This window comes from Lathyrus oleraceus, chromosome 4, assembly GCF_024323335.1.
Source record: "Lathyrus oleraceus cultivar Zhongwan6 chromosome 4, CAAS_Psat_ZW6_1.0, whole genome shotgun sequence".
In the NCBI taxonomy this organism is placed as follows: Eukaryota; Viridiplantae; Streptophyta; class Magnoliopsida; order Fabales; family Fabaceae; genus Lathyrus; species Lathyrus oleraceus.
Window position 1 is genome coordinate 414,642,782 of NC_066582.1, and position 144,179 is coordinate 414,786,960.

The window sequence follows — 144,179 nt, forward strand, 5'->3', positions numbered from 1 at the left end:
ATTCTGTCATTTGTGTGTAATTCTGTTTATTGTGGTCTGTAATTTAAAGTGTTGCTTTGGCAACATTTTTGACAAAAAGGGGGAGTAACACCTGTGATGCCCCAGGACAACAGATTTTTTTCTAAACAGATATTGAAGATCCTCTAATCCAGAGGTTGTGCTGCAGCTGATGTTCCACTTCCATGAGTGTGAGTGTGTTTTTGTGTGCTGCTATTAGAAGTTTGTATTTAACTTCTGTATGTGTGCTGATATGTGAAGTTTTTATTTAACTTCTATGTGTGTGAGTGTGCTGCTACTCTGAGTGTATTAGCTAGGTCAATTTCCCTGCTAGATGTGTGTTTTTCCGCTGCTGTGTACTCTGTTGTGAGGCCAAAGTGTTTTAGCCAAAAATTTACCAAAGGGGGAGTTTGTAGATGTTTGATTGGCTGTATTTTATGGTAAAACACTAGCTGGATTCTAATGTCTTAAGGCCTTATGTGTAAATGTCAAATTGGATATTGTGACATTTATTAATGTGAGCTGATACTGAAGTATGGACGGATTGGTCCTATACAGTACAGCAAATTTGTACAGTCTGTTTTCAGGAAAAACAGACTTAGCATATGGTCTATGATGTGGACGTCAAACTGAATGTTGTGACATTCATTCCTGACAGCATATGCTAAATTGTAGGTTGTTTAGTTTTTCTGTTTCAGCATTTTTCTCAGGCTATTCTTCAGGAAGTCAACAGCTGAGCTAAAATCTAGGAAACTAACAACTAAGCTACAATTAATAAACCTAACAAATAGCCTATTTGTTAGTACCCTAAGACGTGGAAATTAGGTTAACTTGCTTAACCTTAATTTCAGGAAATACAAGTACAAGGCCCAAGTGCTGGAATATAAAAGGATGGCTATCCTTCATTCAGAACTCGGGGATTTTAGGCGTGAAGATTTTATTGTTTCATATACTTCACTGCTGTATGTTTGTGTGTGTCTTGTATTAGGTGTATCTTGTGAGCCAAGCAATTATCACCTAGATGATTGCATTGGACTAGGGTGTTCATTGAGTTGTAAGTGTTGTGTCACTCTAAGCTTTTAAGCGTGAGTGTTGTGTATCTTGATTAAAGCTGTTAAGCACAATCAAGAGTTGTTTGAAGTGTGACTTCATAATTATCTTTAATCTTAATTAAAGGTTGTAATCACTGAGGTGATTGAGGGGGAGTGAGTAGGAACTCTGATCTTAGTGTAAGATTGAAATTGCATTGGGTAGGTATTAAGTGATAGGGTTAAACAGTTGGTTTAAGGTTTGAATTAATACTACTAATAGTGGATTTCCTCCCTGGCTTGGTAGCCCCCAGACGTAGGTCATGTTGGACCGAATTGGGTAAACAATTCCTTGTGATTATTTACTGCACTTACTTTTTACGTTCTGCATAATTCTTGTCTGCGCAGAATTGGATGTCATAACATCCCGTGTGACATCGAAAGTCTGTTAACTAGAATTTCATTCCATAGCTACTTGTGTTTCCTATTCTAATTCTTCCATAGGTGTATCAATGCTTTGTGATTCTTGAATTTCTTCAAGCTCTACTTTCCTCTCACTGATTCCTTTGGAAATAAAATTCGTTTCTAGGAAAACTCCAGTTCGAGCGAAAAACACTTTTCCCTCATAAGGATTGTAGAAGTAATACCCTCTTGTTTCTTTAGGATGCCCCACAAATAAACATTTATCAGATTTTGGCTCAAGCTTAGTTGAAATTTGTCGTTTCACATAAACTTTGCACCACCAAATCTTCATGTAAGACATATGTGGTTTCTTACCACTCCATATCTCATATGGTGTCTTCTCAACCTTTTTGGATGGAACACGGTTAAGTATGTAAGCTTCTGTCAATAGTGCATGTCCCCAAAAGGAGTTTGGAATATCGACGTGACTCATCATGGATCGGACCATGTCTAACAAGGTTCGATTTCTTCTCTCGGATTCATCATTCCATTGGGGTGTTCCAGGAGGAGTAAGTTGGGATAGAATCCCACACTCTTTCAGATGGTCATCAAACTCTAGGCTTAAATATTCACCACCTCGATCTGATCGAAGAGTTTTAATATTCTTACCTAGTTGGTTTTGTACTTCATTCTTGAATTCCTTGAACTTTTCAAAGGAGTCTGATTTATGTTTCATTAAATACACATAACCATATCTACTAAAATCATTAGTAAATGTGATGAAGTACTGAAAACCTCATTTGGTTGGTATGTTCAGTGGTCCACATACATCAGTATGTATGAGGGCCAAAAGATCATTAACTATTTCACATTTTCTTGTGAATAGAGACTTTGTCATCTTTCCAATTAAACAAGATATGCATGTTTTATATGATTCATAATCAAAAGAGTTCAAGAGTCCATCTTTATGGAGTTTGGAAATGTGTTTCTCATTTATGTGGCCTAATCGACAATGCCAAAGTTAAGTTGGATTTAACTCATTAGCTTTCATCCTTTTATTATTAATGTTATAAATAGGCATTTCAAGATCAAGGACATATAGTCCATTTTTCATTTGTGCAGTAGCATTGAATATATCATTCAAATAAATATAGCAACAATTGTTCTTTATTATGAATGCATAACCAAACTTGTCCAAACAAGAAACGGAAATGATATTCCTACTAATTGCAGGTACATAATAACAGTTCTCTAATTGAATTATTAAACCAATAGGTAAAGTCAATACATAAGTTCCTACAGCTAAAGCGGCAACCTTTGCTCCATTCCCAACTCGTAGGTCAACTTCACCTTTTGCCAAATCTCTACTCCTTTTTAGCCCATGCGCATTGGTACAAATGTGAGAACCGCATCCAGTATCTAATACCCATGATGCAGAAGTAGATAGATTAATTTCAATAACAAAAATACTTGAAGTTGCAGTCTCTACTCCATTCTTCTTATCTTTCAGGTACTTTGGGCAGTTTCTCTTCCAGTGTCCGGTCTTACTGCAATGCAAGCAAGTGTCATCCTTTGTTATGCCTCCATTAGGCTTCAAAGCAGGAGCAGTGAGTTTGGGTTTGGCAACTTCCTTTCCTTTCCCTTTACCACCCTGCTTGGTGGGCCTTTTGTTCTGTTTCTTTCCATTTTCGATCATCAGAATGGACTTCCCTTTTGACTTCAAATTCTGCTCAGTAGTTCTTAACATGCCTAGCAATTCAGGAAGAGTTTTATCTATATCATTCGTGTTGAAATTAAGGATAACTTGACTGAAGCTCTCTAGCAATGATTGCAATATTAAATCAGTCGCAAGTTCCTTTCCAAGGGGAAAACCCAATCTCTCAAGGTTCTCCACATACCCAATCATCGTGAGCACATGGGGACCTACAGGGGCTCCCTCAGCTAACTTGCCTTGAAAAAAGGCTTTTGAAACTTCAAATCTTTCATTCCTTTCCTTCTCTTGATAGAGCATCTTCAGGTGTCCGATCATATCGAACGTTGCCATGTTCTCATGTTTCTTTTGTAACTCCCGGTTCATGGTAGCTAGCATGAGGCAAGCAGCTTCATTGGCATCATTGACATGCTTTTTATAAGCATCTCTTACTGCCTTAGGTGCAGAACTAGGAGGTTCCTCTTCAGGAACAGGTTCCTCCATGACATACAGCTTTTTATCATGCTCGAGGATAATCCTCAGATTTTGGTGCCAATCTAGAAAAAATTTCCCAGACAATTTTTCCTTATCAAGGATTGATCTCAAAATGTTGTTAGAGGTGTTTGTTGTCATGGTAATCTACATGAAAAATATGAAAATATAAGTATCATTAAAATAGCATGTTCAATTAGGCTTTTAATTAAATATGCTCCCGCTATTTTACTCAAAACAAATGACCCTTACCATTTGATTCGGAAAATTTCGTTGGAAGATTTTCTAGTGGATCGAGATCCTCATTTCACTTTATTTTAAGTTTGCATAGGAGGATTACACAAAACTAGGTTATTTAGGTAGGAACTCCTTCCAATTGTATCTAATACAACTCTCGATGGAATTTGCAATTATTTTGATCTCATCGGTTTATTTATCATATAAATCGTCTCTCACATGCATCAACATACATTCACATGCATCAACATACATACAAAATGAAATAGTTATCGCCCCTAGTGCAATTGTTCTCCCAAGCCAATGAGAGAACCTAAGTTAACCTAATAACAATTTAAGCTTCTCCAAGCAAGATTTTCAAGGTTGTCCTCCTTTTATATTGTATTTTTCTCTTTCTTCATAACATTTCATTATATAAAAGAAACTTGTTTTACATACGAGGGAGTGAGATGAGAAAAGAAGTTACATTAAGAGATTAAAAGAGAGGCACGACACGCATACCGTATTTTAAAATCCCAAAAACAAAATAAAGTAAAACTAAGGCCATAACTGATCACCACAAGACAATAATAATAAACACATTATTATTATTAATTTAAATTCTGTTAAATTAAATAAACCAAATTAAATTTCGGCAATTGATCACACTACGCAGAGTTAGCCTAGGGTTCCGCTTCCCAGTTAGCGGACGGTGGTTCCGACGCAAAATTTTAATGAACAATTCATTTGAAACCAATGTCGTTTTTCGCATCAACACTTGATACTTTAAAGCACAACTCTTGTGCAGTCACAACCCTAATCGCATAACTCTTTGACATCACAACCCTTGTACCGTCATGAATCCTAATGCAGCAACTTCCTACCATTAAACACACCTCGATTGATAATTCAGTATGATTGATCAACACATCATTGCTTCACCATACTAATGTCGGATTCCGAAGCAAATGACCATTGATCTCTCAAAGGAATAACAATCATTAAGTGTTTGAATGGACGAAATAGAAAAAGTATATCATATATATCATATTTTGCATAAGAATTACTTATATCATATTGTCATACCCCAATTTTGTCCGGCCATTTGTGGTTTACCCATGAGATCTCTTTGTTTCAAAGACCCATTTGCTTAAGTGTGTTCATAATCTAAAATGTGGTTTGAATCTTTTTGCATTACTAATCCAAAATTTATTTTCTTATTAGTAAGTATTAAGAGCCATGTTATTATTTCTATGATCACTACTTACTAGTCCATTTACACATTCCACTTTATATAATTCCATCACATTTGTTGACAAAATCAACATGCTTTATGTATCATAAGTTATTCATTTCATTCAAAAAAAACCAATTCTAAGCCAAACTACACTTCATAATATGCTAAACCATTCACTTTATTTTCATAAATCAATACACATCTCATTGTCTTATACAAGTAATGATTCAATTCTTTTCAAACTTTCCATGGAAATTTTCAATCATAAGTCAACCACATTCATAATCATCATCTTTTCACTTCGTACATACCATACATTTTTGAATTAGATTTATTTCATGCTATTTGTTCATGTTTGGTTAAGAATGCACTTTGAACTTTATAACTCCATATATTTTGAATTAGATTTGTTTCATGCTACTTGTTCATGCTTGGTTAAGAATACACTTTGAACTTTATAAATCCATTCACATTCATACACCTAATTCGTTAGGACATGATTAAAGAGGTGCATTCAAATATTTGAATTTACTAATCCATTTCCAAGGTCCATTTTACTTTCATACATGAAGTTCTAAATACATACATAGATAACATGAAATTAAAATGGAGAAATTGTTTGAAATAATTTTAAAATCATGTTTACATAGTTATTAATGGCCATGAGACCTCAAATCCAACAAGTTACAAATAGCCCAAATACACATTTTGTCTTTAAAAAAACTAAACTAAATAATTACATTTTAATTAAGTGGAAATTTGCTGCAAATGGAAACAAATCCTAAAGACTAAAGCCAGGTAATCAAATTGAAAACCCCTTGGACTTGGGCGCGCCTCCAAGTATGCTTCCTTACAGCCCACTTTTTTTTCCCATTCCATCAAAGTCATTTCAAACCTGTAACCTGCAAAGAAAAACAGCTTAATTAAAAAGCACTTTTTAGAAGCGCTTAAGAAACTGAAAAACAACAAAATAAACTACTTGGCTCGAAGCTTTACATAGCAAGTTAACATGAATACTCAAAAAAGCATTTTTGACATTAGCTTAAAACAGAACAAATTAACAGAGATAAAATCCCACATAATCTGGGATGGGAAAATCGAAAAAAAGGGAGTTCTTAAGACTTAATTTTTTCTTCATAAAGGATTCATGAGAAGTTAACAAGAATACACAGCAAATATATTTTTCTCAAAAACCCTAAGCCAGAACACAACAGAAAACGCACAGCAAGAACACACAGTAAGAGATTATTTCTCAAAACCCTAAACAAGAACAGAGCAATTTTTTTTAAACAGCAAGAACAACACAGTAACATTTTCTCAAAATCCTAAAGACGAAAACGAAGGAAGGAAGTTGCGAAGGTGAGTTTCGTATACCTGATTTCGTGGGAAGCGCCGACGTCGAACCAAGCCACAGGTCGATTACCTTTCCTCTCATCTCCTTCTTCTCGCATTTCTACCATAGCTAGATCTTCATGCATGCGAAGCCCTCGCTTTTTTTTGCTTCAAACTGCTGTCGTTATTGTTTTAATTAAGATTTAGGGTTACGTTTGGGGTTTAGGATCTGGACGAACGGTTTGGTTTTTTGGAAATCCAAGCCTAGATTCGAACTCAGAAGGCTTGATTTAGGTGGGGTAGGGTTTTGGGTGGTTGAACCACCACGAGATGGAGGCGGCGCCGTCACAGACGGTTGCCCGCCGCTCTCTTCTCCGACGAGGAGGTCAGAGAGAGAGACGCTCTGTACAGAGCGTTTTTAGGGTAGAGAGAGTGAAACTTGGAAAGTGATTTTTTCAATTTCTCTGTTTTGTTTTAACGTGGCCATTGGAAATGTGACAATAGTGGTGACAAGTGTCACCAATCCTGGACACTTGTCACCGTCCAAGAGATGATCCCCCAGGGGTCAACAAAGTTGACCAGACTCTCACGGGCTGTGTACAATTTGGGCCCGTTTTCCTTATTTGTTTGTTATGTTTTTCACTTTTACTATCAGCACCACCAGGATATTACCGGCATGCGCCCCATCTGGGCTTTGGCTGGGCTAAAAATCCCATCTATTTCCTTTAATGATCATGCGCTCTGGTGGGCTTAGGAGACATTTCAGGGCCCATTTTATTTCTTTTTTTGTGTTATCATAGGTTTAATTTAAATTTATTTGATTCAAGCATGATTTTTATTTGTTTTACTAAAATCTTACTATCATAGTTATTTAATAATAGAATTATCTACTATTTAATTAATTAATTAAGTTTAATATCATTATCACCATTATTAGTTAAATGTAAATAATTACTCATTTTTATGAAAATTGTGTGTGCTACCACTTTGGTTTATTTATCTTATTTTATTTTGAAATGATAATTATACTATTGCTAATATTATTTTTGTATATATATAGTAAATATGTAATTACATTACTATTCTTATTATTATTTTCAAAAAATAAATACACAATTATATAGTTGTTATCATCATTAATATTTAATTATTTGATTATATTCATTTTTTTATATATATTATTACTACTTATTATTTAATTAAAATAAAATAATTCGTTAAACATTCAATTAATTAATTGGTTATAGAATCACAAGTGACCTTCATAATTTAGATGTTTATTTACCTTAAGGAGTGTATGTGCATGATTATTCTTTACCTATCTATTTATATTGAACCTTGAGTGTACACGAAATGATATGTTATAATTATGACAAAATCACGTCGCTTTCAGTGATTTTAAAATAACCCGAGCCGATTTCAAAATAAATTACATACTTCTCGATTCAAAGTCGAGCTCATTTTCAAAACGCCTATGTAAGTCGATCGCTTGTAAAAGCATCGCCATCAACCTCACATGGCTTACTCTTGGGCTTTCTTACAATGAGACCTATTCGGTTTAAATTAATCGATTAAATGGATTATTCACTAAATAAATTCAATTCATTCACGAAGATGCAAATTTTAAAAACCTCGATCCGACATCGAAAGTTAAATTAAAATACTTAATCACATCTAAACAACACTTCATTTGAAAATGAAAAGGGGGATGGTTTTGAGTTTTCAACTCCTCTCCTCGATTATTTGAATACGAGTTTTCTTACTCGGTTAGTCAAATAGTCGTCATTTCTATCCACCTAAGCATAAATAAATCAAATCCTTTTATAATAAGAAATGAAAAGGGAGATGACTTTGAGTCTTCAATTTTTCTCCTCGACTATTTGAATACAAGTTCTCATACTTGGTTAGTCAAATAATTGTCGTTCCTTTACAAATCTCCAAACTCATACTTAATCAAAACATTTTAACAATAAGCTAAATGAAAAGGGAGTTAACTTTGAGTTTTCAATTTCATTCCTCAATTGTTTGAATACGAGTTCTCTTACTCGGTTAGTCGAACAATTGTCATTTTCCGTCAAACATACAACTTAATCAAATCATTTTCTTAACAAACTATACGAAAAAGGAGATGGTTTTGAGCTTTCAATTCCTCTTCTCAAATGCTTGGATATGAGTTGTCTTACTCAGTCATTCGAATATTCGTCGTTCATTCTAAAACACATCAACCATATACAACCTTATTTTCATAAATATTCAGATGAAACAGAAAGCGGTCTAGAGTCTTCTATTCCCTTTCCCGATTATTAGGATACGAGTTGTCTTACTCGGTTATCCGAGTATTCGTCATCCGTTTAAAATACCTTAACCATCATTCAAATCCTTTCCATAATTAAGGATGAAAAAGAAAGTGGTCTAGAGTCTTCTACTCCCTTTCTCGACTGTTAGGATACGAGTTGTCTTACTCGACCACCCGAGTAATCGTCATCCAACCAAAATATCTCAACATAATCAACCAAACAAAACACCCAACATATTAATTCAACTTGTCACCCTCGTGTGATCAAAACTCTTTTCAAAAAAACACTATTTAATCCTTTCTAATGTGCACAACAAACCAATGCTTAAGCCTCCGCCGAGAGTAGACAAGCCAGCGTTTAGCCTTTAGAACGCGATCTAAACAGTTGTTCACTAAAAGATACCAACCAACCGTAGTTTCCCGAACTACGAATGCTCTGACTTCCTTATTGCACCATAAGGATACGTAGGCAGGAGATTGTTGTATCTTCGCGAGCACACTAATAAAAAGCCTCCCCTTTCTCCTTTCTGAGGTTCTCATCCATTTCTATTTTCAATATTTTATAACCCAAAGATAACAAACAAACATAAATTAACACTCGAAACACAATTTAGAACTAAAAGGTTCCCGTTGAGTATAACGGACGTAAGGGGTGTTAATACCTTCCCCTTACGTAATCCACTCCCGAACCCGAATATGGTTGCGATGACCATTATTCCATTTCCTAAAGGTTTTATCGATATTTTCCTACTCCTTCATTGGGATAAATAAAGTTTGGTGGCGACTCTGTTCGAACATTAATCTTTTCCGCAACCATCGCGAGGAATCATATTTTTCGAGATGCGACAGATGGCGACTCTGCTGGGGACTAGCTCCAAGCAAGAGAGAGTGAAGCCTAATTTAGTTCAGTTGATGTATTGTGTGTTAATTTTATCTGTTTATTATTTACTCTATTATTATTATGTTGTCGTGATGCTTGTATTGTGATTTATTGAATATGTCTTATTTGGGGTTCTCTGGTCGGTGATACTTTGTGAGATAGGCTCCCTACCCGAGTCTGAGAAAAACCATAAGATTAAGTTGGTGGTTGCGTAGTGGGCGCCCACAAGGAGTCTTCCTTGTTGGGAAGAAACGAAGACCCCGCCTAGAGGAGATTCTCTTGAAATATTATTGCCCGACGAGTTTTCGTCACGATGATAGTATTCTCAAGTTGGATCAATGACTCTAGGGACCTTTTAACCCATTATATCCGGTGGTTATGTAGTATTTACCTGAAAAGTCTCAGACTTATTAGGTTAATACGAAAGCCTCAATCAGATGAGATCCTTTGGGCGTATTACTACCTTACAGTGGTATTCCCAACCTCGATCTATGACTCTGAGAACCTTATTAGAACCTTGGACTCGAGAGTTGTGTAGTATGGGCCCACTAGGAGTTTTCATCTTTGGGACCATACGAAGGCCTCACCCAGATGAAACTTTGTTTGGGGATGTTATTTGCAGATGAGTTTTTATCATGACAATAATTTTCTTAAACATTGATTGATGACTTTGGGAACTTCTTACCTTTATCATTCTACCAAAAGGGTTTTGTTTAGTAACCAAGAGTACCCACTCGCATGACCTATATATCAACCTACATGTGGCACACCTAATATCATTCATAGCATAACATTCATACTATTTTATTTCCAAGGAATCTGAGTATCATGAGTTGCAGGAATTCAAAAAACATGGAATCAAGCAAAAGAAACATTTACTCCTTCAAGTTCAAGGATCTCGATCTGAAGAATTTACGTAACTTGGTCTCTTAGATGCACCCTGTATATAGAATTTACTTTGGAAAGAATTATGGCGATTTGCTCAGCATCCTCAATCAACAAGTAGACCATACAGCCTTGATCACTTTAGCCCAATTTTATGACTTACCTTTAAGATGCTTCACATTCCAAGACTTCCAGCTAGCACCAACGTTGGAAGAATTCTGGCGTCTTGTTAGGATCCCTATGAAGGACAAGTCACTATTTGAAGGGACAAATGAATCTTTGCCCCTTGAGGTCATTGCTAGTACACTTCACATGGATGAAAAGGAAGCAAAAGATAACTTAGAGACCAAAGGGAATACCAAAGGATTTTCACTAAGTTTTCTTTTAGAAAGAGCTCATACCCTGTTGAAATCAGAAAGTTGGGATGCTTGTTACTCTGCTATTGCATTGGCTATCTATGGCATCGTCCTGTTCCCGAATATGGATGGTTTTGTAGACATGACTGCCATTTGTGTTTTCCTTACTGGGAACCCAGTACCCACTTTGTTAGCTGATGTCTATTATCACATAAGTCATAGGTATACTAAGAAGAAGGGATTGATTGCTTGTTGTGCTCCTTTATTGTATCAGTGGTTTCTGGAACATCTTTCGAAGACAGGTGTTTGGGTTGAAAAGTCAGATGTTAGTTGGCCTCAGAGATTGGGATCACTCCGATCTGAAGATCTCTCTTGGTACTCCAAAGAATATATCAACGTAGACATCATATTCAGTTGTGGAGATTTCCCAAATCTACCGCTCATTGGAACTCAAGGATGTGTAAATGCTAATCCAGTTCTATCACTCAGACAAATTGGCTACCCAATGGAAGGCCCTCCAGAGGCAAATTCTTTGGAAGCTTTCTTGTTACTTGACTTTGGGGTTGAGAATCCTAGCTTATTCCAACGAATCAAAGAAGCTTGGAAGAATGTCAATCAAAAAGGGAAAGCTGAGTTAGGGAGAGCAAATGGGATTACAAAAGAACCATATTTTTTTCAATGGGTAAAGGAAAGGGTGCAGATGATTAAAATGCCATTTGTCATTCGGACACCTATACCTCTTCCTGAACCTAAGCTCACCCATGTCCCTATTGAAGAAATGGAGGAACTCAAGACCACCATGGCAAAGCTAGAAAAAGAGAATGAAGAGCTGCAGATAAAACTCCAACAAACCATCAATGAGAAAAACAATATGAAGTGGGAGCTTGAGAGAAAAGACGCACAACTTCAAGCCCACGTGGAAAAGTTCAACAAGGAGGAACATAAGAGAAAGAAGATCAAAGTGGGATTAGAACAAGTTGATCATTGTTTGGATACTCTTAAGGGTCAACTACGACAAGCTCAGAAAGAATGTCAAGACAATGAGCATTGGTGGCATCTAGCCACAAAGGAGAACAAGACAATAAGGGATACACTTAGGGCTCAGATAAAAGAACTCACCAATTATGTCTGTCATGCAAAAGCTGAAGTAGATCAGGAGCGCCAACTCAAGAAAATAGCCACTGAAGCTTCTAGGGTGTCACCCATGGTATGGGAGGAGAAGTGTCGAGAAGTAAGAGATGCCAGGGAGTCTGTAAGCTATTGGAAGAACCAGCTAGAGTCATTACGCCAAGACAGCTCCATATGGTTGAAAGAGCGAGACTATGTGATTGAAGATTATGAATCCTTTAAGAAGACCATAAGCTTCTTACAAGGAGATAGGGATAAGTTTCGTGCAAAACTCGATGGGCTAGTAGGATTCTGTAATTGGGCAGCTAAAGAATTGCCATGGAGGTTGAGAGACGCAGTCGAAGAGTTGAAAGAAGATAGCACTCCTCCAGCCATAATCAATTTCGTTCTACTCTGTAAAGGGTTGCTAAAGAGATTCAATGAGGAACTAAAAGAGCTTCAGGCTAGAAAGCTAGTTGTTTAATTTGCTTATGTCTTGTATTTTGTTTCTTTAACAAATGTACTTTTGAAGTATGACCTTTTTGGATCTCTATGTTATATATTGGAATGAATGACGTTTAAAAATTACTCCATTATTGCTATTCTAAGTATTTTTTATTTCTTCGAATTACTAACAACTAATGAAACTCGAATGACTCCCTGGAAATAAAATATGCATAACATTCACATCTTCATTATGCATCACACTTCATGAAAATCAAAAAAGCTTACCCAACCTTTTTACCCTTTATCCAGCCACACTGACTAATCAACACGGGTACGAGACGCGAAGCAAATACAAGATGACATTGGAACATGTTGAGGCCAACCAGGTTACCTTGAGGACAGACATCAATACGATCCAGGAGAAGATGGATCAATTGTTGGAGACAATGCTGGAGATCGCTCAGAGAGAGAGGAGCGAAGAGGAAGAAGCTAGGGCAAAAAGGAATGATGGCACGCCAGGTCCGAATCCCCAAGACGAAAGTTACGTCCCCACCAAGAAGAGATTGGTTCAGATACTAGTAGGAGGCAAGGGAGATGGAGACCGCGCAGAACCTTCTGATACGTCTACTCATCATGGATCAGAGATTGGAGATGACCAGTATGATGCATTCTATATGCATGATCAACCAAAGCCTAAGATACTTTCAGATCCCGCTGCAGATAGGCTCCGTACCCTAGAAAAGAAAATCAAATCCATAGAAGGAAATAACATCTTCGGTGCTTCTGCCATGAACATGCGTTTGGTATCGAATTTAGTCATCCCGGCTAAATTTAAAACCCCTGATTTCGAGAAATACAAAGGACAGACTTGTCTAAGGAGTCACTTGGTGATGTACTTCAGGAAAATGGTTGCTCATACCGAAAATGACAAACTACTCGTACATTGTTTCCAAGACAGTTTGAGTGGAGCATCTCTGAGATGGTATATGAGTTTAGAACAGGGGAGAATTCAAAGTTGGGAGGATTTGGCTGACGCATTTCTCCGTCAGTACAAATACAACTTAGATATGGCACCTGACCGAATGCAGTTGCAAGGGATGACTATGAAGGAGAGTGAGTCATTCAAAGAATACGCTCAGCGGTGGAGAGAATTGGCTGCTCATGTAGAGCCACCATTGTCTGAGAAGGAAATGACCGGGATATTTGTGGACACCTTGAAGGACCCATTCTTTGATCAATTAGTGAGCAGTGCAGCATCTGACTTCGCACATCTAGTTACGATTGGAGACCGCATAGAGAAGGGGTTGAGGGATGGAAAGATTCTTGGAGCAATGACAACATCTAGCGCACCAGAGAAATATTATGGAGGCTTCCCAAAGAAAAGAGAAGGTGAAACAAATGCCATATCCAGGAACTATAAAGGGAAGCAACAAGCTTCATATGGTCAAGTCGCCGCTGTGGTACCTATACCCTACCAACAGCCAATGCAGCAACAACAAATGTATCAACCACAACATCAACAACATCATCATCAGCAAAATACCGCACCGCCAAGACAGTTCAAGCCAAGACCCCAAAGAAGACAACTTGATCCTCTACCAGTACCTTATAGTCAGATATTCCCATATCTGCAGAAGGAGGGCCTTCTAACATTAAGGGAGTTAAAACCAGTTGTTTTTCGTATCCACATGGATACGATGCTAATGCCCATTGTGAATTTCACATGGGAGCACCTGGTCATACTTTGGAAAACTGTTTCGCATTTCAGAATCAAGTACAAGACTTGATCGAAGCCAAGGTCGTTTCTTTCACTCCAAGACGCCCGAACGTGAATACCAAACCTATGTCGACGCATAAGGATGCTTCCATCAGTGCCATTGAGGAGAGTGATGAAGGCAAACTGATCCGTAAGGTTGAAGAGATTCAAACCCCTATCACCATGATAGGAGCACAATTGCTGAAGAGTGGTCTGATCCTGGAAGAGCTGGTTGAGGAAGAGAATAATGAAGAGTTGAGGAGTTTTATACAACAAATGCTGGATCGAGGCGAGTTACAGATAACTTACCATGTCAAAAGCAAGCGTCAGGAAGAGATATCCATGGTAGATATCCCCTATGATGAGGTCAAAGTAGAAATACCTATAAGCCCATTGGTGATAGAGTTCCCAGCACCATTCGAATATAAAGATGAGAAGGCAGTCCCATGGATATATCAGCCTAGAGCTTTTAAGCAGGGGCAGGAAGATAAACCTTTAATGATTAACGAACCAAATGTCACTTCAATTGTGGGGCCAGCAGGAATGACGCGCAGTGGTCGGGTGTTCGCACCAAGAACTGCTGATATTTCTGAAAGAGCTAAAGGGAAGGAGGTCGCTGTCCAGATCTCCATCCCTAATCAGGGGATGCAAGACTTGCACCTGTCTCCTAAAGCTGTTGTCACTCGTGAGGAGGCTGAGGAGTTCATGAGAATAATCAAGAAGAGCGATTATAAGGTGGTGGACCAGCTAAACCAAACACCCTCCAAAATTTCCATGTTATCTCTCCTACTCAACTCAGAAGCACACGGGAATTCGTTGTTGAAGGTATTGAGCGTCGCCCATATCACCAAGGACATAACAATAGAACAGTTTGATGACGTAATAGCTTGTGTGACTACTGGAAATTTCTTGGGTTTTAATGATGACGAACTACCGATTGAAGGAAAGAACCATAACAAGGCTCTCCACATCTCTTTGAAATGCATGGATATTATACTGTCAAGGGTGTTGGTAGACACAAGTTCCTCATTGAACGTCATGCCAAAGATAACTTTGATAAAACTGCCAGTGGAAGGGATAAGTATGAAGCCCAGCACCCTAATCGTAAAGGCATTTGATGGCTCAAGGCGAGCAGTGATAGGAGAGGTTGACTTACCAACCAAGATAGGTCCAACTATTTTTAATATCACATTCCAGGTCATGGATATACATCCTGGTTACATTTGCTTACTCGGAAGACCTTGGATTCACTCCGCAGGTGTTGTCACCTCCACTCTGCATCAAAAACTAAAACTCATCACAAATGACAAGATGATTGTGGTTGGAGGAGAAGAAGATATCTTGGTTAGTCACTTGACATCTTTCCGATATATCGAAGTGGATGGTGAAATCACTGAGACACCCTTCCAATCCTTGAAAGTAGTAAACATGATGGCCATTCAACAGACTTTGGAGGTCCCGAAATCCGGACCATCCATGGCCTCATGGCAAGGAGCTAAAGTTGTTATGGAAAGTGAAGATGCACAAGATTGGGGCAAAGTGGTGGAATTGAAAGAGAAACGAGACAAGTTTGGCTTGGGGTATGACCCATCATCACAGAAAGTTGGTAACCAATCTGACAAAGAGAAGATTCCTTTTATGGAGAAAACAGTCACCAGCGCTGGCCACATCTTTGGCAAGCAGGTGGCAATGATTAGTGAAGAAGACCGCAAGGAGGGGGTGTCCAGCTGGATGCGTCAAGCCGCACCTAATGAAGAACTAACAAATTGGAAGGTTGTGGAAGTTCCCCAAATATTTCAAAAGTAATTTTTATCATTTTTAGACAAAACCCTGTGCTCTGCCCAAGGCACAGTGGCATGTTGTAGGGCTTCCCTTATCTTTTTCAAGATTTTTTATCATTAATGAAATGACGTTTTGCATTCAAATTTTTGTTCCTTTTCTTTCGTTTTGATCTATTTACGAAAATGGCAATTAATTTTTATGCACGCACTTTCTAAATAAACTGCATAAATCATAACATGCAGAAACACCACCGAGGCCATTGATAACGACACTGCTATGGTCCAATATGACTTTGATTGTCCAATCTACCAAGCTAAAGACGAAGTGGGGGAAGATTGCGAACTCCCTGAAGAGTTGGCCAGATTACTCAGACAAGAAGAAAAGGTTATTCAACCACACCAGGAAGACGTTGAAGTTATCAATCTGGGAACAGAAGAAGAAAAGAGAGAAGTAAGGGTAGGCGCAGCGCTTCAAGATACAGTGAAGACAAGACTGATAGAGCTCCTCCACGAATATGACGATGTGTTTGCTTGGTCATACCAAGACATGCCCGGATTAGACACTGACATCGTGACCCACAAGCTTCCCCTTAAAGAAGAATGCCCTGCCGTCAAACAAAATCTAAGAAGAACTCGACCAGATATGGCCCTCAAGATCAGAGAAGAAGTGAGAAAGCAGTTTGGCATTGGTTTCCTGGAAGTCGCTAAATACCCAAAATGGGTTGCTAACATTGTACCAGTGCCAAAGAAAGATGGAAAAGTCTGTATGTGCGTAGACTACCGAGACTTAAACAGAGCTAGTCTCAAAGACGATTTCCCATTACCTCACATTGATGTACTGGTGGATAACACAGCTCAATTCTTCGTGTTTTCCTTCATGGATGGTTTCTCAGGATACAACCAAATTAAAATGGATCCCGAAGACATGGAGAAGACCACATTCATTACTCCTTGGGGCATCTTTTGTTACAAAGTAATGCCATTTGGTTTAAAAAACGCTGGGGCAACATATCAAGGTGCCATGGTGACTCTCTTTCACGACATGATTCATGAAGAGATTGAGGTGTATGTCGATGACATGATTGCCAAATCCCAGACAGAAGAAGAGCACATCACCAACCTGGAGAAACTATTCACACGTTTGAGGAAGTTTAGGTTGAGACTTAATCCTAATAAATGCACATTTGGGGTTCGATCTGGAAAGCTTTTAGGCTTTATTGTAAGCCAAAAGAGAATTGAAGTAGATCCTGACAAGGTTCGTGTTGGTGTAAGTGTAACACCTCAAAATTTGCCCTCCTCTCTTGGGACTAGCTTAACATATTACATATCATTTTTAGGTCATTAGGTATTGCATATTGCATATCATGTGGTTACATTGTGCAAGCCATTTTCCCAAGTCTTGATCAGAGGATAAGAGATCATGTGCAAGCTAGGGTTTCATTGGACTGGTCATTAAGCATCTGAGGATGTGGAGGTCCAAATTAGGGTTTTGTGATTCTTAAGGAGATTGGTCTTCATCTTGATTGAAATGATTCATCATCATCATCATGGTTTGTCATCATCAAGTGATTGGATCAAGATACCTTGAGATTAGGGTTTTGACCACTAGTCAACCCAAATCAGTTGCATTGGGCCAATCAGGGCATAGCAAGGAGATGTGGTCTATGATGGACATGAGGATCATTCCATGATTTTATGGAGCTTATTGGGGCTAGGGTTTCACCCTTGGGCCATTTCATCAGAAGATTGGGGCTCAGATTGATCAGTGCATTGCCAAATTCATCTATCAGTTGAAAAGTCAACTGTGGTCAACTGTGCTTGATTTTATGGATTTGGAGGTGGGGGAGAGTTGGATACACTTCATTCATGTTGGAACAAGTGTTATTTGACATGTCAAAGCTCAAGAATGGAGAAAATAAAGTCAGAACAAAAATTGCCAAAAATAGAAAGTGACTTGTAATGGAAGTTTCCAAAAATGGAAAGTTTTTGACCACAGAATTACATGTCCAAGGAAGCTTCAAATGAAAATTTGTTCAACATGAAAGTTGTAGAGCTTGTTCTAACCTTTCCAAAAAGTCCAAGAACTTGAAATTCCCATGTATGGTTGGCAAGTTATGGTCCATTCAATTTCAAAAAAGACCTATAATCAAAGGGGCATAACTTTCACCTGGAGTGTCCAAAATGAGTGATCTTTTTATGAGCAAACTCCATTTCACATGTACTTTCATGGTGCAAAATCAAAATTCATCAAAAATGGTCAATGCAAAAGGTCAATTTTCAAGTGCACTAATTAAAATCCAAGGGCAAAATGGTCCAACTTGCAAAATAATTGGAATTTTGGAATGAGAGTTTTTGCAACACATCACAAATGCAAATTAGAAGTGGTTTGAACTGTCATGAGCTTTCAAGGATCAATATTTGGCTAGGCTATTTTTGAGCTCTCACTTTAAGTACAATTTTGGCATGGCATAGTGAAAATGGGAAATACAAAGCCAATTAACATGAGACCAAAGCCAACACACTCCAAATGGCATTTAGAAGGTGTCTGAGCTGTCACATTGTTGTCATGTGGCCTAATGTGAAAAGTCATTTTTGCCCTTGCCTTAAGTTTAACATTATGCTAATCAAATGCATTTTTTGCTAATTGGTGATTAAGAGGTGATTAAGGCATGAGTATTTAATCCTAATTGTAACTGAATTGCAAAGGTTAATCACAATTCTCAAGATCCATAACAGAATTTCATCAAATTCTCTCAAACTCTCCAAATTTTCATCAAACTTTTTTCACCAAAACTTCATCAATTCTTGACCAAATTGAGAAATTCTTTTTGATTCAACTTCCATAAACCATAAGCTTGGACTGTTTTGAGGAATTGGAGCAAGAAAGCATCAAAATCGTGACTGTTCATGTGGTGTTCAACAATGGTGATTTGATATTTCTCACACGTGGAGCTGTCTTGGATCAAGCTACGAGTTGCTTTCATCTTCCTCGACCTTCATCATCACCTGTTTGAAGCTATAACATCGCGAATCATCAAGAATCATTGCTGCCTTCATCAATCGGTCAGTTTTCGAATCTTACCATTTCTTTAATTATGATGTGCTTTTTGTAGATCGTTTAACATAGATCATCATGATGTGATTAGTTTGTGAATTGGTTAATTGATGAGTGAGATATATCGATTTGAACTTTTGATGCCAAACCTTTAATCGATCGATCCCGAGTGTGTGTTAAGAATTAGGAGATTTGAGTTACATATTTGGAATCTAGGAGGAAGGACGGTTCTATTGATTATAATTTTGTGGATTTTGGTTACGATTCATGGATCTTGATTTTCTGGAATTTTTGAGTGTTCTTGTACAAGAACACGATGAATAGTGGTGTTTGATCCATCTGCAGGCGCTTCCCTTTCAAATTTTGTGTTTCCCGCGCCTGTAAGCCAATGAAAACGCGCCATCACTTATAAGCCAAACGGCGTCGTTTTGGCTTGTGTTTTAAAAATTGCAAAAATGCCACTGCATCATTAAATTAAATAATATTTCTATTTCTTTTTCATTTGTTTTTTCATTTTAATGCCATGAACTTAAAAAATTCCTAGAGACTTCATTTTTTATCCAAATTGAGTGAAACGTTTTGCATTATTTTCATGATGATGTGTAGAATTTGATTATGATTTTTGTGGAATTTTTGCACGTGTGGAAAAATAATTGGCTTAGGGATTGTTTGAGGTGTCACATTTTTGTATGTTTTGCCAAAGCCATCATGAAATGCTCATACCTTTAAAGAAATGAATGAAAATTTTTGTGCTTATTCTGGACATGCTGATGGTGATTTCCATGTAGAGTTTGTGATTTTTGGATACTTGGCTGATTAGATATGGTTTTTTGAATAGAGGTGTGACAATTTGTGTCACACCAAGCTAGGTCAACTTCATGATTTTATTTAAAATGCTTAGGGATGTTGATTTGAGCTGAAATTTTGTGTGGATGATCATTTGTATGTTGAGATCACATGTGATTTTTGCTGGAATTTTTGATGGGGTTTTCTAATTGATTGATAATTTTCTTCTCTGTATGCTCATTTGGTGACATTGTGTCACACATGTTGGTATATTGTTTGTAAAATTCTCATATGGTATTGGATGGATGTGAAATTTGGTATGTTGATTGTAGAAACATTGTAGGACATCATGCTTTTGGTCCCATTCATTTCTTAATTGTTGTCACTGTTTTATGATTTTTGGAATTTGATGCTTGTGTTGATGCCTTGAATTGGCTTGTATGAATGTGTCTGGATTTCTTGATTTTCATTGACCTACTTCCTTTTGTCCAATTGAGCTGAAAATTGACATGCCATACATTGAATGTGTCCTGTTTAGGTGTGAACTTTTGTGGAATTAATTGGATTGATTTGGTATGCTTTTGAGTGAGATAGTTCTGTTTGGTCTTTTGAAGTTGCAAATTGCATGATTGATGTTAAATTGTGCATAAAATGATAATGGTGAATGGTATGAGCATGGGACCAATTGCATTTGCTTTTAATTTGTTTGAATGTGATTTTGGTTGGTTTGCACTTGCTGTTTAGAATTTTTTATCCCTTTTGGACCCTAGGCTTGGCCTAGTGGTCTAGTTTCTCACATTTGGTGTGGATTTTCAGGTTGAAATGCAAAAGGCTTAAGGGAAAAAGTGCAAGTTGATTAAATTGAGTTTTGTTGGATGTTGTAAACTAACATTGGCTTTGTGTTGTAGGTTTGATGCTTAAGCTTGAGCTCATGGCTTGCACTTATGTGCATTAATTTGTGTTGTCTGTATAGATTGACTTTTGCTGTTTACTGTTGGTTTGTCTGAGTACTGATGATACTTGATTGATTTCAGGTACATTTAGTCGCTTACAGTTCTTTAAGAACTTGCTTGCTGCTGCTTGGTTTTATAAACCAGTTGAGGTAGACTCTCTATACTTCATGTAGTCTGGAAGACCTGGCCTGTTACTTGGCCAGGCAACTGTCTGAAGTCCTCCTTAAGAGGCGATGTCTGTGATTGTTTACTTTTGTGCCAAGCAGGTAAAGACCTCTATGAGGCAATTGGCGGATCATAGGGATATGCAATCTATCCCCCGCTATTCTGTTGAGTCGTCCCTCTGCTCACACCACTGTGTTGATGCATTGGGACATTAACCCAAGATCTAGTGTTGTTGCACAATCGAGTCAGAGTCTTGAGCGTAGAAGGGTCCCTCCATTCTGGACCCACGCTCTTTTGTCTGAAGCTCTCCCTGGTTAGGGATAAGAGCTGTGAAGTCTAATCTTCACTCACCTTTCATCTGCTTCACCTTAGCCCCTCAATGGCAAGGTTAAGAGCGAATACTACCCCTGTACAGATGACTTGCCTAGGCAGTCAAACCCATTGTTTGAGCCTCACTTGACTGGTTATAGTGTGTGCTTTGTGAATATTTGTTTGCTTTGTTTGCTTGTATGCTTGTATGCTTGTTTTCCTGGATAGGATTAGCTTGCAATTGTGCAAGTAGGTAGAAACCGTAACATAGGGCAATGATGCATGATAACACTAGGCTCGAGTCCAGCTCCCTGGTAGTGTGTCTTCCCTTGGTTTCTGGCTAGATTTTCTTTCCCTTTCAGGGGAACTACATCGCCCTGATCCTTGTTCCAGACGAGGTATGTAGGCAGGGGACCGTGCGAGGTCTCTCCGGGCACTTTTTTTCTTTTTGTGTGCGTTTGCTTGTTAACCCTGTTGTGTGTCAGGATATGGACGTAAGCCCAGCGATTGGCTGTATGTATCCTGATTGTGTTTGTTTGGTTCGGAAGCCGATGTAAGTCCAGCGATTGGCATTCGGGTTCCAGGTTTGCCTGTGTTTGTGTGTGTCTTGTTTGGCGTGCGTGAGCCGAACTACGGCAGCTCTGATTCTCGTTCCAGACGAGATACGTAGTCATAGGATGCGACGTCCTATCGAGCTCCTCTTCCTCTTAACCCCACCTGCGTTCCTTGTGTGTGTGTGTGATGTTTAGCAACCTTTTCTTTCTTTTAGAACGTGGATCCCGTCGAGTACGACGGACGTGAGGGGTGCTAATACCTTCCCCTTGCGTAACCGACTCCCTTACCCTTTCTCTTTGGTCGCGAGACCATGCTTTTTCCAGGTTTCTCTGAGCGTTTCCTTTCCCTATTTTGGGATAAATAACGCGCAGTGGCGGCTCTGTTTGTTTTTGTTTTAGCCCGCCGGTTGTTTTTTCGCGGATGCGACAGTAAGCCCTAGAGGCCAATACTTTTGGTACTTGTATCAAATTATTTATTAATAATAAAAGGCTTTTTCTTTATTATGTTTGTTTAATAAAGTCCCTAGAATAGTTAGTCCGTTTAATGTATCAAGTATGACTTAATCATGAGATCACATTAAACATAAGGACACTATTCTTAAAGTATCCGTAGTCGAGCTTTATTGTGAAGTGGGATAACATTAAAGCATTAAGACTATTATGTTTGTAGACTGATGATCACATCTCACGGATCATGGATAAGGAGTTATCAAGTCTTAAACATAGGTATGAATATTAAGAGTAATATTTATACTGGATTGACCCGCTATGAGAATACTATATAGAAAGTTATGCAAAGTGTCATAAGTTATTCTCATGGTGATAATGGTGTATACCACTCTTCGACCTGAAACCACTATGGACCCCAGATGTAGAGTCGAGTGCTTTATTGCTGATCCAACATTGTCCGTAACTGGATAACCATAAAGACAGTTGATGGGTACTCCACAAAGCATGCTGAGGGACATGAGTGACCTAGATGGAATTTGCCCATCCTGCGTAACAGGATAAATTTCTATGGGCCCAATATTGAACTGGACAAGGATGACACGGTCTATGCCTTATGTTCAATATAGACATAAGGGCAAAAGGGTAATTATACACATAATTATTATCACAGAAGGACTTGTCAGATCACATGACATTTTCGTGTCTTGGATAGCAGTGATGTGTTGCTAGATACCGCTCACTGTTTATTATGTTAAATACGTGACTTAATATAATTGCCAACGCCGTGAAAAACCTATAGGGTCATACACAAAGGACGGATTGATGAGAGATAGAGTAACTAAGGAATACTGTAATGTACGGTGCCTTTAAGTGAATTATAGAACATCGTAAGGTACGATGTACTTAAGTAGAAAACGAAATATGGTAAGGTACCACACACTTAAGTGATTTTGGCATATTATGAGATATGGGCCATATACACTTAAGTGGGATTTTTAGCTTGCAGCCCACACAAGTGGTTCTATAAATAGAACCCTTGGGTAGAAGCATTGTCACTCTTGCTTGCAATTTCGTTTCTCTCTCTCTCACTCAAAGCCTTCATTCGTAGCAGCTAGCACTGAGATTGAAGGAATCCGTTCGTGTGGACTGAGTAGAGACGTTGTCATTGTTCAACGTTCGTGATCTCCACAAGAGGTAACGATTCTATCACTGATCATGCCCATTCGTAAGGATCATTAAAGGAGAAAATTTTTAAATTCCGCTGCGCCATGGATGGCAATTCTCCTTCAATGGTATCAGAGCCACTTACGAAACCATGAATCTGATAACTATTTATTTTCTGTATTAATACGATTAAAGACAGAATGAATCAAAGATTAAATTGAGATCGATCAAGTTATATATATGATATAAGTAATCCTGATGCAAAATACATTATATATGATATAGTGTTCTCGTTTCGTTCATTCAAACACTCAATGGTTGTTTTCCTTTGAGCGATCAATGGTCGTTTGCTTCTTGATCCGACATTAGTATGGTGAAGTAATGACGTGTTGATCAATCATACTGAATCAACAATCGAGATGTGTTTGACGGTCTGAAATTGGTGCATCAGGGTTAGTGACGGCACAAGGGTTGTGTTGTCAGAGAGTTATGCGATTGGGGTTGTGACTGCACAAGAGTTGTGCTTTCCAACAAATTTTCGAACAGTGTTAACCGGTTAACGCATATGGTTAACCGGTTAACGCAAGACGAAATACTTCCTTTTAAGAGATTTTCAAACAGTGTTAACCGGTTAACGCATTTGGTTAACCGGTTAACGCAAGACAGAAAGAAAATTTTCTAACAGTTTTTCAAACAGTGTTAACCAGTTAACGCATTTGGTTAACCGGTTAACGCAAGACGAAGTTCAATTTTCTAAGTTTTTCAAAAAGTGTTAACCGGTTAACACATTTGGTTAACCGGTTAACGCAAGGCAAAATTCACCCGTTCGGCTAACTCTGCGTAATGTGATCGGTCGTCGAGATTTAATTTGGTTTTAATTGATTAAAAGAATTAAAATTGATAATAATAATAATAATGTGTTTATTATTGTCTTGTTGTGATCGGTTATGGCCTTAGTTTTCCTTTATTTTGTTTTGGGTTTTAAAATACGACCTGCGTGTCGTGCCTCTCTTTTAATCTCCCAATGTAACTTCTTTTCTCATCTCACTCCCTCGTATGTAAAACGAGTTTCTTTTATGTAATGTAATGACATGAAGAAAGCAAAGAAGTCAGTGCCAAAGGAGGACAACCTTGAAGATTTTGCTTGGAGAAGTTTAGATCGTCATTAGGTTAGCTTAGGTTCTCTCATTGGCTTGGGAGAACAATTGCGCTAGGAGGCCATAACTGTTTCATTTTATATGTATGTATGTTGATGCATGTGAGAGACGATTTATATGATAAATAAGCCAGTGAGATCAGAAAAATTGCAATTCCCTCAAATTAAATATTAAGTTTATGCTTTCCAAGTTTTAACACTCATCAAGACTAGTATCGGATAATGTAGGTTTCGCCTACGCGAGGTGCATGTTCTATATTAGTAAGGTGCGATGGGATAATTGTAATATCCAACTGTTAAAACAATGGGTCAAACTTAACTAAACAAATTATAATAATATTATATATGTTTGCTTTCCAAGTTTTAGCACTCATCAAGACTAGTATCGGATAATGTAGGTTTCGCCTACGCGAGGTGCATGTTCTGTATTAGTAAGGTGCGATGGGATAATTGTAATATCCAACTGCTAAAACGATGGCTCAAACTTAATTATGATAATATTATATATGTTTAGAAGCAAGAGTTGGGAATGATCCATATGATGGATTGGAATAAGGAGTTATTCACCCAATTGAAATTTTCGAGAGTTGTATGAGATACAATTGGAAGGAGTTCCTACCTAAATAACCTAGTTAAGTGTAATCCGCCTACGCGGACTTAGAACGAAGTGAAATATGGATCTCGACTCACTAGAAAATCTTCCAACGGGATTTTCCGAATCAAATGATGAGGGTCATTTGTTTTGAGTAAAATAGTAGGAGCATATTTAATTAAAGGCCTAATTAAATATGTCAATGATACTTATATTTTCATTAATCCTTATGTAGATTACCATGACAACAAACACCTCTAACAACATCTTGCGATCAATCCTTGACAAAGAAAAATTGTCTAGGACAAATTTTCTGAATTGGCACCGAAACCTGAGGATTGTCCTCAAACATGATAAAAAGTTGTATGTCTTGGAGAAACCTCCTAGTTCTGCACCTAAGGCAGAAAGAGATGCTTATAAGAAGCATGTCGATGATGCCAATGAAACTGCTTGTCTCATGCTAGCTACCATGAACTCAGAATTGCAAAAGCAACATGAGAACATGGCAGCGTTCGATATGATCGAACACCTGAAGATGCTCTATCAAGAGCAAGCAAGGCATGAGAGGTTTGAAGTTTCAAAAGCCCTTTTTCAAGGCAAGTTAGCTGAGGGAGCCCCTGTAGGTCCCCATGTGCTCAAGATGATTGGGTATGTGGAAAACCTTGAGAGATTGGGTTTTCCCCTCGGAAAGGAACTTGCGACTGATTTGATCTTGCAATCGTTGCCAGATAGATTCAGTCAATTTGTCCTAAATTTCAATATGAATGATATGGACAAATCTCTTCATGAACTGCTCGCCATGTTAAGAACTGCTGAGCAGAATCTGAAGTCAAAAGGGAAGTCCATTCTGATGATCGGAAATGGAAAGAGACAGAACAAAAGGCCCACTAAGCAGGGTGATAAAGGGAAAGGCAAGGAAGTTTCCAAACCCAAACCCACTATTGCTGCTTTGAAGCCTAGTGGAGGCATAGCAAAAGAAGGCACCTGCTTCCATTGCGGTAAGACCGGACACTGGAAGAGAAACTGCCCAAAGTACCTGGAAGATAAGAAGAATGGAGTAGAGACTTCAACTTCAGGTATTTTTGTTATTGAAATTAATTTATCTACTTCTGCATCATGGGTATTAGATACTGGATGCGGTTCTCACATTTGTACAAATGTGCAGGGACTAAAGAGGAGTAGAGATTTGGCAAAAGGTGAAGTCGACCTACGAGATGGCAATGGAGCAAAGGTTGCTGCCTTAGCCGTAGGAACTTATGTATTGACTTTACCTAGTGGTTTAATAATTCAGTTGGAGAATTGTTATTATGTACCTGCAATTAACAGGAATATTATTTCCGTTTCTTGTTTGGACAAGTTTGGTTTTTCATTTATAATAAAGAACAATTGTTGCTCAATTTATTTGAATGATATATTCTATGCTACTGCACAAATGAACAATGGACTATATGTCCTTGATCTTGAAATGCCTATTTATAACATTAATACTAAAAGGATGAAACCTAATTAGTTAAATCCAACTTACCTTTGGCATTGTCGATTAGGCCACATAAATGAGAAACACATTTCCAAACTCCATAAAGATGGACTCTTGGACTCTTTTGATTATGAATCATATGAGACATGCAGATCTTGTTTAATTGGAAAGATGACAAAGTCTCCATTCATAGGAAAAGGTGAAAGAGCTAATGATCTTTTGGCCCTCATACATACTGATGTATGTGGACCACTGAACATACCAGCCAGAGGAGGTTTTCAGTACTTCATCACATTCACTGATGATTTCAGTAGATATGGTTATGTGTATTTAATGAAACATAAATCAGAGTCCTTTGAAAAGTTCAAGGAATTCAAGAATGAAGTACAAAACCAACTAGGTAAGAATATTAAAACTCTTCGATCAGATCGAGGTGGTGAGTATTTAAGCCTAGAGTTTGATAACCATCTAAAAGAGTGTGGGATCCTATCTCAACTCACTCCTCCTGGAACACCCCAATGGAATGGTGTATCTGAGAGAAACAATATCCCTACCCTGGGAGCATGATCATTTTCCTGGTATTATATGTAGATGACATATTACTCATTGGAAACAATATCCCTACCCTGCAACAAGTAAAGTCTTGGTTGGGGAAATGCTTTTCTATGAAGGACCTAGGTGAAGCAGCCTATATATTAGGAATCAGAATCTATAGAGATAGATCACAAAACTGTTTGGCCTAAGCCAGAGTACATAGACAAAGTGTTGAGACGCTTTAATATGAATGATTCCAATGGTTATGTGTTTTGCTTAAATGGTGGCGATGTGAGCTAGAAAAGTTCAAAGCAAGATACAGTTGCTGATTCTACAACCGAGGCCGAGTATATTGTTGCCTCAAGTGCAGCAAAGGAAGTTGTTTGGATCAAAAGTTCCTTAGTGAACTTGGCATAGTTCCTGGCATTGTGGATCCCATTGGTCTCTATTGTGATAACAATGGTGCTATCGCACAAGCTAAGGAGCCTAGATCCCACCAACGATCCAAACACATACTTAGGCGTTATCACCTCATTCGAGAGATAATAGATAGAGGAGATGTGAAAATATGTAGAGTACCTACACTTGACAATATTGCTGACCCACTGACAAAGCCTCTTGCGCAATAGAAGCATGATGGCCATACTAGATCTATGGGCATTAGGGGTATGCCTGATTGGCTCTAGTGCTAGTGAGAGATTGTTGGTGTAATCCCTAGAGGTCAATACTTTTGGTACTTGTATCGAATTATTTATTAATAATAAAAGGCTTTTTCTTTATTATGTTTGTTTAATAAAGTCCCTAGAATAGTTAGTCCGTTTAATGTATCAAGTATGACTTAATCATGAGATCACATTAAACATAAGGACATTATTCTTAAAGTATTCGTAGTCGAGCTTTATTGTGAAGTGGGATAACATTAAAGCATTAAGACTATTATGTTTGTAGACTGATGATCACATTTCATGGATCATGGATAAGGAGTTATCAAGTCTTAAACATAGGTATGAATATTAAGAGTAATATTTATACTGGATTGACCCGCTATGAGAATACTATATAGAAAGTTATGCAAAGTGTCATAAGTTATTCTCATGGTGATCATTATCACCATTATTAGTTAAATGTAAATAATTACTCATTTTTATGAAAATTGTGTGTGCTACCACTTTGGTTTATTTATCTTTTTTTTTTTTTTGAAATGATAATTATACTATTGTTAATATTATTTTTGTATATATATAGTAAATATGTAATTACATTACTATTCTTATTATTATTTTCAAAAAATAAATACACAATTATATAGTTGTTATCATCATTAATATTTAACTATTTGATTATATTCATTTTTTATATATATTATTACTACTTACTATTTAATTAAAATAAAATAATTGGTTAAACATTCAATTAATTAATTGGTTATAGAATCACAAGTGACCTTCATAATTTAGATGTTTATTTACCTTAAGGAGTGTATGTGCATGATTATTCTTTACCTATCTATTTATATTAAACCTTGAGTGTACACGAAATGATATGTTATAATTATGACAAAATCACGTCGCTTTCAGCGATTTTAAAATAATCCGAGCCGATTTCAAAATAAATTACATACTTTTCGATTCAAAGTCGAGTCCATTTTCAAAACGCCTATGTAAGTCGATCGCTTGTAAAAGCATCGTCATCAACCTCACATGGCTTACTCTTGAGCTTTCTTACAATGAGACCTACTCGGTTTAAATTAATCGATTAAATGGATTATTCACTAAATAAATTCAATTCATTCACGAGGATGCAAATTTTAAAAACCTCGATCCGACATCGAAAGTTAAATTAAAATACTTAATCACATCTAAACAACACTTCATTTGAAAATGAAAAGGGGGATGGTTTTGAGTTTTCAACTCCTCTCCTCGATTATTTGAATACGAGTTTTCTTACTCGGTTAGTCAAATAGTCGTCATTTCTATCCACCTAAGCACAAATAAATCAAATCCTTTTATAATAAGAAATGAAAAGGGAGATGACTTTGAGTCTTCAATTTTTCTCCTCGACTATTTGAATACAAGTTCTCTTACTTGGTTAGTCAAATAATTGTCGTTCCTTTACAAATCTCCAAACTCATACTTAATCAAAACATTTGCACAATAAGCTAAATAAAAAGGGAGTTAACTTTGAGTTTTCAATTTCATTCCTCAATTGTTTGAATACGAGTTCTCTTACTCTATCAGTCGAACAATTGTCATTTTCCGCCAAACATACAACTTAATCAAATCATTTTCTTAACAAACTATACGAAAAAGGAGATGGTTTTGAGCTTTCAATTCCTCTTCTCAAATTCTTGGATATGAGTTGTCTTACTCAGACATTCGAGTATTTGTCGTTCATTCTAAAACACATCAACCGTATACAACCTTATTTTTATAAATATTCAGATGAAACAGAAAGCGGTCTAGAGTCTTCTATTCCCTTTCCCGATTATTAGGATACGAGTTGTCTTACTCGGTTATCCGAGTATTCATCATCCGCTTAAAATACCTTAACCATCATTCAAATCCTTTCCATAATTAAGGATGAAAAAGAAAGTAGTCTAGAGTCTTCTACTCCCTTTCCCGACTGTTAGGATACGAGTTGTCTTACTCGACCATCTGAGTAATCATCATCCAACCAAAATATCTCAACATAATCAACCAAACAAAACACCCAACATATTAATTCAACTTGTCACCCTCGTGTGATCAAAACTCTTTTCAAAAAAACACTATTTAATCCTTTCTAATATGCACAACAAACCAATGCTTAAGCCTCCGCCGAGAGTAGACAAGCCAGCGTTTAGCCTTTAGAACGCGATCTAAACAGTTGTTCACTAAAAGACACCAACCAACCGTAGATTCCCGAACTACGAATGCTCTGACTTCCTTATTGCACCATAAGGATACGTAGGCAGGAGATTGTTGTATCTTCGCGAGCACACTAATAAAAAGCCTCCCCTTTCTCCTTTCTGAGGTTCTCATCCATTTCTATTTTCAATATTTTATAACCCAAAGATAACAAACAAACATAAATTAACACTCGAAACACAATTTAGAACTAAAAGGTTCCCGTTGAGTACAACAGACGTAAGGGGTGCTAATATCTTCCCCTTACGTAATCCACTCCCGAACCCGAATATGGTTGCGATGACCATTATTCCATTTTCTAAAGGTTTTATCGATATTTTCCTATTCCTTCATTGGGATAAATAAAGTTCGGTGGCGACTCTGTTCGAACATTAATCTTTTCCGCAACCATCGTGAGGAATCTTATTTTTCGAGATGCGACACATATATATAAATTGATCGATCTTATTTGTGTAACCTATGGACAATCGATGTATCGCTGCTTCACCATACTAACATCGGATTCTGAAGCATAGTCAACATCAATCATCAAAATCTTACACACATGATGTCTAATTTAATTACTCGTTTATTATTTAATTCATACTGTCTTTTAATCATATTAATATAGAAAATACAGAAATTAAACATCTATCAGATGCATGGTTTCGAAAGTGGCTCTGATACCACTGAAGTAAAATTGTGATAAAAAATGCAGCGGAAATTAAATTTTTCCTTTAGTGATCCTTATGAATGGCCATGATTAGTGATAAAAATTGTTACCTCTTGTGGAGATTGAAACCTTTCATACATATCTATGGAGTGATCACGAGCGTTGAATGGTGACAACACCTCTACTCAGTCCACAAGAATGCATTCATTCAGTCTCGGTGTTAGCTGCTACGAATGAAGACTTTGAGAGAGAGAGAGAGAGAGAGAGAGAGAGAGAGAGAGAGAGAGAGAGAGAGAGAAACTAAATTTAATCAAGTTAAATGCTTTTGCACAAGTGTTCTATTTATAGAACCACTTATGTGGGCTGCAAGCTAAAAAGCCCACTTAAGTATATGTGGCCCATATCTTATGGTATACCGAAAATCACTTAAGCGTGTGGTACCTTACCATATTCTGTATTCTACTTAAGTGCACCATACCTTACGATGTTCTACAACTCATTTAAGTGCATTGTACCTTACGGTGTTCCTTATTTACTTTGTGTCTCATCAATCTGTCCTTTTGTGTGTGACCCTGTAGGTTTTCGCGATATTAGCAATTATATTAAATCACGTATTTAACATAATAAAGAGTGAGCAGTATCTAGCAACGCATCACTATTACCCAAGACACGAAAATGTCATGTGATCTGACAAATCTCTTTTTGTGATAATACTTGTGTGTACAATTACCCTTTTTTCCCTTATGTCTATATTGAACATGAGGCATAGATTGTGTCATCCTTGTCCAGTTCAATATTGGGCCCTTAGACATTTATCCTGTTACGCAGGATGGACAAATTCCATCTAGGTCACTCATGTCCCTCAGCATGCTTTGTGGAGTACCCATCAACTGTCTTTATGTTCATCCAGTTACGGACAATGTTTGATCAGCAATAGAGCACTCGACTCTACATCTAAGGTCCATAGTGGTTTCAGGTCGAAGGATGGTATACACCACTATCACCATGAGAATAAATTATGACACTTTGCATAACATTCTATGTAGTATTCTCATAGTGGGTCAATCCAGTATAAATATTACTCCTAATATCCATACCTATGTTTAAGACTTGATAACTCCTTATCCATGATCCATGAGATGCGATCATCAGTCTATATACATAATAGTCTTAATGTTTTAATGTTATCCCACTTCACAACAAAGTTTGACTACAGATACTTTAAGAATAATGTCCTTATGTTTAATGGGATCTCATGATTAAGTCACACTTGATATATTAAACGGACTAGTTATTCTATGGACTTTATTAAACAAACATAATAAAGAAAAAGCCTTTATTATTAATAAATAATTCGATACAAGTATCAAAAGTATTGGCCTCTAGGGCTTACACCAACAATTTGGACCTTTCGCCGAGGTAGTCTTTTTCTTCCAAATTAGTTATGAAAATGGTTTGAAGTGATTTGAGGGCAACTGAAATACAAACAAGTAAATGCGAGCATGCAAAAAGAAAAAAAAAATCATTGTAAGAGAGCCCAAGAGTAAGCCATATGAAGAAAACACACGAATTATATTTACAACGCATTCAAAAATTAAATTGAAAGAAGTAAAATTGGGACGTGCACGAATTAAAATCGGGATGCGAGGATGCGTATCAAGATCACATAACAGAAGGACGTGCAAGGCAAATGGAAATTGAGAAGCAAACAAAAACCCTAGGTAATATGCTCAAAAGACGGTTTGCGCATATTGACAATAATCAAAATATCGTATGCGATGAATCAAAATACGGCCAAATACTATCAATATATCGACAAAATAATTATAGAATAACAACATGGGGAATGTTATATCCATAGATCAAAGCTCGATGTTTAATCATGAAAAGAAATCAAAGAAACAGTCAAAATTTAATCAAGTATTAAAAAAAAATAGGGCAAAACATAAAAAGGTGAAAAGTAGTGAAAAAGTGATAATAATAATAATAATAATAATAATAATAAAAATAAAAATAAAAATAAAAATAAAAATAAAAATAAAAATAAAAATAAAAATAAAAACTAGCAAAAAGTGGAGTTTTTAAGGGTTGAACCCATTACCTTTTAGGAAGCACCGAATGCCTCAACCACTTGGTCATGGGTGATTAATTATAAAGCTAATGACCCCGTGAACATATAACATAAATTCACCAGAAAAATGGAAAGTGTAAAAAAACGAATTAAAATTTAGAAAATGCTTGCATCCAAGATCAAACCCATGGCCTTGTGGGAAGCACCAAATGCCTCTACCACTTGGCCATGGATGGTTAGTTGTCAAACTAACACAACCACAAATATATACATTAAAAAAAGATGCTGAGTTAAAAATAAAAATGAATCATAATTAAAACAGTAACAAACTATTCTTAAACTTCATCTTCTTATTTAAATGTGTATTGTAAAAAAACAAAATCAAATGCTTGTAAAGAACAAAGTAGTAACAAGTGAAAATGATTTATGGGCGAATACGAACCGATATCACAAAATCAACTCATCACATAATGCACCTCAAACAAATGTAAGACTTATAACTCGATACATCATAACTGAAATGATGACTCTTAACAGCAGCCCAACCATCCCATTATTTTACATCATCAAAGACTCATTCCAAACCAAAAAGAAAGCAAGACCTAAGCCAATGTAAATAGACAATATTCAAAGCAGAATACTCGTGACAAAAGCGCAAAAATCATAACCGGAAATGAAAACTAAACTGAGCTTGAAATGGACATATATGTTACCAAGAATAATGAACAAAACAACATTAAAAACATATAGCCGAAATGAAAAACCAACTGAGTTAACATTGTTGACGTGAATGTTGAGTCAAAACGGCGGGGTGTGTTGTTGTTCAACTGCGGTTTATTGGTGGTGGCGTGTTGGAAGAAGATGGTGAGGTAAGATGAAGATGAAACCAAGTTGTTTTACATGACATTTATATGATTATGTTGATGGAAAACTTTTAAGTTGAAGGTGAGGTAAGTGTTTGTAATAGTTTATGAGTGGTTAGTTTTTCACAAAGTGAGAGTGAACATGGTTTGAAATGGATGTAAGGAGAATTGTCATGGTAAGTTATGTATGTGAGTATATGTAATTTGTATGGTGGGAAGAAAATGATAGTATTGTGGTTATTGGTTTTGTGAGTTGAAAGTAGTGAGATGGAGAAGATATATATGGTATGGTTTAGTTTATTGGATGATGTTTAATCAAAGTGATGAAATGAGGAGTATGTGAGAGTGTAGAGAAAGTTGTTTGAGGTTAATGGTTGTGAAGAGGAAAATATGGTTTTCATGAACAATGGAGATGTATTCACATACTATGTTAGGAGATTTATTTGAGTGAGAAAAAATGGTTCTTGCTAAGTTATGAAGGAGATGGTGTATTGATGAAAAATGTGGGTTGGTAAGATGATGACCGTGAATAGTGAAAAAGGGTGTGAGTATTGCATGAAAAGGGAAATGTGCATGTGGACATGAATAGAAAAACCAAATTTCCTTATTGAAACTTACTTCTTTTTCATATTAATTTCAAAAGCATATCAGAGAAAAACTTTGTATAAGGGCCGCTTGTGTTTGTTTTGGTCTCCGCCTCCTCTGAGTGTGTGTTTGTAAAATTTCCTAAAATGCATCAAAGTAAAAAGGTAACCACTTGATGCCATCAAAATAGAGACATTGGGATTCCTTCATTTTTTGTCCGTGTGTGCCTGCAATATCTTGGCTTTTTCCATATGTATATAAACAAATTCTTTTTTATGAAAAAGGGGTTTACTTATTAGTTTTTATTGTAAAAGGAATTTGAAATAATTAAATTAAAAGAAAAATTAAATTGTTTTAAATAATAAAAAATAAAAATACAGACAAATATATTTAATTATTTCAATTATTTTGACTGAAAAGTTAAAATAAAAATGACTCGAAACAAAAAAAAAAGTCGGGCGTAAAAATGCTCGAAAAATTAAACTGAATGCACCACCAGGATCATCGCGAAATAAATGAATCAGAAACATACAGGTTTTTGTCAAATTTTGAAATGGAAAATGTCCAGTTAAAACACTCAGACGGATCAAAATGTGACCAAAAAGTGGCCGAAATATAAATCGAGCATACCAGGTTAGACTACGTGAAGCATAGATTAATAAAATTGATGTTTGCAAGCTTGATTTTGAAATTTTTCGCCCGTTGTTTTGGCACACATTTGACAATTCATTCACTGATTTTCCTGTAGATTCGAAAATTTATTTCGACTAATATTTTAGGCAATATGCAATATGGAATGGATATCATGTTGTGCATAGATGCCACAACTATGATGAATGTATTGAATCGCATTATTTAAGTATCTTCAACCGGAGAATATGAAGCAAGACACTCTTTATGATCATAGTGGAAGATAGTTAAATACTAAGAAGACCCGGATTTTGATCCTGAAATGCAAATGATATGATATGAGATGCTATGAATGTATGAATGCCTCTTTTTTGTTTTTGGTTTGCTAGGGATATGATCAGACATAAGATAAACCCTAGCATGATGCTTTATAATGGATGCAGAATGAAACAAAGATTAGTGGGGAATGATGGAGACATATGGTAAAGGTGGCCCACATAAAATAAAAAATGAGGGTAGAAATTCCTTAGGGATAAAAATCCTACTAGAGGAAAGACAACTGGGGAATATGTAAAGAGATTTTAACAATAAGTTCATACATGACCTGACAACACCAAAATACTCAAAGAATTTTCAACAACTAGTTCAAACATGACATGACAACACTGGAATATTCAAAGAGTGTTCAATTAACAGGTTTAAACATGACCTGGCAGCATTAGGGAACATACAAAGAAAATTTAAACGACAAGTTCAGACATGACCCGATGACATCATAAATGTCAAGGAAAGTTTAGTCAATAGGTTCATACATGACCTCAACATTAGGATATTCAAAGAAAGTTTCACCCATAGGTTCATACATGACCTGACAATACTTGGAAAAATCAAAGGGATTTTTATCAATAGGTTCATACATGACCTGGCGACACTGGAAAATTTAAAGAAAGTATATCCACAAGTTCATGCATGACCTGACAATTCTGAAGGTTTCAAAGAGATTTTATTAACAGGTTCAGGCGTGACCTGACAAAATTAGAAAACCCAAAGAAAACTTCAACAACAGGTTCATACATAACCTGACAATATTGGAAAACATACAAAGCAAGTTTCATCAACAGGTTCATACATGACCTGACACTTTAGAATACATCTGATAGTTCTAGAGATTTCTCACAAGAAATTTATCCGATCAAAGATTTTAGAGATTTCTAACATGGAATTTATGCAAATCAAAGATAAACGAGAGTCTTCTTATAAGTAGATCATCCATACAAAAGGCTACGATGACTCTTTACAAAGAAATCAAACAAAACCAACATCATTGGAGTTTTCTAACACGAAAAAACCTCCAAGCTTCTGGGAATTCCTCAAGATCATGAGTCATACATGACTTTCACGGAACCATCAAGAAAGACAGAGTAATCAAACTCTCTGTATATGCCAATAATAATTGGACTTGGATCGTAAGCAATGGACTACAACCAGCTTATAACGGAGTTTGCAGGCAACAACTGGACTTGAAGGGTGGATTACTATACAGAAACTAGTGTTTTATCTTTTGTTTTTGTTTGTCATAGGAGAACTGACTTTCAAATAGCATACCAGACGAGAACTGGATTTTTCTGAGTTATTATCAGACGAGAACTGACTTTAAAATGGTTTACCAGACGGGAACTGGTTTTGAACAGAAAATGGATGACCAGGCAAGAACTGGAGTTAGAAATAAGCCACCATACGGGAAATGGTTTAAATAAAAGGCTACCAGACGGGAACTGGTTTTAAAATTGGCTATCAAACGAGAACTGACTTTCAAATGGTCTATCAGACAAGAACTGGTCTTTGATGTTCGTTTAGGCATATGCTTGATGAATAAGATGATATGCATGCTTAACGCTAGAGCGAAGTGACATGATTAATGTATGAGAATGATTTATGAAATGAATCGAAGGTTTCCAAAATGCCCTTGTATGGGTAATGGATGTAATGTCTCTTTTGTAACAAAGCTTCTTTTGAAAGGCAAAGGGTTATTTTATGGGGTGATTATATGATTCCCCGACACTCATCTTGAACTTAACAGTTGCTGACGTAAGACATAAGCTTGAGCATCTTGAAGGAAAGGAGATTACTTACCTCTATATGGCTTATCTTTCCCTAGTATGTTGGGTCTTTGAAGAGGTTTTCCTTGACAGAAGATAGGAAATAGCTTGTCGTGACCTTGAGGTGGATGGCCCCAATGTTTGAGTCTTTGAAGAGTGGTATTCCCCTGATTAACCAAATCTTAGAATGGGAGGCTTATGATTGACCAACTTTGGAGAGATGGAATCATGGAACTCTTTATGGTGGCTCAGCCTAGTGTGAGTATTGAAGTGGTTTGATCTTGACTAGCCGACTCTTGGGGTGATTGGCATGAGATTGGCTGAATCTCAAAGTGGTTTTCCCCTGGATGGACTTCTTGCACTTGATCAAGTTCCTCAACTTACTGGATATTATTGGGATTCCTTTGATGCTAAAGGCTTACTTGCAGTTAAAATAGTTCATTGGTAACTTTAATGCAGTTCTTATGCAAAATAAAAAAAAAAACTATTGAATCAATTCGGTGAAAGACAGTTAACGAGTCAATGATCAGAATACAATATTGATCTAGTCATTCATAGTATGCAAGGTGATATGATCAAAATAAATGATTAGCAAAGATCTTTTGGAGTCAGGTTAACACAACCTTGTTGTAGTATACTTTTAGAACAAACCCTGCCTCAATTAGGTCTTTTAAGGGTTAAAACGTGGCATGGTTCACCGTTTTTTGAAACAAGGATATAAGGCTCAAATTTTAGTTTTAACCCACCCCTTCTTCTTGATGATCTCCAGTTCCTATGTTCAGCTAATTGACACACGCATTCAACTTCCAAGAGGATTCGATTATGTAAGATGAGGATTCAAGATGAGATTTTCTTGAATATGACTGTCACCTTATTTTTATTATGTTTTTGTTGAGGATTTTGGTGACCTCTTTTGATTGATTTTTATCCTTAATTTTTTCTGGACCGCTTCTTTGAAGCTTGCGGTCCATCGGGATGCCCTGGTTTTTGCCTAAGTTGCCTTTTTTTGTGTTCAACTTAGCGGACTTTTCTTTTTTTAAAATTATTTTTTGAAGGATTGTGATTTCCGTGTTATTGGTTGGTGAGGATCAACCATTGTAATTTGTCTTGGTTTTTTCAAGACTTCTTCAACACTTCTGAGGTGTGTGAAGAGGAGTATATGGTTGAACCTCTTTGAAGGGTGTTTTCTCTTGCAATTTGAATGCAAAGTCAGGTTAACTGAATGAACTACCCTGCCTCAGGTTAAAATCAAGGGTTTTAATTTAGAAAGAAACACCACATTCTAGGCTCAAAGTGGTTGACTAGGGATTAACTCCTTATTTCTTCAACGTTTGGGGATTTGAAACAATGCCTCACATCATCGACAAAGTTCCACTCAAAAGCATATTATAACAATTGTGGGTGTTTTGTTTTTAACATTCTCCTTCCAATCTTTTCTTAGACATAAGTTTGATAAAATGTGAATGGGAGAAGATTTGATATTGCTTTATTTTTTTTTTGCATAAATGAAGGGAAAATAGTAAGAGTGAATACGAATGGATTAATTCAAAATGCATGATCATTTCATTAATATTACTATTAAGAACAATAACAAGGGCATCTAATGGAAAAAAGAAAAAATACAAATGAAATATGATAACAATGCCCCATGACTGCCAACATTGAGGATGACTTCATGTATGATCCACTAACTTTAGGAGATGCCCCTTGAGGTTTTTGCACTTATCAGGGCAAGAGGTTGGTGTTCACCACCAAGTTTCCTTCTCGAAAGGCTATGTACTTCTTATCAATCAACTGTTATACTTTAGCTTTGAAGGCTTTACAGTCCTTGGTCGAATGCCCTATTGATCCTTCATGATATCCACATTGCACATCTGGATCATACCTAGGTGGGTATGGTTGTGGAAACGACATCAGAGGTTTAGGATCCACCAACGAGCTTTAAATTAGAGGCTGCAGGATCTGACTATATGACATGGGAATTGGATCAAGAGGAGCATTCCTTCTTTCCAGGTTGTTACGAGGCCTATGTTGGCTCTGATATCCTTGACCTTGGGCTCGCTAATTTGACTAAGGAGTGATCCAAGGTTGATGATATGGTGCTCTAGGAATTGTCGATTGCTTATAAGGATAACATGATGCTGGAAATGGTGATCGCTGAAAAGATGAAGGACCATAAGGTTTTGACGATGCACCATGAGAATACTCAACATTTTCCATAATTGCATTGATTACATCATCTTCTTCCTCTTGGGATCTGCTGAGGGATTATGTCTCACTAGCTTGGCTGCTCGAGACATCTTGGATTCTTCCATTTTTGAGGCTGCTCTCGATGCGTTCTCCAACTTTAACCAGGTCAGAAAAGCTTGATAACACAATGCCTACCATTCTTTTGAAGTATAAGCTTTGCAAGGTATCCATAAACATGTCAACTAATTCTTTCTCTAAGAGTGGTGGTTGCACTTGCGTTGCAAATTCTCTCCATCATTGCGCATATCCTCTGAAGGACTCGTTGCTATTTTGAGATAAGATTTGTCAACATTGTCCACTGTTTCACGCTACTCCCTTGCCGACACACCTAGTCTCAAGGCTTTCACTCGATCGGATCCGAATTGAACAATCTTGTCCAAAACCTTCAAACCTTAAAGATATTGAAGGAAAACCCCATCTCGATTTTCTTATTTGAATCCCTCAAAGATCACAAACCAATATTCTCGGTACAACAAACCTAATTGGATGTTATCAATTCTAATTTAGATGGAACCCAATCAAAAAATGATTATGTGTAGTTTGATTATGTGTATGCATAGATTGAATTGAAGATGATGAGATGCTTTGAATCCTGGATTCATGTAGGTTTTACTCACTCTAGAAACCTTACTAGAGAATGATGCATGTATAAAGTATTTATATGCATGGGTAATTTAGGGGGAAAAAGGAAATGCAAATGACTTAACAAAAATATGAAAATTTGAAGTTTTTATTGTATAGGTCGACCTGTTGAATTCATGTGTCAACCTGTACGAAGCATAGTTCGACCTGTATAGGTCATGTGTCGACTTGTCAAGGTTATGCGCCTCATATGCATCGACCTGTGGAGTCAACACATATAACAGAAGCTACAGGCTTTAATATTGCAGTATACGTGCCGACCTATAGATCTTATGTCTCGACCTATAGAAGAATTTTTCTTCTAAGTGCCGACCTAAAAATCGTATAGGCCAACCTGTAAAGGTCATGTGCCAACCTATGAGTCAGCACATAAAACATGCTTAAAAAAATGAGTTACATAGGCCAACCTGAAACTATAGGCCAACCTATAGATTTGTTTTTCGTATGAAAACTTTTTTTTTAATGTATGAAAAACTTTTCTAAACCATTTTTAATGCATGATACCTTTCCAAAGTTGTTTCGAAAGACTTGTATGCTTCCTAACGCTAAGATGCACATAGAGAATATGAGGATATCGTCCAATATACATAAACGCTAAAGTGTCCTAGTTTTGACATCATACAAAACACACCTAACGGAAGATGCACTCACAAATTTATAAAGTGATAATACTAAATAAATGTGTTAGTAAAAATTAGACTTTCCTTGAAACATATGATGTGTTATAAATGAACAAAAGTCGTCAATGTAGGAGTAAATAACAACCATAAGGTGTGTATGTTCAACGATGTGATGCATCAAAAAATAAGGTATTAAAGGAATAGATCAGGTTTATATAGTGATAATAATAAGTAAAAGTTTTGATACCATATACAAACATTTAGAAACACTTCATGTGATACAAATCAATATAATACGTCAATGCATAATTTATAAATAACAGTCATTAAGTGTATATGGACCACCATGTAAATCATCAAAAATATGGTATTAAATAAGTAGGTCAGATTTAGGAAGTGGGTTTGGACAAAAAAAACTTGAGCAGCAGGATTGAAATCACTGACGAAACCTATAAAAGAAATTGAATGGGATAAGTTCCTATAAACACTTGTATCACAACTTATTAAAAAGACAAAATAATATAGATTGACATTGATCGAAACGTAACAAAACCATATCATTATTCGGGACCATTCAAATATTGTTGAATACTTCTTTGTAAACAATGTTTGTTAATGTAGATTTGAACTTGTCATTTTCATTGTGTATCAATATTTTTATTCCTTTTTTTTGTTGTCACCCTTGATAGTGCCACAAAGATTTGACCATGTGTGAAAATATCTCTATACAAGTAAAGTCCTACCGAATCCAAAGATTGACCTTGTGGTTTGTTAATTGTCATTGCATATGACACCACTATTAGGAATTGACACCTGTTCAGTTTAAATGGCCAAGCGGACTGTGAGGATGACATATCCATTCTAGGGATGTAAATCAATTTTCCATAACCTTTTTCGGCCATGATTTCCGCTTCAAGGACATGATTTGTCATCTTTGTTATGATTAGCCTTGTCCCATTATATAAACCTTTTGATTGATCAATGTTTCACATAAGCATAATAGGTGTTCCGACTTTTAATTTAATGTGATGGTTAGGCAAGCCAGACATTGTTAATGAACTGGTGAACTCGGGTCTGAGGATATCAACTACGTCGGTGTCATGAATCTTAGATTTATCAATGAAATTAAAGTTGTAGTAATCTCGTATGTCCCCTAGATACCAAAAAGATTAGTATTAGTGAAAATAACATAAGATAGTGAAAAGTTTAAAAGAAGAGGAATAATATGAAAAATTGGAATCAAGACAGGGACGTGATCATTTATTTGATCAACAACTTCTAATGTTGAAGCCAGTATTGCTCGACTTTTGAGGTAATTGTTGGATTGATAATTATGAATGAAATCAAGGTATATACTATTGACAGTGGAAACAATAGGGTAATTGAAGTTAGTTATTAAAAGCTCGAGGGGTATGTCAATGTCAACAAAACTGTCGTTAGGTTCTGAAACTTTTCCTTCACCAATTTTCAAAAGCCAATCTGAAAAGTTAGCAATTTCTGTATTATCTTGTTCACTTTATGGACCGTATATGTGTAACATCAGTGAATAAAATAGTAGTAATATAACAACATTGGGAACCAAATATGGCATTTAACAGGAACTTAGTTTGGGCCTATTAATATAAGGAAGGAGATATCTCTACACGGTAGTTGATGAAGGAAGGTTGTACTCAACTTCTGAAAAGAAAATCAGTCATTTATGATACGAAGAAAAAAAGACAAGAAAAAATTACCCAGTTAAAATAAATAGAATGAAATACTTGAAGAAATGTATAATTACCAGAGATCTTTGACCGCTTCTATTTGTGTTTCTAGACAAAACAATTTTAAAAGACAATTTGTTAGGATCACAGATCGATAACATGTGAAATTATGGAAATTTTGGTAGTTAAACTTCTTTGTCTTCATTAGCTATAAACAAAAATAAACCATCATGGTAATATTGTAGATATACCATATGATATTTGTAAGGCAAATCCAGGTAATGTATGAACTATGTCCAATCGGTTGTAATGAGTGGATCAACCATACTTCCATTCCATTGAACAACAAATTCGTAGATACCATCATAGATTTTCCAATTGGTATTGAGATGGTGACCAACCTGATGTACGAAATAAGGGTTTATTTCCAAGTATGGTTGTATGTAATTATAACATAAAAGATCAGTAACATTGTATACACATCTGAAGAAAAAACACTTAAGAAAACACGAAAAAGATAAGGTGATGTGAAAAGTGTTTAAGGAAAACATGATACTTTAATAACAGGTAAAAGAAGTGAATCATACAATGTTGTGGACTACAACAGATGTAAAGGAACACAATAATGGCATGTTGTCAAAATTATTCCAGAACTCCCCTTCAATATATCTCATGCTTACTTAGTTAGTTTGGTCCTTGAAAGAAAACTCATATGAAGATGATTATGAGAAAGAAAGAAGAATTTTAGTGTTTTATATGCAACACATTTGTACAATAAAAAGGTCCATTAAATATAAGGCATACTAGTATAACATGGTCAAACAACAAAAATGCATAATGACAGAAATCATATTTCATCAAAATACATTACATAATATTTCATTTTTGACAGGTTTAACATGACATGAAATCGTTGGTGCACATTAGTTAGAGTCAAACACAATTAGAGTATACTACATGACAAAACACCCAAATAAGATTGAAACCAAAATACTAGACCCCAAGATATGAAATGAATTATGTAGGTACAACTAATCAATCCTCTCTAATTTGGTAATCTTCTTAAGTTTGGTTAAGGACAGTTCTCCATCACATAAGTCGACCAAGGTTGTTGATTAACTTGAACCATTCAGATTTTGTCTCTTTCCAGTCTGTGTGACTGAATCTAGGTTATTCTTAGATGTAATTTCGAGATCTTGTTACTGGCAATTTGGAAAAATAATCAATAATTGTGGAACAACACAATAAAATAAAGATAGTGTGTCATAAGTTATAAGGATATCGTAACATCCTCCCACTCTTCAACAACATCAGAGTTTGCCTCATCAACACTCTCTTTAATCTAAACAACATTAAAAGTGATACCATTTTGTCATGTTTGTAAACATTTAAACGCCCAAAATCAATTAGGACAAACTACACAGATAAACGATGATAATACCTACAACAATTGTGGTGCTAAAGGTGGTTGAGATGTTGTTAACTTTGTGTCAAAAGCATAGAAGGATCATAAGCAATAATTCTGAATCAAAATCGGTCATCATTAATAAAATGGAGAATAAATACCTAGCTTTATTCCCATGGAGCCTTTAGTTATCTGATGAACGGCTCATCCCGAAGAATTATGACAACAAATTAACTTTCCCACCAGGGTTGCCACTTAATTTTAAAGGCAAACTCCAAACCCAACATCACATCAAGTGTTAATGGGAACTCTAAGGGATATGTAATTCCATCCTACATAAGTAAGCATTAGCGTTAGCAAGCTGTAAAGTAGATGAGGCTATTATTAAGTATCCAAATTTAAAATTAGGAATAAACCTTAACCATTGTATCACGCATTTAAGCAATAGATACACCCAATAGTTGTGAGCGTTCTTTGTCCCAGAAAACAAACTTACAACATTTCCCAGAATGAGTAACTTCAATTTCTATTTTGTACCTAAGGTAGCGCGAGTAACGGTGTTAAGAGTCAGTATTACAGAAAAATGAATATAACTATTGTCGTATGACAAGTTATGTTACTAAAGATTTATATCTCAGTGGAATGTCCAGTTTCACACAAGAAAGGAGCTTTATCACTATGAGCAACCTTCAGGCAGTCATGGAAAGCCTAATAATACCAACCATAATGCGATGCAATGAGCTTTTTAGTGGTAGCTACGGTAGCATAGAAGGTAATCTGCATGATTTTGAAACAACAAAACATGTGAATGTTCATAGTTAATAGAAGTATAATTATGTTGTTTACTCCATGAGGATAATAGATAGAAGTAAGGTATACGTCACAAAGTTTAATAATCTCATTGAAAGGTAGCACAATAACTTTTAAAAGTAATTTTTGAATAAGAGATTGCTGAGAATTTTTAGAGTTTCATGAATAGACGTGAGGATGTGAGGTTAGTTGGCATGAAACGTTAACCAATGAGTTTTTAGGAATGCTACATTAAAAGGCCACAAAAACAGTCAGTAAAATATTTTTGAAGAAGTTGTTTGCATGAATCAAACAAAACATGTCTCGTAGATGTCACATGTTAATAAACTGGTTGAATGAAGGCAAATCAACATTGATGGACAATTTGGTTACGTTGTAAGTGTTTGTAATAGAAAGTGGATATTTTCTTGCATTACGTAACACATACATGAGTTTAAGTATATAAACTTTTAAAATCAGTTCATGATATGTGTCAAAATCAGAAGTTATAATAACCTTTTTCCTTGACTTTTGCATACTGAGGCAAAACTATTGTTGGGCCAGATGAGTTGTTCTGCTCTTGGATGAATTTGATGAATTGGCAAGCATACGACTCCCAAAGAGTATAGTTGATGGTGTTGTTGCTACAAAAAGTGTATGAATGGATATAACATTGTGACATAAGATGAAGTAATATTGGAGACATAATATTTTGGTATTGCATCATCATGGAACTTACGCATTGTCTCTCAGGATAAATTGACCTGCTATTTTTTACCCCCGTGATATCAACAAAACTAGTGAAGTGGTTTATTATTGGTGGAATGATATGTTTGTCAACGTCACTCACGGATGTCCCTCCGGTGAACTTCACCATATATTTATGGCAAGAAGGCTTGAACACCAAATCATTAGCCAGAACCTTGAAGTTTAATATAATGTAAGTGTGGTCTACCGTTAACATTATATTGAAAGTCGGATGATACGTTGTAGGCACAACGACGTGTATGGCAATCCTCTGTCAAATAATTAAAGTACAAAGGCCATCAAAAACCATACAATTAACAACAAAATGAGTGTTCAAACCTGGAAGGTAAAACATTGGAAAACATTTGTCGCATTAAATGGTGTGATAACCAAATCAGATGCATGCAAATAACATCATAAAAAAAAGAACATGATATGAAGTGATAAAACTGTAAAAGTGGCGGGTCAAAAACTATAAAACAAACAGGTAGTGACCTATGTTTTAACATAAGCATTGATGAGCACAAAGATTCTACACTTGTGAAGACTCCATAATATAAGTCTTTAAAAACTCGTAATCTCACCAACTCCATACAAAATGAGTAACAGTCTATAAGAAATCATAGATGAATGCGAGATGCAAGAAATAAAGCAGCATTCAAATGGATGATTATCTTCAGTAAAGTAAGACAAAATTGAATAAATTACTCAAAAATGACATATTTCAGCAAAAATGTGTGAAAAATAAATCTACAAGAAATAAAGCAGTATTCAAATGGATTATTATCTTCATAATAGAAAGACAAAATAACTTACAAATTACATATTTGAGCCAAAACGTGTGACAAATAAATCATTTTAGATCAACAAATTGAGTATGTACTTAATAAAAAAAAGGCAACATACTCGATAAGCAAAAATACATCTTTGTCAACGACGATAATTTCGAAGTGCTCCTTGTTATTCGAAACAACAGACCGTTTATGGTGTACGCTAACTGCGATCTTCCATAGTTCTTTCATGTTGTTGATGTCGTTGATCTTCTCAAAAGGTCGAGCCATGAAGGATGGTAGGGAAAAAAGAAAAACGGAGGAACAATTGAGTAAAATGGTTTGGAATGAAGGCCGGAGAACATGAGAGAAGGAAGTGTTATGGCGGAAATAACGTATGTAGACCTAAAAACAAAAGGACAGTGTTGGTCCTGAACATCTCAAAAAATATGACTCGAGAAGACATTTGAGATTGCAAATCTTCCAAAATAATAGTATAAAATTGTTGTATGCGGTTGACAAATGAAAAAGCAAAACTTATAGGCTGCATAACATTAAATGAGCAACATCAGCATGGTGTTTTATGGAAACTACAATATTTTAATAGGAAGAATAGGAAAGAAGAAAGGCTTATGTGCTTATCAGCATGTTGTTTTCATGGAAACTACACTATTTTAATAGGAAGAATAGGAAAGAAGAAAGGCTTATGGAACCATCAATAGGCGCATGATGTTTTAGAAAAAGGAGACGTGAAGCGTAGCATTGTAGAAGGTCATATTAGTAATACCCAAAACATAATTTATTATTGTATATTTCTCTCTCTCTCAAATTATAAGTCACTTTGCCAAAAACATTTGTTCCAAATTTTAAATTATTTTACCTTTCCAATGCACATTAATGACATTTTTCCCATACACTCTCTATCATTTGTTACTATTTATTTTTTTAATGCTTTAAATTTTTCTTTATTTTATAATAAATGAAAGACAATATTGTAAATTCATGCATAATTTCTCTTTCTCATATAATATTGGTTATATTTTTTAATTTATTTAAAACATCTTATAATTATAATTTAAGATAGTGAGTTGCGTCTCAGACTCGATCCTATGCTTGTGCATCAGTGCCGCAACACAGAGCTACAAATGTCTATCGGGCCTCAAAATAAAAATATATATAATATATGATCTGGGACTGTACTATTATTTATGGTATTATGTATCCTGAGTTCCACTAAAACTATTATATATTATTACTTTTGCGTCTGCCTATTGAATAAATAATAATAATTTAATACATAAACTAATACTACACTAGAATACGTGCTTAAATATAACAGTATAGCATTAGGTTCTATAATACAGTAGTATTTACTATTTGGTGTCATTGAATTAATATTAATTTTATATTAATGACTCATATGATGAATTCTCTAAATTTAAAATTTACTATGAACAATCCTTTGATGTAACGTTGTATATTGATTGTGTTTTAATTTTTAAAAAATATATTTCTTAAGTATGAACTCTTAAATAAATATTATATAATTTATCTACTTATTTTATACATTATAAATTATAATATAAGTTTAATGAAGATGCACTCATAGTATAAAATTGTTTTACATTGTCATTTAATAGAATATATTATTTTGTCATATTATACAAATAATTTAAAATTTTCAAAATGATTTGATGGAATATATGATCATCTTTTGTTAACACCGTCAGTGAATCATCCATTTTCTCTTATAATACATTTTATCAATATAAATATTATAGTAATTTCGATAAGATTTGTTTAAACAGATAAATATTAATATCTCTTCACTCAAATTTAAATATTTTGTTATTCGTTTATGTTTTATAATTGTATATCGTCATTACAACTACTTATAAACAAAAAAAAATATTATATTAATAATATTTATTTTTCTTGATAAAAAAGTTAAAATAAATTATATTTTATTTTATTAACAATCTATTATTAAAATTAGAACAGAGTCTCTAATTTATTTGGGTCGTCCCGATGCGTCTAGATTCTAATCTCTAAATGCAAAGTACTTTTTGAATTTTCATTATTGTGTGAATGTTAGTGGGATGTTTCTCCATAGACGCATAGTCAAAATAGAGTCAATATCCTTAATCCTCCAACAAGGTTTCTTTTCTCCCTCTCTAACGGTCATTCCTACCTACTTGTGATTTTGCTTTTTTCTTTTGTTTTTCACTTTCCCAAAAATAACGTTTTCAATGACAACAAGCAAAGCACAATCAAGACACACAAAAAAAGCAAAGCATTTACACCAAAATCGCCTCTTCAACCAATCACACTTTTTCGCTTCTCCTACGAAATGTCCTTCTATAGAACACACAAAACGCCTGAACACAAAAACTAACATTAAAAAAAAAACAATTTTTTATGCATCAGAACAGTAAAGTTCCAACGAGGGTTTTGCTTTATCACATTCAGTTTTCAAAAGGGTTGTCAAAAATCACATAGATTTCGAGAATGGCTCAGTGGCAAGGTGGTTTCGATCATGAGGGTATTGACTATATGTTCAAGGTTGTCATGATTGGTGACTCTGGTGTTGGAAAATCTCAGCTTCTGAATCGGTTTGTTAGAAATGATTTTCACATGAACTCTAAAGCTACAATTGGTGTTGAGTTTCTCACAAAGACAGTTCTCATGGATCACAAACTAGTCAAGGCTCAGATTTGGGATACTGCTGGTCAAGAAAGGTCCAATTTTTTCTTCTGCCCTACTTTTTTATTATCAATTGTGAATTATTTTATTGGATTTTCTTGTGTTTGCTAAAAAAAAATATTCTGTATATCTAAAAAGTTAAGATCTGATCTCTTAGCCAGCTTAGTTTTTTTAATGTATTCAGACTAAAATCTGTAAGTAGTGAATTACTCCATAGCACACACTTCTGAAAAAAAAGTGTATAAGTGTCCGAAACCGACATAACACTTGTGATTACGTTTCATTTATTCATTTTTTCAAATTATTACCGATGTGGGCCTGTTATTGTCGGGTTTCCGGTGTCTGTACTTCATAAGTAAATTATAGTATTTCAGTTACATTATTATATTGACAATGTTTGCAAGTTGAAGACTTCTTGGTTGTCTGTTGTTACTTTAGGCTGAATTCTGATTCAAAATTGTCATAGATCCCACACATATGTGGAGTTAGCAGCTTGGAGTCATTGGATTAGATTCCGATGGCTACGATTTCGAGTGAACTTGTTTGTTAATCTAATTTAACAAGCTTAAAATTAGAACAGAAGCAGACTCAAAATTGAAGCCATTTGATCAACAATTTCAAATGGCCGACTCAGCGAGTGCGCGTTGAATAATTTATAACATATCTAAGATCTTTTAAGTTAAGATATGATCTTTTAACCAGCATTGTTTTTTAATATAATAAAATGAAAATGTTTGGAAGTTGATGACTTCTTGGTTGTGAACAAAATCAAAAGCATCTGATTAGATCCAACATTGGTAGGATGACTCCGTGAATGTGTTTAATATAGCAGAGTCCAAAATCATTTTTGATGCCATATACATTGTAAACATAAATATCATGTGGATGGATATATATTCTATACCTAAATATTTATTTAAATAATTTTATTACAATATCAAGACGCCAACGGCGTGTTTAATTATATTTAAGTCACCCCACCTCTTAGCCGAGCTTGAAGTCGACGACCTCCTTTTCCCTCATATTTGTAAATAGTAGCCGCAACACCACATAAGATAAGATGACCACTCCAATCATTTTGTGTTGGATATTGGCTGTGAGAAGTTTCTTCAATTGTTCATTATATGAAGTAACACTTGCAGCAGCCCTACAATGATATTTCCCGTCCGAGAAAGAAATGGGGAGAATCAACGGGTTCTCCAACATTCAAACTCTCTAGCCTTTGCTTCCAAGAAAGTGCTGGCATGTTCTTTCCATAAAGATGATCCCTCAAATGTCAAGGCTAACTACTCGAAACTTCGACAACTAGATGTTTCGACAGCAGCATGCTTCGACACCATAAATTACATTCTCAACAAATTCCATGTGAGTCTAGGGACTTGTAAGACACGAAGATGGCACCTTTAATCTCATCTATTATGGAGCTCCTGTTCAATTTGAGGGATCCCTTCAAGATTAAGACCATGATAATGACAAGGATCATTAGATTGAAAGAGTTGCATAAAGAAGTTAGGCGCTTTCCTCCTTAAGGTATCTTCACCAGTACACCAAACACCCTCAATATTAAGCCCATATATCTTATTAAAGCAAAAGATGATTGAATTCAATTTTGAAGTAGTTTGTTTGTTACTATTAAGTGTTGTAGTTTCATAAGTAGGACCAAATAACATTAAGACCTTGCATACAATTTTTCAAAAACATTAGCAATATCATATATGTATATGGCCTAAAAAAGAGAGTTCATTAGCTACAACAAATTATTGGTGAAATTGCATACAAACTGAAATCAAATTCACTAGCTATTATAAGTCGCTAGTTTCCTTAAGCTTGCTGTCTAAATCACTTCCTAAAACTTACAAAACAAAATATATTACAAATCAAATTATATAAGACCATATGATTAATTGTACTGAAATGCATCATATACACTTATCAGTACTTTAATCAGTATTACAACAATTTATGATACAAATTGCTACCATCAAACATTAATTACTCCACCACAACACAAACACAGCACACAGTATCATTAATTTTTTTTTATTACTATAACACTTCATTCACATTGTTCATCTCTTGTAGTTTTCACCTTCCATTAAGATTACTAAACTGTGCAAACATTGCAGTTCCAGAATGATCATCGATAGCACGAGCTTCAGCAGCACCATTGTTGTTGCTGTTGTTTGCTTCTTGATGGGGAGGGCTAGGTGTGGTGGGGGTGTCTTCAGGAATAGTAAGAGGTGTAGTAATAGTAGGAGGAACAGGAGCAGGTGAAGTTGGAACAACAACAGCAGCAGAAGAAGCAGCTTTGTTCTCATTCTCATCTTCAGCTTTTCCTTGTGTGAAAGCTTCTTGAAGCTGCAGCGCGTATTCCAAGTTCCATAGAACATCTCCCATTGAAGGCCTGTCTACGCCGTGATCGGCTAAACATTTCTCGGCCGCCTCAGCGAATTTCTTCATTGATTCGGGGTTAATTGAACCGATGAGAAGAGGGTCGATGATTTTATCGATCAAACCCTTTCTCTTCCATTGCATAGCCCAATCCGCTAAGTTAACTTGTTCTCTAGGTAACTGAGGGTTAATAGCCGGCCTAGCGCATAGTGCCTCGAGTAGGACTACTCCGAACGAGTAAACATCTGACTTCTCGGTTAGTTGTTGTCTCCTGAAGTACTCGGGATCAAGATAACCGAAACTACCTTTCACCGCGGTACTGACATGACCTTGTCCCATAGGCGCGTCTTTTGAAAGCCCGAAATCAGATACCTTAGCAGTGAAATTCTCGTCGAGTAAAATGTTTGTTGTCTTCACGTCGCGATGAATGATTCCTTGTGCTGTTCCGGTGTGAAGGTAATGAAGACCTCTCGCGGATCCGATGCAAATCTCTAGCCTTTGCTTCCAAGAAAGTGCTGGCATGTTCTTTCCATAAAGATGATCCCTCAAATGTCCATTAGGCATGTACTCATAAACCAAGATCATTTCTTCGTTTTCGTCGCAATATCCAATCATCGAAACCAAATGTCTATGTCTAAGTTTAGACAGCATTTGGATTTCAGTTTGGAATTCATTGATACCTTGTTCTGATTGTGGATTTCCTCTCTTAACAGCAACTTGAGTCCCTTCGTCGATCACACCTAAGTAAACATTACCGAATCCACCAACACCGATGATGTTCTTCGCATCGAAGTTCTTAGTCGCTTCTTGTATTTCATGAAAGGAGAAAATCCTTCCTAGTCCCATTGATGATGAGAAAATGTTGCTTTTCCCCATTGAATTCTTGCTACTCATGAAACTCGTGTCACCGGCGTGTAGAGGAAGCAACCATGATGAGAAACTATTCCTCTTTTGCCAATCTTGTGGCCTCTTATGCCACTTGATCACCATAGCACCAAGACCAACAAATGCTCCAAACATCATAGCGAAACCAACGGCCGCAACCGTTCCTCGGTTCGACCCTCCAACTCTCCTTCCATCAACACCAAACTCACCATCCAAACTATTAACAGTGTTGCTTATCTTCAAAACCTCAATACCATTCAACATTGCATTTGCATTTCCACCATCAGCATTTGCAGGACCAACTTGAACACTTAGTCCTTGAGTCATCAATGTCGCATTCACAACAATATCTTTATAATATGGTGTCGCCAACGCACCGGTGATCGCGGATAAATCCAAATTAGGGATTGCAACTTTTCCATTAATATAAACATTGAAGTAAAGTTGATTAAGACCTTTACTCACAATGTCACAAAAATGCAACCTTATAAGATAACTAAAAGAAGTGTCAACATCAAATTTCCATGAAACATTGAAATTTGGTAGATTAACACCGGCATCACCCATCTCAGTTGCAGAAGAATAAATCGTCTGTGGCGCAGTCAAAGGCGAAATCGTCGGCGTGTCTTGAGGATACTTAACAACATTAGTAGCAACAGAAACAAATTTTGCAAGGTTCTTGTTTGTAAGATAATGTTCATCAGATTCCCATGTTCTTCCTAATGTATCATTTGATGATGTAATAAGAGGTCCTCCATTGTTCAATCTATAAACAGGCTGATAAGCATAGGCTGTTAAACCGGTCACCTCAGCGACCGGAAAAAGTCCCGCCCCGTTATCGAACATTAGGTTATCAGGAGCCGAAACAACCTCGATTGCGTTGATAAACGCAGCCGAATTCTTCAAAGGAATAAAAGACAATGTAAACTGTGGATCTGTTACATTGATAAGATACTCCTTGAGGATAGGTTTATCAGTGTTATTGACATTGAAGCTATGAAGAAGTACAAAAGTATCTGTGTTGACAGAAAACGTCGCCTTTTGAAGATCGAAAACACTGTTTTTAATCGGATAGAAATGAAGGCGAACCCAATGGAAACCAGATTGAACCAAATGGAAAGAATACTTAGCTTCTTGAATAAAGATTCTAGCATTTAGATATACAGGTAAAGGAACATCAACATCATTCACCGAAACCTTGTAATCATCGGTCGCTTTTAAGAACGAATTCGCCTGTGGATCTGATTTGAACTGTCTTCCATCAGGTAAAGTAGGTGGATTTTCAGCACCACAATCAATGAGAAAATTGTCCTTAGGAAGGAAACTTGCGGAAGAAGGAAGAGCTAAAGACGGCGAAGAGAAGAAAGATAAGAGAAGAAAAACCAGGAGGATAGGCATCATGGATGATGATGACAAGGATGATAGAAAATTATTTTGATTTGGTAAAGAAAATTTTATTTTTATATGTTTTTTTTCTATCTTCCCCATACCTCCTGGAGAGGGGATTGAGGTGAGAGAGGGGAGGAGAGGAAAGGGTTAGTTGAAATTTTTTGGAAAATTTTATGAGATGAAAGAAAGCATGAAAAGGGTGTTAATTAGATTTCTAATAACTACTTTTGAATATTGTTTGGAGGAAAATAGGAAAAGATGACAACTATGACAGAATGTTTGAAGAGCCAAAGATTGTGGAGGGTGTTTTTTTGTGGTATGTTAATTATGGTACATTAACATGTTTGTTTTGTCTTTTTTTTGGTTAATGTCTTTATTTAGTATTTAGCAAACTAATGGTTGCTTTGAACAAGTCAAACTCAAGCTTTTTATTTTGTATAAGGAAATAATAATGGATTCACGTAGGGAAGAAAGGAGAGAAAGTTGACATTGTTTTTGAGTTGTATAGATTAATTAGGATCCTCACTTGTTTGTATGCACGTAGAGAGAACATGTAAAGCATTTAGGAGACTTAATAAATATCTTACATAGGTTTGTCAATAATAATAATTTTTTTTAAATTGGTAAATTAATTTCTTAAATAAATTTAAAAGTCAGAATATTTGTATTTGCTTGAGATGCTTTCTTTCCCTAGGTTCTTGATAAAAAACGTGAAAATGGATATATATTCTATACCTAAATATTTATTTAAATAATTTTATTACAATATCAAGACCCCAACGGCGTGTTTAATTATATTTAAGTCACCCCACCTCTTAGCCGAGCTTGAAGTCGACGACCTCCTTTTCCCTCATATTTGTAAATAGTAGCCGCAACACCACATAAGATAAGATGACCACTCCAATTGTTCATTATATGAAGTAACACTTGCAGCAGCCCTACAATGATATTTTCCGTCCGAGAAAGAAATGGGGAGAATCAACGGGTTCTCCAACATTCAAACCCGTCGATTCTCCCCATTTCTTTCTTCGACGGAAAATATTATTGTAGGGCTACTGCAAGTGTTACTACATAGAATGAAGAGGGGTCAGATTATCTTATTTTGCGGCTACTATTTACAAATATGTGGAGGGAAAAAAGAGGTCATCGGTTTCAGCTGAAGCTCCCGCGTGGTTAAGAGGTGGGGTGACTTAAGTGTAGTTAGCTGCTATTTAACATATATATATATATATATATATATATATGCTAGACAATTACATTTTCATGTGACAATGTTGGCGTTCATGACAGGTATCAAGCAATTACAACTGCATATTACAGAGGCGCAACCGGTGCATTGCTAGCATATGACATAACCAACCGCCATTCCTTTAACCATATTGAAAAGTGGTTGGATGAACTGCATCGTCATGCAGATAAAAACATTGTTGTCATGCTGGTTGGCAACAAATCTGATCTGAGTTCTATTCGACAAGTGCCTACTGAGGAAGCAGAAGACTTGGCAAAGCAGAAAGGTCTCTTCTTCGTCGAGACATCAGCGCTCGACTCAAATAATGTAGAACCAGCTTTCCTTGGTCTTCTTTCACATATATATACCAGGGTCAGTAAGAAACACATCACCGCTGATGGACATGAACCAAATTGGGATAAAGTAAATATTGAATTTGAGGGCACAAAATTATTGGTCTCGCCGCAGGAACCTGAATGTCAAAAATCTAAAAGCAAATTCAATTGTTGCAGTATTTTGTAGAATAGGTTTTCACCTTGATCTACCTTTAGGTATTGATTATGTGTACAATATACTCTGCCATCCTTTCTTCCCTACAATTTTTTGATTCATTTTAAAACTGAGTTATGTTGTTCTGCATAATTTTTTTGCGTATGAAGTTACTTTGTTATTTTGATTGGCATTGATATGAAATCAAATGCATTTCAAGATTGAGTGATGAATATAAGCTTCAGGGCCATTTTTGAGGGTGTGCAAGGTGGGCTACCGCATATTGTCTAAAATTTGTCAATTTGTTTTGGCACGAGTAAACTGCGCCTAACCTACGCTAGGTCTCCAAAAACTTGAGACGAGTCTGCTCAATGTCTATGAACTCCTACCCTATCTAACAAAACCTAATTATGTAATCTGCTCCATAGCAAGTGAAAGTGCTGGTAGCATCATCATAGGCATAACTATAAGCTATAGGACATGAAGCCTACATTTTCGGACTATTGAAAACACCAGTACAACAGAATTTCGGCCTGTGAAAAGCCATACAAGCACTCTTACAACCAACAATGCGCGGCCTTTGATGTTTCTCATCTCCAATCCGGCAGAGTTTCTGTTCAAATCCGAACGGCATTTAACTGCTTTACGCATTCCAGATCCTCCTAAGGGAATGATTGAGACCGGCATGTTGTAACCGTCAACAAGACTAACATCGTAAAAATATTCGACTTGACTGTCTAGTGTAAACTCTGCTAGTGAAGCCGGTGGCTCACCTCCGGCTCCAGCACATCTGAGCTTGCCTCCGCAGTCTCCTGTGATGCATTTTCCGATACTAAAGTTGTTGAATGTGCATCCATGCCGGCCCCAAAAACGGCCGGACCACCCTTTCGGTGCAGTAACGTTTATAGTTTGGCCTGGTTTTAGCTTAACTCCTCCATCAATATATATATATAACTCTAACACTAAAAAAAAATGTGTCTGTCTTGAACACCTGCATTGATAGTTGAGATTTGAGATTAAGTTTCATTAATTAATTTTTTAAATTTTTATTAGTGTCAGTATCGGGGTCTCGGGGTCGTAATCAAAAGGAATAGTTCTGCCCCACCCACAAGGAGTTACAGTTTTGTTCATCAATTCTATAAATTAATCTTTTATTAAATAGACAAAGAAAAACTTTCTTAAAAGTTTATTTTAAAGCAATATATAATTTAAAATGGAGAGAGCAACTCTATAACTATAAGCCATTGAGGAATAATGGTCCAAGATAAGGGAAATTTGACACCCCCTAAACTAAATCTAGCACCCTACACTTTGAATGATTAGATCAAAATACACTTTGAAAAAAAAAGTGAAATTGTAAAAATAAAACTGACTATTTCAGATTATTTTTTTAATATAGTGTAAGATTTCGGATTTTTAAAGAGTTTATCAGATATTTACAAGTAAGCATATTTTCTTTTATAAGTTATTATTGAATTTTAGCATACTCACGAAAAAACCGATATATACATGCATTTATTGAATTTTAGAAATACTGGTATGGAATTTTTATGTTTCACCGCATATTTCAATATTTCTAGCATAAATTCATAAGTTATATTGGATTTTTTTAAAAAAAAATCAGTAGAATACATATGGTTTATATCGGATTTTTAAAAAAAATTGGTGGATATTTGTCACATCTCGAAAAAATGCGATCCCTCGCGATGGAACGCGGAAAAATATTGTTTGAACAGAGTCACCACCGAACTTTATTCATTCCAATGAAGGAATAGGAAAATATCGAGAAAACCTTTAAGAAAATGGAATAATGGTCGTCGCAACCATATTCGGGTTCGGGAGTCGATTACGCAAGGGGAAGGTATTAGCACCCCTCACGTCCGTTGTACTCAACGGGAGCCTTTTAGTCTGATTTTGCTATCTGAATGTTAGTTGACTGTTATTTGCTTGCTTCGAGTAATTAGAATTGATGATAGATATGGATAAAGACCTCGAGAGGAGGGAAAAGGGGAGGTTTTTTATTAGTGTGCTCGCGAAGATACAGCAATCTCCTGCCTATGTATCCTTATGGTGCAATAAGGAAATCAGAACATTCGTAGTTCGAGCTACTACGAATATTTGGTGTGTTTTGTTTGATGAACGACTGTGTATGTCGGCGTTCTAACGGCTAAACGCTGGCTTGTCTACTCTCGGTGGAGGCTCTAGCACTGGTCTGTTGTGCGCATTAGAAAGGATTAACAGTGTTCTTTTTGAAAGGGTTTTGGTCACGCGGGTGTGACAAGTTGGATTAATGTGTTTGATGTTTGGTTTGTTTCGATCGCTCGGGGGCGAGAAATTTGGTTTGATGTGTTAGGGTGTTTTGAAGAACGACGAAAGATTGAGCAATGTGGTGCACACCAATCGTCCAATTCTTTCGAGGAATAACAAGGTGAACGCCTTCTACTCCTTTTTCGTTCGAATTATTTTGAAAGTTTGTTTGTGGATGTTGAACGTGCATGGTAGTGAGGCATACGCCTCCTACTTGCTTATTCAAAGAAGAATGAGGCGTGCGCCACTTATTCCTTTATCCAAGTTTAATTAACGTGTTTTAGTCGGAAGTCGATAACTTGAGCAATATAGCGAGCGCCAATTATTCAAATAATCGAGAGATGGTGAGGCGAACGCCTCCCATCTTTTATCATCCGAAGTTTAATTTATAAAAGATAAATGTTCTTAGATGTCATATTTGATTTGCGAAAATAGTTTGAATTTTGGATTTTGTAGGGTTTGAAAAGTCGATGATTTGAGTAATGTGGCGTACGCCAATTATTCAAATAATCAAGGAATGGTGAGGCGAACGCCTCCCGTTCTCTTCATTTGAAGTTTAATTTGTAAAGTTTGTTTTTGTGAAATTGTATTTGATATAAAAGGTGATTTGAATTTATTCGATTGTATTTTAATTTGATGACGAAAATTCAAGCAATGTGGCGTACGCCAATTATTTGAATGATCGAAAGATAGTGAGGCGAACGCCTCCCATCCCTTTATTATTGCAAATTTAGAATTTAGAATATTTTAGAAATTATATTTAATTAGAAAGAAATAATTTGAATATTGTGGTTTGATGTTTTAATTAAATGACGAAAATTCGAGCAATGTGGCGAACGCCAATTATCCGAATGATCGAGAGATAATAAAGCAGATGCTCATTGTTCTCTTTTTCATTTAACGATTAAAAACAAAATACTTAGACATTTTAATTAATTATGATGTTCTAAACTTGATTGGAAATAATAATCAAATTTAAGCTAAGAATACTTAATCGTAATTATCTCTTAATAAAACATATAAAATAAGAACATAATAAGCCAAAGAATCTGGGTGTGTGGGCGATAAATTGGGGGTAAAGCCCCAAAAGATGGAAAGGGTTCGTAATAGGCCCTAAGGCCCTAAAACCCTTTTTTAATACTCACAAACGATCAACAACAAAAAATTTGAAGTGGGCCTTAAGCCCGAACTCTTCTGGATTCGCCCAAGAGATCCCAAGTGAAAGGAAAAAGCCAAAACACAGAGTCCGCGTGACCATTGGACTTCCCCATTCCACCGCATGTGATCATCGGTCTTCCCCCAACATCACAGAACGTGTGTGCCTGTGGACTCACCAACCTAATAATTACACTACAGCTAGCCATGGAATAAACAATAATTCATCATTCTTAAAACCAGTACAGTAACACACTTTCCTTCAAATCTGCTTCAACTCATCTCATCAAACTTGAACCTTCTTACCAACCACAGTTCTTCTCTTCATTTTTCCGAAACCACAATCGTGTTGCCCAACTCAAATCCTAAACAGAAATCTAAAAAAAATCTAATTCATCTATGGTGAACAACAAGATCATACATACATAACCCTTCATCATACCCTGAATCCCCAATTTCTCAAATAAGAACCTACTACTCAAACAAATCGCATAGGAATAGAGAAGCATAAAATGCAAAGAGTTCATGTGATATAGTCTAAACCACAATCGAGACCGACACTCTCGTCCAATGGTTACCAAGTCGTTACGCATTGCGGTTGAAATTGAAATGCAAACTCAATTTTGAACAAATAACAACTATGTTATAGGTTTCAACACGAAATGACTAGATGTGAAAGGATACCGACAAAGAGAAGGGGAGATTTCCTCTGCTTCAGGTATTTCTATGTTCTTTTCCACCTCTTCGTGTTCTCCTTGTATGCATGATTATCACCGTTCTATTGTGGTTAGTGCAGTGGATTTTAGCTCAACCTTGTTGAGACTCGAGGTGAAATTCCAACAAATCTTAGGAAACGTTGGAGCTTTAGTCAGTATTTGGATGTTTTTCCTCAGAGTAACGGTGCCTCCTCTTTTGATTTACCATAATCCGCGTGTATGCTTGCTTACCGTCACGAGTTTGCTGGGTTTCGCGCAGGGTAACGGTACCGGAAATCCTCTCCCTTTCCCAATGATTCGACGCCTCCTTTTATAGCATCAGGTGTGGCCTTTTGATTGTGTGCAAATGATGCGCTGGTGAAATCCATAATCCGTTAGGGAAAGATCTCCCTTAGATTTGTGGGGACCAACTCCGGATTTTGCTTGAGAGCCAAATTCCTTGGCGTTTATGGTGGGTGTTTCTTGTATGTGGTCCCACAGACCTGGTGTTATCTCCATGATTTCACTGTCGTAAAACAAATGGATTAATTACTTACCACGGTAAAATTCGACTAATGTATAACTCTGCTTCTTGACTTAAGAAACAATGCTTTGCGGTCTTCTTATTTCCACTTGATATGCGAATTTCTTTTCTTAAGAAAACAAACTGATTTGTGATGTTAAATTTCTCTATCTGATACTTGTGTAGTGATGCCAATACTCTCCTTGTTTCAACATTTCACCATTGCAATCGGCTCTGACATCAATTGGTTGAATCACTCTTGTGCAGGTTATTTTTATGAGCTTTTATTTTATGGTTCTGCAGGTTCACGGTTAATTGAGATAACATGAACCATGGCGGCATGGAATGTTGTGGACCCAAAGGTGTTATTAACAGGCATATATTTTCAAGGTAGAAAGACATTGTGATTTGCAACACAACCTGCTCGACCTGTATTTTGAGGTGGATTTGTATTCGCGCCCTGCTACTTCTGGAATATCTAATTGAGTTCTGTAAGTATCGCGCTGAGTTTTTTATGATGGACTAGTTACCGCATTTGCTTGAACTTTTAGTCACACAAGCATGTTGCTTTCGCAGGTTACACTCACAAATGATAAACCGCGCGAGACTCACTACAACGACTAGTCCTTTCCAGATGACGGCACACCACTGTACCTTAAATACATATTGCAGTAGAATTGTGGGCTATCTTTTCCTGATCTGGTTTATCATTATTGAGTTGCATTTTGCAGGATGCTCATAGTGCAACACACAGCATTCAAGCATACTTCCTTCTGGGGTGAAACTTGCTTTGAGATTTGAATATCTCCCATTGTCAACATTGGGGAATAAGTTAACCAAATTTGACCAATGAAACTAGTACGCGGAGTCATATATTTGTCCTCATTTGATTCCCTTTATGAAACTACAGGTATTTGGCAGATGTTTATAGTGTTGAATTGAAACTTGCTGAATAGGTTGCTTAGGCTGCACTTTGATGTTCATTGGCCGGCGTGTGAACTATTTTGCGAGCTGTTAGTATGGCAGGTTTTACATTTGGAGTTGCGGCGGTGGTCTTGCCGTTTGTGGCAGTTTTACAGGTTGCAGCTTATGCTTTAGAAGCGCTGCTGTGTTTGTCGGATGTTTTCCATTGCAGCCTTAAATCCACTTAATCGTATGAAGTTAGGTGTGGGATATTGAGAGTAAAGCCTCCATTGGTTATTATTGGAATGGAATGAAAATCTTACAGCCTTGGGTCTCTTTGTAGGTCTTGGTTGCAGCGAAGATTGTTATTTAAGAGACAAAAGCTGATGATGATGCCCCTGTGGCCCGGGATTATGTGCACGAAAAGGCAAGGTAGTCGACGGCTTAATGTATTCTCATGGATGATATTTGAAACAAATATGTTTGTTACCCCAGAACTTTGTTCGGATAATGTGATTTTAAACCAAAATTCTTAACCAAGCAATGTTGTATTCTAAAATCCATGGCCATGTTCCTGCATAGATCACCACTTAATGCCCATTCTAAAGGACTCCTTAATACATCACCCAAAGAATGACGAATATAAATGAAGAAGAAAGCTTGTGAATTTATTTTAAATTATCCATGAATATTTTGTCATCTTTTGGCATCTTGGTTTGAGAAGACACAAATTTAATGTGAACAATGCCCTTTTCAACGCAGATGTGATGCTAACGGCATTACAAATTACTTTGGCACATTGGCAATTATTGCTTTGTAATGTAACATGCTCATGGCTATACTAATGGACTCACCGACATGATACTTGCATGGTGAGACTCACCCATGACCTTGATTCAAACTAGTATTCCACCTCAGACAATATCCCTTTTCCTCGTATTCGTGTAATAAACCATACTCCTAGACGAAATTGATTTTATGAAATGCATGTTTTTAGGTAGTATGGAAATGGCATAACAGTGATAGGAAACTAAAGTGAAGTATTCTTGCGATGAAATGTATGCCATGTTGGGCTTATGATGCTAATTAAAAATGAAATCAGATTTACGAAAATTTAAATATGGCCGGACAAAATTGGGGTATGACAGCTGCCCCTATTTAATTATCTTGAACTAGAAGGTAAGAATGACAACAGTCTTCATACATTCGTGGTGGAAGATAATTAAATACGAAAAGATCCAAATTTTGTCCTTTGAAATGCGATGGAGAAATGCAGAAAGAAAAATGCAATGAGTTCTAATAGCACCAAGGTAATAGGGATAGAATGCCAAATTAATGCCAACCCTCGAGTTGACATTCAAATCTTACACAAGTCGTTTTTGATGCAAAGACAAAAACTGAACATGTTTTCTGGTACCAAAAGGATGACAGTAGAATTAATTGCTATCACCAAAAGGATGATAGTAATTCACTATGATTGTCAGGATTGTCATCACCAAAAGGATGATGGATAAACCGAGCTTCCAAAAGTAGTCATCACCAAAAGGATGAAAATTAGACACAATCCAAAGATTTCCATCACCAAAAGGACGAGGTCCATCACCAAAAGGATGATGGTTATTTTGATAAAGTTTCCCATTACCGAGAGTATAATATCAAGGCTACCACCAAAAGGATGATAGTTAACTCATTAACTTCAAAAATCACCGCCACCAAAAGGATGAAGGTAAGATCCAACAACAAAACTTGTTACCACCAAAAGGATGATAATAAGTCAAATAACTTCAATGATCACCGTCACCAAAAGGATGAAGGTAAGACCAATAACAAAACTTGTTACCACCAAAAGGATGATAATAAGTCACGACACCTTAAATGGTAACCATCACCAAAATGATGAAGGTAAGAACACAACTTCGAAACTTGTCATCACCAAAAGGATGATAATAAGTCAACGATCATCATCACCAAAAGGATGAAGGTAAAATTAACAACAAAATTTGTTATCACCAAAAGGATGACAATAAGTCGACAGTCACCATCACCAAAAGGATGAAGGTACTACACACAACAGAACTCGTTATCACCAAAAGGATGATAATAAGCACACAACTCAAACGATCACCATCACCAAAAGGATGAAGGTAAGATCGAACAACGAAACTTGTTACCACCAAAAGGATGATAATAAGTCAACAACCTTAAACATCACTGACACCAAAAGGATGACAGTAAGATCAAACAAACTGAACTTGTTATCACCAAAAGGATGATAATAAGGACAGAACTTCAAAACTTGTTATCACCAAAAGGATGACAATAAGTCGAGACAAACTCAATGATCACCATCACCAAAAGGATGAGGGTAAGATCAAAACAAAACTCGTTATCACCAAAAGGATGATAATGAGCCCATAACTCAAATGGTCACCGTCACCAAAAGGATGAAGGTAGGATTAAACAACAAAACTTGTTACCACCAAAAGGATGATAATAAGTTAATAACTTTTACTGATCACCGTCACCAAAAGGATGAAGGTAGGATCGAACAACAAAACTTGTTATCACCAAAAGGATGATAATAAGTCGACAGTCACCATCACCAAAAGGATGAAGGTACTACAAACGACAGGACTCGCTATCACCAAAAGGATGATAATGAATCAACAATCACCATCATCAAAAGGATGAATATGAGATCATAATTTCGAAACTTGTTACCACCAAAAGGATGATAATAAGTTATAATAACTTCAAATATTGCTGACACCAAAAGGATGACAGTGGGATTGGACTTTCCAAATGTCTCCATCACCAAAAGGATGATAGTTTAAACCAAACTCCATAATCTCTATCACCAAAAGGATGATATTTAGATTGAACTGGACGTCATCACTAAAAGGATGATGTTTGAACATAACAACAGAGATTATCATCAACGAGGGGATGATGGTTGAACCAAAATGACAAGGATCCTTATCACCATAAGGATCGCCGACACCAAAAGGATAACGGTAGGCTGTAATAATTGCAGAGGTCGCCATTCACCGAAAGGATGAAGGTTAGGCCAAAACTTCAAGGATCGTCGACACCAAAAGGATGACGGTAAGATCAAACCACACAACTTGTTATCACCAAAAGGATGATAAAAGATTTAATAATAAGAGGTCGCCATTCACCAAAAGGATGAAGGTTGGACCAAAACTTCAAGGATCTCAGACACCAAAAGGATGACCGTAAGATCAAACGACCAAGCTTGTTACCACCAAAAGGATGATAATAAGCTTTTAATAATGAGGGGTCTCCATTCACCAAAAGGATGAAGGTTGGACCAGAACATCGAGGATCTTCGACACCAAAAGGATGATAGTAAGATCATGAATGTCAAGGATTCATCATTACCAAAAGGATAACGGACATTATAAACGGGGTGATGATTAATATTATTCCTCAATGGACTTTCATCAAAAGGATGATAGTAAGAAAAATATTTGGAAAAATAAGGCTACTGTCAAAGTTCAGTAAACCCGACTTGTTGGGTAGTATTGGAACATTGCTGGGTAAGACTCGTTTGGAGTATCAACAACAAAAGGTTGAAGAACAAATATTCTCTAGGGAGATATAGTTTCTACCAACAAAAGGTTACAGGAAACGACTCATTGAGGGACTCTCAACGTGAAACCAGGTAAGTGTTTAAAGAAACAATGTTTGACTTAGCTGAGGATAACGTCTTAACAACAAAAGATTGAAGGATGTAGCTCAATGGGGAACGCCCGATGGTAGGGTAGGAACTCACTTAGAAAAAGTGACAATGACTCAACTGAGGGTTGGCCTGGATGCCTACGACTAAACCTTGGATTTTGATTCGTGTTATATGCATAAATGTCATGTATGTGTTATGTATGAGGTGATGCATATGATGCATGTTTGACTGCAAGGGATTATTGGTTTGTTTGGGATTGGCCCCCCCTTTCAAAGGCGATCTATTTTCTGGAAACCAGTGCTGGTTGCATTTGATTTTGTGTGGGTGCCAGCGAGGTGGGCTTTGAGTTTTTTTTGTAACTGTCAATGTGGATTGAACTATTGATTGGTGAAAGGATCTGACTTCCCGACACTCGGTAGTTAACGATGTGATGAACACACAATGGATGTGGATACGCTTGGTGACCCAAGTTTGACTCTTGCTGATACGTTGGGTCTTTGTCTTTGAGACAATCTTGGCTTCTTCTTCTGAGATGTCTGGCCAGCCTGTAATTGAGCATAACGATGTGATCAGCGCATGATGATTATGCCTTTGACGTGCCCTAAGGATTCTTGTCAAGATGTGACATTGTATTGGTATGAACTTTCGATATTTTGGTGGTGAATTCAAGCAGTCACTAATGTCTGATGCAATTTGCTTGACTGACTTGAAGATATGAAGGGAATTTTTCCCCTTGCAACTTGTCTTGCCCCTGACTGTAGGGTACCAAATGGCATTCTTCCTGAAAGGAAACCTTGGGAGTGGTTATCCGATGACGTGGTCTGAGTCTGTTTTTCCTAGCTCCTGAATCTTGCAATGGTTTGCCCCTGATTAGCCTTTGGGGGACTTGCCCTAGACGTACTGAGTATTGAAGTGTTTTTCCTCCCTGATCAACCGATGCTCAGAGATTTGTCTTATACTGACTGCTTCTTAAGTCAATATAATCAAGAGATGTTATACCCCTGATTCACATGATGGTTTTGATTCGTGTCAGCACCAACGATCAAGTGCCCCTTGAATTTCCCCTTGTTGGAATTTTCTCGATGTCAAGTACTGACTGACAATTAAGAATTGTTATCCAAGAAATGGTGATTTTAATGCAATAGTTATGCAATTTTTGAAAAACATTCATTCACTTGGGAGTGTCGTGGTAGTGTGTGGTGAGTGGATCATGAGTCCAAACGCGGTGCTTGATTTAGCTAGCATGTGAGTGATATAGTGAGAAGAGAATATTAGCAAATCTCTAGGAGTCAGTTTACTCAACCTTGCTATAGTATGCTTTCAGAACAAACCTTACTTCAATTAGGTCTTTTGAAGGTTGTAACGTGGCTTGGTTCATGGTCATTGAAACAAAAGGATATAAGGCTCAAAGTTTATTTTAACCCACCCCTTATTCATGATGATCTCCCATCCTATGTTCAGTTAATTCATATACATTCGTCTTTTTGAAGGTGTAAGGATAAAGATGGTGATTCAAGGTCTCTTGGAATGGCAGCCACCTTATTTTGTTTTTTGGATGTCGGTGACCCTTTGATTTTGGTATGGTGGTCACTGAATCTTGTTTTGTTTTGTTGGAGACTTTCATTGTCTCTTTCGATTTTTGTTTTGATCCCTAACTTTTGCATGGACCGCTTTGTTGAAGCTTTAATCCATCGGGATTGCCCCTGTTTTTGCCTAAGTCTCCTTTCAGGGTGTTGGACTTAGCGGGCTCTTTCTTTGACTTTTTTTGGAAATTGTGACAGCCAAGTCATTGGTCATTGAAGAACAACAGACCTAAAATTTGGATTTGTATGATTTCTTCGACACTTCAAGATGTGTGCGAAGAATATCATGTGATTTATCCTTGCATGGGATATCTCATCTTGTAATTCGAATATGTAGTCAGATTAACTGAACACTACCCTGACCCAGGTTAAGCGTAAGGGTTTGTAGATCCGAAAGAAACTCCTACTTCTAGGCTCGAAGTGGTTGACTAGGGATTAACTCCTCATCTCTCCAGTGTTTGGGGATTTGAAACAATGCATGTACATACATCATTAGCAGGATTTTATCCGAAAGCATACAATCAGCAATTATGGGTATTTCGTTTTCGTCATCCTCCTTCCAACATTTACTAACAATAGTGTGATAAAGGAGGTGAAGTGTAAAAGTATGTGTTTGTGATTTGTAAATGTGATAATATGAGCGAATATGAAAGATTGATTCACAACATGCATAATCATCCCATTAATAAGACCAAATACAAATAACAATGTTTAAAGCATACAGTACTTTAGACAAACAAGAACAAATTACAAGAATGCAAAACGGTAAAAAATGGCATAATGATCGCCTTCATTCTAAGAAATCAAGTTTGACAGGTTGTGGCATGAAGAAAGCGTCATACGGATCTTCATCACCCATCATGGATCCATGGCGAGCAGATGTAACAGAGTGATCATGGGGGTTCATGTTGACCATTGGGATCGGAATAGAGATCGGTCCTCCTCTAGGTTGGGCGAGATTACCATCAAGGTCAGTTACTCCAGGGATGCTAAGTGATGGCGATCCAAACTAGGCAGCAACTTTCCTGGCTTCGGCGTTAGTCTCAACATCCTTCTCCTTCTGGTCCAGGAGCCACATGGTTTCCAGCAAACGGTCCATCTTTGCCTGCATGGAGTCAATATCTGTCCTCATCGAAACCTGGTTTACTTCCAGCTATTCATGTGTCATCTTTTAATTGCGGCGTGTCTCGTACCGGTGTCGAGTAGTCAGTGTTACTGAACAAAGGGTAGAGTATGGTGTAAGTTTTTTTGGTTCCTGGAAAATGATATGCAATGCATGTTGATGATATGAAAATGCATGAAATTCTGCCATGTTTTTCACAAAGGAATACAAATACTCAAGATCATCCACACGTCGGGTACATCAGGATAATAGGAAGAAACACGGGTTTCTCTGGTTAGAAATTCCCAAAGGTAGGTTCTAAAGTTATGTTTTCAAGGAAGGAACTTAGACTCACGGATCAGGTTCAAAACTTCCTCGCAATGGTGGGCTAGCCACATCGTGATGGGAGTTCTGAACTGCTCTAATCTAAGTGGGATTCTCGTATTGTTCGAACAGGGTGTAGACCCTTTGGTTCAATACTACATAATCGCCAATCATGAAAACAAAACATGGGTTTAAGGCGAGGTCCCTAGAGTCACGGATCGTATTTAGAATCTCCCCACAATAATGGGCTAGCCATATTAGGATGGAAACTCCAAACAGATCTACTATAGGTGGAGTCTTCGTATTATCCCAATGAGGTGTACACCCCTCGGTTCAATACTACACAACTCCGGGTTCTAAGTTTTTCTCGAAGGTCGGGTATGGAGCTTATCTCACACCATACACCAAGTCCCATATCAAAGTATCAACACATTACATACAACACAAGTAATCAGAATAAAATACAGAGAGATAAACATGGAAAGAAAGAATATCTTCCAACAGTCATAGAAAATCAAACTAAGTTAGGTTAGACTCTCTCTTACTTGGAGCATGATCCCCAGCAGAGTGGCCAGTCTGTCGCACCTCGAAAAAATGCGATCCCTCGCGATGGAACGCGGAAAAATATTGTTCGAACAGAGTCGCCACCGAACTTTATTCATTCCAATGAAGGAATAGGAAAATGTCGAGAAAACCTTTAAGAAAATGGAATAATGGTCGTCGCAACCATATTCGGGTTCGGGAGTCGATTACGCAAGGGGAAGGTATTAGCACCCCTCACGTCCGTTGTACTCAACGGGAACCTTTTAGTATGATTTTGCTATCTGAATGTTAGTTGACTGTTATTTGCTTGCTTCGAGTAATTAGAATTGATGATAGATATGGATGAAGACCTCGAGAGGAGGGAAAAGGGGAGGTTTTTTATTAGTGTGCTCGCGAAGATACAACAATCTCCTGCCTACGTATCCTTATGGTGCAATAAGGAAATCAGAGAATTCGTAGTTCGGGCTCCTACGAATATTTGGTGTGTTTTGTTTGATGAACGATTGTGTATGTCGGCGTTCTAACGGCTAAACGCTGGCTTGTCTACTCTCGGTGGAGGCTCTAGCACTGGTCTGTTGTGCACATTAGAAAGGATTAACAGTGTTCTTTTTGAAAGGGTTTTGGTCACGCGGGGGTGACAAGTTGGATTAATGTGTTCAATGTTTGGTTTCTTTCGATCGCTCGGGGGCGAGAAATTTGGTTTGATGTGTTAGGGTGTTTTGAAGAATGACGAAAGATTGAGCAATGTGGTGCACACCAATCGTCCAATTCTTTCGAGGAATAACAAGGCGAACGCCTTCTACTCCTTTTTCGTTCGAATTATTTTGAAAGTTTGTTTGTGGATGTTGAACGTGCACGGTAGTGAGGCGTACGCCTCCTACTTTCTTATTCAAAGAATAATGAGGCGTGCGTCACTTATTCCTTTATCCAAGTTTAATTAACGTGTTTTAGTCGGAAGTCAATAACTTGAGCAATATAGCGAGCGCCAATTATTCAAATAATCGAGAGATGGTGAGGCGAACGCCTCCCATATTTTATCATCCGAAGTTTAATTTATAAAAGATAAATGTTCTTAGATGTTGTATTTGATTTGCAAAAATAGTTTGAATTTTGGATTTTGTAGGGTTTGAAAAGTCGATGATTTGAGCAATGTGGCGTACGCCAATTATTCAAATAATCAAAGAATGGTGAGGCGAACGCCTCCCATTCTCTTCATTTGAAGTTTAATTTGTAAAGTTTGTTTTTGTGAAATTGTATTTGATATAAAAGGTAATTTGAATTTATTCGATTGTATTTTAATTTGATGACGAAAATTCAAGCAATATGGCGTACGCCAATTATTCGAATGATCGAAAGATAGTGAGGCGAACGCCTCCGATCCCTTTATTATTGCAAATTTAGAATTTAGAATATTTTAGAAATTATATTTAATTAGAAAGAAATAATTTGAATATTGTGGTTTGGTGTTTTAATTAAATGACGAAAATTAGAGCAATGTTGGGAACGCCAATTATCCGAATGATCGAGAGATAATAAAGCGGATGCTCATTATTCTCCTTTTCATTTAACGATTAAAAACAAAATACTTAGACATTTTAATTAATTATGATGTTCTAAACTTGATTGGAAATAATAATCAAATTTAAGCTAAGAATACTTAATCGTAATTATCTCTTAATAAAACATATAAAATAAGAACATAATAAGCCAAAGAACCTGGGTGTGTGGGCGATAAACAGGGGGTAAAGCCCCAAAAGATGGAAAGGGTTCGTAATAGGCCCTAAGGCTCCAAAAACCTTTTATAATACACACAAACGATCAACAACAAAAAATTTGAAGTGGGCCTTAAGCCCGAACTCTTCTGGATTCGCCCAAGAGATCCCAAGTGAAAGGAAAAAGCAAAAACACCGAGTTCACGTGACCATTGGACTTCCCCATTCCACCGCATGTGACCGTCGGTCTTCCCCCAACATCACAGAACGCGTGTTCCTGGGGACTCACCAACCTAATAATTACACTAAAGCTAGCCATGGAATAAACAATAATTCATCATTCTTAAAACCAGTACAGTAACACACTTTCCTTCAAATCTGCTTCAACTCATCTCATCAAACTTGAACCTTCTTACCAACCAAAGTTCTTCTCTTCATTTTTACGAAACCACAATCGTGTTGCCTAACCCAAATCCTAAACACAGATCTAAAAAAAATCTAATTCATCTATGGTGAACAACAAGATCATACATACATAACCCTTGATCATACCCTGAATCCCCAATTTCTCAAATAAGAACCTACTACTCAAACAAATCGCATACGAATAGAGAAGCATAAAATGCAAAGAGATCATGTGATATAGTCTAAACCACAATCGAGACCGACATTCTGGTCCAATGGTTACCAAGTCGTTACGCATTGCGGTGGAAACTGAAATGCAAACTCAATTTTGAACAAATAACAACTATGTTAGAGGTTTCCACACGAAATGAGTAGATGTGAAAGGATACCGACAAAGAGAAGAGGAGATTTCATTTGCTTCAGGTATTTCTATGTTCTTTTCCTCCTCTTCGTGTTCTCCTTGTATGCATGATTATCACCGTTCTATTGTGGTTAGTGCAGTGGATTTTAGCTCAACCTTGTTGAGACTCGAGGTGAAATTCCAACAAATCTTAGGAAAAATTGGAGCTTTAGTCAGTATTTGGATGTTTTTCCTCAGAGTAACGGTGCCTCCTCTTTTGATTTGCCATAATCCGCGTGTATGCTTGCTTACCGTCACGAGTTTGCTGGGTTTCGCGCAGGGTAACGTTACCGGAAATCCTCTCCCTTTCCCAATGATTCGATGCCTCCTTTTATAGCATCAGGTATGGCCTTTTGATTGTGTGCAAATGATGCGCTGGTGAAATCCACAATCCGTTAGGGAAAGATCTCCCTTAGATTTGTGGGGACCAACTCCGGATTTTGCTTGAGAGCCAAATTCCTTGGCGTTTATGGTGGGTGTTTCTTGTATGTGGTCCCACAGACCTGGCGTTATCTCCATGATTTCACTGTCGTAAAACAAATGGATTAATTACTTACCACGGTAAAATTCGACTAATGTATAACTCTGCTTCTTGACTTAAGAAACAATGCTTTGCGGTCTTCTTATTTCCACTTGATATGCGAATTTCTTTTCTTAAGAAAACAAACTGATTTGTGATGTTAAATTTCTCTATCTGATACTTGTGTAGTGATGCCAATACTCTCCTTGTTTCAACATTTCACCATTGCAATCGGCTCTGACATCAATTGGTTGAATCACTCTTGTGCAGGTTATTTTTATGAGCTTTTATTTTATGGTTCTGCAGGTTCACGGTTAATTGAGATAACATGAACCATGGCGGCATGGAATGTTGTGGACCCAAAGGTGTTATTAACAGGCATATATTTTCAAGGTAGAAAGACATTGTGATTTGCAACACAACCTGCTCGACCTGTATTTTGAGGTGGTTTTGTATTCGCGCCCTGCTACTTCTGGAATATCCAATTGAGTTCTGTAAGTATCGCGCTGAGTTTTTTATGATGGACTAGTTACCGCATTTGCTTGAACTTTTAGTCACACAAGCATGTTGCTTTCGCAGGTTACACTCACAAATGATAAACCGCGCGAGACTCACTACAACGACCAGTCCTTTCCAGATGACGGCACACCACTGTACCTTAAATACATATTGCAGTAGAATTGTGGGCTATCTTTTCTTGATCTGGTTTATCATTATTGAGTTGCATTTTGCAGGATGCTCATAGTGCAACACACAGCATTCAAGCATACTTCCTTCTGGGGTGAAACTTGCTTTGAGATTTGAATATCTCCCATTGTCAACATTGGGGAATAATTTAACCAAATTTGACCAATGAAACTAGTACGCGGAGTCATATATTTGTCCTCATTTGATTCCCTTTATGAAACTACAGGTATTTGGCAGATGTTTATAGTGTTGAATTGAAACTTGCTGAATAGGTTGCTTAGGCTGCACTTCGATGTTCATTGGCCGGCGTGTGAACTATTTTGCGAGCTGTTAGTATGACAGGTTTTACATTTGGAGTTGCGGCGGTGGTCTTGCCGTTTGTGGCAGTTTTACAGGTTGCAGCTTATGCTTTAGAAGCGCTGCTGTGTTTGTCGGATGTTTTCCATTGCAACCTTAAATCCACTTAACCCTATGGTGTTAGGGGTGGGATATTGAGAGTAAAGCCTCCATTGGTTATTATTGGAATGGAATGAAAGTCTTGCAGCCTTGGGTCTCATTGTAGGTCTTGGTTGCAGCGAAGATTGTTGTTTAAGAGACAAAAGCTGATGATGATGCCCCTGTGGCCCGGGATTATGTGCACGAAAAGGCAAGGTAGTCGACGGCTTAATGTATTCTCATGGATGATATTTGAAACAAATATGTTTGTTACCCCAGAACTTTGTTCGGATAATGTGATTTTAAACCGAAATTCTTAACCAAGCAATGTTGTATTCTAAAATCCATGGCCATGTTCCTGCATAGATCACAACTTAATGCCCATTCTAAAGGACTCCTTAATACATCACCCAAAGAATGACGAAATTAAATGAAGAAGAAAGCTTGTGAATTTATTTTGAATTATCCATGAATATTTTGTCATCTTTTGGCATCTTGGTTTGAGAAGACGCAAATTTAATGTGAACAATGCCCTTTTCAATGCAGATGTGATGCTAACGACATTACAAATTACTTTGGCACATCGGCAATTATTGCTTTATAATGTAACATGCTCATGGCTATACTAATGGACTCACCGACATGATACTTGCATGGTGAGACTCACCCATGACCTTGATTCAAACTAGTATTCCACCTTAGACAATATCCCTTTTCCTCGTATTCGTGTAATAAACCATACTCCTAGACGAAATTGATTTTATGAAATGCATGTTTTTAGGTAGTATGGAAATGGAATAACAGTGATAGGAAACTAAAGTGAAGTATTCTTGCGATGAAATGTATGCCATGTTTTGCTTATGGTGCTAATTAAAAATGAAATCAGATTTACGAAAATTTAAATATGGTCGGACAAAATTTGGGTATGACAATATTCATCGTATGATACGAGTGACACCGATTTTTTTAAATCCGATAGGCTTTTATTTTATTTTTTTAATTATTTGATTTTTTTTATATTTTTAGTGAGGCTAAGAGGAAGAGATGCTAGCATTATATCGATTGAGCGATTGACTTGTTAGGGATGTTGCAACGAGCTCTGGCAGAGATGATGGAAACAATCATTTACGCACTAGGGTCGATAGAGTAGCTTCCACTGATTCTCACCATATGAGAATTGAAGAGTCTCGCGGACCACATACTCTCCGTCGTGGAGGAGGTAGAGTTGGTCGCTCCAAAGGCAACAATGGAGAGGCAGAGGCTATTGTGATTGATTATGAAATTAAATTTTGGAGTTAAGACATAAAATGGTTACCCATGTGTGTCACTTGTTAGAGGGTTGGAGCACAGCTCAACAGATAAAAGACTTATTTGGATGGGCGTATTTGAACATATTTAATGCAAAAAAAATTGTGACATTGTTTGGGAGACTTAATCAAAATAAACCATGGTACCAACCACTATGATTGTACTCAACAGGATCATGTAGAAGAAGAAAGAGACCATACGATAGTACAACGACCGATTCACCAAGGTAGCAGTGGAGGTAGGAGGTACAAATGGTGAATTAAGATGTTGCATATTTAAAAAGGATTGAGGATAGATTGCATGTTCTAAAAATATTAGGGATGAAAGGGGCTTGCAACTTAAGTGACATGTTGAATAGGGGTTAGCCACATATTAATTATGAAGAAGAGCTCTTAGTTTAAGAGAAGGCCTAGGGAACGAGAAACCTCAGATACAACCGACCTCAAGAAAAAAGGTAGTAATCGTCGCAAAGATGACGAAGAGTGAGGATCCATATCCAGATTTTTCGTACACACTCCTTTAAACACTTAGAGGGAGAAAATCCAGAAAGAATGTGCAAACACCAGGTTCAAAGAAGTCAGGGACAGGAACCCATCTTTGTTTAGATAGTCAGCTATAACAAATAAGTCGAAGTATTGTTGTTTCCACAAAAGTCGGACCACGACACTAATGAATGCACCCATTTGAAGGACACAATTAAAGAATTAATCAAAAAAGACAGGCTCATTGGGTATACCCTAGAAGGAGGCTAAAGAGATGACTAGGACTGGAAGAAATATGATAGGGGACGAGATGAGTTTCCAAAGAAGAAACGTTATTCTCGCTCAGAAAAGTGCCACCTAAGAAAAATATTGAGGCTATAAGTTGAATCATAGGGAATAAAGATAATAGCGGTTAAGAAGAGAAAGATAAAAAAGGGAAGCTCCTAACGAGAAGCTGGAAAGGCATATCCTTGGATTCCGAGATATAGAAAAGGTAGGCAAACGATACTTTCCCTTTAGTGTGAACGAAAACGATGGCCAATTTTGATGTATCAATGATCCTCGTTGATTGGGGGAGCTCTTGCGATATTATGGACGTTGAGATTTTTTAAAAGTTTGGGTTGAGAAGGGAGAAGTTACAGTCGTATGAGGGACCTAACCTACAAGGATTTTAGTTACTAGTGGTATTGGACCTACTATAATAAATGTTTTTCGATGATTCTGGATCGGAAAGGGTTTATTGTGATTCCCTCTATAGGGAAACTTCTCCTAGTGAGTCTTCCTTCAAAGCATTTCTCTTTGACGAAGGTTATATAGGTGATCATGTGTCCAACCCTATGTCTGCTCCCTCCGTAGCAACTGAGATTTCTCCCCTCCCTGTTTTGGCCCCGTCATAAATGGAGATTACTACCTTGAAAAGGGATGAAGCTCTCCCTTTCCTTAGAACTTATAGGTCTAACTTTGTCCAACACAACAATGTTCTTTTAAAAGAGGTTTTCGATTGCACGACAAAGAGAAAATAAGTTTGATGTGTTGAATTATTTCTTAGGAGAATGATGAATGCTTGGTAGGACCAAGACATGTGCCTCGAAGCCGATTATTCAAGGTTTTTATGGAATACGGGACTCCAATGATCCTTTTTCATTCAAAGAATTTATGAAATTTGTTTGATGGACAACAAACTTTTGGTAAGAACAAGATGTATGCCTCGAAACTAATTGGTCAAGAGTTTCATGGAATGCTAGACTCCAATGTTCCTTTTTTTGTCCAAGTTTGAATTAAGTATTTTAGAATGAAAGAAAGAATAAATGGTTAACCCAAGACGTAAGCATCATGACCGATTATTCGAGGATTTCATGGAATGCAAGACTCCAATGTTCCTCTTCTTTCGAGTTTATTAAAAAAAATCAACGTTATGTTTATTCGAGAAAAGATTTGAATCGCGTCGATGCAAAATTAATTGAGTTTTGTAAAAGTCACTTGGCATTAGACCAAGATTTTGAAAGGTCCATTTGGCGTTGAACCAAGGGTTTGTAATTAAAAAAAAAAGATTTAGTGATTTATTTATTATTAGTAGTAGGCATCTATTTATTTATTTAATTATAATAATTAAATAAATAAACAAAATAGAACTAAACATAATAAAAAAAAATCATGTCGTGAAAAAATATTTGTATCCACTATTATTTATTATTACTATTATTGTTTAATCATTTAAATTAATTATTATAATTAAATTAAATAAATGAAATAATAATAACAATAAATAAATAAGGGTGTATAAAAAAACAAAATTGTAAACAACAAAAACCCAAAGCTCGAAAGTCCAGAATGAATTTAAAAGAAACAAATAAAAAAACTGCAATCAAAAGAAAAACATGGTGCAAAGAGCAAGTCCAACGGTAACACTCTGCTTTTCTAAAAACTATTATAATTTTTTGTATGTATCTAATTATTATTTGTGTGATAATTGAGATGAGTTAGGACAACAAGGGTGGTGACCCTTATGTAGAGAGTGTGACAAGTAATTAGAGGTTGGTAGATTTATTTAGAATTATTTAAAAAATTAAATAATATTTTAGTGTTATTATTTAAATGAAATAATAAAATAAAAGGAAATAATGAGTCTCGGGTGGAAAGTGAGAATTGTGGAGAATTAAAATAAATAATGTAACTTAGTAATAAGTTGAGCCTAAATGAAATATTAGAAAGATAGAAATTAGGTTTTTGATTTATGAGGAGAGAAGTGGGGTGAAACTTTTGGAATTGGAGAAAAAGAAGTAAGAGAAGAGAAAAGCAATGGAAACCTAAGGAGAGCTCTAAGAAAGAGAAGTCATAGCCAAAAACTTGAATTTTTCTGGAATTACAAGGTAATGATGGGAATTTGGTTCAATAATAGGGATATGAATGGAAAGGTAGAGGAAGGTTTAATTTTTTTGGATTGATGATGAATGTTGATATTTCTTGAATGAAATTTATGTTTTAAAGTGTCCATCTATGTTCATCCTTGGTGATGTTTAAAGGTTTTAGGGGTTGATATAGTATATAGATCTATGATTATATGAATATAAGTAGTTATTGATATAAGTATGGTTATGATGAGTTTAAAATCATGAAATATTTTTTGTGATGATTTCATGGACTTTTGGGGGGTTGGAGAAGATGAAAATAGTGCTGAAATTTCAGAAAAACAGTAACATTTTGGTAACATCTTTGTGCACGATTTTGATCATAACTTTCAACTCGTAAATCATTTTGAGATGGGGTTTGAAGCGTTAGGTATCTGAAACAGAGGGAAATAACTTTGTTTCATGGGTAAAATATTTTTGGTGATGATTTCATGCAGTTTTTGGAGTTGGAGATGATGGAAAAAAAAAAGAGCCCGATAAGTTGAAAATTAGAAAGGGCGGCTTATGCAAAAATGGGTATCCCGGTAGACTGAAAACCCGAAATGACGGTCTAGGCAAAAATTTGGGATTCATAAAAAGCGAGAGGCTGCATTCTGCAATGAATCTTCTACACTCCCCAACGAGTCAATCCAGTCATTTTCTTTCGAAGCAAGATTTAAGGACCTTCAAGGACATAAGGACTATAGCTGAATCGAAAGTTGGTGGAAATCCTAGCTATTTCTATTGCCATTATAGTTTTTTAGTTCCTTTTTTCAATCACCTCTTTTAGAAATTGCTTTCTTGTATAAATCACCCATTTTAGGAATCATTTTTAATAAAATCGATTCCACCATACGTGCTCACTACTTTTACTTTTCCTACTTTGTTTGTGAAGTGTGACTTTTCTTTAATTAACATTGCATCGAACATTTCGGGTAAATAGACTTTTACTAAAAAAATGGGCTTTTAAGGGAAAACATCATAATCACTTCTCTTTCAAAAGTATCTAAAGGTAACCATAGCCCAATATGCTAGGTATACTTTAACACCGCAACGCTACATAGTCCCTCAGACTTGGCACATTCAAGAAATTCCTTAGCTTTGACATCAGTGAAGAAGAATGGCGATCCAAAACGCAACGGAATTTAAAACTTCTCCTTTAATGATCCTTACGAATGGGTATGATCAGTGATAGAATCGTTACCTCTTGTGGCAATCACGAATGTTGAACGATGACAACGCCTCTACTCAGTCCACACGAACGAATTCCTTCAATCTCAGTGCTAGCTGCTACGAATAAAGGCTTTGAGTAAGAGAGAGAGAGAGAGAGAAACAAAATTGCAAGTGTGACAATGCTTCTACACAAGGGTTCTATTTATAGAACCACTTGTGTGGGCTACAAGCTAAAAAACCCACTCAAATGTATATGACCCATATCTTATAATATGCCAAAATCACTTAAGCGTGTGGTACCTTACCATATTTCGTATTCTACTTAAGTACACCGTACCTTACGATGTTCTATAATTCACTTAAGGGCACCGTACATTACGGTATTCCTTAATTACTCTATCTCTCATCAATCCGTCCTTTGTGTGCGACCCTAGAGGTTTTCGCGGCATTGGCAATTATATTAAATCACGTATTTAACATACTAAACAGTGAGCGGTATCTAGCAACACATCACTGCTACCGAAGACACGAAAATGTCATGTGATCTGACAAATCCTTCTGTGTTAATAATTATGTGTATAATTACCCTTTTTCCCTTATGTCTATATTGAACACAAGGCATAGACCGTGTCATCCTTGCCCAGTTCAATATTGGGCCCATAGACATTTATCCTGTTATGCAGGATGGGCAAATTCCATCTAGGTCACTCATGTCCCTTAGCATGCTTCGTGGAGTACCCATCAACTGTCTTTATGGTCATCCAATTACGGACAACGTTTGATCAGCAATAAGGCCCTCGACTATACACCTAGGGTCCATAATGATTTCAGGTTGAAGGGTGGTATACACCATTATCACCATGAGAATAACTTATGACACTTTGCATAACATTCTATATAGTATTCTCATAGCGGGTCAATCCAGTATAAATATTACTCTTAATATTCATACCTATGTTTAAGACTTGATAACTCTTTATCCATGATCCATGAGATGTGATCATCAGTCTCTAAACATAATAGTCTTCATGCTTTAATGTTATCCCACTTCACAATAAAGCTTGACTACAGATACTTTAAGAATAGTGTCCTTATGTCTAATGTGATCTCATGATTAAGTCATACTTGATACATTAAATGGACTAGCTATTCTAGGGACTTTATTAAACAAACATAATAAAGAAAAAGCCTTTTATTATTAATAAATAATTCGATACAAGTACCAAAAGTATTGGCCTCTAGGGCTTACACCAACAATCAGAGATCCAGATTCCGATGTCGGGAAGTCAGTTCACTCTCCCCAAAAAAATTCCAAGACCAATCATCATTGGCACTCCTGAAAAATTATCCCTCGCAAAGCCCAATCATACTTGGCATAATTCGCAAACCTTGCATTTGCATATTCCCCAACAACCCGAACATACATCGACATTTCACATACATAACATTGAATCATAAGTATCCTCTTTAATTCACATTCCAATCATACTCCATAATAATTCATCAAATTTCGACCTTCCCAGTCGTTGCTAGGGATTGTCCCTGTCAGACTTTGGAACTTCCCAGCCGTTGCTAAGGATTGTCCCCAGTAAAGTCAGATATTTTAGTCATTGCTAAGTGTCATCACTAAAGCTCCCGAATTTCTCCCCAAATAGAGTCAGGTATTTCAACCGTTGCTTGGAATCATCACTGGACTATTTTGGATTCCCTAGTGAAGTCACCACCTTCAATATTCCTATACCAGAGTCACGTATTCCCATCCTTCGCTAGAAATCATCGTTGAACGTCTTTTGCCCCTGCAAGATTCAGGTATTCCTAGAATTTGCTAAGAATTGTCGTTGAACTTCTTCTTTCCCTAGCATAAGCCAGGTATTCTAGCTGTTGCTAAGAGTCATCATTAAACTTTCAATCATTCTCAGATAGAGTGAGGTATTCTAACCTTTCTGAGGAATCATCACTGAAATGTTTGATCTCCCTAACATATATCAGGTATTCCAACTATTGCTAGGAATCATCGTTGAACTTTTTGTTTCCTCAGTCAGGTCAGGTATTCTGGCTGTTGCTAAGAACTGTCGTTGAATTCTAAATTCATCTCCAAGCAGAGTCAGGTATTCCAGCCGTTGTTGAGAATCGTCGTTGAACCATTTTGTTTTATTCTCAATCGAGTTAGGTATTCCAGTCGTTGCTAGGAATCATCACATAACGTCTTCTTTTCCCCCCAGAGTCAAGTATTCTGACCGTTGCTAGGAATCGTCATTGAACCTCTTTCCTCACCGCAAAGTCAAGTATTCCAGTTATTGCTAGGAATCATCACTAAAATGTATGATATCCCCACAAATGTCAAATTTTTCAATCGTTTCTAGAAATCATCTTTGAATCTAGACTTTCCCATCAGAGTTATCTACTCCATCCGTTGTTAGGAATCACCACTATTTTTGCTACCTAGTCGTTGCTAGGGGCAGTCACCTCTTCTTTACAAAAATTCTTATCCCCAACAGATTTTCTTCTCCACCGTTCTTCTTGGAGTTATGTCACCGAACTTTCCTCTTTGAAGGGATACTTATGTTGCATACATCATATCACATACCATGCATAATTATCATAACCATATTCATTTCCCCAACAATTGGTCTCATATCAAGATCATTTGTCATCCCATAAATACTCTCCCACATATAATCCCCGACAAATCAAATTCCTATCACTCTCATCCCCAATCGGGAAAATTTTCAATTACTCTTTTTTAGTATTTAATCCTCTTCTACCTTGAATGCGGTGAAGTCGTTGTTATCCATACATTCAGGTCCGAGAAGATTAAATAGGAGCAACTATCATACCCTCAAATTTACCCTACCTCCATAACCCTAATTCATGAGCATGCATCCCACACATGTCATCTCATATGCATTTATACCCAATGATCCATAATGTTCCACAAACTTAAGGCATGAGGTTCATCTTTGAAGCCTCAGGACTCACTGATCATGTTGAGGTGTGCCCAAGCCACCTTGACCCTAATCTTCATCCTCAAGCATCCCACCTCCAAACCATATTTGGATGGTGAGTCCCCATGGAAGACACATGAAGATTCATCTGATCATCCAAGGACCTCAACCCTAGTTCTTGATCCCTAGTAGCTTGTGCAACTTCCCATTCACTTTGTACCTTGACCACACCATTGAGGACCCCCAAAATCCAAAGTGTGTTCATACCACAACCCTTTAAATCATCTCAATTAACCTCTTTCACTCCTAAGACTAGTTTCATATGACTCTCCTTCATTCATGGTGCTTGATTCATTTGTTTAGTCAAGTTTCATTCAATGGTTTCTTGTTCATAGGCAGTCATGTTTGGTTTTTGATCCCATTCACTTCATGGCCCCACAACTTTCATTTTCTTTCATTCGTACTTGGCTTTTCATCTCCTCATGCTTAGTCCCTAACTTACTCATGCCTTGCTTAGGTCCACTTCACTTGGTCATTTCAAGTACATGGTTCATCCTTAGTTTGTTCATTGTTGCATTTTTCTAGTCATTGGTCTGTCCACTCCATGCCATTTTTAATTCTTGGAGTTTGGTTCATGGATCTTTTGTTCATGTCTATCATTGTCTATTCAAGTTTACTAAATCCTAATGTGATTCATGATAACATTTCAATACCTTTCATCATTTTTCCATTTTAATCCATCTCAGGTCATGATTCATACAATGTTCATACAAGATCAATTCAAAACCATTCAAATCATCATTTATAATTCATCACAATGTTCATTATGTAAAAACCAAATTTTGATATATTGACCAAATATTGACTTTGGTCAATAGTTGACTTTTTGGTCAACCTTGACCAAAGTTAACCTAACCTTTTTCATCCCAAATCCCTACCCTAATTCTAATCCCATCTTCAAATTCCATTTTTGATCGTTGGTTGGACATTTGTACTCGGATGCTTCAAGTTCCAATTTTGATGTCATGGCATACATTACCTACAACATACATAACCCATGAAATAAAGTCAAAACTAGCAATGCAACCCTAAGTTAGCACAGGAATGAGACCATGAAACAAACACAAACCATGATTCCATGCTACACAAGATTACCAAGTCAGAACTGAACCCATACATACATTAGAGCATGAACTGCTATCATGAATATGGCCAAGACATGAACTCCATGAAATCATGGCATGATGAATAACTCAACATCACTTGCAATTCTGCAAAACACCACACTGAACCAATCCAGGATGCCATGGACCATGAACCAAGTGACCTACATGAATTCCAAGGAAATGAAACAAAATCAGAATGTAATGCTATCACTAGTGCAGAAACATTTGCCAAGTTCGAGCCTTGCCTTGAGCTTATGCATGCCATGAAGTATACCAAAACCACCTTGCTACACAAACCATCCAAACATTGGCCAATGTTTAACTATAAACCAAGACATGCTACAAAGGCATGACTATGCAGTGCAATAAATACAACTTATCAATGCAGACCTTGCCTTCAACACCACCTGTAATTGAACTGCAAACATCAACATCTAGCATCCAAACATAAACCTTGCATCAAACTTTACATCATGAACCTGAATTGGCCAGGCAACAACAATCCAAGCATATGCTAAGTAACTAGCAGCAAAATCCAAAGTAAACACTATACATGCTCAAAACTGAATTCTACTTAGCTTTTTATTTTACTGTGGTAAAAAACCTAAGAGGTAAAAAGGAAAAAAAGCATACAAGCTGCAACAGGACAAACTACGGTACAGTGGCAACTTTGCTTTTCAGAGCCAAACATATTTTTGGGCAAACATTGTTTTACAGTGATACAAGTCCACACACCATTCCCCTTTCCTGATCAGAACCCCAACAACAAACCCTAATTGCCCCTATAAATGCAGCTTCAGAACACAAGCAAAGAGGGAATGGTTGAGCATTAGATTTTTTGAGAGAATAAAGAAAATTTTGAGTTTTGATTTTTAAAGGAGCAATAGAAATACAGTGAGAGAGAAAGAGAGTAGAGAACTCACATGAATAGACTTTTTTTCTGATCATCTTTTCAGGCGAAGGTAGATCCTGGTCCTTCATTTGCTTACATTTGAGTTGCCTGTTTGTAGAGCTCAACTAGCGGAGTATTTGGCCTAAGTTTTAAGATCCATTTAATCCAATTCCACCATTTAATTTCATTTCCTAGTTCTAGGGTTCATGCTTTTCTTCCTTCAATTTAATCTGATGATTTGGATTTGTTTGAAGTGTGCTTTGGGTTTGTGTTCAGTAGGATGAGAGGGTGATATTGATAGGCTCATTTGGTGGTTTGAGCTCTGCCTCCGGCGCGGAGGCGCGAAAGTTTGAAAATTTGAAGAAGGAGGGAAATAACTGATCTTCTTTTCCCTTTGTGATTCGTGGGCTTGGTCCCACTTGGCCTCATTTCTACATTCCCCTTTCACTTCCTTCACCCCTGTCCTATTTCTCTTATTTCTGTTTCATTTTTATTTTTGAATTCATTCTTTTTATATATATTACTGGACGCGCCTATACATCAGTTGGGCAAGCTTGGCCCAGTGGTTGGCTATTCAGCATGCAACCATAAGGATAGAGGTTCATTCTCAGTCACCCCCATTTGCTTTATTCATTTTTATTTTGTAATTCTATTTCCATTTTTCTCATTTTTTAATCCATTCTCTTATATTATATTTTCATTTATTTCACTATCTATTTTACTTTTAATCAAATAACTTTATAAATATACTTGGCATACTCTTTAATTTATATTTTATTTCTCACTTTGATTTGTTTATTTTGACTTTTTAGTATGACTTTTTTATGTCATTATTTATGGCTAATGAGATCTATTTTGTCATGATATTGGATTGATTAGGGTTGATAAAATCTTCTATTCATTTTTATTTTGTAATTCTATTTCCATTTTTCTCATTTTTTAATCCATTCTCTTATATTATATTTTCATTTATTTCACTATCTATTTTACTTTTAATCAAATAACTTTATAAATATACTTGGCATACTCTTTAATTTATATTTTATTTCTCACTTTGATTTGTTTATTTTGACTTTTTAGTATGACTTTTTTATGTCATTATTGATGGCTAATGAGATCTATTTTGTCATGATATTTGATTGATTAGGATCGATAAAATCTTCTATGTTTCAAACCTATCAATGAATGATCCATGGATCATTCATGATGCTTTTAGGCATATATAGGTTGCCTCTACATCAACCAAATTTGGACCATTTGACATATAGATGAAGCTTTGCTTATATATATCTTAACTTATGATTCCATTTAATTCATTTTATTTCCTTTGTTTATACTAACCATCAAACCATTTTGCTTCCTTATTCATATTGCACATTGATTATTGTATAGCTTGTCTAACCTAACCATTAATCAACTCATCCATCTTTAACCCTATAGTGATAAAATCTTCCTTTTGTCAAGATATTGATAGATGGACTTGGGGTTTGCATAACTTTCATTGTTACAAACCTATTGTAAGTTGATCATTGATCATCTTCAATACTTTACATCAATGATAAGTTATCCCTTGATGCGTCATATTTTGAATCTTTTGACCCAAGGATAGTTAATCCTCAAGTGTTTATGTATCATAGTACTAACCACTAACTATGTTTCACTAACTTTGTTTAATATTAACCTTTATTATTATGATTTTGTTACCTTTGTCTTGTGGTTTACTTCATATCATCCATACTCACTAACCATTGCTATTGTGACTTTATTATCATTACCCTGTTATTTACTCTTATGATGTTACATCATAATTTACATTCAAGTACTCATCATCATCATCATTGTATAAACTCCCCATACATGTTTATTTATTGTTCTTTACTTTATTTTCATCATACAATTAAAAACAACAAATACATGATAAAATGATAATACCAACAAAAATGAATATCACTTGTAATCAACTTGGACTTAGAGGATTTCATATTAGAACCTTTGTTTGGAGGACCTTACCCTTATCTTGTGATACTTGGTTTCAACTTTGGATTTCATCTGTAACTTACATACCTTTTATAAGAATGGCATCATGACACTACCCTAGGGAGACATGTTTGTAAGACCACTACCCTAGGGTCACCTTTGTACACACAAGACTTTCTCTTGGGCTACATTATAATGAGACCCTTTATTTTCTTGTTTGGTTACTTTGTATATTCTTTATCCATCATCAATTTTATAATCAAATCATTAAACCCTTGATCCAACATCAAGTGACATTTTCACAATCAAATTCAAAATACAATAAAATTACGATTAGTATTGTGCGCCACAAGCCTTAAGTGCTGGAGAATTAGTAAGAATGAAGCTTCCTACCCTTAATCTGATTTTTTTGGACACGACACTTGTTTGTCTAGAATTTTCACCTCCGCCCCTAGACTTTAGTGCAATCTAATCACATACTCTTTTTCATAAACCCTTATTCAAGGTAAAAACAATACAACCCATTAAACCTCATTTTCTGTGCCTTAGGACACCATCCCAAAAACCCTTTTCTCAAAGGTAAAATCAACCAACACACAAATATTTTCTACTCCGAACTACGAAGCTCTGATTCCTCATCACTTGATGAGTGATACATAGGCACAAGGGCCACAATCCTTGGCAAGCACAATAATAAAAACCCAAAATCCCATTTCTTTCACACTCATTTTTAAAATAAACACAACAAGCGAGATAAATACCCACGTAGGCAGACAATCTAAATGATTCTCATGGAGTACCATGGACGTGAGGGGTGCTAATACTTTCCCCTTGCGTAACCAACTTTTGAACCCAACTCTCGGTTGTGAGACCAATTCTTTATCTGTATTGTTTGCACTTCCCGTGTGCACCTTTTCTTTTTAGGGTTTTATCGACTATTTTCCTTCTCCTTTCCCATAGAGGAACTCCAAATAAAATTCGATAGCGACTATTCTGTTTTTCTCATTTTCTCTCCTTTTTTAGAGTAGAGGCGCATTCTTTTGTTCAGTCCGTCCGATTCCCTCGCTCTGAAACTCCCGATTACAACAATGGGTGGAAAACTTCCATCGCCTCTATTAGTGGCATGGTCCCCTCACCTTGAGTGGACCCTTGAAAATATATTACTACATCTTTACATCTCAATTTCACTATTCATTTCTAATTATCTAACAAAAAAACATTTATATCAGCCAAGGCCCTTGAAGAACCCTCCACAAACTATCAATATTTTTTTAAAATATAGATTTTAATTTTTAAAATGAAAAAAATGTTAAAAATAAAAGAACTAAACTCTAAAATTTATAAAATAAAGAAAGGGACTAAAATCTAAATATTTATATATAAAAAAAACAAAATGTACAATTAAATAATTTGAAATTTTTACTTAAGTACCCCACATTTTCAAAAAAATTCACAAAATAACTCAATTTTCAAATAATTTCTCAAACTACCCCAGTTTCAAAAAAAATGTTAGGGCGTAGGTGTTAGACCAATTGGCGCCTACCCTTAAGTTTTAAGAGGGGGCGCCAATTGAATTGGCTATAACACATGGTGTTGTCAATCCAATTGACGCCTTGTGTACTAAATGAGACGAGGCGCCAATTGGTCTGACACCTTAGTGTAATGTGTAATTTTTTTTGTATAAATAGAGGTATTGTGTGATTCATTATTCCACATCTCTTTTCATTATACTGCAAATATATTTCGTATTAGTCGTCACAATGGAAAAGTGATTTATTCGAGAGACAAACCTCCGATGAAGATGCTCTTCTGGAACATCTGTCATTTCGATCAACTAAAGAAGGAGATGGTTCGTTGGTTATATGGAAAAATACCAGAAGGGGAAAAAATTAGAAGTATTGAGAGACTCGATGGGGTACGTGGTTGGGTGCGAGTAAAAATTGATAAGGATGTTAAGGAAATGATGTTTAGACCAAATGACATCAGTTTGATTATTGTAATCAGTTAGAAATGTTATTTTTAAATGTTGTGGTTAAGTATTTTCATCTGTTTCAATATTTGTTGTTTGTGTTGTTTATTTAGACTTGTTCGGTTTTAAGTGTGCTTATGTTGGAGTGATGTTTGTTGTTAACCTTGTTGTAACAAATATTTATTAATATATAAAAATCAAAGGTTACAAAAATTGAAAGGAGATACTAAATTATGATGCAAAGGTTGCTCCTAGATTGTGACATTTTTTCTTATTGTGTCCGGGTTGACGACATATACTACACAATCTTATCATTTTATCAGTTGTATCCATTTCAGTTCTAATACGCGTGTTGTTTGACCGTCCTTTTTTCTTTCTTCACATGTCATCGTTGTGTAAAACTATGCCCCCTTCATATGGAGACTAGTATTCCTCCATTGCTAGCATTGAGAAGCTTTCGTTATACACATTCATGACGGTAATGGCCTTGTAAACATCAGATATATGGATGTAAGCGTCTTGGCGAGTATGTGTGCATGCCGCAATGACATGGGAGCAAGGAATACGAAAGGCCTGGAACTTTCCACAATCGCACCAACTCCTGTTTAGTCTAACAACATAGGATAAATTTGGCCTCCCCTCACTGTGGTCCATTGTATCTTGTACACTGAAATTTTGCCTATGACGGTCAAAGATTGTAACCGCGTGTGTGCTACCTTTAATAGTTTCCTCTTTCATCACTTTCATACAACATTCATTGAATAATTGACTTAACATTAACACCGTACTCCATTTTTCACCCCTGGTTGAACAGGTAGATGCCAACCTAAAATAGGTTGTTCTGACCAATGCAATTATTGGTAGATTTCTAATGCCTTTGAATATGCCGTTCATGCATCCCACAAGATTTGTTGTCATGTGGCCCTATCGAAAGCCTCTGTCAAATTCCCCTGTCCACTGCTCTAATGGTATGTTATCCACCCACATCACCGCTTCTTCATTAGGCAATCTAATTTAGTCATGGTAATATTGAAATGACGACTAAGTTAGAGCATACCCTGCATTCACCACTTTTTTGCGAAGGTTCTTGTCTTTGATTGCACGTATGGAGTTTTGTGTGATATGTCTAATGCAATAGACATGGATAGAAGGAGGATTATACCATCCGTTATCATGGTTATTGTAAGCACTCTCAATGGTAGCATGTCTATCTGAAATCAAACAGAGATTGGTTTGTGGAGCGACATGTGTTCTGAGATGACGAAGGAAGAAACCCTAACCACCAGTGGTTTCACCTTCAACCAGAGCAAAGGCAATGGGAAAGACATTATTGTTGCCATCTTGTGCAACAACCATAAGCAAAGTACCCTTGTATTTGTTGTATAACCATGTTCCATCAATTTAAATAATAGGTTTGCAGAATGCAAAACCTTTGATGCATGGTTGAAACGCCCAAAAGAGGCGATGAAAAATTCTATTGCCAACAACACAAGTTCCATCTGGCGTAAATGATGGCAATGTCTCCATAATTACAACAGTTCCTGGTGCGTATGTGATCAGTCTCCAATTCTACTTATTTCTGACACTCATTCGGCACCTTTGTACAAAGTCGGTAACACATTAGTCCACTTGTTCTATTGTTTTGTTTAGTAATTTAGATGTTTTGCATTGTTGTTTCCATTTGTTGATTACATGTTATATGCATCATCATACTCCATTTTATGTCTCTTTATGGTAGTTCTATTGGTTTTAGGTGTAAGAAAGTGTACCGGAGGAATAGATAAGCAAATCGAACGTTTTGGGCCCGTCGGAAGAAGAAAATTGGACAGTACAGTAGTCCTGACACGGCCATCCGTGTTGCCCAACACGGGCCGTGTCACGAGAAGGAACTTGGAAGAGGAAAACAGGGAGCTGACACAGGTGCCCATGTCAGCTGACACGACCCGTGTCAGCCTCCCTGAAGGGGCGTGTCAAGGCCTTTTGCTCCAGAAGCCCAACACAGCCTGTCGTGTTGCCTGACACGGCCAGTGTTGGCTTGGACACTCGATTTTCCAGTTTTGTGTTGTTTTTGGCACAGCTTATCCCGGAGGATATTTGGACTTTTGCTAGATAAAAATTGTCATCAGGAACTATTTACAGGAGATTTGAATATGGAGAGAGGGACTTTTTGACACGATAAAAAATTAGAGACGATCAAGATTGAAGTAGTGGAAAGCGAAGAAGAACAAAGATCCTTCAAGAGCGGACGCGATTAAAGATCAACGGAATTCCAAACTTTTTGTAATGTCTCAATTTTATCTTGTATTTAATTTGAATAATATGAGAGGCTAAACCCTCAAATGCCAGAGGGGGTGTCCCTTAATTGATCATGTAATGACTCTGATGTTAGATTTTCCTTAATATATGTTATTTGTTATCAATTTCACTATGTAATTTGCGTAATGCTTTCTTTATCAGAAAAATTAAGATTGATGTATGGTTAACGATTAGCAGGATTGCAATTGTTAAGGTTTTTATACAGTGAAACCATAGTAGATATCACCTAGGACTAGGGATACCCTATGGTTACCGGTTTATTCTTGTTACATTAAAATGACTTGGTTTCATCATAATCACCTAAGGACTTAGAGGTTAGATTGAACACCAAAGGTTTCCCTCCAAGGTCTTAGGGGGAAACAATCTTAAGATCCGATAATTGAAACAATTCTCATTATTAAGGAGATATACACTCAAGGGTCATTACAGGAGATTTTTACACACCATCCTTGGCATATCATATTAATCTGTGAAAATATTTATTTGTTATATTTTTCCTTACAGTGAATTTTACAAAACCAAAACTATTACTTTTGTTCAATTGAGTGACTGTTTACTCATATATTACTGCGTAATCCTCGAGATCGATCTTTGGAAAACATCCCTCTTATTACTACATCGGCAAAATAGTACACTTGCTATTTTCCCGATCAGTATGTTTTAAGTGCTCATAAAAACCGTGACAATTCTTTGTATGAATCCTCCCAGTTACCGAATACTTGTTCAACAACCTTTGTCCTTGCAATCCACACTTTCTTGTAAGAGGGAGTATAATTATATCTTATGAAGATATAAGATATCATTATACTCACCTTCACTGATGAGTCTTTGTTAACATGCAGCAAAATGTCTTGATATATCAATTCAGCGCTTAATTTACGGTGATCTTGTATAATATTAGTGGCAATGCAACTGTGAGGTGGGTCTGCATCGCATGCAAATAGCCATGTAGACTAGGGAAAAGACCATGCATGAAACCTTCCACGACCTAGGAAGTGCCAGTCCATATGGCGCTAGCTTGCATCAATTACATGTGCACGCCAAACCAATTGGCGCTAGCATGCATGCTCAATTTTCCATGCATGCAAACTTATGCATGACTCTCATTATAAATAGCCATGCAATAATCACTTCTTCATCAACAACAATCACTTTTACACATGCAATAACCACTCTTTCATCTGCAACAACCACCGTTTCATCTGCAATACTACGACAACATGTCTCTACTCACTATGGGTGAATCACATAGAGGCGCAGTTGCAAACATAACAACTTATATAAGTGTTTACTTATTGTATTATTTTTATAACACAATTTTTATAAAGTGTCTTATTTTGTTGTTTATTTTTTAGGATGTTTCTAGGTTTTGAACTCATGTCTACGAATTTGTTCACATGGACGCGATGATTCAACCTTATGTCAAACTCGTCGATTTTGGACATGTAAGCAAAATAATGTTTTGGTCGGTTGATACTAAATTTATTCTTGCATTATGTGAAAGATGGCGTCCCGAGACACACACATCCTGATTTCCAACCGGTAAATGTACTGTGACGTTAGAAGATTTCTACATATTATTGGGACTGCCTATCAAGGGTAAGGCGGTAAATGGTAAAACCAACTATGCGAATTCAATTTGCATGAACCTCTTGGATGCTAACTTGTTAGATGATAACTCGATAGGTCAAGGTATACTCCTTTCACGCTGTAAGGCATATTACAACAACTTACAGTTAGATGAAAATTCTACCGAAGACGCTCGAATAATAAGAACTAGGTGTTATATTGTGCTTTTCATTGATTTATTTTTATTTCCCGAAGATAGTGGTTCTAGTATGCATGTTATGTATTTACCTTTACTACGACATGTAGATAGAATAATAAGTTACAGTCGGGGGTCCGCTTGTTTGACTTATCTTTTTAGCTCTTTATGTAAAAATGCACACAAAGACATATCTACATTTTCTGGATGTGCTGTTTTGCTCCAAGCATGAGGTTGGTCCAGACTACCGTCCATGCGCCCGTCAACCACAACCCATTCACATTCCCGTACGCACAAAAGTAAGTTCTTAAAAATGGATTATATTTACTTACTTTACCGATTATTATCTCTAAATAATATATTTACTATATTACCTAGTATCGCAATCTCTTGGATCACCTTCGACCAACAAATGTATTGCCATTAACCTAATTAATTCATAATAATTTGTTAATTTCTTCTAACAAATTTATAATCTAATATATGTTCACATTTCAGTTTATTTGGCGTCCATATCTAAACTTGGATCATGACCATGAAATCAACGAACAAGACGCAACCGTTTGGACTACATGCACACCGATCATAAGATTCACCACTGTGGAGATGCACCATAGTGATCGTGTTAAATTGAAGTTCGGCATGCTTCAACACATCCCAGATCCCACGACAAATCTCGGAGAATGTCATCTACAAAAAGTTAACGACCAATGGAACTTTAACCCTTGGCAAATCTTTGTTAGATCTGAGTGTCGAAAATGGAAGCACCGATAAGACCATGTCTTAACTGATGCTGTGATGCCAACTGAACAAAAACCAAATCGTAATTATATGGCTTGGTACAAATCAATTGAATTTGAGTTCTTCGCCGAGGATATGTACCTATACGACCCACACCAGGTAACTTACACACAAAAAGGTTCAACATCTAACCCCTAACAATATTGTCAGGCCGGTTACTCACAACCCCCTATCCATCAAAATTTCCGATCCACAAACACACAAGCCTACGATTCTAACATGTCAAACACCCAACCACAATACCAAGATCATACCTCGTCCCACCACTAACAAGTAGATCATCATCAAGACACCCAACATCGCCATGCACCCAACACATCACCTTACCATAGTCGCCTTAGCCAAAACACTCAGCGATCATTTAACACCAACCGTCCCTCCTCTTACTATAGCCAAGAAGCTCAAACATCACAAAACCAAAACATGCAACAACCATATGGCTACCAAACACCACAACAATCATTTCAACCTTTCCTCGGTGCATCATTCACACCAATGTCGCCCTTCAATCGTCATGGCCGTCCTCCAATAACTCAAACACAACCAACTACTCTGACATGGGTCACAAATTCAACTATGGCGGTAGCGCTTTATTGCATACACAAGACTACGCGAATTTATTTGAATATCTCAGGCAATCTCTTGAAGGTGGTGGTGATGTTCCTGGGTCCTCAGATACTCAAACACCTGGGGTGAATCATCAACGTGAGTTAGGACCACGCGTTCGGATAGTTAGGGTATGTGGGCCCGGAGGTCAGTTAGGTCATCCCGGTCAACGACATTAGTCTTTGTGTAAACGCATATTAATATTAATATCAATTGATCCGATTTCGACTTTTATCTAAAATATACATTGTTTTTCAAAAAAATAATTACGAATCACACATAGGTGTCAGACCAATTGACAACTCATTTATAAATTAACACACATGCGCTATTTGGATTGACAACACTATGTGCACTAGTAAATCCAATTGGCGCCACCTCTCTAAGTTACAAAATTAATTTGACGCCACCTCTCTAAGTTACAAAATTAATTTGACGCCATCTCTTCAAAGTTGGATACTTTGAAAAATAATCTGAAAAAACGAATTATTTAAATTTTTTTTATAAAAAATTTGGATTATTTGGGTCAAAAATTCAAATAATTTATATATTGAATTTGATTAAATGACATAATAACCGTGAATATAATTATTGAAACCCTCAGGTCCCCAAAACCGCCCCTCCCTCTCTCTCCCTCTCCAAGCAGCTGAGGAGTTCGAGTGAGACTCGTAAGAAATCAGACATGGTGAGTTTCTTTTCCAAATTCTAATTACCTTTCGATATATGCATCTTACATCACACACCCAAGAAAAAACCTAATTTTTTTTCTTTTTTATATCAGTCTGGAAGGAAGGAAACTGTTCTGGACTTGGCGAAATTCGTTGATAAAGGAGTCCAAGTCAAGCTTACTGGTGGTAGACAAGGTTAATCTACTCATTTTGAGTTGAAGTTTGTTGAAAAATGATTGTCTGATTTTGTGTTTGCTGTTTTTTTATTTATTTGTAGTGTATTGTTCAATGATATTGAAATGTTTGTGGAATGTGGTTCGTGTGTTGATTTGCTTTTAATACAAATGAAAATCTAGAATTGGGCGAGTTTTTATACAAATGTAAATTGTTGGTAGTCCTTGTGTTGTGTGTGTTAACTGTGTTCTATGAAGTTTATGTTCTAAAACAATTGGGCTTTCACATTGTAAGGGAAGGGTTCCACTTTTCTAATGAGGTAAGACTAGACAGGGTAAGATTAGAAATGGCAGAGTGTTGGGGTACTACCTATAGTAGAAAAGATGGTGGAAACTGGAAAATAGACTTAGGTGGTTTGGACATGTAGAGAAAAAACCAGTAGATTCTGTGATAAGGAGAATAGATCAGATGGAGAGAAGTCAACAATTAGAGGTAGAGGAAGATCTAGAAAAACTATATGAAAAGTTATTAAAAAAGATCTCGAGATTAACGAGTTGGTTAGAAGTATTGTCCTGGATAGAACATTATGGTGGAAGTTGATCCAGCCGACCCCGGTTAGTGGGGTAAAGTTTGGTTGTTGTGGTTGCTGCTGTATTCTTGATGAATATTGGAAGTGTGAGTGTGGTCTTCATAAAATTCATTGATGAAGTTTACCGGAGGAGACTAATGCCTGCATCTTTGAGAGCATATCATTCCCCTTAAAATTTGTTGTAGGATGGAATAATTGCCCTATTTGGCTTGGCTTCTAGCTTATGAAGGCTTCTCAATTTGAGATAAAAACTTGTTTATTAACTTATGGAATACTCCTTATATTTTTTTATAGGTGCTTATGGAGAATTTATGAGTGATCTTCTAAAAGACTAAAACAGATGAGTAGGAGAAATTAGTTTCAATTTGTTTAACGAGTATTTAGAAGACTCGTAGTCATTGCTTGATCGTTTCAACTTTTCCTTTTATTCAAGTACATATAAGACGTATATCCAAACTGACTCCATGTTTATGGCTTCTCTTTTGTTTTCATGCTATGGTTCTTTTTATGGATTTGATCTTTCTGATAGGCACCGAAATTTGGCAGTGTTCTTCTTCACTCATTCTTGTCTTTTTTTGTAATATGATATTTTGTCTTGTCTATTAGTCAAGTTTGGATAGGAATTAGGAATTATGAACTGAAAATAGAACATAGACCAATAATACAGCACTTCAAGGACTTTGTAAGCTCTATAGCACCTAGACCTCTGAAAAAAGACGTGTCTGTGTCGGGCACCGACACCAAAAGTTGTGAGTTGTCGCCATGTCGGTGTCGTGTTCTAGGTGTCCGTGTTTCATAGCTTGTAAGTTGCAACCTCCCTACTACTCAAATCACTCATTACATGCTCAAATCCAAATCCATTCTTATCCTTCGAACTACATTAAAGCCGCTCATCCATAGCAGACTTGCTTGTTTTAGTTCTCTCTTGCTTGCCAATTTAACAGTCTGTTATAGTAATTAGCTGTTAACTATTATAAATTTTCCTGTAGCCCCTATACTTTTCTTGCTTATGTTTTTCATCAGAGTGTTTACTTGCGTAATGAGGGGCGTGGTAGTTAAAGTCCCAACTTCATCATAAAATTTCACAGTTTTGCGACTATGCATGCCCTTGGCGATTAAGAGTATATGCAGAATCCTATTTATGTGGAATCACCCCTATTAGTCGTTGAATCCGTATAATCTACAATCTTTGACATGTTTATGTGATTAAGCTTATGAATGAATTTAAATTTATTTAAGGATTTGAAGTATGATTTAAGGTTTTAATTATCTTGCTTGTGAGCTATGCTTACGAATTTAAGTTCACACAAGTGTTTTTCTTTTAAGTGATTTAAGGTTTTGTTTGTCTTAGTAATGTTATTTTATATGCGTATGTATGAGTTTTAGAATTTTCTATAATCTTATGATTAGTGTTATGATTCCATGATTTAAAATTTTATTTCCACTTTCAAATTTTACGTAAAATCTCAATTTTAGCTACCTTAATGAGGGGTCTAACATATCACAATTTGTTGAATTGCAGTGACAGGTACTCTAAAAGGATACGACCAGTTACTTAACCTTGTCCTGGATGAAGCTGTTGAGTTTCTGAGAGGTAAATACAACATAGAACCACCATCTTGTTTTGCATTTAGTAACTCAATAAGTAAATTGTATATATTTGACCTTTTTGAATTCTCGGTCGCTCCTGCCCTTATCTTCTTTAACACTGAAATAAGATGGTTTCTGAGATTGAGGGTTAAGGGGGAATTAAGGAAAAATTCATCTAATTCAGGCCAGTGTTATCAAATAGCGGCGCCTTGGCCGCTATGGCGGATATACATGGTGGTTTTTGGGCTCGCTGTAATGGTAAATATCAACCGATATTGCAGGTTTTTCTGCCATAACTGCGCCACAAAGTGGTCGGTATGGCAGGATTTTGGCTCTCCTCCATGGACCACCATCCGCCATCGACAACACTGATTCAGGCCAGATGCAGGTGCCATTTAAAAGAGAAGATAGGACTTTTAATTTTAAGAAATGTTTTTAAGAAATTATATCATAATTATACACACTTTCCAAAGAATAGAGGAACAAAACAGGTTTAGTACTTTTCTCAAAAGCTTGAAAAATCATTTCTGCATAAAAGCTGTTGTAATGTGCTTTTTCCCAAAGTTGACATTGTTTGTAGGATACATGATGCACCTTTCTGTATCACTAGGTTTCAGAAATAATTTACCCTTGCCAGTGTAAATCCATAATAGTTTGCATGCTTGCATACGTGCTTGCTAAGCCTTTCATGTCAATTGGATTGAGCTTGTTCATTTTAATATACCACCTCCTCCCCTTTCTATAAGCACCCTTTGTACTCACAAAAGGGTGATTATGAAAAGGTAAGAAGATAGTAATTTGATAGCGCACGTCGAGTCAATTTTGTAATTCAAACTTATTCTTTTTGTAATATTGCCCATTTGAATTTGTAACTAAACTCCATATATTTTATTTTTGTGCTGCAGATCCTGATGATCCTCTGAAAACTACAGATCAGACAAGAAGTCTTGGCTTAATTGTATGCTTCTTTCGTTCCTATCTAATCTGTTCTAGAACATAAATTTCTTGAGTATTATTTGGTCTGAATTTTGTTCGGCTTTTATTTTGGGCATATTGTTACTCTTGGAACTGAAGTGCTTTTGTCCCAATGCAGGTTTGCAGGGGAACTGCTGTGATGCTTGTGTCCCCAACTGATGGTACAGATGAGATTGCAAACCCCTTTATTGAGGCAGATGGGGCCTAGGTGTAAATCTGTCTTTAAAATACAGAATCTGTATGTTTGCTAACCAAGTCTTTCATCATTGTAGTTCCAAACCATATATGTTTGGTTTTTAAGTCCTATGTTTTAACACACTTCCTTTTGTTGAAAACAAATAGCATTTTATATTTGCTGATTGATCTGTATTTTGAGTTCAGATGCTTAGATGGTTAAGTGATGTTAATTTTCTTTCAAAATTATGCGCATTTAGTTTGTGTCACTTGCCTATTCTGAAAGATAGGATTATTCATTAAAATCCTATTTAACCCTTTTATTAAAAACAAAAGGACTGTTGTATTGAAAATAAAAGTAAATATGTTATGTTTTTTGTCGTGAAATGAGCTCTAGTAATTTGAAATTAAGATGGGAGATAAGTAAAATTTGTTTTCTTTTTTGAAATTTTCATACTAATCAAAGGAGATTAATCTCACCTTCCACTTGTGGTGTCCCTATTTGAATATGGTCCAACACATAAATTGTTTGCACATAACGAGATTCGAACTTGAGATCTTGAGAGGGAAAAAAACCCTAAATCCTAGTGGCATTTGAATTTGAGATCTTGAGAAGAGTGCACTCTCGATCGATTTAACCTTAATTGAAATTAATTAAACATTTAATTGAAATTAATTAAACATTTGATTCAGAATATACATGATTTAAAGACATGCCACCAATCGAAGCACTGAACCAACCATATCAGCAATTGCAGTGTTCATCAAGTTAAATGATAGTATTGTCCCTTACACTCTCTCTTTCCTCCTCCAAATGGAACAAAATTGAACGTCATTCTTTTGGCATTATTCTGATTATCATGATCATGATCACTACTTGAATAATCTTTTTCTTACAAGAACCTTTCAGGATGAAACTCATTTGGATCTTTCCGAATTTCCGAGTCCCTCATTATAGCATATAAATTGGTTGCCACTGCTATTTTTGTTGGTATATCAAATCCATTTAACTTGGCAGTCTTGGTTGCATTCTCTTGTTACCAGTCCTTGTGGATAAAGTCTGTCTTACATTTTGTGTGACTGATTCTATTTCCTTTCTTACCTTTTGGAATGATTTAGGATGGTAGGAGCTCAACCATTGCCCATTGCATGTGTATTGAAGTATGACTTGAAACTATTATGAAAAGAAACAAAATATATTTCAAGATTGCATAGACTAAAAAGTCGTAAATGCAAGTAGGCGGTCCGACAGAGACGGTCGTTGGCGGGAGACGACAGTAGGAAGTTGGAAATCGTCGGTGGTGGCCGACCGGATGACAAGTTTGGGTTTTCGATCATATTGTCCGGTTTTCTCTGTTTGTATGTTTATGACTTCTTTGCTTCGGTTCGTGGATCCATTTGATAATGACTTGTGTTTTGAGTTTGTTATGAAACCATTGAGTTTCAGCAGTTATAATTATGTATCTCTGTCATTTTTGTTATCACATCCTTCAAAACTTTAGAGCTGAAGACAGAGAGAAGAATTTGAGAATCATAGAGATAATCTTAGAGAGTTAGGTAAAACTCCTACAAGTATGCTCTTGAAATTTGGAAAACCCTTAGAGATGTCTAAGGGGATTGAGAAACATTTCTAAACACATTAGACTTGTGTGATTCATATATAAAGAGTTAAAACGATTGAGAAACACTATGGTAGAAAATAAGGTTTGTTCTTGAGAATTTTGGTGACTGTTTTCTTGTAATCCATTTGTAATCTTTTGTAATAACTCTTGAAAGTATAGTAAATAAGAGGAACGTTCTCTCCCCTAGAGTAGATCGTTTGATCGAACTTGGTAAATAATCCATTGTGTTTATTGTCTTTACTTTATTTTTTCTTCCCAAGTTGAATTGATGTCTTTATTGCACATAGAGTTATTTTTACTAAAGAACATTTATTTTGGTTGTCATTGTTCTTTCTTTTCACACATAATTTTTTTTGAAGTGATTGAACCTTTCAACTTCACAACAAGTGGTGTAACATCTTAAACCTCAAAACTTATATTTTAAGAATTAAACGACAATCTAAGGTGTCACCAACGATAAACCTCTAATCATTTAACAATTAACAAAACATTACAGCGGAAATACTAACGCCAATCAATACCTCTCATCGCACACTCGCCTTCACTTAGGGTATCATTGTGGCAATATCATTCCTATTTTGATTTAAATAAAACAATCATAATAAAATATTAGTCTTAAACTTCCAATTAAATAAAACCAATTAAAGGTTTAAACTCCAACAAAGCATACTAATCAAATAGCGTTCCCGACCCCGATGTTACAGAATCAAAGCAAGACTTCTAGCAACGAAAACTAAAAAAGTAACTCCTGGAACTAACTTCTACTTACTTCAGCAAACTCTACGCCTGAGTATCTGCAAGATGTCGATGGTGGGCAATTACCAGTCCCAACCTCAAGCCCTAACATCGAGCTCCAAGCCTTAACATCAAGCTCGGGACAGTTAGTAGTCCCAACATCTGAATCTGTAATCGCCTCTTTCACAACAACAACAACATATGATGCATGTATGAAAGTATGCATCACCATCACAACAACTCAACCAACAATCAACGACATTATATCAACCGTATAATTCTCGCACAATATCAACATGATAGTTTCCACACTGAAACTATATGCCTCTAATCAATTATGTCATCACAATCACACAACCTGCTATCATGTTTTCACATTTAACAATCATCTCATCATTGCAAAAGCTCAACGGTTCGCTACATAACTCATCACATCGTCAGAAAATTCACACCAGTAGACACACAATTATAACTCAACTATTCCACCATTCAATATCACTGTATAATTTAGTGCATTAACTTTCTCACTCTTCAAACGACATGTCATTTGGACTTACAAAATGAAAGTTACGGCCAAAATCGTAAGAGAATAAAATTTAGGTTAAAACAATAATTTTTTTAAAATCTGCCCAACATGTGCCGACCTCTAGGGAGCATGCATCAACCTATGGGACTTATACATCAACCTATGAGACACATGTGTCGAAGCCAAATGGATAGAAAGTTTGATTTTTGCAAACAACTCAATATGCGTCGACCTATGCGACGTATGTGTCGATGCCTACCGTAGAATGCTGAATTTCTGGGTTTTTCATTGTTGGAGGCCTTCAAGACCTCCGATTTCGATTCCGTAAAAATCCATGGTCTCAGAATTTGACATAAAACAATTATCTAATGATTAAAATAATAATTTCACAATATATCATAGATTGGCATCAATAAAATCATATATTTTCCTAATTTCACAATTCGATAAAACCTTCAAAACTCGCTAATGGCTTCCCAACATTAACAGTTCAAAAATAGAATTTTATACACAAATTGGCACACGAATTAATACTCACAAACAACATATATCAACACAACAACCACCAATTTCAAAATTTCAATTAAAACCCAATAATCCCAAATGAGGTTAAGCGTAACCTCTCCATCCTTTCAAGATTTAAGCACCCTTAGATGAATAATCCCTCACACCCATTACCTTAGATTTCAGAAGAAAAAATAAGCAAACGCAAGATTGATTTGGTTCTTCTCTCAAGCCCTAGCGCTACTCTTCAAGCTTTTCTCTCAAGCCCTTTCATTGAAAACACGAAACACATTGTCTCAAGTTTTACCATCATAAAAAAGGAGGAGTATGTGAGTGCAACTTCTGTTAGATGTAATTTGCATGATGTCAAAACTAGGATACTTTAACGTTAATGTATTTTGGACGGTATCCTCTGATTCTCTATGTGCATCTTTGCATTAGGAGGCATACAAATATGTGGAAACAACTTGGAAAAGGTCTCATGCATCAAAAATACATGAAAAATATTTTTTTTGTGAAGAATTACAGTATAGGTTGACACATACGTCTACAGTTCGACCTATAGAATTTTTTTTCTGCTATAGGTCGACACCCATGCTGCAGTATTAAAGCCTATAGGCTCTAACTCATGTGTCTCCTCTTCAGGTTGATACATAGGCAGCGTATGTGTAAGACCCTAATTTTAACCCTAAGATCCCTCATGTTATCTCATCATATGCATTAGCATTGGGATCATACCTTGGCATCCTCTTTACCCCTCATCCATTGGGTTTGTTTTGGGAGAGATCACCAAGCACTATGTGATTGTATCATACTTGTTATTTTACTAACTAAAATACCAAATATATGTCTTTGCATTTTCCTAACTCTTTTGTAGGTAGGGCACTTGATCACCTTTGATCTATCAGGTTCACATCTAGGGTTTAAGACCCTTTTTACTAGAAACTCAACAAAGGATGATCCACAAAGGCTCTAGGCATCATATATAAGTCCCCATGATCTCTACATGTTATTTTGATCAAGAATTCTTCAAGAGTTTGGAATTGGTTTGCCTTGGAAACCCTAGTTCATCTGGGTATCTTGTGTAACTTCTCCACCAAGCTTCTTCACCAATTAATCAAATATTTCAAGGGACACTTCAAATTTCATCATCTTATGCATATATGACCTCCCATGAGTCCAAAAAGTCAAGAGAATTTCTAGTTTGCAAGATGGTTGATGGTGGTTGACCAGAGGAATTCATCTGATCAAAACTGGGGTTCCCTAGACCCTATCTCCTACAATTTACATCATATGAAAATTATTCCAAGAGAAACGTTACTCTAAATGACATTACAAACAACTTTCATGTTGAGGTCTATAGCTAGTTTTTCTTGGAAAGTCTTTATTTATGTTGAAGGATTATAGGTCATTTTGTCTAAACCCTAATTTGGAGGTCAACTTCCCAAGGCCATAACTTGCTCAATTTTTATGAGATGAAATATTTCCAAGTTGCAAAATCAAATTCAAGGTGTCTACTTCAACGTTTATGTTTGGAGTAAGATCTAAGTCAACTTTTATGAGCATGTGATATGAGGATACATTATAGGTCATTTTGGACCAATACCATTGAACAAGTGATTTTCCTCAACTTCAAAAATGCATAACTAATTCATCCCAAATCCAAATGAGGTCAAATTTGTGACCATTTTGAAGGTATTTTAAATAGCTACAACTTTAATGAAGATACTTTTCTCATTAAAGCTCACATAAAAAGTTAGCCAAGGTGGAATAATTGAACATATGGCTTGACACTTAGAAATTTTTTTGACATGTTGAAATTTCCAAACTCCCACCTCAAAATTCATCATGATACAAGCTTCAAATGAAAAAGTGTTCAACATAAGAGTTGTTCCTCTTGATCAAACCTTCCAAAGAGTCCAATTTCATCCATTTTGGACAAGGTTTGAGTGGTTTGCGCATGGTTTGAACATGTTTGCATCATTTGATAAGGATCAAACTTCAAACAGTTGCACACTTTTGCCTTGCATTCCAATTCACTTTCAGACTCAATTACATGTAATTGTGGACTTAACTGAGTAGCTTCATGGGCCTTGTACACGCCCATGCAAGCATGCATCACTCAATTGCCAAATTTGGAAACATTTTGAAGGTGCAAATAACACTTGAATTTGCTATAAATAAGAGCCTCTAGCATCAGAAATGAGAACCCTTGCGCGCCAGCTTTGCCTCCCACACTTGAAACCCTCACATTTGAAAGGAAAACCTGAGAATTTTCATTTGAAAATTGAGTTTGAATCTCACTGTTTGGAGATTCAAAAACTCCAGGATCCAAAGCTTTGTTTCAATCCTAACCCACTTCTGCAAGCTTTCTGAGCAAGATCAAACAAGAATTGAAGCAAGAGAGATCAAGTTCTACACAACATTGAAGGTATTTTCCAGATTTTTTCTTCTCTTCGATTCTCTCTCAATAATCATTAATTCTCTTGGATCCTTGGTTGTCTGAAGTCCTACCAATGTAGGCAAGAAGATTGAGTTGCTTGTTAAATCGAAACAACTCAGTTCATGTACCTCAAATTTCATCTCCATGTATCTCTCAATATACTTGGAGTTAGGATGAATTGAGGTCAGATTCGTGATCAGTGCCATTTTTACTTTAAAATCATGTCCTTCTTTTTCATTTTTGTGATGGTGATGAGTGGACCAGTCCGACCAAGGTCGCATGAGAAGACGACCGGCGCTTTGCTCCGCCAATGAGGTGGCATGGTCCAGAGCCACATGATCAGTTCAATTTGTTTTAATCATGAGCGTTCCTTTTGATTACCAACTGTGTGGCGCGCTGATTCGTGTACACGATGGAACGCGTGTTTTCATCCACTTGATCTGCCACCTCAATTAATTAGGGAGATCAAGTGGTCCACGTTTTTTCAGATTAATTGATTTTCATTTTATTTGTTTCATTTTCATTAATTCATATTAAATTTAATATTGATCCAAAAAATATGAGAGTTTCACCAATTTTTTAAAAATAAAATGCTCTTTCATTTTCTGAATTAAAATTATTTTTTGGATCATTATTAATATTTTTCATGATTTAATTGATTTTGTGAATATTTTTAATTGTTTAAAAATACTTTTAAGTTTCCAAAAATTCTGAATTTTTTTCTCCAAGGTCCTTTGACCTTGTTTGACCTATGATAAATCTCATGGCAATTTCTTTGGTGTTTTGATGAGGTTTTAGGAAATTAACCAACAATAATTTAATTTAATGCATATTTTTATTATTTTTAATTGTTTAAATGCCAAATTAATTGTGTAGAGCTATTTTAATTGACTTTATGAGTTTGACTTGTGTTGTTGGGCCTTGGTCAAGGTTGATTTGACTTTGCTAGGTTAAGATCATTGAATTTAGGGGATTGATGGAATGTACATTCCATTTCCCAAAATGAATGAATGATCTTAATTTGGTAAAAGTCCTCATTTGACCAATTTTTGTTGAATCCATTCCCCTTCCCTCTTCATCTCATTCCCTTTCTTTATCCATTCATGTCATGGATCTATGATATCTCTATATCCTAAGGCTAGTTGATTGCAAAATCAACATAAGTATGGATAAGATTAGGTCCCCCATTTTGCATATTCTTTTTGTGTGTGGCATGTTTCATGAGTATAGTTCATCATATTATGTCTCTAAAATGTATTAACACCAAAATTCTATTGCCCGACCTCAAATAGTTATGACTTCTACATAAGTCCAATTACGATTGCTTAACATAACGCTAAATTTGTGACACAAAAGACATAACATTCTAGTTAGTGAGATTATAAGTCTCCCCTCTTTCATGGTATTATGTGGAAACTTGACCTTTTTTCCTTCCTTTGGAAGATGTCTTGGTTCAAGGATCCATGCTTGTGATAAGTGGGTTGGGTGTTTTCCAAAGAATGATTTAAACAAAAACAAAGCAAAAGCAATACTAACTTCTAATCAACTAACAACTAACATTTAATTTCAAGTCATTTACTTTTAATGCACTTTAATTTCTTAAGGTTTATCCATTTGCCATTATTCATACCATTCAAATTGTTTACTTTAATGTTATTTTCCCTTTGTCCACTTGGACCATATTTTGTGATATATTGTGTTTGTATATATTTGTGTGTTTGTATGGTCTTTTGACCTTAATGTACATAATAAGAACAAAAACCCTAAAAAGACATTTTGTGTGGACTGTTGGTTTGATTTGAGACTATTGGACTTAGAATTTAGGCAACTTTCCCTATGCAAAGGAATTGGCCAATGCCAACTTTCATGAAACCAAGTGCTTGTGAAATGAACATTCATTTGAGACAATGTTGAAGATCCATTTGAGTTCATCTGCAACATGATCATTGTGAAGCTGTTATTTTGAACCTGCAACTAATTCCATCTTTGAAGCCATCTGATACATGGGAAATCTTGAAGAAGATCATGGGATTATTAAGCTTGGAAGTGGCTATCTTTATTTGATGCCTTGCTCTTCAACTTTCTATTTGTATATTGATTGTTGCTTGACTCTAAAATCCAAGGGAAATTTGGGTTTCTATACGACATTCTTGTCTATTGGATTACAACCCATTAGTCAGATCTTTTCAACTCTCAACTTTTAAATTTATGCTTAGGATTAGTCTCTTCATCTCCTCCCCACTTATTTAATTTCAAAATCTCTCTCTCCTTTTAAAATCTTCTTTGCTTGTGCTTGTTTTCTAAACTTAGACCATATTGCAAATTAGAAACTTTGGCCTTATGCCATTGCATTTTCAAACTTCTTTTCTTAAATAAACTTAACCATACTTAACTTAAAATTTTCAAAAGACAAAAAGAACTAACACTCATTCAAACCATTTTAGGCCTCTCGTGCCTTTGTTAAATTTTTTGTTAAAAGCAATGCACTCACTTTGAAATTGATAACACAAACAACGATGTTTTGATCCCTCATTTTTATGTTGGTACGTAGGCACAAGTCCGAAGGTCTTGTCAAACACAAAAATATAATTAATGAATTCTTTTCTCATCCTAACACTCAATTTATTTGCAAACATAATTTTGTACAAAAATACATATGCACACAAAAAAGGGCTCCATAGGAGTACCTAGGACACTTTGGGTGCTAACACCTTCCCTTTGTGTAACCAACCCCCTTACCTGTAATCTCTGGCATTTTATTAGTTTTGATTTGAAAACTTCTTATCTTTTGGGTTTTGTTCGTACTTTTCCCTTTTCCCTTGGAAACAATAAAAGCGCGGTGGCGACTCTGGTTTAATTGACGTCTAGCTTATCCATAACTTGATGGTCATGAATTTACCACTATAGAAATTAAGTGGCAACTCTGCTGGGGAGTAGTCTCTAGTGGGTTTAGCCTAATTTTGTGTGTGTATATAATTGTATATTTGATGTATGTATATTTGCTTGTATGATATAATCTGCTTGTTGTGCTTGGTGATCTCTGAGTGGTGAGATAAGTTCTAACCCGAACTTGAGTGCAATTAAGATAGGAGGATGGTATACTCATGTTCGACTTGTGTGGAGTAGTCCTTAACAAGTTGGCTTGAGACCCATCTATTCAGTGGAGACCCTTTTGGAGTTGGGAATGTCACACAAGTTATTTGTGGTTAGGCATTACTATCTCTGATTTGGGGTCCGAGAAGCTGAGGACCGTAGAACATTTAACCCCTCTTGGCCTATTTAGGACGTAGTGCGAAGACTCTTCAAGTGTAGACTTGATAACAGTTGTTACGCGATACTACACTCAGACGAGTTTCTCTTGAGAATATTATGGGTTGATGAGTCAGTCATCCTAACCTGTAATATCCGATAGATGGAATTAAGATTCTGGGAACTTTTTAGAACAAGATCTACAGGTTTTTATCCTTAGCTCACTCCTTTGGGATGGTTCTTACCCAGACTCCATGCTCGTGACTCACAACAAACCCTTGATTATTGGTTGATCCAATCAAGTCTTGTCAATATCAATGGAACTTGGGTGTTGATAAGGTGTAAACCATAATCCACCAAAATGGATGATTGATCTTGACAATGACTTGATTCATCCCTTGACCTTTGTTTGTTTGCCTTGTGTGTGATCCCTTATTTGTGATTGTTACATTCATGCATTCATGAGCATCATAACATTCATCACACAAAAATTTCAAGGAACTGAGGTCTTATTTGCAAATATTTTCAGACCATGGATTATGGACGAAGGAACACTAAGAAGTACAGTTTCAGATGTCCAGACTTGAAAGAGTTAAGGAAGCTAGCATCTTTTGTATTAGATCCCTTGGACTTGAAGCAACGTCAAGGGAAGCTCCTGTCTATTTTATCTACTGATGTGGTTGAAGGACTTCTGAGTGTATTGGTTCAGTTATATGACCATCTCTACCGTTGCTTCACTTTTCCTCATTATCAGCTTGTGCCTACGTTGGAGGAGTATGCCCATCTCATGGGAATACCTGTTTCTAACAAAGTGCCTTTTAGTGGATTGGAAGAGATTCACAGATCTCATCTTATTGCTGAAGCCCTTCACTTGAAGAAGTCTGAGATATAGGCTGATTGGGTGAACAAAGGAGGTTTGTTTGGGTTGACTTCTGAGTTCCTCATCAAGGAAGCTACTTTCTTTGCTCACGTCGGTAGTGTGGATGCTTTCGAGGCTATCTTTGTGTTGCTCATCTATGGTTTAGCCTTGTTCCCTAACATTGACGGTTTTGTTGATGTTAATGCCATTAGAATCTTCTTGATTGGGAATCTTGTGCCTACTTTGTTAGGAGATATGTATTTCTCTTTGCATCTAAGGAATTCTAAAGGTGGTGGAACGATTGTGTGTTGTGTTCCTCTTCTATACAAGTGGTTTATTTCGCACTTGCCTCAGACGCCTGCTTTTGTGGGGAACAAACAATGTCTACGGTGGTCACAGAGACTTATGTCTCTCACTAATGATGATATAGTTTGGTATGATCTTTCATTAAGCAGTTTGGAGATTATTGATTGTTGTGGTGAATTCTCTAATGTGCCTCTCATTGGTACACAAGGAGGAATCAACTACAATCCTTCTTTGGCTCGCCGTCAACTTGGGTTCCCCTTGAGAGACAAACCTAATAACACTTTGTTAGAAGGTATTTTCTATCAAGAGGGTAAAGATCCCCAACATTTGAAGTAGAATATTGTGCATGCTTGGCATAATGTGCATAGGAAGGGGAGATCCGAGCTTGGTTCGCGTAATTGTGTAGCTTTGGAAGCTTACACTCTTTGGATGAAGAAGAAAGCTTTGGAGTTGAAGATGCCTTATACTTGTGAAAGACCTATGTCTATGGTTGTGGTTGAGCCATTAACTCTCCCTAACCAAGATGTAGAGGAGTTGGAAGACGCGCTCGCCAAGATGAAGCAAGAGAAGGATATGTGGGAAGAGCGTTTCCATGCTTTGAGCAGAAAGCATGAGGAGTTGCAGCTTCAGTCCAAAGACAAAGATGCACTTATTGAGCTACTTGAAGACCGAGTAACGAAGAGACAGTGATAACCAGAGGTTTCATCTTCCTCTAGTATGCCTCAGTCTTCCATTGCTTGGAAGAAGATTGTTGATCAACTTGTCCTCGAGAAGACTCAGATGAAGGCTTCTTTTGAGACCGAGATCCGACGCATTCGAAGGAAGTACGCGCCTACCTCTAGATCTTCTGATGTTGTTGTTAGGGACCCTTAGGATGATTAGTCTCCTTTTCTCTTGTATTTTCATTTGGTTTCTGAAATTGTACTCAGTGTAATCCTTCCAATTATATAAATAAAAGAGATTTTTATGGTCATATCAAATTGTTGCAATTATTGTTGAATATATATATGTATATATATATATATTTGCAAATAATATAGTAAGTTCCTTGAAAATAAAAGTAATCAAGCATTGCATTTCATGCATCATTTGCATAAGCAGGTCTCTCTTTCGCCAGATGTCTTATTGGTATTTCTTATGTGCTTCAGCTAAGCTGACTCATCGATACAATACCCGCGTCAATCACTCAAAGATTATGGAGCATCTAGAGCAAGAGAACAGAGACTTGAAGGATGAGATCACCCATCTGACTGCCATGATGGAGTCAGTGTTAGCCGCTCATAGCCAATCTTCTCCAACGCCTGAGAATCCTCCTCCTCAGAGGACTGTTATTTCTGAGGTTGCTACCTCAACCATTCCTACAACTGCTGCTTACTTTGCACCCAACATACATGCCGGATTCCCGTGGGGAATGCTGCCTGATTTTGTGCCTGAAGGTTTTGCGCCTACCTTTGCTTCCATGTCGGTATCTAGCCCAGTCATGTCTGTACCACCGCCTATTGTGCATACTCTACCTCGTGTGGAAGACACCATCTATCATTCTGAGCCGTCTGAGGGCCCTGATGTGTATGAGAAGATGGACGAGATGAAGGACCAATTCCTTGAGTTGCGTAAGGAATTGAAAACTTTGAGGGGTAAGGATCTGTTTGGAAAGAGTGCTACAAAACTTTGTTTGGTTCCAAATGTGAAGATCCCGGTGAAGTTCAAAGTGCCTGACTTTGAAAAGTACAAGGGGAATACCTGTCCACTCAGTCATCTTGTGATGTACGCTAGAAAAGTGTCTAGTCAAACCGATAATGATCGGTTGTTGATCCATTATTTTCAAGACAACTTGACCGGTGCCGCTCCGAGGTGGTACATGGGATTGGATAGTGCAAGTATCCGCACGTTCAATGATATGGGTGAAGCATTTGTGAAACAGTACAAATATAATGTTGATATGGCTCCAGATAGGGACCAATTGAGGTTGTTGTCTCAAAAGGAAAAGGAGACGTTTAAAGAGTATGCGCAAAGATTGAGGGAGCTTGCTGCTCAGATTACCCCGCCTTTGGAAGAGAAGGAGATGACCAAATTTTTTGTCAAGACCCTGAGCTTATTTTATTATGAGCGAATGATTGCCAGTGCCCCCAGTGATTTTACCGAGATGGTAAACATGGGGATGAGGCTAGAAGAAGGTGTCCGAGAAGGACAATCATCTAAAGAGGAAGCTTCATCCAGCAAGAGGTATGGTAATAGTTTTAGTAAAAAGAAGGAAGCAAAGACTAATGCAGTGTCTGTTGGGAGGTAGAGGAGGCCTCATGTAAGAAGAAGTAAACCACCCCATCAACACCATCATTAAGTATCATTTGTGATCCCAATATTTTCAAACAATCAGTCAACACCAATTCAACAACAACAACGTCAACAACAACCGCCACTACAACGAACAAACACCTACAATAATACCAACAATCATCTTCAACAACAATCAAATTTTGAGAGGAAGAAGGTCTCTTTCGACCCAATTCCTATGACGTACGCAAAATTGTATCCATCATTGGTTCTCAAGAACCTGTTGCAACCAAGAAACCCACCACAAACACCTGAACCACTTCCATGGTGGTACAAACCGGAACTCCGTTGTGCTTTTCATCAAGGAGCCCCCGAACATGATATTGAGAATTGCTACCCCCTCAAATATGAAGTCCAAAAGCTGGTAAAAAATGGAATGATGTCCTTTGAGGACCGTGTGCCAAACGTCAAAGCTAATCCACTACCTGCCCATGGGAATTCATCTATTAATATGGTGGACGACTGTCCTGGAGAGTTCAAGGTATTTAATGTCCGCTTTATTAGAAGGTTCTTGGTGACGATGCGCAAGGATATCTGTTTGGTAAGCGAGTGTGAGCATGACCATGACGATTGTGCTATTTGCAGTGTCAATCCCAGAGGTTGTATGGTTGTAAAGAGAGACATCCAGAGGTTAATGGATAAAGGTATGATTTAGATTCTCCAGTCCCGTCATGTAGACGAAGATGTCAACATAATAGTCCTAGTTTTCAAAACTCCCGAGAGAGTGGTGATTCAGTACGAGAACAACAACAGTAACAATGTCAGCAACAGATCGGTATCGCTGTTGGTTATACGGTTAGAGGGCCCCGTCCCGTATGCATCCGATAAGGCTATCCTATATCAGTAAAATGCTACTACGTTGTAGAATGGTCAAGAGGTTCCTTTGCCTACGACCAGTTCCGTTGTAAGTATAACTGATGTTACTAAGGTGACCCACAATGGTCGTGTCTTTTGGCCGGTGTTTCCAAAGAATGTGGAGGATTTGTCTGTTAGCAAGAAGGTTGATATACCTGTGGTAGATCCTGTTAGCGCTCCAAAGTGTCAGTCTGGTGAATCCATCAGTTTGAAGCCTAACGATGATGATGAGGTGCTCAGATTGATCAAGAAAAGCGAGTTCAATGTGGCGGAGCAACTACTCCAAACTCCCTCCAAGATTTCAATACTGTCTCTGTTAATGAATTCAGATGCACACAGAGAAGCACTGCAGAGAGTTCTAGAGCAAGCTTACGTGGAACATGATGTTACGATGGATCAGTTTGATCATATTGTAGCTAACATCACTTCCTGCAATAATCTCAATTTTTGTGATGAAGAACTCCCCGAGGAGGGTAGAAATCATAATTTGGCTCTGTACATTTCGATGAATTGCAAAGAGGATGCTCTGTCCAATGTATTGGTAGACACCGGGTCTTCATTGAATGTACTTCCGAAGTCAACTTTTTCCAGGTTGTCATACTAAGGAGCTCCTATGAGATATAGTGGCGTGATCGTCAAAGCTTTTGACGATTCGCGCAAGACTGTGATCGGTGAAGTGGACCTTCCAGTGAAGATATGTCCGAGTGATTTTCAGATTACTTTTCAAGTAATGGATAACCACCTGGCCTATAGCTGCTGTCGCATTACGCGAAAAACCGGCGGGAAAAGAAAGAACAACAGAGCCGCCACCGTGCGTTATTTATCCCAAAAGAGGGAAAGGAAACGCTCAGAGTAAACCTGGGAAAGACGTGGTCTCGCGACCAAAGAGAATGGGTTCGGGAGTCGGTTATGCGAAGGGAAGGTATTAGCACCCCTACGCATCCGTAGTACTCTACGGGATCCACGCACAAAAGGAAGGATAAATGGTTGCCAAACACTGCTCAAACTCACACACACTGGCTGAAGGAGACAAAAGAGACTGACCGAAACTGACTCGGCAGGATATCGTATCCTGGGCCTACTTAGTCTATCAGGCATAGACATCAGAGTCGAAGTAGTTCGGACTGGGGAAACGACACATGCTCGCTAGGATGTCGCATCCTATGCATACGTATCTTCTCGGACGAGAGAAGAATCAGAGCATTCGTAGCTCGGCTGACACGCACACAAACAAACAAAGGCAAAGGCAAACGTGGAGCCCGAATGCCAATCGTTGGACTTACATCAGCATCCGAACCAAAACGCACGCACACTGGAATCCAAATGCCACTCGATGGACTTACATCGGCTTCCAAGCACACAACAACACAACAGGTTAATAGGGAGTCGGGGACTCGAGCCTATAACTGTCAAACAACTCACTCAAAAAAGAAAAAGGGCGCCCGGAGAGATCAGCTCAATCTCCTGCCTACATACTTCATCTGGTGTGAAGATCAGGGCGATGTAGTTCCCCTACGCAGGGAAAAGGACTAGCCTAACCAGATAACAGAGGGAGACACAACACTAGGGAGACTACGACTCGAGCCTAGATGTTGTCATGCAAAGTCGTCCCTAAGTTAAGGTTTCTAGCTAACTGGCACAGGGGCAACCTATCCTAGACACGGCTTGCACAGAAAGCAAGGGTCTCGATTGCAACTAGGGCAAGAGAAAGGGGAGGTCTCAATCACAACGAGGGTGAGAGAAAAGAATTAGTGTTAGTGGTTAGTCAAACTCGGCAAGACATCGCGTCTCGTGCCTACGTATCTCACCTGAACATGAGAATCAGAGTTGCCGTAGTTCGGCTACGGAGGGAAAAAGACTCGATTGCAACTAGGGCAAGAGAAAGGGAAAGTCTCGATCGCAACGAGGGCGAGAGAAAGGATCGCAACGAGGGCGAAAGCAAACAAGGATTAGTTGTTAGTTGTTAGTCAAACTCGACAAGACATCGCATCTCGTGCCTACGTATCTCATCTGAACATGAGAATCAGAGTTGCCGTAGTTCGGCTACGCAGGAAAAAGGACTCAATTGCAACTAGGGCAAGAGAAAGGGAAAGTCTCGATCGCAACGAGGGCGAGAGAAGAATCGCAACGAGGGCGAGAGGAAGGAAAAGGCTCGATCGCAACGAGGGCGAGAGGAAGGAAAAGTCTCGATCGCAACGAGGGCGAGAGAAAGGATCGCAACGAGGGCGAAAGCAAACAAGGATTAGTCTAAACTAAACCTAACTTGCACAGGAAGCAAGTCTAAGCTAGCCTAAGAAGCAAAGCAATCACAATCACAGATAACACACACTATATACATACAAGAGGCTCACACAAGGGTTAGGTTTTAGTTGAGGGGTCATATCAACCTCAACAAACAAACCTCTGGAATGGGGTGAAGTGTGCTCTTAACCTTGCCATTGAGAGGCTAAGGTGAAGCAGATGAAAGGAGATGAGGGGTGTGCCTCATTGCTTCTATCCCTGGCCTGGGAGAGCATTTGACAAGAATGTGTGGGTTCAGAAAGTGGGAACCCTTCTACACATTTAATACTGACTCAACTGTGCAATTGCACAAGATCTTGGGTTAAGATCTCAGTGCTACAACCATGTAATGGGAGCACTGAGAAGACTCACTGAATAGTAGGGGATAGATTGCTTATCCCTTTGATCTACCAATTGCCTCTTCACTTAGGAGGTCTTTGACTCTGTACAAGGACAAGATTTAAACATACACAAACATTGCCTCTTAAGGAGGACTTCAGACAGTTTGCCCGGCCAAATAACAGGCCGGGTCTCCAGACTACATGAAGTAACAGAGATTATACCTCAAGCAAGTTGCTAAAAAGCAAAGCAAATCAAGTTCAGAGAACTTAAGCAACTAAAGTACCTGAAAAAGTCAAACCAATCAGTATGCAATTCAACAGTTAAAAGCAAAAGGAATGGGATTCACAAACAAAACAGATGATCAACTGTGCAAAGCAAGACTCAAACACATGAGTCACACCTACAAAACAAAAGTTAGCACATGGTAAACAATCAAGTTCAAACAAGTTTGAATGATCTTTGAGGCATTGGTGCTTAACCTGAAACATTAACTCAATTGTAAGTCCAAAAGACCCCTAGGACAAGCCTAGGGTCAAAAACAAATGAAAAAGTCAAAACAGCAAAGAAAAGTCAACCAAAGTTAAATTCAAACATTTAAGAATCAATCTCAATTGGTCTCACATTCAAATCATGCATTATTATCATTTCATGAACATTTGAAGTCAAAGTAAGGCAAATGCAAGCTCAAAGAAGTCAACAGAATGACTTGCATCAAAAGTCAACTCAAACAATTTCAAAAATCATCAAATAAATCACACTCAATCCTAAAATCTAGCATGGTAAGCATGTCAAATTTCATGGCATTTGGATGAGAGGAAAGCAGTCAATGAAAATCATAAAGTCAACATAATTTCAAGTAAGCACAATGAAAGTCAACAAACATGGGTCAACTTCAAAAAATCATAACAAATTGAAAACAGATGAGAAATGAATGAGATTAACACCAATGCAAAGCTCAAGATGTCTAGTTATCACATATGAAATTTCATGGTCATACAATATGGTATGAGAATTTCCCAAAGGATTTGGCAACATGTAGCACAAAAAGTCAACATTTGACTAGGCAGGGAAGAAAAATCTCAAATAAATGGAAAACAGCACAATTAATTCCAATAAAATTCACACATGAACTAGACATGTAAGGGAAGAATCATGCAAAATTTGGGGTCATTTGGATATAAGGAAGCATATGAACAAAATTCAAGAAATTGCATATCATTGGTGTGACACAAATTGTCACACCCTACTTCAGAAAATCATATCTCACACGCCACATATGATAAATGCACAAACTTTACATCAAAACAAAGGTGAATGTGTCTAGTTTCTCCACAAAACATTTCAGGGTCATTGGATACAACATGAGTATTTCACAAAAGGATTGGCAATATGTATCATTTATGGTCACATAACAAAAACCCTAAGGCCAATTAAAATCCAATGATTAGAAAAAATATTAAAAATCATGGTAAAATACTAGACATCCAACAGGTCACAATGCAAAAAATCCCATAATTTTTGGAGTTGAATTGGATGAGAAATGGATTTTGTAAGTTGAATGAACAAATGGAAGCAAACATGAACACATAACATAATTTAAGTGAGTCAAAGGAAGTCAGCGTGGCATTTCTGTAATTCAGCATGCCACTTATCAAAACGACTGTGTTTAAGGCCAGGCCACGAAATAATTTGATTGGTCATCTTCCAATAGAACAGTAACCTCATGTATCAAAGGCCAATCGAAATTCAACTTTCTGGGCAACTTAGGGTTTAAGAAACAGCAACAACATCAGCTCATTTTCAAACATTAACCATGAACAACGACATAACCAGCATCAACAATCAAACATGGCAAAGGAATACTATCATCATGCACCATCAGATGACAACAAGACAAGCATAGATCATGTAAATTTTCTGGGCAGAACAAGAGGGGTTTTGGAACAGCAGGGCATCGTGCAGCCAACACCAACAAACCAACATTCAAACAAGCATCACACAATAGCATGGCATTGACATTCATACAACTAAAGCAACAGTAAACAACACATTCATGTAAATTTCTGGAAACTAGCTAGGGTTTATCATGGCACAGTATGATCTTCATCATCTCTAGCAAGCTCAATTTGAAAATTTTCCAGAAACGTGGATGGAACACACCAATCGAAACATCAAGTCATGTACATCAACATTTCAGCAATAGATTTCATTAAATCAGCCTAAACAAACCAAATCGAGCCAAAACACATTTGAGCATAAAAGTTGAAATCCATATTTCTCACAGCATAGTTAATCATTTTCAATGGTTCAAGTTGCATTGGCTTCAGCATACAAAGACCCTTCATAAACACAGCATGATTTTGGAAAATAGGTGAGTCAAAATCTTACTTGGATTTGAAGTGAATGGAGCAGCAGCGGTTATTTGAAGGTTGCAAGCTTAAACAGATGCTTCAGATGCTTTGAAATGATGAATGGTTGGATAGCTTTAGCTCATTGATGCTTGGAGACAACCAAATCATGATCTGCCATTGAAGGGTCCATGAAGAAAACAGTCGATATGCTGCAGCACAGTTGAGGTTTGGTGCTCGAAAACCCTTCCAAATGATGTCCAAGTGAAGAAACAATGTAGATGGTTCGTGGTGTTTTGGGGAATTTTTGCAGAAAAATGCAAAAGTGTCACAATGCCAAATGAGGGAGCATGAGATTTTCTGTGTATGAAGGCTGCTATCTAGGGTTGCTTTCTGTCAGAAAATCATTTATATATGACTGTTTAAGGTCTGCTAATCCAATGCTAAGCTGGTTTTTACTCAAATGAAGCCAATTGCAAATTGCTAATTTTGACATAAGTGGATATGGAGGTGTAGTGTTGTACACGAATTGGGCTTGTAAACAGGCTGCCAATGATCCTTACATTTACTGTTTTATGTCTGCTCCTCAAGTATTAAACTTGTTCCACTTAAATGAACCAAAATGCAATATTTTCCACTTTTGCCAAAGGTGCATATGGAGGTGGTATGATGGGATGCTGCTCGTTTTTGGGCTTGGAACATCTTGCAAATAACATATTAAACACATCCCAATTGGCCAATTGTGTCAAAAATGTTTAAATCAAAAAGTCAAACTTGAGTCAAACTTGAATTTTAAATGAAACAAGTCAAAAAATGCCATTTTGATTGGCAGGGTTTTGGTATATGATGTTTATATTTTTGGAAAGAGGAGGAAAAATATGGTTTGTAGGAAAAAACCCCACCAAATTTGGCCTTATGGTTTGAGAGATATGGCCTTTTGAAGTTCAAGATTTTGTGAAAATGATTTGATCATATCTTGCAAACCATTCATGGGATTTGGGTGTTCTTGGACTTTTTGAAAATGGGAGAACAAGATCTTAAACTTTCATGTTGGGCAAAAATTCATTTGAAGCTTGTATCATGATGCAAGTTGAGGATCAAGAAGTTTCCATTTTTGGCAGTTAAAATTACAGGTCCACTTTCTATTTTTGGAAATTTTCTGATTGGCTTCAAATTCTTCAATGATGTTGATTGCCATGATATATGAGGCCTATTAGGACATGAATAAGCTCTCTCAAACCATTTCCATCCATCAAAACCATATAATTAACCTCAGTTGACCAACTTTGACTTTTCTAGGGTTTTGGACTGACTGTGCACTTCTGATGAATTCCAAACCCTAATTCCTTGATATCTTGATTCCAAATGATGTCTCAAGATATATGAACCTTTGATGATTGATCATGGTGCCCAAATTCTGCAAGAATGGCCACCATCCACTGCAAATGACTGACTTTGACTGTCTTTGACTTTCTAGGGTTTTTGACTGTCTGTACATGAACTGATGACCTCTGAGCCTTCAACCCTTGACTTGAACACTTCAAATGGACCTCCAAGTCATGTGAACTTGTTGGACAAACTCTAGGGCCTTGGCTCCTTGAGAAACACCTTTGCTTGATTGGTTGACTGATCTCCTGATCAGTTTGACCTAATTCTTGACTTGCTTGCTCTTGAGGCAACTGGGGACAATGCAATGCTATGCAATGTATCATGATATGCTATGACCTAATATGAGATGGTGTGTACAATGATAGGTGCAAATTTGAGGTGCTACAGCTGCCCCTATTCAATCAACTGGGAACCCGAACGGATGATAGCAGCGGCTGTCAGATTTTCAGGGTAAACAGGGATTGAATACAAAAGAACCGTAGAAATTTGCACCGGCTAGATACAATACCAGAAGAAACACGTCATTTACCGATGACAACTGCATGACAACTTCAGAACGGCAAAACCATTTACCGATGGTTGGGAACTGGAAACTTGATATTTACCGATATCTACTTCAGCAAGACCATTTACCGATGGCGGCTGGGGAAAACAAACTTCTGAAAAACAAAACCATTTACCGATGGTTAAAACTGGGACCTTGATATTTACCGATATCAACTTCAGCCAGACCATTTACCGATGGCGGCTGGGAAAACAACTTGAGAAAAACAGAACCATTTACCGATGGTTAAAACTTGATATTTACCGATATCAACTTCAGCCAGACCATTTACCGATGGCTGCTGGGAAAACAAATTGAGAAAAACAGAACCATTTACCGATGGTTAAAACTTGATATTTACCGATATCAACTTCAGCCAGACCATTTACCGATGGCTGCTGGGAAAACAAATTGAGAAAAACAGAACCATTTACCGATGGTTAAAACTTGATATTTACCGATATCAACTTCAGCCAGACCATTTACCGATGGCTGCTGGGAAAACAAATTTCTGATGTAGGCAAGAAGCAAGACCATTTACCGATGGTGGCTTCAAAGAAACTGGACATTTACCGATGTCAACTTAGCAAGACCATTTACCGATGGTTGCTGCAACTGGGAATTCGATATTTACCGATATCAAAGAAACTGGGCCATTTACCGATGGCATCTCCGCTTGGGGAGGAACAAAATCTTTGTGGTGATACCAGACAAGACGTTTACCGACGACTTCTGGGGATTTTGATTTTATTAACAAGAGAACAAAGAATGACCAGACATTTACCGATGACTGGGTGAGACACGATGTTTACCGACATCGAAAGATGATGTTTACCGACATCAAAAAGAATGACCAGACATTTACCGATGACTGGGGTGAGACACGATGTTTACCGACATCGAAAGATGATGTTTACCGACATCAAAAAGAATGACCAGACATTTACCGATGACTGGGATGGGAAATTTATTGGTGAGAGACAAACAAATATTTGCAACTGAAAACCAGATAGGACATTTACAGATGACTCTACTGGGGATTTCTAGCTGGGGATCTATCAGACATTTACCGATGACTGAAGGAAAGACTCGATGCTTACCAACACCGAAGCAATGGCGTTTACCGACACCAAAAAAAATGACCAGACATTTACCGATGACTGGGTGAGACTCGATGTTTACCGACATCGAAGGATGATGTTTACCGACATCAAAAAGAATGACCAGACATTTACCGATGACTGGGTGGAACTCGATGTTTACCGACACCGAAACAATGGCGTTTACCGACACCAAAAAATGACCAGACATTTACCGATGACTGGGTGGAACTCGATGTTTACCGACACCGAAACAATGGCGTTTACCGACACCAAAAAATGACCAGACATTTACCGATGACTGGGTGGAACTCGATGTTTACCGACACCGAAACAATGGCGTTTACCGACACCAAAAAAAATGAGACACACGCGGGTGCTGACATGACACTTACTGGTATCATATGAACAAAATCTTAGATATGTCAAGGCAAGGCTGATCACTTGCTGGGGGGCCTCACTGGGGAGAAACAATTTTCTGTCACCATCGGGTGAGGAAATAAACCTCTGTCACCATCGGGTGAGGAAATAAACCTCTGTGGGGATAATCAAATCTGAATGCTGTCGAAGCAACTGTAGCTGATTTGCTGTGCTGAATAAAGATGATCCGCCTCTGTCGGGGATATGGTCTGATGTGGTTTCGAACACATGAATGCATATGTTTGAATTTTTCTATGGCGTAATGCTCCATATGGGATGGAAATGCTACGCGGTTTTGAGGATGCAATGATTACTATATGCAATGCAATATGATGAGAACTCTGCGGGGAGAGATACACAGGACGACTGTGTTGAGGAATCTTCAATACAAATCCGCTGGGGGAGTAGGACAAGGCAACTCGCTGGGGAGTAAAAGCAACTCTGCTAGGGGAAAACAAACGTAAACTGCTGGGGAATGCCCAATCAATCCACAAAAATTCCGCTTGGGAAAATAAATGCTCCGCTGGGGAAGATAAACCAAGCAACCCTTTAGGGATAAGGCTCATACAAACTTCAAATACGATAAATTCTGCTTTGAGAAATATCCGTTACTCCGTCAGGGACGACCCACGCAATCCACAGGTAGGATAAACCCAAGCTGGGGATGCACACACTGATCTGATATTGAAACCTGTCCAATCCACTGGTAGGATGAACTATGCTGGAGAAATATTTCGTGAAACCCGCTCCACTCGGGGATCAAGGTCACAACAGCGAGCAAACAGGAAGGAACACCAAGGATACCGGGTTGTAGGTATGAAACGGGTGACCGACCAAAGCGTGAATTGGTTTGAATGCCATAAGTACATCGACCTGATCGTCGGAAACTTCTTCGGTCTGAATACCGGAAAAACATAAGTGCATCGACCTGATCGTCGGAAACTTCTTCGGTATGAATACCGGAAAAACATAAGTACATCGACCTGATCGTCGGAAACTTCTTCGGTCTGAATACCGGAAAATTGGCCTGAGTGCCATGAGTACATCGACCTGATCGTCGGAAACTCCTTCGGTCTGAATACCGGAAAAACATAAGTGCATCGACCTGATCGTCGGAAACTTCTTCGGTCTGAATACCGGAAAAAACATGAGACATATTATCTATAGCCGTCAAAACGTAGATAATACACTCGCATGGAAGATTATCCATAACCGGGTTGTAGGTTGTTAGATGGATAAACGACCGAAAAGAAAGGCATCTGGGTACCAGGCTAGGTATGCAAAAGATGACCAATCAAAAGAGGACAAAGTTGCTAACTCGGAGCAAATATCCAAAAAGAAGGGGAAGACCCAATGGGGACAATACTGCTTGATCAAGGCAAGTATCCAAGGGGAAAAGACCATTAAAACCACAAAGGGGGGATTACATCTACCGGTTTGTAGGCAGAAAACCACGGAAAAGTAACCAGTCATCATCGGGATGAGCAAAAAGGGTTAACTCCAACAAGGGGAGGAATGTGGGATTTTACAACTACCAGCTAGTGGGTAGAAAACCACAAAGATAGGACTTACAACTACCGGTTTGTAGGTAGAGGCCAAACGATCTGCTGAGAGACAGAGTGAGAAAAAAGGATTTACAACTACCAGCTAGTGGGTAGAAGACCGTAAAGAAAGGACTTACAGCTACCGGTTCGTAGGTAGAAGCCAACAAATTCCGCTGAGGATAAGATGAATGAGTGCCGGTTAGTGAGCGACTATTCATTTATGCCCCCAGGGAAGCACAAGAGACAACCAATAGGAAGCCAATTCAGGATTGATCCAAAAAGGCAGACTGAAACAAGACTCATCCTAATGAGGAAAGAACTCAATAGGGAAAAACCCATCCCGTGTAGGGAGGGAACGGAAGCAACCGTCATCCACGAGGATGTATCTCAGTGGGGAAATGGCAGGAAAAGATTGACACTTTCTGCTTAAGGGGTAGACTCTACATGGAGAGATCGGACACACCCATATTTGCTTGAGGAAAATCTACTGGAGAGATTTGTATTACCAAATAGCAGAAGACAACCATCAACAGATACACGGCAACAGCTGCATCATGAGTACCTGAATGCTATGATTATGCATGTATGTTTTATACCTAAAATGTATGATGAATGTTGACAAACAGACATGTTCAGCACCACAGGTCCGGGAATCAACCATCCGGAGAGACAACCAAAGATCACCAGAGAGCAAATGCGATCTGCTGTAAACTGGGACATCAGGGAACACCATCCTGCAGGGGAGGAAGGCCACCGGAGGCTTCCGGAGGGATCGTCAGTCACAACCGGAGAACAGAGTTCAACATACAGGCGTATGCGCCACAACAACTCGTGCTGGAAATCAGAGATACCAAGGAGCAACCAGATCTCTGATGAGGATAGATAGGCATTGAGAAAGCTCATCATGCCAATAACTCCACTCGGGGATCTATCTGAGGACATGATGGAACACTGGGATGTCAATCCACCAAATACCGAATTTTGTAGAAAAGCACCCATGCTGGTGAAGAGGAAGACCGGCCTGCTGGAGAGGCGAAAGTTGAAGTCTTCAGTGAACACTCTGCTAGGGGAGCTGCCCCACAATAATGTCCGAAACAGCAAACTTGCTGGGGATGCCCCACGATAGGGCTCAAACAGCACTCTACTGGGGATGCCCCACAATAGAGCTAACAGGGATTTGGAGGAAGAATCTGTACTGCCGGGAACATGAAGATGAATAACTTCAAACGACACTGCATCGGGCAACTTCACTGAGGAGAGACCATACGAGGTTCTGCAGGACAAAGATACAGTCATGCTCGAGATACGAACAATTGTCTTACCTGTTGGTAATCATACCACCCCCGGGAGAGCACTGTGGGTCTCCTAAGTATTCTTCCATCATCGTGAATGTTCACTTTGTTTAAGAACAATTTTTGAAAAATTTGTTTATTTTGAAAACAATGATACTTTATCAATTAAAACATGCAAAACGTTTGTTGAGTTGAAACAAATAAGAGTGCAAACAATTTGGATAAAAGCTCAAATTAGATGTACTGGAATGGTAGTCTGCAAAGGGCGAGACTCCATAGATCTGTACAAGTTTGAAATCGGTGATATATATTGGAGAGGGCTACATTGAACATAATGACCTTTCCTCTACCATTCTGAATTTTCGATGTATTCAAAGCTTCAGTCGACGACGAATTGAGAATCCCTGACGGATGACAGATGTACAACACAGTCTTGTCAAGATGCAGTTACTTGCCAAATCCCTAATTTTTGCCTAGATTGCCCCAGTGTGAGGTGATCAATCTAGCGGGATGCAAATTCTTTTTTTTTTTCAATGTCTCTAACTTTTGCCTGGATCGCCCTTTCGGGTTTTCAATCCACCGAGACGCTCCTTTTTGCCTAAGTCGCCCTTTGGGGTGTTCGACTTAGCGAGCTTTTGCTTTTTTTCTTTGTTTTAGGCGAAGTATTTCTTGACTGCATCAGAATTCACAGGACGAGTGAACTTCTTCATCCATTGCTGTAAGTGTCAAAGCACTGCCTGAAGAGGCTCTTTTGAAAACATATGGACTTTCATAGCTTGGAGTTCACTTGCCCCTGGAATCGGGCACGAAAGACAAGACTTTCTTGAGCACAAGGTCCCTCGGAACACACGAGGCTTGATCTTCTTGTCAAATGCTTTCTGACCATAAAACATGGCAGTTGATCTTTTGTTTTTGCTTGAATTCAGCATCAGTCAACTTGGGACTTTGAGGGTGCTATCTTTTGTTTTCTTTTGATTTTGCTTTTGATTTTGCTTTCTTTTGATTTCTTTTGATTTTGCACCCTCTCTTTCTTTGTTTTTTTTTTTGATTGATTTTTTTTTCTTCTTTTTTTTTTTGATTAATGCCCCAGTTGGCTGTTCTGCTGATTCTCGAGATGCAGCTGAGTAATCTTCTTTTCTTGCTCAAGAAGTCGGGAAATACCGTCAGGAATCCCTTCAACATCATCTTCTTCCGCTTCGAATACAGGGAATTCAAAATTGGGAGATGACGTCCGATCATTATGTTCAATGGGTTTGAGAAACAACCTGCATAATGATTTTGATATGAAAAGCTTTTTGAAAATCAAACAAGACAATCGTTATGCAGATGAAAAGATTGCTTTTATTCTTGTTTTTTTTAAAGGTTTTTTGTGATCACCAATTTCATGCAAAAAGCGAAAAGGGAAAACAATTGGAAAAACAAATGTTTTAACATGAATTTATTTGAATGAAAATATCATTGCACAAAATGTTGCCAACAATGCCATCACTTCTCCTTTTGGCATGAGAGAAGGGTTTTTAAACAAAGTGATTGTTACTCTGACTTATGAACAACTGTAGGAACGCCCACAGTGACCCAATTGTGACAGACACCACCAGGAATGATGAAATTGTTCAAGTCCTCTGCGTCCTCTTCCAAGATAGCAGCATCCTCTTCTTCAGGTTGATCGTCAAGGATGAATCCTCCACTTGCAAACAAACCTTGCTCCTTAAGTGCCCCAGAACAGTAGCCAACGCCAGCCCGGGATCGGTTAACCAGGAATAAATCCATCAACAATACAAAGTCTGGCAAATATCTCTCTGAGTTCACAATTCTCTTGCTCAGGATGATCCATCAATCTGGCAGAGTCGGCTCTGGTATAATACCAGCAAAGTGCGTCTTCAAAATAAATGAAGATCGCAAGGTGAGACCACAGGACGGGAGACCAGAACAAAACACCCGCTGATGCAAATGATGCATGAAGTGTTTATGCATATGCTTGTTTTTATTTCAAAGGAACTCGGGGGTTTTATCTGCAAACTTTGAAATATTTAGCATTTTGATCATATATGAGAATATCTCATCATATATATCAGGTGAAAAAGTTTTCCCGGTTTTTTCATGTTTGAACATTTTTGCAAATAAACTCCTTTGAGTTCCTTGAAATTTTTTTTTTTTTTCTGATGATATGGATGCAGATGAATGCATGAATGCATGAATGCAACAAACACACTCAAGGATCAAGCAAAGCACGCCAAACAAAGGTCGTGGGAAAGCTCATTGTATCCCTAATATCAATCATCCATTTTGGTGGATTTAGGTTTTCACCTTATCGACACCCAAGTTCCATTGATATTAACGGTACATGAACCAGCTCAAACATCCTTAATATCAACCAACCGCTTTGGTGGATTTTAGGTTTTACCCCTGATCCGGGATCCATTGATATTAACAATGTTTGAACGACTCAACCACGAATCATGGGTTTGTTGAGAGTCACGAGCATGGAGTCTCGGTTAAGAACCACCCAAAGGGAGTGTACTAGGGTTTAAACCTGCCAGACATGTTCTATCAGAGGTTCCCATAATCATCGTTCCATCTTTCGAATATTATCGGAGGAACGAATACTCGTATTCCAAGAATATTCTCAAGAGAAACTCTTATGAGTGTAGTATCGCGTGACAATCGTATCAGAACTGACATCTGAACGACTTCCGCACTACGATCCTAAAAATAGGCCAAGATGGGTTTGGTAAACTAAGGTCCTTGGCTTCTGCGGCACATGATTGAAGGAATAATGCCTAACCACAAATAACTTGTGTGACATTATTAGTTCAACATGACCTCCACCAAGTGAATGGGCTCGCAAGTCAACTGGCTAAGGAATAATCCACACCAGTCAACAAGACTATGCCATTCTCCTATCCTAGAGAGCACTCGAGTTCGGGTATAGAACTCATCTCACGGACTCCCACCCCACAAAGAAAAACAGACAACCAGCCAGGCAGAATGAATAATGAATATGAATGCAAACATAAGCACACAATCAATGCAATCAATAAATGAAATGAACAAATAATGAAAGCAATAAATACACACAGCACAAAGCAACCAAAACCCTAATCCTAGAGAGCGCTAGGAGAGACTCGCTCAGGGAAGATGGACCAGCATAGGTCAACTTCTCTACATTCCCCAGCAGAGTCGCCAGCTGTCGCATTACGCGAAAAACCGGCGGGAAAAGAAAGAACAACAGAGCCGCCACCGTGCGTTATTTATCCCAAAAGAGGGAAAGGAAACGCTCAGAGTAAACCTGGGAAAGACGTGGTCTCGCGACCAAAGAGAATGGGTTCGGGAGTCGGTTATGCGAAGGGAAGGTATTAGCACCCCTACGCATCCGTAGTACTCTACGGGATCCACGCACAAAAGGAAGGATAAATGGTTGCCAAACACTGCTCAAACTCACACACACTGGCTGAAGGAGACAAAAGAGACTGACCGAAACTGACTCGGCAGGATATCGTATCCTGGGCCTACTTAGTCTATCAGGCATAGACATCAGAGTCGAAGTAGTTCGGACTGGGGAAACGACACATGCTCGCTAGGATGTCGCATCCTATGCATACGTATCTTCTCGGACGAGAGAAGAATCAGAGCATTCGTAGCTCGGCTGACACGCACACAAACAAACAAAGGCAAAGGCAAACGTGGAGCCCGAATGCCAATCGTTGGACTTACATCAGCATCCGAACCAAAACGCACGCACACTGGAATCCAAATGCCACTCGATGGACTTACATCGGCTTCCAAGCACACAACAACACAACAGGTTAATAGGGAGTCGGGGACTCGAGCCTATAACTGTCAAACAACTCACTCAAAAAAGAAAAAGGGCGCCCGGAGAGATCAGCTCAATCTCCTGCCTACATACTTCATCTGGTGTGAAGATCAGGGCGATGTAGTTCCCCTACGCAGGGAAAAGGACTAGCCTAACCAGATAACAGAGGGAGACACAACACTAGGGAGACTACGACTCGAGCCTAGATGTTGTCATGCAAAGTCGTCCCTAAGTTAAGGTTTCTAGCTAACTGGCACAGGGGCAACCTATCCTAGACACGGCTTGCACAGAAAGCAAGGGTCTCGATTGCAACTAGGGCAAGAGAAAGGGGAGGTCTCAATCACAACGAGGGTGAGAGAAAAGAATTAGTGTTAGTGGTTAGTCAAACTCGGCAAGACATCGCGTCTCGTGCCTACGTATCTCACCTGAACATGAGAATCAGAGTTGCCGTAGTTCGGCTACGGAGGGAAAAAGACTCGATTGCAACTAGGGCAAGAGAAAGGGAAAGTCTCGATCGCAACGAGGGCGAGAGAAAGGATCGCAACGAGGGCGAAAGCAAACAAGGATTAGTTGTTAGTTGTTAGTCAAACTCGACAAGACATCGCATCTCGTGCCTACGTATCTCATCTGAACATGAGAATCAGAGTTGCCGTAGTTCGGCTACGCAGGAAAAAGGACTCAATTGCAACTAGGGCAAGAGAAAGGGAAAGTCTCGATCGCAACGAGGGCGAGAGAAGAATCGCAACGAGGGCGAGAGGAAGGAAAAGGCTCGATCGCAACGAGGGCGAGAGGAAGGAAAAGTCTCGATCGCAACGAGGGCGAGAGAAAGGATCGCAACGAGGGCGAAAGCAAACAAGGATTAGTCTAAACTAAACCTAACTTGCACAGGAAGCAAGTCTAAGCTAGCCTAAGAAGCAAAGCAATCACAATCACAGATAACACACACTATATACATACAAGAGGCTCACACAAGGGTTAGGTTTTAGTTGAGGGGTCATATCAACCTCAACAAACAAACCTCTGGAATGGGGTGAAGTGTGCTCTTAACCTTGCCATTGAGAGGCTAAGGTGAAGCAGATGAAAGGAGATGAGGGGTGTGCCTCATTGCTTCTATCCCTGGCCTGGGAGAGCATTTGACAAGAATGTGTGGGTTCAGAAAGTGGGAACCCTTCTACACATTTAATACTGACTCAACTGTGCAATTGCACAAGATCTTGGGTTAAGATCTCAGTGCTACAACCATGTAATGGGAGCACTGAGAAGACTCACTGAATAGTAGGGGATAGATTGCTTATCCCTTTGATCTACCAATTGCCTCTTCACTTAGGAGGTCTTTGACTCTGTACAAGGACAAGATTTAAACATACACAAACATTGCCTCTTAAGGAGGACTTCAGACAGTTTGCCCGGCCAAATAACAGGCCGGGTCTCCAGACTACATGAAGTAACAGAGATTATACCTCAAGCAAGTTGCTAAAAAGCAAAGCAAATCAAGTTCAGAGAACTTAAGCAACTAAAGTACCTGAAAAAGTCAAACCAATCAGTATGCAATTCAACAGTTAAAAGCAAAAGGAATGGGATTCACAAACAAAACAGATGATCAACTGTGCAAAGCAAGACTCAAACACATGAGTCACACCTACAAAACAAAAGTTAGCACATGGTAAACAATCAAGTTCAAACAAGTTTGAATGATCTTTGAGGCATTGGTGCTTAACCTGAAACATTAACTCAATTGTAAGTCCAAAAGACCCCTAGGACAAGCCTAGGGTCAAAAACAAATGAAAAAGTCAAAACAGCAAAGAAAAGTCAACCAAAGTTAAATTCAAACATTTAAGAATCAATCTCAATTGGTCTCACATTCAAATCATGCATTATTATCATTTCATGAACATTTGAAGTCAAAGTAAGGCAAATGCAAGCTCAAAGAAGTCAACAGAATGACTTGCATCAAAAGTCAACTCAAACAATTTCAAAAATCATCAAATAAATCACACTCAATCCTAAAATCTAGCATGGTAAGCATGTCAAATTTCATGGCATTTGGATGAGAGGAAAGCAGTCAATGAAAATCATAAAGTCAACATAATTTCAAGTAAGCACAATGAAAGTCAACAAACATGGGTCAACTTCAAAAAATCATAACAAATTGAAAACAGATGAGAAATGAATGAGATTAACACCAATGCAAAGCTCAAGATGTCTAGTTATCACATATGAAATTTCATGGTCATACAATATGGTATGAGAATTTCCCAAAGGATTTGGCAACATGTAGCACAAAAAGTCAACATTTGACTAGGCAGGGAAGAAAAATCTCAAATAAATGGAAAACAGCACAATTAATTCCAATAAAATTCACACATGAACTAGACATGTAAGGGAAGAATCATGCAAAATTTGGGGTCATTTCGATATAAGGAAGCATATGAACAAAATTCAAGAAATTGCATATCATTGGTGTGACACAAATTGTCACACCCTACTTCAGAAAATCATATCTCACACGCCACATATGATAAATGCACAAACTTTACATCAAAACAAAGGTGAATGTGTCTAGTTTCTCCACAAAACATTTCAGGGTCATTGGATACAACATGAGTATTTCACAAAAGGATTGGCAATATGTATCATTTATGGTCACATAACAAAAACCCTAAGGCCAATTAAAATCCAATGATTAGAAAAAATATTAAAAATCATGGTAAAATACTAGACATCCAACAGGTCACAATGCAAAAAATCCCATAATTTTTGGAGTTGAATTGGATGAGAAATGGATTTTGTAAGTTGAATGAACAAATGGAAGCAAACATGAACACATAACATAATTTAAGTGAGTCAAAGGAAGTCAGCGTGGCATTTCTGTAATTCAGCATGCCACTTATCAAAACGACTGTGTTTAAGGCCAGGCCACGAAATAATTTGATTGGTCATCTTCCAATAGAACAGTAACCTCATGTATCAAAGGCCAATCGAAATTCAACTTTCTGGGCAACTTAGGGTTTAAGAAACAACAACAACATCAGCTCATTTTCAAACATTAACCATGAACAACGACATAACCAGCATCAACAATCAAACATGGCAAAGGAATACTATCATCATGCACCATCAGATGACAACAAGACAAGCATAGATCATGTAAATTTTCTGGGCAGAACAAGAGGGGTTTTGGAACAGCAGGGCATCGTGCAGCCAACACCAACAAACCAACATTCAAACAAGCATCACACAATAGCATGGCATTGACATTCATACAACTAAAGCAACAGTAAACAACACATTCATGTAAATTTCTGGAAACTAGCTAGGGTTTATCATGGCACAGTATGATCTTCATCATCTCTAGCAAGCTCAATTCGAAAATTTTCCAGAAACGTGGATGGAACACACCAATCGAAACATCAAGTCATGTACATCAACATTTCAGCAATAGATTTCATTAAATCAGCCTAAACAAACCAAATCGAGCCAAAACACATTTGAGCATAAAAGTTGAAATCCATATTTCTCACAGCATAGTTAATCATTTTCAATGGTTCAAGTTGCATTGGCTTCAGCATACAAAGACCCTTCATAAACACAGCATGATTTTGGAAAATAGGTGAGTCAAAATCTTACTTGGATTTGAAGTGAATGGAGCAGCAGCGGTTATTTGAAGGTTGCAAGCTTAAACAGATGCTTCAGATGCTTTGAAATGATGAATGGTTGGATAGCTTTAGCTCATTGATGCTTGGAGACAACCAAATCATGATCTGCCATTGAAGGGTCCATGAAGAAAACAGTCGATATGCTGCAGCACAGTTGAGGTTTGGTGCTCGAAAACCCTTCCAAATGATGTCCAAGTGAAGAAACAATGTAGATGGTTCGTGGTGTTTTGGGGAATTTTTGCAGAAAAATGCAAAAGTGTCACAATGCCAAATGAGGGAGCATGAGATTTTCTGTGTATGAAGGCTGCTATCTAGGGTTGCTTTCTGTCAGAAAATCATTTATATATGACTGTTTAAGGTCTGCTAATCCAATGCTAAGCTGGTTTTACTCAAATGAAGCCAATTGCAAATTGCTAATTTTGACATAAGTGGATATGGAGGTGTAGTGTTGTACACGAATTGGGCTTGTAAACAGGCTGCCAATGATCCTTACATTTACTGTTTTATGTCTGCTCCTCAAGTATTAAACTTGTTCCACTTAAATGAACCAAAATGCAATATTTTCCACTTTTGCCAAAGGTGCATATGGAAGTGGTATGATGGGATGCTGCTCGTTTTTGGGCTTGGAACATCTTGCAAATAACATATTAAACACATCCCAATTGGCCAATTGTGTCAAAAATGTTTAAATCAAAAAGTCAAACTTGAGTCAAACTTGAATTTTAAATGAAACAAGTCAAAAAATGCCATTTTGATTGGCAGGGTTTTGGTATATGATGTTTATATTTTTGGAAAGAGGAGGAAAAATGTGGTTTGTAGGAAAAAACCCCACCAAATTTGGCCTTATGGTTTGAGAGATATGGCCTTTTGAAGTTCAAGATTTTGTGAAAATGATTTGATCATATCTTGCAAACCATTCATGGGATTTGGGTGTTCTTGGACTTTTTGAAAATGGGAGAACAAGATCTTCAACTTTCATGTTGGGAAAAAATTCATTTGAAGCTTGTATCATGATGCAAGTTGAGGATCAAGAAGTTTCCATTTTTGGCAGTTAAAATTACAGGTCCACTTTCTATTTTTGGAAATTTTCTGATTGGCTTCAAATTCTTCAATGATGTTGATTGCCATGATATATGAGGCCTATTAGGACATGAATAAGCTCTCTCAAACCATTTCCATCCATCAAAACCATAGAATTAACCTCAGTTGACCAACTTTGACTTTTCTAGGGTTTTGGACTGACTGTGCACTTCTGATGAATTCCAAACCCTAATTCCTTGATATCTTGATTCCAAATGATGTCTCAAGATATATGAACCTTTGATGATTGATCATGGTGCCCAAATTCTGCAAGAATGGCCACCATCCACTGCAAATGACTGACTTTGACTGTCTTTGACTTTCTAGGGTTTTTGACTGTCTGTACATGAACTGATGACCTCTGAGCCTTCAACCTTTGACTTGAACACTTCAAATGGACCTCCAAGTCATGTGAACTTGTTGGACAAACTCTAGGGCCTTGGCTCCTTGAGAAACACCTTTGCTTGATTGGTTGACTGATCTCCTGATCAGTTTGACCTAATTCTTGACTTGCTTGCTCTTGAGGCAACTGGGGACAATGCAATGCTATGCAATGTATCATGATATGCTATGACCTAATATGAGATGGTGTGTACAATGATAGGTGCAAATTTGAGGTGCTACAGCTGCTTGTTGGGAAGGCCATGGATTCATGAGGCAGGAGCCGTTACTTCAACACTACACCAGAAGTTCAAATTTGTCAAGAATGGTAAGCTTGTTATTGTCGATGGAGAGAAGGTGTTGTTGGTTAGCTACTTGTCATCTTTCTCTTATGTAGAAGCTGGAGAAGAGGTTGGAAATCCATTCCAAGCCTTATCTATTTCTAAAGAAAAAAGAGTTGGGGCACCCATGTCCTAATTCAAAGATGTAAAGAAGATTGTTGAAGAGGGTCAGTCTGATCAGTGGGGACATATGGTAGAGGTCTCCGACAACAATAGCAGATCCGGTTTGGGTTTCCAACAAGGTTCATCTATGATTAGATATGAAGATGTGCAACCTAGTTTCCTTAGCGGGGGGTTCATTCATGGTAATGAACAACACTTAGCTGTGGTGCTAGAGGGTGATGAAGATGAAGACTGCACCAATTTTGTGACGCATGGAAAAGCTTTCAACAATTGGACTGCTGTTGATATTCCTATTATTATGCATCGATCTAAGTGATTGTTTTTATTTTATTTTGGAAAATCCTTCTCCTATGCCTAAGGGAGAAGTGAACATTGTTTGAGCATTTTCAAATTTGATCATCAATAAAATATAATTCTATTCATCCACATCTATGATGTTTTATTTGTACTTTTTGTTTTATTCTGAAAATGGTAATCACAAAAAAAACATAAATAAATAATATAGTTGTCCATCTGCATAATATTTGGTCATAATTAACTTCTCTAAAATCAAATATCAAATCATTATGCAGGTTGGTTTCTAACCCCGTTGAATACAATGATCCTTCTCCTTCTCCAAATTTTGATTTCCCTGTGTTTGAGGCTGAGGAGGAAAGTGGTGAAGAAGTAAGTGATGAATTGTCTCGTCTTCTTGAGCATGAAGGAAAAGCCATTTAGCCATTCGAAGAGCAGATTGAGTTAGTCAACTTGGGTTCTGAGGATGATGTGAAGAAAGTGAAGATTGAGTCTCGACTGTATCCTGATGTTAAGAAGGGGTTGGTGGATCTTCTTTGAGAGTATTTAGATGTGTTTGCTTGGTCCTATCAAGACATGCCTGGGTTGGACTCCGAGATTGTGGAGCATAGATTACCGTTGAAGCTAGAATACCCGTCAGTCAAGCAGAAGTTGAGGAGAACTCATTCTAATATGGAAGTGAAGATGAAAGAAGAAGTGAAAAAGCATATTGATGTCGGTTTCCTTGTGACCGCTGAGATTCCGCAGTGGGTGGCAAATATTGTGCCTCTTCCGAAGAAGGATGGAAAAGTCCGTATGTGCGTTGATTATAGAGATTTGAATAAAGGTAGTCTGAAAGATGATTTTCCTCTGTCACACCTTGATATGATGGTAGACAACACAACTAAATTCAAAGTCTTTTCGTTTATGGACGAATTTTCCGGATATAATCAGATCAAGATGGCACCCGAAGATATGGAGAAGACCATATTCATTACACCCTGGAGAACATTCTGGTATAGAGTGAGGCCTTTCGATCTAGAGAATGCTGGTGCAACTTACCAAAGAGCAATGACTACTCTTTTTCACGATATGAGGCATAAAGAGATTGAAGTCTATGTCGACGATATGATTTCTAACTACATTGATGAAGAGGAACATATTGAGCATTTGTTGAAGCTATTCTAGCGTTTGAGGAATAAACTCCGTTTGAATCCCAATAAGTGTACTTTTGGTGTTCGTTCTGGTAAGTTGTTGGGCTTTATTGTCAACGAGAAGGGTATTGAAGTTGATCCTACCAAGGTCAAAGCAATACAAGAAATGTCTGTTCCCAAAACTAAGAAGCAAGTCAATGGTTTTCTTGGCCGCTTGAATTATATCTCAAGATTCATTTCACACATGACTGCCACAGGTGTGCCTATATTCAAGCTTCTTCGGAAATATCAGTCTTGTGATTAGACCGAAGACTGCCAGAAAGCTTTTGATAGTATCAAGGAATATCTGCTTGAACCTCCAATTCTGTCTCCGGCTGTGGAAGGAAGACCATTGATCATGTATTTGACTATGCTTGAAGATAGTATGGGTTGTGTTCTATGTCAGCAAGACGACACTGGAAAGAAAGAATATGCTATATACTACCTCAGTAATTAATTCACCGATTGTGAGACTCGGTATTCTATGCTAGAGAAAACTTGTTGCACATTGGCTTGGGCTGCTAAGCATCTGCGTCAATATATGTTGAATCATACCACTTGGTTGATATCCAAAATGGATCCAATCAAGTTTATTTTTGAAAAGCCTGCTTTAACTGGGAGGATTGCTCATTGGCAGATGTTGTTATCAGAATATGATATTGAATACCAATCTCAGAAGGCAATCAAAGGTAGTGTCTTGACTGACCATTTGGCTCACCAACCAATTGAAGATTACCAGTCAGTGCAATATGATTTTCCTGACGAAGAGATCTTGTACTTGAAAATGAAAGATTGTGATGAACCATTGCTTGAAGAAGGGCCAGAGCCTGATTCCCATTGGGGCATGGTATTTGATGGAGCTGTTAATCAGTATGGTAATGGCATTCGGGCAGTGATTATTACTCCTCAAGGCACAGATTTTCCGTTTAAAGCTAGATTGACTTTCAAGTGTACAAATAACATGGCAGAATATGAAGCTTGCATTATGGGGCTTGAAGAAGCCATTGATCTCAGAATCAAGTACTTTGACGTCTATGGAGATTCAGCTTTGGTTGTGAATCAAATCAAGGGTGAATGGGAGACGAATCAATCCGGTTTGATACCATATAGAGATTATGCGAGGAGGATTTTAACTTTCTTTACAAAGGTTGAATTTCATCATATCCCTCGAGATGAAAACCGGATGGCAGATGCTCTTGCAACGTTGGCTTCAATGATTGTAGTAAAATATTGGAATGAGGTTCCCAATTTGACTGTGATGCGTCTTGATAGGCCAGCTCATGTGTTTGCTGTTGCAGAAGTCAAGGATGAAAAGCCGTGGTATTTTGATATCAAATGTTTCCTCCAAAGTCAGATTTACCCGTCTAGGGCATCTTTGAAAGACAAGAAGACTTACAGAAGATTAGTTGACATCTTCTACCTGAATGGTGATGTGCTGTTCAAGAGAAACTTCGATATGGTTTTGGTCAGATGCGTGGATAGACATGTAGCAGACCTATTGATTACTGAAGTCCATGAAGGTTCCTTTGGTACTCATTCCAATGGACATGCAATGACGAAGAAGATGTTGCGAGCAGGTTACTATTGGCTGATAATGGAATCTGACTGTTGCAAGTTTGTGAAGAAATTCCATAAGTTTCAAATCTATGCAGATAAGATTCATGTTCCTCCGACACTGTTGAACGTCATTTCCTCTCCACGGCCCTTCACCATATGGGGAATTGATATGATTGGCATGATCGAGCCCAAAGCATCGAATGAACATCGTTTCATTTTGGTGGCTATTGACTACTTCACAAAATGGATTGAAGCGGTATCGTATGCAAATGTAACCAAGAAAATTGTTATAAGGTTTATCAAGAATCATATCATATGTCGTTATGGTGTGCCAAGTAAGATCATTACTGATCATGGATCGAACTTGAACAACAATATGGTGGAAGCTCTTTGCAAGGACTTCAAGATTGCACATCATAATTCTTCTCCCTACAGACCTAAGATGAATGGGTCTGTTGAAGCTGCAAATAAGAACATCGAGAATATCATTCAGAAGATGGTTGTGGCGTACAAAGATTGGCATAAGATGCTCCCATTTGCTTTGCATGGGTATCGTACATTCATCTGCACTTCAACAGGGGCAACCCCTTTTTCTCTTGTTTATGGCATGGAAGTTGTGCTCCCGGTAGAGGTTGAGATCCCATCATTGCGTGTGCTCATGTAAGCCAAGTTGACTGAGGCTGAATGGTGTCAAACCAGGTATGATCAGCTGAATTTGATTGAAGAGAAGAGGTTGACTGCCATGTGTCATGGTCAGTTATACCAACAAAGGATGAAGAAAGCTTTTGACAAGAAGGTCAGACATCGTGTGTTTAGAGAAGGTGACCTGGTGCTCAAGAAGATTTTATCTTTCAAACCAGATTCTAGGGGCAAATAGACCTCTAACTATGAAGGCCCATATATTGTTAAGAGAGCCTTTTCAGGCGGTGCTTTGGTTCTTACAATTATGGATGGTGAAGAGTTCACTCGTCTTGTGAACGCAGATGCAGTCAAGAAATACTTCGCCTAAAAAGAAAAGAACAGCTCACTAAGTTGAAAACCCGAAAGGGCGACTTAGGCAAAAATGAGCGTCTCGGTGGATTGAAAACCCGAAAGGGCGATCCAGGCAAAAGTTAGAGACATAAAACAGAAAGAATTATCCCGATAAATTGAGTACCCCGCCTTGGGGCAATTTATGCAAAAACTAGGGATTATGGCAAGTAACTGCATCCTGCTGATCTTCAGTTTTGAAGACTTTCTTGAGCACATTGTCGGATTCTGATCCCCGATAGCGGCCAAGAGCACAGTGGATATCAAGAGTTGGTGGAAGGATTAGTGATCATTGTATTTAATGTAACCCTTTTCCATGTAAATTACCATTTTCAACTCTTTGTAAAGATCTATGGAGTCTTGTTATTTACAGACTACCATTATATTAAATAAAATTGAGCTTTTATCCAATTGTTTCTACTCTTATTTAATTAAGCCAAATAGTTTTAAATTTTATTATGATCATTTTGAAAATTAAAATTTTAATCAAAGCATGTTTTCTTAAACATATAAAAGCATTAATTTTAAACAATCGATTTCATTAAAAGGGAATATCAGCAGTAGTTTGAAAGCAGTAAGCCCTAAATGTGGAGTATTATTGGTTCTCCCCAAAGCAGTAGGTGTGATTCCTCTTTCACCCTTGGTAGCATGTTTAGTGCCCGGTGTTTGTTGATTTCCCCAGACGATTAATTCGTCGTTATCCCCAGCGGAGTTTATGATTGTTTCCCAGCTGAGTGCGGATATTCGTTGCAGCTGTTTGCATGATTTCGACAGAGCTTTGGTTTCCTCACTAATCGCCATTAGATTCGCTCCCAGTCAGAATTTTCTCCTGGTTTCTGGGCAGTTATTTGTGTTCATCCCCTGCAGGGTTGTCTCCCATTTGATATGGTGTTGACCTAAAATTCCCCCCCCCCCCCCCCGAGTTAATAACAGTTTCCTCAGCAGATCTCCTCCTTCCCCAACTAGGGTTGAGCCTTTGGGATGTAGATCTCTCTTTTCTCCAGCAGTTGTTTCCCTCTCTTGTGGATTGACCTGGAATTGTATAAATGATTCAAATTTGCGTCATCTTTGTATCCTTTGCGATTGTTTTGTCAGCATAATCATCATATATACATATACATATACATATATTCATATAACTTCATTATTGCACATGTTGATTCATTCTTGTGATTTTTAACCTCTGTCATGGTGGTACCTTATCCCCATGCAAGTTTGGTGTGTATGTCCTCCTTCGATTTTAGAGTGTCAGCCCCTTAAGCAGAAAGACTTTAACCTTTCTCCTTTCCCCATTGAGTTATTTCCTCGTGGATGATTATTACTTCAGCTTCCTCCCTAGTTGATTTGTCTGGATGGAACCGCTCCCCTTGAGTTATGTACTCATTGGGTTGAGTATTGATTGACTGTTTCTTTCTAGATCTTACCTAAATATATATTTTTTGGTCCCCTAAGAGTCTATTACCCAGTAAATGGTAGTAGTCTTCTTAGTTGGCAGTTTGTTACTTCCTGCCCAATACCCGGCAAAAGTAACCTCTTTCTCCCCAGCAGATTCGTTTTCACGTTTCCCCAGGAAGTATATCCTTGATATGTTCATCCTAACATGTGACGAATATTTTCTTCCCCTGCTTTGACTTTATCCTTGATATGTTCATCCTAACCGATGACAAATATTCTCATCTTTGGTATTCTACCCAGTAAAAAGGTAGTTGTAATCCCTATTTGTTTCCTAGAGAGTTAATCCTTTATATGTTAATCCTAACGGATGACAAGTTTCTTTCTCTTTGCGGTCTTCTGCCCAGTAACCGGTAGTTGTAAATCCTGATTTTCTCCCATTTGCAGAGTTTATCCTTGATATGATCACCTTAACCGGTGACAGATATCCTCTTTGTGGTCTTCTATCTAGTAACTGATAGATGTAATCCCTATTTTTCCCCTCGAAGTCTATCCTTGATATGTTCATCCTAAACCGGTGACGGATATTCTCTTTGATGGTATTCTATCCAGCATTTGATAGATGTAATTCCTACTTTTTGTTCAGGTGGTTTATCCTTGATATGTTCATCTTAACCAATGACGGGTATCCTCCTTTACATCCCTAGGAAAGTCTATCCTTGATATGCTCATCTTAACCGATGACGAATTTTCTTTCCTTTGATTCTATCCTTGATATGTTCACTTTAACCAGTGATGGATATTCTCTCCCTTTGGTCTTCTGCCCAGTAACTGGTAGTTGTAAATCCTATTTTCAGCTCTTCCCCAGCAAGCCTATTCTTACCCAGTAACCGGTAATGAATTCACCTACTGGCGGCCCTCAGTTAGTTATCCTTGATATGTTTACCCTAACCGGTAACGGATGTTCTCTGTGTCAGATTTTTATTGTCTCCGTACCCAGTAACTGGTAGTGGATGATAGATTTCTACTCCCCTTGCGTTGAAGATTTTTTCTTCCCCAGTCGAGTTGAGTGCATATTTCCTTAGTGAAATCGTTGTTCCTGCATGGTTCGAGTATTTCAGTTTTATTCTGATTTACCTGTTCCCCTGCAGACGTTCCATTTGTTTCCCCGGTTGAGTCCTTCCATTTTCATGGAATTCCTCATGTCCCCCAGTAGTTTTTAAGTCGTAGCCTGCCCTACGCATAACCCTTTATTCCCCATAGTCTCTATCTCCCTAATGAGTTTTCCATGAGGAATGCATTACGCTCTTGTGGACTTTCAGTCTCTCTGAATACTTTTCCTTTGTGGCAACATTTCGCCACATAGATTTATTTTAACATTCATAGCATATACATCATGAGGTCTCTTAGGGACCAAAATTTGTTTCTATATGTTGTTATTTAAGCCCATTCTACTGAGTTGATATGAAGATTTTAACCTTCACCTCCTCAGTTAGAATGTCCTTAAATAGGTGCAGCTGTAAGACCCCAATTTTGACCCTAAGATCCCTCATGCTATCTCATCATATGAATTAACATTGGGATCATACCTTGACATCCTCCTTACCCCTCATCCATTGGGTTTGTTTTGGGAGAGATCACCAAGCACTATGTGATTGTATCATACTTGTTATTTTACTAACTAGAATACCAAAAATATGTCTTTGCATTTTCCTAACTCTTTTGTAGGTAGGGCACTTGATCACCTTTGATCTATGAGGTTCACATCTAGGGTTTAAGACCCTTTTTACTAGAATCTCAACAAAGGATGATCCACAAAGGCTCTAGGCATCATATATGAGTCCCCATGATCTCTACATGTTATTTTGATCAAGAATTCTTCAAGAGTTTGGAATTGGTTTGCCTTGGAAACCCCAGTTCATCTGGGTATCTTGTGTAACTTCTCCACCAAGCTTCTTCACAAATTAATCAAATATTCCAAGGGACACTTCAAATTTCATCATCTTATGCATATATGACCTCCCATTAGTCCAAAAAGTCAAGAGAATTTCTAGTTTTCAAGATGGTTGATGGTGGTTAACCAGAGGAATTCATCTGATCAAAACAGGGGTTCCTTAGACCCTATCTCCTACAATTTACATCATATGAAAATTATTCCAAGAGAAAAGTTACTCTAAATGACATTACAAACAACTTTCATTTTGAGGTCTAGAGCTAGTTTTTCTTGGAAAGTCTTTATTTATGTTGAAGGATTATAGGTCATTTTATCTAAACCCTAATTTGGAGGTCAACTTCCCAAGGCCATAACTTGCTCCATTTTTATGAGATGAAAGATTTCCAAGTTGCAAAATAAAATTCAAGGTGTCTACTTCAACGTTTATGTTTGGAGTAAGATCTAAATCAACTTTTATGAGCATATGATATGAGGACACATTATGGGTCATTTTGGACCAATACCATTGAACAAGTGATTTTCCTCAACTTCACAAATGCATAACTAATTCATCCCAAATCCAAATGAGGTCAAATTTATGACCATTTTGAAGGTATTTGAAATAGATACAACTTTGATGAATATACGTTTCTCATTTAAAGCTCACATAAAAAGTTAGCCAAGGTGGAATAATTGAACATATGGCTTGACACTTAGAATTTTTTTTTGACATATTGAAATTTCCAAACTCCCACCTCAAAATTCATCATGATACAAGCTTCAAATGGAAAAGTGTTCAACATAAGAGTTGTTCCTCTTGATCAAACCTTCCAAAGAGTCCAATTTCATCCATTTTGGACAAGGTTTGAGTGGTCTGCGCATGGTCTGAACATGGCTGCATCATTTGGCAAGGATCAAACTTCAAACAGTTGCACACTTTTGCCTTGCATTCCAATTCACTTTCAGACTCAATTACATGTAATTGTGGACTTAACTGAGTAGCTTCATGGGTCTGTACACGCCCATGCAAGCATGCATCACTCAATTCCCAAATTTGGAAACATTTTGAAGGTGCAAATACTTGAATTTGCTCTAAATAAGAGCCTATAGCATCAGAAATGAGGACCTTTGTGCACCAGCTTTGCCTCCCACACTTGAAACCCTCACATTTGAAAGGAAAACCTGAGAATTTTCATTTGAAAATTGAGTTTGAGTCTCACTGTTTGGAGATTCAAAAACTCCAGGATCCAAAGCTTTGTTTCAATCCTAACCCACTTCTGCAAGCTTTCTGAGCAAGATCAAACAAGAATTTAAGCAAGAGAGATCAAGTTCTACACAACATTGAAGGTATTTTCCAGATTTTTTCTTCTCTTCGATTCTCTCTCAATTCTCATTAATTCTCTTGGGTCCTTGGTTGTCTGAAGTCCTACCAATGTAGGCAATTAGATTAAGTTGCTTGTTAAAAATCGAAACAACTCAGTTCATGTACCTCAAATTTCAACTCCATGTATCCCTCAATATACTTGGAGTTAGGATGAATTGAGGTCAAATTCGTGATCAGTGCCAGTTTTACTTTAAAATCATGTCCTTCTTTTCATTTTTGTGATGGTGATGAGTGGACCAGTCCGGCCAAGGTCGCCTGAGAAGACGACCGACGCTTTGCTCCGCCAATGAGGTGGCGTGGTCCAGAGCCACATGATCAGTTCAATTTGTTTTAATCATGAGCGTTCCTTTTGATTACCAACTGTGTGGCGCGCTGACTTGTGTACACGATGGAACGCGTGTTGTCATCCACTTGATCTACCACCTCAATTAATTAGGGAGATCAAGTGGTCCACGTTTTTTCAGATTAATTGATTTTCATTTTATTTGTTTCATTTTCATTAATTCATATTAAATTTAATATTGATCCAAAAAATATGAGAGTTTCACCAAAAAAATTTAAATAAAATGCTCTTTCATTTTCTGAATTAAAATTATTCTTTGGATCATTATTAATTTTTTTCATGATTTAATTGATTTTGTGAATAGTTTTAATTGTTTAAAAATACTTTTAAGTTTCCAAAAATTCTGAAGTTTTTTCTCCAAGGTCCTTTGACCTTGTTTGACCTATGATAAATCTCATGGAAATTTCTTTGGTGTTTTGATGAGGTTTTAGGAAATTGACCAACCATAATTTAATTTAATGCATATTTTTATTATTTTTGATTGTTTAAATGCCAAATTAATTGTGTAGAGCCATTTTAATTGACTTTATGAGTTTGACTTGTATTGTTGGGCCTTGGTCAAGGTTGATTTGACTTTGCTAGGTTAAGATCATTGGATTTAGGGGATTGATGGAATGTACATTCCATCTCCCAAAATGAATGAATGATCTTAACTTGGTAAAAGTCCTCCTTTGACCAATTTTTGTTGAATCCATTCCCATTCCCTCTTCATCTCATTCCCTTTCTTTATCCATTCATGTCATGGACCTATGATATCTCTATATCCTAAGGCTAGTTGATTGCAAAATCAACATAAGTATGGATGAGATTAGGTCCCCCATTTTGCATATTATTTTTGTGTGTGGCATGTTTCATGATCATAGTTCATCATACTATGTCTCTAACATGTATTAACACCAAAATTCTATTGCCCGACCTCAAATAGTTGTGACTTCTACATAAGTCCAATTACATTGCTTAACATAGCGCTAAATTTGTGACACAAAAGGCATATCATTCTAGTTAGTGAGATTACAAGTCTCCCCTCTTTCATGGTATTGTGTGGAAACTTGACCTTTTTTCCTTCCTTTGGAAGATGTCTTGGTTCAAGGATCCATGCTTGTGATAAGTGGGTTGAGTGTTCTCCAAAGAATGACTTAAACAAAAACAAAGCAAAAGCAATACTAACTTCTAATCAACTAACAACTAACATTTAATTTCAAGTCATTTACTTTTAATGCACTTTAATTTTTTAAGCTTTATCCATTTGCCATTATTCATACCATTCAAATTGTTTACTTTAATGTTATTTTCCCTTTGTCCACTTGGACCATATTTTGTGATATATTGTGTTTGTATATATTTGTGTGTTTCTATGGTCTTTTGACCTTAATGTACATGATAAGAACAAAAACCCTAAAAAAACATTTTGTGTGGACTGTTGGTTTGATTTGTGACTATCGGACTTAGAATTTTGGCCACTTTCCCTATGCAGAGGACTTGGCCAATGCCAGCTTTCATGAAATCAAGTGCTTGTGAAATGAACATTCATCTGATACAATGTTGAAGATCCATTTGAGTTCATCTGCAACATGATCATTGTGAAGCTGTTATTTTGAACCTGCGACTAATTCCATCTTTGAAGCCATCTGATACATGAGAAATATTGAAGAAGATCATGGGATTATTAAGCTTGGATGTGGCTATCTTTATTTGATGCCTTGCTATTCAACTTTCTATTTGTATATTGATTGTTGCTTGACTATAAAGCCCAAGGGAAATTTGGGTTTCTATACGACATTCTTGTCTATTGGATTGCAGCCCATTGGTCAGATATTTTCAACTCTCAACTTTTAAATTTATGCTTAGGATTAGTCTATTCATCTCCTCCCCACTTCTTTAATTTCAAAATATCTCCCTCCTTTTAAAATCTTCTTTGCTTGTGCTTTTTTTTCTAAACTTTGACCATATTGCAAATTAGAAACTTTGGTCTTATGCCATTGCATTTTCAAACTTCTTTTCTTAAATAAACTTGTAAATAAACTTAACCATACTTGACTTAAAATTTTAAAAATACAAAAAGAACTAACACTCATTCAAACCATTTTAGGCCTCTTGTGCCTTTTTTAAAATTTTTGTTAAAAGCAATGCACTCACTTTGAAATTGGTACCACGAACTACGAGGTGTTGATCCCTCATTTTTATGTTGGTACGTAGGCGCAAGTCCGAAGGTCTTGTCAAACACAAAAAATATAATTAATGAATTCTTTTCTCATCCCCACACTCTATTTATTTGCAAACATCATTTTGTACAAAAATACATATGCATACAAAAAAGGACTCCCTAGGAGTACCTAGGACACTTTGGGTGATAACTCCTTCCCTATGTGTAACCAACCCCCTTACCTGTAATCTATGGCATATTATTAGTTTTGATTTGAAAACTTCTTATCTTTTGGGTTTTTTTCGTACTTTTCCCTTTTCCCTTGGAAACAATAAAAGCGCGGTGGCGACTCTGGTTTAATTAGCGTCTAGCTTATCCATAGCTTGATGGTCATGAATTTACCGCTACATTCTGGTAGACACAGGTCGACACATGACATTATACAGGTCGACCTATGCTTCGACATATGACTTTCATATGTCGACCTATGCGACGAAATGCGACAAAATTTTCAAAAATTCATAATTTTTCCAAGTCTCGTGCATTCCTTTTGCCTCTAAACATGCATGCATATAAATACTTCATACATGCATCATAGTAAAAAAAGGTTTCTAGTGAGTAAAACCTATACAAAATCGATATTTCAAAGCATTCTCATCATCTTCAAAATCTCTTTTATGCATACACATAATCAAACTCCACATAATCATTTTTGGTTGATTGTCATCTAGATTAGGGTTGATTACATCTAATTAGGTTGTTTGTACCGGTAATATTGGGTTGAGAACTTTGAGGATTTCAAATCAGAAAACCAAGGTGGGTGTTTCCTTTAAGATCATTAGGGTTTGAAGGTTTTCGACAAGATTACGCAATCCGGATCCGACCTAGTGAAGTCTTGAAGAACAGGAGGTTCTTGGGAAAAGTAGTTGCGTGAGACAATGGATTGAATTCGTAAATGTTATATTTCAAAGAGTGTGCACTTGAAATTAATTAGACCTAGTGAAAGCTTTGCAGAACAAGGGGTTTCGTTCAAACAAGTAGCATGAGAATAGTGAATTAAAGCGACATCGTTGGTTACTTGATCAATCTTTGATCAAGGGTTTTAGAGGTGGCAGAATCAACATTAAACCTAGGGTTTTTAGGATTAGAATTATGCATCTCTTGTATTCTCATATTTGCAAAGTAAGATATAATATAGTATCTCAATTCGAATTCGAATTGAGGGCATACATGCCCATAACGAGGTCAATTGGGGGACTGCCTAAACAAATCCTTATGTACCATCTCTCTCTCTCTCTCTCTCTCTCTCTCTCTCTCTCCCTATCTCTCTTTTATTTTCGGTTTAAAATTTTTCGATTACATTGATCGTTTGATCAATATTTTTTGGATCATAATTTTGAACATATTTTGAAATTGGTGTTGTTATGTAGATCACAAACCATTTGGTTGTGATTGGAGTTCTAGAACAACAAAATCATATAGAATTCCAAACATTATTGATCGCACACTAAGTGTTCGACAAATTGCCTCACTTGTACTTTTGTGTGAATTATCATTGGAGATAGACTTATCCGCATCACTTTGCATTCAACTAGTTGTGATTAGTTGTTGTTGATCGATTTGTGAATCATTATCATACCGTTTCCTTTAATACGCATATCCGAGCTTTTTGATAGCGAGTTAGGTTAGACGATTTTTGATCCTAGATATTTGTAACTTGCTTTTGCACCATAAATTTTCAAACTATTTTTTGTTAAGTTTTTAACTCGGGACCTATTCACCCCTCTTTAGATCTAGGTCTATCATCTAACAGCTCTCGCATCTGGGTTTCCAACTCCCAAGTCATGTTTCCTCCAGCAGGTCCTCCCCAAACAACTTTTACCAAAACAATATCTTTACCTCTCAACAGTTCACTTCTCAATCCTCTACTCTCAAGGGAGATTCCTCAACACTCAAGTTCTCTCTAACATACAAAGCCTCAAATGGTGCCATCACAATACTATAATGGAAATTATTGTTGTGGGTGAACTCGATCAACAACAAGTCATCGTCCCAATTACCTCCTTGCTCTAACATACAACCCCTCAATAAGTACTTTAAAGATTGGATAGTCCTTTATGTCTTACCATCTGTCTGCGGATGATAAGATGACCTCAACTTCAGCTTAGTACCCCTGACTTCCTACAAACTCTCCCAGAACCTCGACGTACACCACATATATCGGTCTGAAACGATACTTGAAGGAATACCATGAAAACTAACAATCTTCTCAATATACACCTCAACCAACTTCTTCAGAGAATAAGTGATTTTTATCGTAATAAAATGAGCTAATTTGGTCAACATATCAACCACAACCCACACCGAATCATTTCCTTTAGAAGTCTTAGGAGAACTCGTCATAAAATCCAACATAATGCTATCTAACTTCCACTCAGGGATACTCAACAGTTGCATCAACCCAGATGGTTTATGATGCTCAATCTTTGACTTTTGGCTAGTTAAACATGCATACACAAATTTAGAAACCTCCTTCGTCATTCCTGGCTACCAAAATATCTTCTTCCGATATTGATAAATTTTAATAGCAATGGGATGAATACTCAAACCACTTCTATGCCCCTCTTCAAGAATGCTATTCTTAAGCTCGGGCACATCTGGTACACAAACTCCGCCTTTGAACCTTATAATGAAATTCTCATCAATTCTAAAGTCACATCCGTTACCCTCATTATTCAACACCAGTCAATCAATCAATTTCGAATCTGATTTCTGACCCTCTCTGATTTGTTCAAGAATGCCACTAGTCAACTTCAACATACCCAACTTCACACTATTTTGCGTGACTTCACATACCAAACTGAGATCTCTAATCTGCTCGATCAATTCTAATTCTTGAACCATCAATGTCGACATATGCAAATATTTCATACTTAAAGCATCTACTACTACATTTTTCTTACCCGGATGGTAACTCAAG

At 37.3% G+C, this 144,179-nt stretch overlaps 3 protein-coding genes, 1 long non-coding RNA gene and 1 pseudogene across 9 annotated transcripts; 3 read left to right on the forward strand and 2 right to left on the reverse strand.

Annotated features, from left to right (window-relative positions):
- Window positions 1-47,942: 47,942 nt before the first annotated feature.
- LOC127075775 (ras-related protein RABA4c) lies at window positions 47,943-55,095 on the forward strand. The gene is made up of 2 exons (XM_051017245.1): window positions 47,943-48,567; window positions 54,488-55,095. The coding sequence occupies exons 1-2, from the start codon at window positions 48,338-48,340 to the stop codon at window positions 54,945-54,947; spliced, it is 690 nt and encodes a 229-aa protein (XP_050873202.1). The 5' UTR covers window positions 47,943-48,337; the 3' UTR covers window positions 54,948-55,095.
- LOC127075774 (probable receptor-like protein kinase At4g39110) lies at window positions 50,232-53,493 on the reverse strand. The gene has a single exon (XM_051017244.1). The coding sequence runs from the start codon at window positions 53,294-53,296 to the stop codon at window positions 50,618-50,620; it is 2,679 nt and encodes an 892-aa protein (XP_050873201.1). The 5' UTR covers window positions 53,297-53,493; the 3' UTR covers window positions 50,232-50,617.
- A 213-nt stretch (window positions 55,096-55,308) lies between the features above and the next one.
- On the reverse strand, window positions 55,309-59,460 carry LOC127137773 (thaumatin-like protein; annotated as a pseudogene).
- A 10,151-nt stretch (window positions 59,461-69,611) lies between these two features.
- On the forward strand, window positions 69,612-72,882 carry LOC127075776 (uncharacterized). 6 transcript variants are annotated; one of them, XR_007786661.1, is made up of 5 exons: window positions 69,613-70,292; window positions 70,371-71,283; window positions 71,369-71,442; window positions 71,524-71,650; window positions 71,749-72,235. It is a non-coding gene; the product is annotated as an uncharacterized LOC127075776 (long non-coding RNA). The 6 variants fall into 6 exon arrangements; XR_007786658.1 differs by adding an exon at window positions 72,458-72,882 and having other exon boundaries at window positions 69,612-70,292; window positions 71,369-72,127; XR_007786659.1 differs by having other exon boundaries at window positions 71,369-71,650.
- A 19,370-nt stretch (window positions 72,883-92,252) lies between these two features.
- Window positions 92,253-96,045, forward strand: LOC127075778 (sm-like protein LSM7). Its single transcript, XM_051017246.1, has 5 exons — window positions 92,253-92,383; window positions 92,480-92,561; window positions 94,652-94,723; window positions 95,625-95,677; window positions 95,813-96,045. The coding sequence occupies exons 1-5, from the start codon at window positions 92,381-92,383 to the stop codon at window positions 95,900-95,902; spliced, it is 300 nt and encodes a 99-aa protein (XP_050873203.1). The 5' UTR covers window positions 92,253-92,380; the 3' UTR covers window positions 95,903-96,045.
- Window positions 96,046-144,179: the final 48,134 nt, after the last annotated feature.

Excerpts from the sequence above, each read along its gene's own strand:
- LOC127075775 (XM_051017245.1), top strand. The coding sequence starts at position 48,338 with ATGGCTCAGTGGCAAGGTGGTTTCGATCATGAGGGTATTGACTATATG. Across the intron at positions 48,568-54,487 it reads GATACTGCTGGTCAAGAAAG|GTATCAAGCAATTACAACTG; the intron begins GTCCAATTTTTT and ends CGTTCATGACAG.
- LOC127075774 (XM_051017244.1), bottom strand. The coding sequence starts at position 53,296 with ATGGGGAAGATAGAAAAAAAACATATAAAAATAAAATTTTCTTTACCA.
- LOC127075778 (XM_051017246.1), top strand. Across the intron at positions 92,562-94,651 it reads GCTTACTGGTGGTAGACAAG|TGACAGGTACTCTAAAAGGA; the intron begins GTTAATCTACTC and ends GTTGAATTGCAG. Across the intron at positions 94,724-95,624 it reads AGCTGTTGAGTTTCTGAGAG|ATCCTGATGATCCTCTGAAA; the intron begins GTAAATACAACA and ends TTTGTGCTGCAG.